This window comes from Phacochoerus africanus, chromosome 13 (genome assembly GCF_016906955.1).
Source record: "Phacochoerus africanus isolate WHEZ1 chromosome 13, ROS_Pafr_v1, whole genome shotgun sequence".
Classification (NCBI taxonomy): Eukaryota; Metazoa; Chordata; class Mammalia; order Artiodactyla; family Suidae; genus Phacochoerus; species Phacochoerus africanus.
Window position 1 is genome coordinate 28,870,704 of NC_062556.1, and position 144,179 is coordinate 29,014,882.

The 144,179-nt window shown below is 34.2% G+C and overlaps 1 pseudogene; it reads right to left on the minus strand.

Moving 5' to 3' along the window:
* Window positions 1-4,618: 4,618 nt before the first annotated feature.
* On the minus strand, window positions 4,619-118,189 carry LOC125113244 (ATP-dependent RNA helicase DDX3X-like; annotated as a pseudogene).
* Between the last annotated feature and the right edge of the window lie 25,990 nt (window positions 118,190-144,179).

Here is a 144,179-nt window from a genome sequence, read left to right on the forward strand (position 1 = left end):
TCCATTTTATAACTGAGAAAACTAAAATATAAAATAATATTTAACTTATCCCAGTTTGTATATAAGGAGAAAAGAGCTGAGATTCACTTCCAGTAGGTCTTTATCCTGCTCTGTACTGTCTGTCCCTTCACGAGGTGTCCAAGTATACTTTATTCTTTATGTGTTTCTATTCCTTTTTGAATTGTTTTTCCTTTTGAAAAGTGAAAAATGTATTCTCAAGCTTGAAGTTATATCATTGGTTCAGCCACAATTCAACAAGTAAGGTCTATTGATCTGTAAGACTCAGAAAAAGCACATGACCTTGTCAGAATATGTATTAAAATAAATACATGCAATTGGAAAGACTTGTGTTCACGTCTATTACTACTTTTTGGGGTTTACCCAACATTTCACTACACTTGTTTAAGAAACAGCTAGTTCTCAATCTAATGTAACAAAGTTTATCAAATTGATGCCAAATACCAGTGAATTATTTATCTGTTGTTATTCAATTCTTTTGATTACTTTGAGAGCTAATGGCAATAGATTTTAATTATTATTTTATTTTAGTAAAAAATTGTTTTCACTGTAGTGGGAATAGAGGAACAAATGACAATGACAACTGTATCACAAATAGTTTATAGACTTTGTTTATAGAAAAAGAATGCTGAACTTACAAAACTGTTTGTAACTTGTAATGTGTTGGGTCTTTTTAGCTGGAACCTCTGAGAGGTACTGGTTCTGGACACCCCTCTGCTCTCAGTCAGGTAGTGGAATTGATTTATGATCTTACCTGGGCCACTCAGGAATATCCCTTGTTTTTGTTTTCCTTTTTTTTATTTTTTATTTTTAATTTTTTTATTTTCCCACTGTACAGCAAGGGGATCAAGTTATCCTTACATATATACATTACAATTACATTTTTTTCCCCACCCTTTGTTCTGTTGCAACATGAGTATCTAGACAAAATTCTCAATGCTACTCAGCAGGATCTCCTTGTAAATCTATTCTAAGTTGTGTCTGATAAGCCCAAGCTCCCAATCCCTCCCACTCCCTCCCCCTCCCATCAGGCAGCCACAAGTCTCTTCTCCAAGTCCATGATTTTCTTTTCTGAGGAGATGTTCATTTGTGCTGGATATTAGATTCCAGTTATAAGTGATATCATATGGTATTTGTCTTTGTCTTTCTGGCTCATTTCACTCAGTATGAGATTCTCTAGTTCCATCCATGTTGCTGCAAATGGCGTTATGTCATTCTTTTTTATGGCTGAGTAGTATTCCATTATGTATATATACCACATCTTCCGAATCCAATCCTCTGTCGATGGACATTTGGGTTGTTTCCATGTCCTGGCTATTGTGAATAGAGCTGCAGTGAACATGCGGGTGCATGTGTCTCTTTTAAGTAGAGTTTTGTCCGGATAGATGCCCAAGAGTGGGATTGCGGGGTCATATGGAAGTTCTATGGATAGATTTCTAAGGTATCTCCAGACTGTTCTCCATAGTGGCTGTACCAGTTTACATTCCCACCAACAGTGTAGGAGGGTTCCCTTTTCTCCACACCCCCTCCAGCACTTGTTATTTGTGGATTTATTAATGATGGCCATTCTGACTGGTGTGAGGTGATATCTCATGGTAGTTTTGATTTGCATTTCTCTTATAATCAATGATGTTGAGCATTTTTTCATGTGGTTGTTGGCCATCGGTATATGTTCTTTGGAGAAATGTCTATTCAGGTCTTTTGCCCATTTTTCCATTGATTGATTGGCTTTTTTGTTGTTGGGTTGTATAAATTGTTTATATATTCTAGAGATTAAGCCCTTGTCGGTTGCATCATTTGAAACTATTTTCTCCCATTCTGTAAGTTGTCTTTTTGTTTTCTTTTGGGTTTCCTTTGCTGTGCAAAAGCTTTTCAGTTTGATGAGGTCCCATGGGTTCATTTTTGCTCTAATTTATATTGCTTTGGGAGATGTTTTCCTTTTTACAACTGCACCTGCAGCATCTGAAAGTTTCCTGGTGCCAGGGATCAAATTGGAGCTTCAGCTGGGGCCTATCCCATAGCCACAAAAAGTGTCAGATCCAGGAGTTCCCATCGTGGTGCAGTGGTTAACAAATCTGACTAGGAATCATGAGGTTGCGGGTTCGGTCCCTGCCCTTGCTCAGTGGGTTAAAGGATCCGGCATTGCCGTGACCTGTGGTGCAGGTTGCAGATACGGCTCAGACCCCACATTGCTGTGGCTGTGGTGTAGGCCGGTGGCTACAGCTCTGATTAGACCCCTAGCCTGGGAACCTCCATATGCTGCGGGAGCGGCCCTAGAAAAGGCAAAAAGACACACACAAAAAAAAGAAAAGAAAAGAAAAGAAAGTGTCGCATCCAAACCACATCTGCAGCAGCAGGGTAAGACAACACCAGTTCCTGAAGGCACTGAGGGAGGCCAGGGATCAAACCCACATCGTCACAGATACAACCTCAGGTCCTGAACTCACTGATCCACAATGGGAACTCAGTGATACCTATTTACTGCAGTTCTTAAATTAAGTCAAGGACCTTTCAACACATTTTTAAATCTAACTAAAAAGAAATAAGTATAAAAAGAGTTTTCAATTTTAGATTTCTCATCCCTCAGCTTTAATTATCATGGAAGTTATATTCTTGTTTTCTAATAAGGTATAGGAAATTTCAACACAAAAACAATGTGGTATATATACTAGACCTGCTTGACTGATCAATGAAAATAAAAGCTGATGGAGTTGCCATTGTGGATCAGTGGTAATGAACCTGACTAGTATCCATGAGGTTGTGGGTTAGATCCCGGCCCTCTCACAGTGGCTTAAGGATCCGGTGTTTCCATGAGCTGGGGTGTAAGTCACAGACTTGGTTCAGATACTGTGTTGCTGTTGGTCTGGCACAGGCTTGCAGCTGCAGCTCCAATTTGCCCCCTGGCCTGGGAACTTCCAAGGCTGCAGCCCTAAAAATAAATAAATAAATAAAAGCTGAGTAAAAAATTGTTATTTCTAATTTCATTCGTGGTCCAGAATCAAGATAAACCAGTAAAATATATTGATCATGGCACATGAGACTTTCCTATTATTTTTCTATTTTCTTTCTTTTAAACTTCTATTTGTGAATATATTCTTAAATACTTAAGATGGAAACTAAAGCTGATATATTTTTGAAGTGAGAGAGTTTTTGAACACTAAGCAATGGCTCTAAATATGGATTAGAGGATGTATGTGATCAGAATAAGCAGACATTGGTGAACTTTTAGCTCATGATTAAGAGTTTTTAACTTCTGTCCTTAAGTCTCACAATAAATCTCATTTCTTTTCATCCTTCTAGATTTTGCTCTTTGAGCTCATTTCTGTAAACACCAATCACTTGAAATTGAATGTCTAGAAGATTAGCCATTTCAAGAGTCATATGTCCTGTCTTACTAAAATATGCTAATATAGAAAATTCTAAGGGATGTAGTTTTTTTTTTTTTTTTAATCATTTGCTCTTTTCCATTCAAGGAAATGTCACCACTAAATACTAAAGTATTATTGCAGGCATATTTTATTCATCTAGCAAACATTAAAAACTGTGATTTAGTTGAATTTTTCTTAGACTCAAAGATTGCTTCTAAAAATCATAGAAGACTAACTCACATTCATGACAGATTTATTAAGGACAAGTGATATATTAAAACCTTGGAAGTTATATTTTACATTAAAGGTAAATTAAACCATAAATTAAATGTGTGCACAGATGAGCCCACTCTTAGGAAACAGTAATCAGGTACTGTTTAATTTTCTTGTACTGGATAGATTCATCAGGACCCACTAAGTCTCTCTGGTAATTTTCCATATCCCCCATATGTCTGACATTTGCTTCATTAGAATCAGGTCTCCTTACAGTCATAAGGCAAAGCACATTTTTATATTAAGGAGAAAGGATGGCATGGTCATTCCAATATTTTAATCTGGAAAACTTATATCTGCCGTTCTCTATAATGGCATATTTGGGAAGTCAAATATCGGTAAGAAAGACATTTACTATATAAAGTCAGTCTACTCTTTAAATACTTAAATAGTGACTAGAGTTGTGTGTGTAAATGTATGCTTAGATTTAAAAATGTATTGATCTACAAAAGAAAATGAGCTGAAGTTCAGTGAATTTATTTTGTGAAAACAATCAATATCTTGAGCACTACTGAGTCAAAAGGACATCAAAATTTAAAAACTGTCTAAAGTTAAAAGCACATTAAATTAGCAAACAATTGATTTCTAGTCACAAAATTATGAATGCAATTTGGGATGGGGTTAGGTGGGAGGGAAGGTAATCCAAACTATAGCAATGGAAGTCTTCAAACTATCTTCTGAACAAAGCTGCAGATTATTCTTTTTTATCTCTTTTTTGACCCAGAATTCCCTTAAAACAAAATAAAACAAAACAAAACAAATAACAAGAAAAAAAACAATGGATTATCAGTTTTGGTAATTTGCTGCAAGGTTTTGAGACTACACAGTATATAGTCTCAAAATTACATGTGGTTTCCATATTAGCTTCTTTAGCAGGATGATCTACTGCCAAGTAGACTCAGTTGTCCCACCAGTCAATCCCCTAGTCATTATAATTTCCTCCAAATCCATCACTGTTTTTAAAAGCTTCCATAGGCATACCCACCAAATTTTCTGCAGTTGCTATGGCTGCTTCCACTGCCTTCACTGCTGCTGAAGCTGGAATTTCTGGCAATTCTACTGTCAGTAACCTCTGGTGCAAATTCTCCACACAATTCACTATTATTAGAAGGTTCATAACTGCTACACCCGCAGTGGTGCTGATATGCCATATTTTCAAACTAAGATGGCACTTCTTATTTAGCCTCCACAAGAAGATCCAACAAACCCTTGGGAAGATTTATTATGTTCATCTGGTTAAAGAAAAAGGGGCAAGGCCAAGGATTCCTACACATCCTGTACAGTCAATGCAATATACATTTTATTCAGTATCATTTTGCAAGTCATGATTGATAAGCTGTTTCACATTTAAAGTGTCCAGTCCTCTGGCTTCTACTGTTCCGGTCACTAGATCTGTGTTTTTTTTTTTCCTGTGAGGAACAGGTAAATGCTTCTTCATCATCTCTCTGAGATCATTCTCCACAGATACTGGTACAAGAAAATCCTTCATGGTGTAAAAATCCTCCAGAGAATCTGCACCCATTTTGTTCTCCACAAACACTAAAGTCAATGAATTCATTCCTGTTGCATGTAGCAGATCAGTCAAACAGAAATTAGTGCTTGTCTGACCCCATGTGATGTTCTCAGAGGTGTAGCCATTATTCCCATAGCCAAAAATATATATCTATCCAAGAAATGATAAGCAACATATTCATTTCTTTAGGAAAAGTAGCACTAAATATCATGGTATGACTAAACTCTCTTTGGTGGCATATTATCTTGTTCAAGTATTCTAAATATGTGAGTTCAAATCCTGTATCCACATCAGATCCACTTTATCCACCACCAAGTGTGGAACTCTAATCACATATTTTCTCTTTCCATCATGTCTACCAGGCCTCCAGGAGCAGATACTAACAAATGCTATCTATATCCTAAGTATCAAATCCACTGACCAATATAAGCATCACCATGGATGATGTAAGCTCTAGATCAGTACTAAATTTTTCTGGCTTCCTTATGTATCAGTATTGCCAACTTTATCTTGTTTGTGCTAGTAGCAAGAAGATTGGGTATAGTTGACCCATATCTTCTTTTTTTCCTTCATGGCCATCAAAGTCTCTCCTGGACCATATGAATAAATCTGATTCAAGAGCAGAAAAAGTAATGCTGCAGTTTTTAGAAACTCTATTTGAGTACAAGACATTACTTGTCTTTTCTCTTTCATAAAAAGAATACCATCATTTGCACTGGAGCATAACGATTAAGAGTATAACAATTAAGCTTGATGTTTCCCATAAGAAGTTCTCCCATCTCAATGTCAATGAAATTTTCAATATGTAGGAGACAGCTGTTTCCTGTTGTCTCAATTGTGATGTCATATTTCTCCAAGTTAATCCTCGTGTTATTTCCAGGAAAAAAAAAAAAAAAGTTTCTCTTGCAAGCATTCACTTGGTGGAAATGGTCTTGACAAAATAGCTTCATCTTTTTGTCACATCAGTAACTATTTCCATCATGTTCAAATTTTCCAAAGCCACATGTGTCACTATGGCAGTCAGTGTTGTCATAGCCACTTTCTTCACAGTCATCAAACCTCACCCTTTAGTCACTTCCACAGTCACTGAACAGCTAAAATTTCCTCTTGAATCACTATGAAACTCAAAACTGCTGTGTGTATCCTTATCTTTATTAGAACTCTATTCTGAACTGCTGTGTTTAGAACTCTATTCTGAACTGCTAGTTTAGTAATTTATTTGTTCCTTGAGTGAGAAGGAATACAGCACCATTTGCTGGCTGTACTTCCTTGGTTCTGACGATCTGTAGAATTCAGGTATGCATCAGCAAAAAGCTGGTCCAGTCCAAACACATTCTTTTTCCTGCCAAAGAATCCATCCGTGAAGATATGGAGAACTATAATTTCCCTCTAATGCTGAGGAGATGTGTTTGATTAACAGTAAAAACACTGTCACTGGATAACTGTGGCTCTCTTAGAATGTACAGGATTGTGTTCCCAAAAGATGAGGTCCCCAGATATATAACTATGTTTGAAAGAAATGTCTTTGAATAATTTACAATTCAAAAAATTTTTATCGCGTTATCACCCAATGATAATGGTGATAAACACCACTAAACAAATTATTTGATAAATGTGTATTTTGGTATTTTATGTATTCTCTAAATAAACTTTAAATTATTTATTTTAAAAAACTATCTCTTCAGAATTGTTTGGTAATTTTCTAATCATGCTGTCATATCAGATTAAACATTATTGTATATATTTCAGTAAGAAAGATTGAGATTTTACAATTTCATTTTTTCTTTGTTTATTCCATTCTGAGTTATAGGGTGACTTAATGGTCTAAATCTTTCTTTGAAATAAAGATTTAAGTTTTTGGGTACTAAGCAAAGAAACATGAATTCACTTAATGATTTTGCAACTAGCAGAATGCTACGATGTAAGAGTGCAAAGTCAAAACTGTAATTTTAGATTGTCTTGGATTCCAATTTTGACAATAAAGGGCTTGTACCAAACATTACATGTAGTTAGAAGCACAGCAACTATGTGGATTTGGGACTATACTATACAAACAAACAAATATCATGGCTAATACTTCTTAATATAGTCAAGGTTAGGTGTTGACAAATGCAATGCAAACTCCTTACCATCCTTTTTTTTTTTAATATTATGTGTAAAATACAAGCTTGAATGCTACACGTTGGGAGAGTTCCATAATCCTGATTTTTTTTTTTGTCTTTTTCTTGTTGTTGTTGTTGTTGCCATTTCTTGGGCCGCTCCTGCGGCATATGGAGGTTCCCAGGCTAGGGGTCAAATCGGAGCTGTAGCCACCGGCCTACGCCAGAGCCACAGCAACGCAGGATCCGAGCCGCGTCTGCAACCCACACCACAGTTCACGGCAACGCCGGATCGTTAACCCACTGAGCAAGGGCAGGGACCGAACCCGCAACCTCATGGTTCCTAGTCGGATTCGTTAACCACTGTGCCACGATGGGAATTCCAGATAATCCTGATTGTATAAATAGACTTCTTCAGATCTCAAGGTGCAATACAAAAAATCCAGTACCCAATACAAAAGAAGTGATATTAGTGATCTTTTTCTGGACTATGCACAGATGAGGTACAATCAATACTTCTTTGTGCTTTTTGTTCCTTTGCAATTGATAAAGGACAATACGGCCTAATTATTTAGAATATGATTTCCAAGCTGTAAAAGACTTATAAAAATACATATCCAGTCTATTACAGTACAGATAAAGAAACGGAATGAAGGAATTAACTGACTTGTCAAGATTGCTATCTAATGACAGTTTTGAGAGACTAAGCCAAGATACGTGATTCCTACGTCGATGCATTATTCTTTACAAGATGAAACCCTTCCTTTTAAATTAACGCTAATGCATGAGGGATGCTTCATATAAATACTTTTATTCCTTTTAATACAGTTTTCTTTGCTTTATAGCGATCATGCCTTCTGGATTAACTGGGAAAGTAACTATCAAATTTCTTTTGTTGTTGTTGTTCTGAGTCCACAGTTTGCCCAAACTCCACATTATGTGAAATTTGGTCCCCCTTCTAAAACTTATTGAATAACAGAAAATGAACTTATCTTTCTCAGATATTCAGAAATTCCCAGAAATAATTACAGCAAAGGACTTAAGAAGAATATAAGCCATATGCTTAGAAATGTTCTGTGGAGTTCCCATTGTGGCTCAGTGGTCAACGAACCCGACTATCATCCATGAGGATGTGGTTCGATCCCTGGCCTCACTTAGTGGGTTAAGGATCCAGCATTGTCGTGAGCTGTGGTGTACGTGGCAAATGTGGCTTGGATCCTATGTTGCTGTGGCTGTGGTGTGGGCCAGCAGCTACAGCTCCTATTGGACCCCTAGCCTGGGAAACTCCATATGCCACAGGTGCGGCCCTAAAAAGACAAAAAGACCAAAAAAAAAAAAAAAAAAAGAAAAGAAAAAGAAATGTCCTGTTTGGCAGGAATTTAAGCATTCTCAATAAAGTATGTTTAAATATGGGAATGATACACACTATTTCAACGTAAATGTGATCTCTGAGGAAGTAGAAATAGATGGGACAAGGAAGATTGATTCTAGTTCTATACAAGAAGCGCTTTCCTTCCTCCTTTTCTTCCCTCTTCCCCTCTCTCCTGCTTTCTTTCTCTTCCTTCTTTTCCTTATCTCTCACTTAAAAATAGTGATCCTATTTAAGAAACATAAGAGAGGAATGATTTTATTCAGATTTTATATATGCTTCGGTATAACATGATTGAAAATATATAATCAAAATATTTGAATAATACCAATGTACCCAAATTGGTAACCACTGAAATTGTCAGGTTAAAAAACTGTATTTATATAATTTTAGAAGAGAAATTTAAAGTAGATAACCTTCTATACATACTTTAACTTAAGCTTACATTCTGAACTCTAAGCCTCCAAATGAAATATCCCTCTTTATGGATATTTATCCCTCCAAAGATCCCTCTTTATGGTTATTTAAATGGATAGCAAACATTCCCAAAGCTCTATAGTGTGAGATTTAATTGGGAGAGATTAGGGGCCCCTTTGGCCTCTTGAACTGACTAGTTTGTTCTCCTAAACTTAGAAACATGGAAATTCATTTATAGGCCCTTGGGCTTTTATTGTTTACATTATAAATATTCCCCAAACAAGCATACTAGCTGTAAAAAAAAAAAAAAAATTAGCAAAGACAATATAAATCTCCATACTTTTCAAATCTGGCATCTCTAAACCAGTGGATAATTAGGTAACTGGTCCCCATATTATCACTGATGGGGAGGTGGAGCAATGTAGAAGTCTTGTAAAGATCTGCATTTACCAAAATATTAAAACCATTTTCTTCAAAGGCACAGAATTTAAAGCTATATCACAAAATGAATATTTTTAATTATGATTTTAGTCTAATTATTTCTCCTTAATATAAATAAAAGTAAGGAAATGATCTGATTTCCTAGATAATGGCTATGCAGAGTTTTTTAGGTGATTATTATTATATTCACATTATCGAGATATAGCAGACCTGTCTATGTGAAGAACTCCTCTTTATGAGGGATTCTAGGAAGTATCTTACCCGAGACACAGTTACTTCCATCAGTTGACTCTTACACTGAGCTATCATATTCTGTTAGGTTCATTAAGTTTAGTTGTCAAAAGCAATAGAATAATGTAGGATTTTACTCTTTTCTTTCCATTTCTATATTTTCTGGCTCTTGTCATCCTTTTCATTTTTCAAGTTCCAGTTCCTTTGATTGTCACTAACTGTTTGACTAAGAAAGAAATGATCAAGCATTTAGAGAGCCTCAAATGTGTTCCACAACACACCAATGGCTTTTCCAAGAATCTCCTTATTTTTCACCTTTACAGAAGTTCCATGGGCTGCATAATCAATCAAGATTTCAAATGAGCAATTTGAAGTTTAGGGAAATAAATAGCATTGGTCAAAGTGAAACACAATAAATTCTAGATAAGGGTTTGGATTCAGACTTTTAAGCTTTTTGTCCATTACACTGTAGGCACCTCCCTTAACTTGTTACTCTTTTAATTTATTTCCATATTTCTATACTGTAATGTAATCTGCTGCTTGAGTGCTTGTCTTTTCCATCCTTCCTTCATTCCTAGTCTTTCTTTTTGTCACATGTACTAAGGTGAAAATAAATTTGTTTTCAAAATTAAAATATCTGGCATGTGAGCTCTGATGAGCAGTTTTTTCTTAATACTGGATTCCTATAGCATATATAGCACAAAATCACCATTCTTGACGAGAAAGTAAAATTCAAAGGTTATTTCTACTAGCTTTGGGCAATTTTTCTGTCTTCTGAGCATTTAACAGAAGTGTATTGGCTGAATCACATAAACTGCATAGTGGATTCAGTATTTATATTCAATTTATTATAGTAAGTGGACACACGATTTTAACTTCTTAACACTTTGAAGTCAGGCAGAAAGTCTAGATTGCAGATGCAAACATAGTAAGAATTAAATTTATTTCATAGTCTTTCTGTTAACCCTTAACTTCCTTTTAAGACTGATAAACAATTGATTTAGATTATAAGGATTTATGTTTATATGCTAGCCTGAACAGCATTGCACTATTAAAACAATTTACTGAATTTTATTCAGGTAATATACTGTCTTAGTCTATTCAGGGTGCTGTAACAAGAACTACAGACTAGATAACTTATACAAAATAGATATATATATTTTTTTCAAAATAGATATTTATTTCTTGCAATTCTGGAGGCTAGAAGTCCTGAGATCAAGGTGCCAGATGTCACCCTGATGACACTGTTGTGTCTTCATATGGTTGCAGGGGCTAGGGATGTCTCCACAGCTCCTCTTATAAGGCACTAATCCCATTCATCACAATCCTACCACCATGACTTAAGCATCTCCCAAATGATCTACTTGCTGATACTATCACCTGTGGAGGTTAAGATTTCAACATATGGGAATTCCCATTGTGGCTCAGCAGGTTAAGAACCCGGCCTGATCTCTGTAAGGATGTGGGTTTGATCCCTGGCCTTGTTCAATGGATTAAGTACCCAGCGTTGCCAAGGTATAGGTTGCAAATGCAGCTCGGATTTGACCCCTAGCCTGGGAACTGTATGTGCCACAGATACGACTGTAAAAAGAAAAAAAAATATTTTAACATATGAATTTTGGTGAGAGATAAACATTCAAACAATAGCATTGACTTTACATTTGGAAAAGCTGGAGGCTTTGGAATTTAAATTCTATTTGCCTGATACTTAGTTGCCTATAAGGAAGCATCTCTACCTCTTTTCTTTTCAGTATCTCAGTCTAGTATATTATGATAAATTTTTTATGGCAAGGTATTATGAGATCAATTAAATTAAATAAATACCAGATTTCCAGCCATATAGAAAGAAGATATTCTTCCATGGCAAGATCAAATTGTGCTTATCTTTAACAAATTTTGCTTGCCTTTTCAGCTCTAAAATTGAATCAGTTAATATTATAGGTCTTTTTCATTATCCATTAGTAAATTATAAGCACCTAGATAAGAAATCCTGTCTGTCTTCTTTGTGCCAAATCCCCTTCTGGTAGATTTCTGGCATGGAGTAAAATTGCAATGATAATTTACTAAATGCATAGTAATTTGGGGGGTTCTGGTTCTGCAGGTAAAAATATGGGAACCACCACTTTGTCCCAAGATAAAGAAAAAGCTGCACAGACTGAAAAATCTTCAACACTTCCAGAATCCCCAAGAAAGGTGAGAACACAAGGCAAATCCCTGCTCCCGAGACAGAAGAGACTGACAAAAAAATAAAGAGAATAACAGCTTACTAAAGCAGAGGCATGAGTAGAAACTGCCATGGGAACCAGTGCTCAAGTAGGAAAACCAGAACTGTAATTGCCAAATTGCTAAAGTCTCAGTGTGGACAACCTTGAGAGTTGAAATTCCTTGGGGAACTGATTTTGGAGAGGGGGCACAATATTAGATTTACCTCCAGGAGCTCCACCTAGTTCCCACTGTCAATATCAGAGGAAAATCCCCTCCTACTTCAAGCAGAAAGAGGGGAAAGGAACCATTCTGAAATACCCAAGGACATTCTATTCTTTTAAACAAAGCCTGCCCTTGGCATAAACTAGTTCAGCAGAGCTTCACCTGCTGGGTGATATCAGATCCTAACTGACTGGGAGAAGGGACAAAACCAACTCCAGGCCATTGTACTCTACTTCTCCATTTCTGTATCTAAGGGGGGCAGAAAAAAGTTAAAACACTTGTGAAGTTCACAGTCCAAAGGCATAGGCTCATTAAAAGACTGAGCTGAATAATAGGACTCAAAAGCCTTCTCCTCCCCCTAAATCTCACTACCACGTTAGTGAAGCCCAATTTATAGCAGTTCCTTTTACCTAGTCCGTCCTGTCCAGCTATCAAGAAAAATTACAAAGTATACCAAAAGGTGAAAAAAACAACTTGAGAAGCTAGAGAAAATCTGAACCAGACACTGCAATGATGTTGAAATTTTCAGAAGAATTTAAGACAACTATGATTAATTTGCTAAGTGCTCCTATGGATAAAATAGACATCATGAAGAACAGATAGGAAAGGTAAATAAATAGACAGAAATCTTAATAATGAACCAAAAAGAAAAGTTAGACATAAAAATCACTGTGGCAAAAATGAGAAATGCCTTTGATGATCAGTACATTAGATATGGTTGAAGAAAGAATCTAATAAGAGTATCTGAGCTTAAGGATATCTCAATAGAAACTTCCCAAACTGGAAAGCAAAGAGTTTAAATACTGAATGCCAAATGTCAAAGTACCATGGGACAATAATAAAAGCTATAGCATATACATGATGGAAATGATAGGACAAAAAAGAGAGAAACAGAATAAATATTTAAAACAGCAGTGGCCAGAAATTTTCCCAATATAATATTGGGGAGCAAACTACAGTTCCAGGAAACTCTGAGAACATAAAGCAGGATAAATGCCAAAAAAACCAAAACCAAAACCAAAGACAAAAATGACAACTACGTGTGGTCACGCTATTTTGAAATTACAAAAATTAAACACAATGACCCAAAAGTCTTAAGAAACATCTCACCAAAGAAGATCTAGAGATATCAATCGAGCATATGACATCACATCATATGGATCAAGGATATGTAAATTAAACAATACTTATTAAAATAGCTAAAGTCTGGAACACTGACAACACAAAATGCTGGGGAAGATGTGGAGAAACAGGAACTCTCATTCATTGCTGGCGGGAATGCAAGATGGTACAGCCACTTTGGAAGACAGTTTGGCAGTTTCCTACAAAAATAAACATGCTCTTACCATATGACTCAGCAATTGTGCTCTTTGGTATTTACCGAAAGAATGTGAAAACTTATGTCCACATAAAACCTACATATGGATGTTTACAACAGTTTTATTTATAATTGCCACAGCTTAGAATCAAGAAAGGTGTTCTTCAGTGGGTGAATGTATAATTAAATTGTGATACATATAGACAATGGGATATTACTGAGTACTAAAGTCAAATGAGAGAACAAGCCATAAAAAATCAAGGAACCTTAAATACATATTACTAATCTAGATAAGCCAGTCTAAAAAGACTACATTCTATACCACATTCTGTAAAGGAAGAACTATGAAGACAGAAAAAGATCAGTGCTTGCCAGTAGTGGGGGAGTGAGAAGGGATGAGTGGGCCAACCACAGATGGTAGTTAGGCAGTGAAAATACTATGTACGATGTTATAATGATAAATGCATGTCATTATACCTTGGTCCAAACCTGCAGAATGAACAACATCGAGTGAAACCTAATATAAACTATGGATTTTGGTGATTACGATGTGTCAATGTCATTTTATCAATTGTTAATAAATGCAGCATTCTGGTGAAGGAAGTTGGTATTGGGGGCCTATACATTTGCGGCTACAGTGGATATTTGGAAAATCTCTGCATCTTCCTCTCATTTTTGCTGTGAACATAAAATCAATTTTTAAAAGCCCTTTAAAATAATAATAATTCTGAATATTTGGCTATGCCCATGGCATGTGGAAGTTCCGGGGTCAAGGATCAAATGTGTGCCACAGCAGTGCCACAAGCTACTGCAGTGACAGTGCTGGATCCTCAACCTTCCGTGGCACAAGAAAACTCCTATGTATTTCTTTATATTTCTTACTGCCATAAACTTAAAAATGAATATGCACATAAATTTTAAAATGAATATGAAGTTATAAAAGTTAACAGGATAAAAGTAAATTTATTATGCTATTATATTAAAGCAATTGAAAATCGATTGCAAATAAATTCACTTTAGTAAAATATCCAGCTATGCATTTAAAATTCTTTTTTCCAAAATTATAGCTACTTTTGTACATTATAATTATCTCCATTTAAGAACATCTTGAAAGATTGACATATGTTGATGCCAAAAGTAGAAAGTTTTAGAGCTAAGATTTCAGCTGTGTCTATACATTAAAACTCCTTGTTCCTACCATACAGGAAAGTATCCCTGCCACTATACTGCACTGAATCCAGTGAAGGTATTTAAATTCACATGTTCAGCCCAATATATAGCCAGTTTTCTGAGTACACAGCTCAAAGATAAACAATGCTCGCTCTACTGAAGTAAACGCCTATATTCCTACATTTAGATTTTTAACTAGATATAATTCTGGGAATTGAACTACAGGAAAATGTTTACCCAAGCATTTTATTTATGAACAGCCTTTTACCAGAGATACAAGTCGCTGGTTGTTTCCTATATGTCTGCAGAGTAAACACTATGCTATAGTTTTTTGTAGTGGTATTACTGGAGTAAAAATAACATGCCAAGTAGTGGAATGAACAGAAAGGGCATGATTTAAAACACAATATTTTTGTGAGACTCCAGATTAATACACTCTGACTACATGTGGCATTTAATTAAATTATTTCATTTATTTCATTTCAATACCCACATTACATAAATGGCATTAATATAACACTTTCATTCAGATAACCAAATATTTATTGAGTGACGTTTGAGAATTGTAATCATGTGCTAGGCACTAGAGATTTTACAATGAATGTCATGTTATCTCTTTTTTTTTCCTTTAGTAGAAGTGGAACTTATAAGGGAAGGCAGTCTAATAAAATTATCATTTAATTGCAGTATGTAAAATACTATACCACATGAATGTAGATTTGCAGTGCCAGATAAATTTAAATAAAATGATCAAAGTAGCACATACAGGAAGAGAGGCATGGATAGGGCATATCAGCAGAACTATTATCTAGTCTAAGTTTTTTCATTGTCCTCATGTGAAATCTTGAGCAAATAGTTTCACATTTGATCAAGTTCCCTTAATCATTAAATAACTGACCAACGTTGAAAGAGCTAACATTTCTTATGAAGCTTCACTTTATATAAAAACCTTCTCTGGCCATTCCCATGAATATGAAGATCTTCCTGAGTGAAAAATGAAGCCTTAGAGGTGAAACATAAAGAGAGCATACCATCAAGGAATCATATCATTGTGTTCTACCCCCCGCCAGTTAATGCATTCAGCACGCAAATCACAACACAGTTTTCTAAGATCCCAGAGGGAAAAAAAAAAAAAGTGTAATTTTCTGAAACATGATGGAAAAATGCAAAAGACAATACATGAATTCAGCTACCTACCTGAGGAAGATAACATGCTCTATTTTACAAGTTGCATTTATACTAATTTCGGTTGAGGTAGTAACTATCCATAAAGATAAAATATGAAAGATATTTCAAAGCATTATTTCATGATACAAAAATCAGGTAACCCTGGATAACACTGATGCTTCTTTTTCTGCCTTTGTTCTAGGTGAAGATGTTATAACATGGGACAGGGGCTGATGAAAGTAAAGGTACTCAAGTGCTTCCATTGATATGAGCAAGAGTGCAGAGTGAAATTGTAAAGCTTTCCCCAACCATCAGTGAATTGTCTTTCATTGAAAAGGTATAGACCTACTTATACTGACAGAACAATTTAGTATATTCATTGCAAAATTTGTCTCCGATAACGGAGAGAAGACTTATGGTTGCCAGGAGGAAGGGGAGGAAAGTGGGATGGATGGGAAGTTTGGGGTTGGTAAATGCAAACTATTATATTTAGAATGGATAAGCCATGGGGTCCTACTGTACAGTACAGGGACCTATGTCCAGTCTCTTGGTTAGAACACGACAGAAGATAGTATGAGAAAAAGAATGTATATACACGTATGACTGGGTCAATATGCCGTAGAGCTAAAATTGACATAAAACTTTAAATCAACTATACTCTAATACATTAAAAAAGAAATTAATATATATTTTCCCTAAATGAATATCCCTTCCATCTAAATTAAATTTTAAATGATTTTTATAGCAAAATGATTTATGCTTTACTTTACTTTCAAACATGTGAGCAAGAGAATGATTGTACTATTAGATATACTCATAAATACATTCAGTTCATGTAAAAGGAAATTCTTATCTTTCCTGAAGGTATTAATCAAAAACTAGTACCCCAAGGAGCTAATCTTGTGACGACAAGATAAATGAACTGTAGCATACACACAGAACCTGTGATGTATGGAATACATAAATCCCATACTGCCTACAAACTTCTGCGCAAGTATATCCTCCTCTCCAAAGTGATTTTTTTGTAGGTTTTGTTCTCTATGATATTACTAGAAATTAATAGGACATACAGCTCTTAAAAAGGGACTACATGAAGTTAAGAGAGAGTTGAGGGAGCACTTTTATTACTTATCAATCAGTGAAGATACTGACTGCCTGCTGTTTCAGAAAGGTTAGTCCTAGGGCTATATAAACCATCAGACCTTGAAAAAGGGATGTCTAAAGAAATGTGCTGTTACCCCCATAGGTATATTTCCCATCTGGGTGAACTGAGCAGTAGAAATTAGCATGTGATCACAAACTAAGACCAAAACAAATCCAAGTCGAGAGGGAAAGATATCAAACAGGGAGGATGAGAGAAAAGTAAAGAAGAACCCCTGTTTCTTTTTCCAATTGCTTTCCTATTAGGTTTTCAAAGGAATCTATGTTGGGTGAGAAAGATTTTTATTTTCAGATCCACAGACAGATTTTCTTATATAGATGGGAAACAGTGAGGGGTAGAAAAAAAAATGTCCTCAAGGTGGGATATACAAGTCAATGGCATCTGAAAAGATTCAATGTGTTGGAAAGAATTGTCTATACTTAAACCATCTACTAGCTTGGCTAAATTAAATATATCTAAAGAGACATCTCTTTCTTTTAAAGGGATGTTTACTACAATACAATTTAATTGCATTTTTCTTTAAACCAAACTGAATGCTAAATTCCTTATGGTCATATTTATATTACTTATTCGGGTGGTTACGTTACATTCTACATTGACCCTAAGTGTGTGTAGATCACACCAACACACACAAACGTACATAGAGATTGAATATAGATGACATTACACATGCAGCAAGAAGGTATTACTCACACACTAAGATTTCCTAGGGAGAACAGGGCTGACTTCAAAATGGTTTGAAAAGGCAGGAAAGGAAAACTGGCTCAGTATGTGTAGTGGTAGAGTTATGCACTTGTGGAGCAAACTTGCTATGTGCCTCCTGGGCTTCCGTGGTCTGAAATTCTCATGAGCACGGAAGGAAGGGCCACTCAGGCTTTCTTACCAACCTGCCCAGATTGGTTCTGTTTTGTGGCCTGAATGTGGTCTGATTGTGCAAATCATTCGTGTGTACTTGAGAGGATGTGTTGTCTGTTGTTGGGTGGAGAATTCTATCTGGTTAATTTGATCAAGCTAATTGATATCTTATTCAGGTCAGTTCTAGCCTTACTAATTTTCTATGGCTTACTCTATCAATTTCTAACAAAGAGGTTTCAAATATTACAGCTTTTTATTTGATTCTATTTTATGTTTTCTCCTTGTCTATCCTTCTGTTTTTCTTAAAACTATTTTAGTGGCTGCCCTAGAATTTACAATACATGTGTTTAAATAAATGTAGGTGCACCATCAAATTTCACTATAACGATTTGTGTGTGTGTGTGTGTGTGTGATGCAGTTACTATCAGGAGCTCAGCTGAGCTGTACGAAGGAAAACAGAGCTGCCTGATGTCAGAGGAGCCAATTAAAGCAACAAGGCAACAAATCAAACAGTGACGTCTTTAATCATTTACTACAAGGGGGATAAGAGCAAGATGCTGAAACCAAACAAGGGCAACTCCCCTGTACCTTTTTCCCCCATGAAGCAGGGCAGAAGTGGGTGCTGGCTCACTGCTGAGAGCCTGAACATAAGCCTCTGGAACTTTTAAGGACCTTTAGGTCAGGGAAGGTTGGAAGGAGGGGTTAGGAGTGGAAAAGTCCTGGATCCTGAGACAGAAGGCAGAAAAATGTCTTCATGGTTTCCTGTCCTTTTTTTCTCCTCAACAAGGAGGTCTTGGCAGAGGAAGCTGAAGAGGACTTCTGCCCAAGGTCTCAGATAAAGAGACCTGGAAATGTAGGTGCTGGGGCTATGGGTGCCTATGTGTGAAGAGTATGACTTAAGGGGCTCAGAGCTTGACACAACTCAGAGACACAACTCAACCTTGCAGCTCAGAGACTGCAAGGCAGGAGGTGTGCACCAAGTCCAGTGTAAGGAGGGCAGCCTTGGCCTGTAAGAAAGGAAAGGTAAAGCCTTTATAATTGCCTATAATCAGGCCTGAAAAATCACACATTAGTTTTGAACCAGGAGCCCACCTCTGCAATTACCTTTAAGAATTTATCCTCAGTTCCTCCCATATCTTGTGACATTTCTATCAGTTATCCATAGGTTTGACATTCCTGACATGCAGTAACTAAATTGCTTTAAACAAGCAATTGTCTTTTATATCAACAAAAAAGAAAAAAAAAAGACTTTATTTGGTTTTCATTTGTAAGTTTAGCAACCATCTTCTTTATGTAGTTCCAAGTTACTTACATATATGTGTGTGTGAGTATGTGTATGTGCAGTGGGTAGCATATGCAATTGTGGGGCAGGTTTGCTATGTGCCAAATATAGAAATATTTCTTCCTGAACAACTCTTTTTAACATTTCCAGCAGAACAAATCTGCTTCTGTAATTTTTTTCTGAGTCTTTATTTCTCCTTCACTTTTGAAAGAAAATTTCACAGGTTATAGATTGAATATATATTTCTAGGTGTTTTTTTTTTTTTTTCTGTTTAACACTTGAAATGTTTCAACCCATTCTCTTTTTTGCATGGTTTTTGATGAGAAGCCTGCTGAAATTCTTATTCTATTTCTCTCTAAATGAGTATCCTCTTTTCCTTTACCTTCCTTCAATATTTTCTTTCTTTCTTTTTTTTTTTTTTTGGTCTTTTCAGGGCTGCACCCACGGCATATGGAGGTTCCCAGGCTAGAGGTCGAATCAAATTGGAGCTACAGCTGCCACCCTACACCACAGCCACAGCAATGCTGGATCCTTAACCCACTGAACGAGGCCAAGGATCAAACCCGCAATTGAATTCGTTTCTGCTGCGCCGTGATGGGAACTCGCTTCCTTAAATATTTTCTATTTTCTCCTTTTGCCTAATTATGTTATTTTGTTTTTTTCCTTTATTAAACCTTTCTTGCAGTTCTCTCAGATTCTTGAATTTATTTAGTGCCTGTAATTAATTTAGTAATTACTTATTTACTAATTACTAATTTACTAACTGGTTATTTTATTTCTTCTACATTTTCTCTTTTTTTCTTTTCTGGTGTTCCAGTTATGTGTCAATTTTGCCTTTTTAATTATTATCTTATAGTTCTTGGATAGTTTATTCATTTTTTTCCTTATTTATTTTTTGTTTTTACTTTTTTATTCATATTTCTGTGTCCCAGTTTGAGAAATTTCTCTTAACCTATCTTCCAGCTCATTGATTCTTTCCTCAGCTATGTAGAGTCTATTTATGAAACTATGCAAGGCTTGAGGCATTTTTCTGTTCTGTATTTTTAATTTCTGGAATTTCCTTAGGTTCATTATTGGTGTTTTCATCTGCTACATTATCTACATAAGCAGGCATATTTACTTTTTCTTTTTTGAGTCTTTACCTGAGTAATTTTAATTCTCTCATTCGATACTTCCTGCACATGTCATATCTAGGTCTGGCTCTAGTAGTTGCTTTACTTTTTCAGACTTTTTTCCTTGCCTTTTAGCGTGGCTTGTGATTTTTATTCCTTGAAGCTGCTGTGTTATGTAAAGTAATAAAGACTTAAGTAAACCAGGCTTTAGCATGAGGATCCATGTTAATCTGGCTAAGAGCAGGGCTATACATTAGCATACATTACAGGCATAATTACCATGGACATCAAATTCCTTTCCTGTCCTTATGGTTGACTCCTCATGCTTTAAGACTTCCCTTTGTACAAATCTTTAGAGAGAGTCTGTCCCTGACATTTCTTTTAACTACATTGCATAGTTAGAATCCTGAAGGCTCATGGTACAGTTGTAGAGGTAGAGGAGAGAGTATTTTATAAAACCATGATCTAGTCCCAGGCTTTTCTTGGACTTTTTCGTGGGAGTGTGATTTTTCACAAGTGTTTCTGTACCTCTTCCAAGGGTATAGATTTTTATCCCCTGATCTCTCTTCCCTTTCCTAACGTCACCGTTCACATCTACTTTCCAGAGCCCTATTTTCTTTTGAAATTTTCTGCCTTTGGTAAGATAAGAAGATGAAACATGGGCAGAATTCTGTTTTTTGTAGAGGAGTAAAATGTCAGAATTTCCCTCTGTGGAACATTCCCCTTCAAGATCAGAACTTTTATAAGAAAAAGTGTCTGAGTGATTTTCCAGAACACCCTCCCCTTCACTCTCACCAAGGCCACAAAGGAATTTTTCTCAGATCCTTCCCATGAGAAACTACTGGGTATCCTTATATAAAATCCACTTATGACAGTGGACCCCAGGAATTTCCCATTCTCATACTAGTCTTCACTCAGCCTGCAGCAATGCTGTAAAATTACCATTTTAGTGAGTGTCCTTACCATCCTATGTATTCTAGCAGCTTCTGCTGCAGGTAATAAAATCTCAGGATCAGTATCTTCCTGAGCGTGACTGTTTTTTAAAATTTCAGTATAGCATTTTGTCCAGCTACATCAATTATCAGATGAGTCTCAGCAAAGTCACAGATTTCCAGTGTGTAAAGCTTTTTTTCATTGTAAGTACAGTAACAACTTCAAAGTTCTTTACTTGTCAGATCTGATTCTGAGTCTGGCAGTCCTAAAGAGCATCTCTCTCTCTTTCTCTCTCTCTTTTTTATTTAGGGCCACACCTGTGCATATGGAGGTTCCTAGACTGGGGTCGAATAGAAGCTAGAGCTGTCGGTCTACACCACAGCCACAGCAACAACAGATCTGAGCCACATCTATGACCTACACCACAGCAGGTGCAACACCAGATACTTAACCCAATGAGAGAGGCCAGGGATCAAACCCACATTCTCATGGATACCAGTCAGATTTTTAATCTGATGAGTTACAATGGGAACTCCAAGCATATTTGATTCAGAAGTGCAAGCAGGTCCAGCCAATAGTGACCAAACCCCTATCACTCCAAATGTAGTTCTTCTAGTCAGTTTAATCTGAAGTCTTGGAGAATAGTTGATTTTCAGATCATTTTGACCTGGAAAAAGGCTATTCTAAGTATAGGGGTTTCTTTAATACTTAATTTAAAATTTTGCTACTTCATGGAAGACTGGCTAAGGAAATGTATCATTGTAAGATGCCATTGTTCAGGCCTTCCTATGTGGTGCAGTGCATTAAGGGTCCAGAGTTGCCACATTTGTAGTATAGGGTGCAACTGTGGCTTGGATTTAATCCCTGGCCTTGGAAATTCCATAAGCCCTGGATGCAGCTATTAAAAAAAAAAGGCATTGTTCATATGGGAAAAATATTTTTCAGGGTTCCCATAAGTAGTGATAAACAAGTCTTAGAATACAACTAGGCTGTAAATTATAGTTTGCCTTTAAATGGTAGATCTTTCTGAAATCTGAACAAAGTGTAATAGCTTAATCCTGTCATTAGAACTACTAAGAAAAAACTTACTTAAAATATTCATTTATTACTTTGATACTCTCAATCTCACTTTTCTATTATATACTTTTTTTAAAATTTGTTTTCATAGATAGGGAATGTGGAAGTACACTGTTTAGGAGTAAGTGATGTGCTTATTTGAGACTTCATTATTTCAAAGAAATCAATAAAATTTAATGTGGGAAAGGAGAAAAAGGAAGAAAACAGAGTAAGAACCAACTATATTATAGTGATATGAATATCTAAATCTAAATAATTATATGTTAATATTCAGAAAAATGCAAAACATTTTAACAATAGAGATTCCCTTTGCTCAAAGATAAATTTTGATTTTCACCCATATTTCATAATAGAATAAATAACTGCTCATCCCAAATGAATTTCAAAGTTTTATTATCTTCCTTATGGGGAAGAGCATATGGAATAAAATCCATAAAATATGAAGAAAAGCTTTCACAAAAATAGTTTTGAGGAGTTCTATTTATAACAGACCAGAGGTGAATTTACCACTTGAGTTACAGAATCATCACTATCAAATTCTGTGAAATAGGAGTTCCCGCTATGGAGCAGTAGGCTAAGAACCTGACTGCAGAGGTGTGGGTTTGGTCCCAGGCCTGGTGTAGTGGTTAAAGGATCTAGTGTTGCTCTTGTTCCAGCTGGGGCATATGTCACAGATTCAGTCCCTGGCCTAGGAACTTCTATATGCCATGGGTGTGGCCATGAAATTTAAAAAAAAAAGAAAAAAAATCCATGGAATAACATGTAAAACTAATTGCGAGCATAAATCACCTGATATTTTTGCATGTATTCAGAGATGGAGCTGCTAGTAATGTATTCCCAGTATATCCTTCTTGTTCCCTCTGTCTTCTCACCAATTTAAGTGCCATTGAATGCCATTTAAATGCAAATGTATGCAGTATAAGGTAACATCAGAATATAGGATATTACTACAAATTCAAAAAAATTGTTTTGTGATTTTTGCAGTCAATAACTTTCTCCCTCCTTTAGATACAAATTAATCCCTCAGACTAATTTGACTTCCAGTCTTATTGTTTTGACCTTTCAAGACTCAAAGAAATAGAATCAGAGAGCATGCCGTTCTCATTTCAAGTGCTTCAAGCACACGAACTTCTGAGGTCTGTCTATTTTCTTTTTTTCTTGAGGGTGGGGTGGGGTGTGTTGCACCAGCAGTTCATGCTGAGCACTATTTCTTCTTATAGATGTTCAACCATATGTTGAACCATGTGCTATCACCATATTTTCAGTATTCCAGTTGTTGAGTATTGGTGATGTTTCCAGATTTTAGCAATCATGAAGAAAGCTGCTATACACATTCATATACAGGCACCTATAGGATATGTATTTTTCATTTCTTTTGTGTAAATATCTAGGAGTAGGATCACTGGGTTGCATCAAAAGCATATGTTAAATTTCGGAAACAATCGCCAAACCATTGTGCAAATAGGGTGTATCAATTTGATTTCCAACTGAAAATATATGATCCAATTGCTTTGCATCCTATTAGCTAGCTATTGATATTGTCATGGTTGTTATTACCTATCCACCCGTATCTAGCTAGCTAGCTAGCTACCATCTACCTATCATCTATCCATATATCTTTCATCTCTTTTCTTAATCTTATCTATAGTAGAATGCCTAGTGATATCTCAGTTTCAATTTGCCTTTCAGTAAGAGCTATAGACACTAAGTATACTTTCATGTGCTTATTTAAAATTCCTTTTTTAATTTTTTTTTAAAAATTTCATCTTTTGTCTTTTTAGGGCTGCACTCTTGGCATATGGAAATTCCCAGGATAGGGGTCAAATTGGAGCTGTTGCTGCCTGTCTACACCACAGCCATAGCAACGTGGGATCCAAGCTGTGTCTGCAACTTACACCGCAGGTCAGGGCAGTGCTGGATCCTTAACCCACTAAGTGAGGCCAGGGATTTAATCTGTGTCCTCCTGGATACTAGTTTGTTTGCTAACCACTGAGCCATGACAGGAACTCCTTAAAATTCTTGTCTTTACTTGAGTTGTTTGTCTCCTTACCATAGAATTGTAAAAATCCTTTAATAGATATGTGCTTTCAAATACTTCACTTATTCTGTAAGATATCTTTACATTTTCATAGGATCTTTCAATAAGCAATAGATTTTATCGTGATGAAAAGAAAACCCACCCTTTTTATGGTTAATAGTGTTTGTACCAAGGAAATATCTGTCTAACCCAGGCTCACAAACGTATTCTCCTGTGTTTCTAAAGAAGGCTGTAGTTTTTCTTCTCTTTTGTGTGTGCGTGTGTGTGTGTGTGTGTGCAAATTTTTATGCTGCTTTTTGAAGAGGAAGAAAATGGTGTTTTCCTGCAGTTGTGTATCTGCAGCCATTAATTTATTCTTTTTCTTTTATTGCTCTGCAAGTATTGTGCAGGTTATTGGTGCTCTGTGGTATTCAAAGTAAATTGCATTATCAGCTTCTTATGTGAATGTTTATTTTTTCCAGATTTATTGATGCACAGTTGACAAATAAAATTGTATAATGTTTAAAGCGTGTGTTTTGTTTTGTTTTGTTTTTAAAGAGAGTTATTGTTTTCACCCTCAATTTTGGGCCATGTTCCTCTTTGAGTACATTTTTTTTTAACTTTTTTTTTGTGGCCATGACTGCAGCATGTGGAAGTTCCTGGGCTGAGGACTGAGCCTTCATTACAGCAATGATAATTCCAGATATTCAACCTGCTGAACCATCAGGGAACTCTTGGAGTACATTTTTTAAATAGTATGTGATAAATATCAGGAATCAGTTATTTTCATACAGATGTCCAGTTTTGCCCGTAGTATTTGCTGAAAAACCTACTTTCTCTCCATTATATTAGCTTGAAAAAATGTCAAAATCAGTTGAACATGTATGATTGCTTGTTGAGACTTTTCCTTAATCTCTCTCTCTCTCTTTTTTTTTTTTTTTGTTTTTTTGCCATTTCTAGGGCTGCTTCCACGGCATATGGAGGTTCCCAGGCTAGGGGTCGAATCAGAGCTGTAGCCACCCGCCTACGCCAGAGCCACAGCAATGCAGGATCCGAGCTGCGTCTGCAACCTACACCACAGCTCACGGCAATGCCGGATCCTTAACCCACTGAGCAAGGCCAGGGATCGGACCCACAACCTCGTGGTTCCTAATCGGATTCGTTAACCTCTGTGCCACGATGGGAACTCCAATCTCTTTGTGCTATTGCATTGATCTATGTATCTAGCCATAATTCAATTCTGCACTGACTTAGTTATGGTAACTTTATAGCATGCCTTAAATTTAGATGAGTTCTTCAACTTCTAATTTTTTTTCTTTTTTATAAAACTATTCCAGGTCTTTGGTTTTTCCATGTGCATTTTTAGTATTAGCTTGTCAATTATATATATATCTAAAAAAAACCTTCAGGAAATCCACCCAGTCCTAGTGCTATTATAGCATTTCATTTATTTTTTTCTGCTTTAATTACTCTCATAAATATTTTATAGTTTTATCACATAAATCTCAATTTTGATAAACTGTATTAATTTTCTACATTAAATATATTTCTAAAGTTAAATTATTGGATGCAATTTTAAATGAACTTATAAAAATAATGTCCAGTATTGTCATTATGTATAAATTCAATTGATTTTGTATATTAACCTTTAGCCTGCCGTATTACTAAATTCACTTAGTTATATTTTATGTAAAATCTTAGGCACTTTTTAACATAGATTATCAGATTACCATATTGTCTGAAAATAGAGTTTTACTTCTTCCTTTATAATCTGTTTGACTTTTATTACACTTTCTTTCCTTACTATAGTACCTATGACTTACATTATAATGTTGAATATAAGTGATGAGAACATACCACACAGCTTCCTTATTTTAGAGGAAAAGCTGTATCAGACTTTTAAAAATTTTCCTTTCTCTTAAATATTATGTTAGCCATATGATTTCTTTAGATGTTCTTTACTGAGTTGAAGAAGTTTCTTACTTGTCCTAGTATGCTAAGAGCATTTTTATGCATAGATTCAATATTTTGTCAAATTCTTTTTTTTAAACTATGAATAAGATTGGTTGAGGTCTCTGTTTTCAGACTATTGATATATGGTCTGGTGTTCAAATGTTGTATTAACCTTTTTATTGAAATAAAACATAATTGGTAATGATGATATCTTTCATTAATTATTGAATAAAATTTGCTTATTATTGAATAAGGATTTAAAACTCCTTGTTCCTGAATAATATTATTCTGTAATATTCTTTTCTGCTATGCCTTTGCCTGGATTTGGTGCAAGGTTAATTTTGGTCTTATAAAAATAATTGGTAAGGTTTTCTCCCCTTCTACTGGAAGACATTATAGAGTAGATTTATATCTCCCCTCAATATTTCATAAAATTCAACGGTAATATCATCTTGAACTAGAGTTTAATTTGTAGGAATATATTTGCTTGTGTATTCAATATTTTAATAGATATAGAGCTTGAAGTATATATATTTTTGAGTGAGAATTTTTATTCTCTCAAGAAATTAATCCATTTTATTTATCTTATCAAATAGATTGTCATAAAGTTGTTCATAATACTCTTTTTATTCTCATAGCATTCTCTTAAAATTACATTAATGTCTATAATATATGTATGTGTCACCTTTTCATCCTTAATATTAATAATTTGTGATTTCTTTCTTGTTTATTACCAGTTTGGCTATCGATTTTATCAATTCAAAGGAAATATGTTTTGTTTCATGGCTTTATCTAGTATTTTTACTATTCATTGATTTTTGAATTTATGTTTACAATTCCCATCTATCTGCTTAAATTGTTTTCATCTTGCTTTTCTACTTTCTAAGGTTTAAGCTTAAATCATTGATTTAAGAACTTTTTTAATCTCATGCAAGCATTTAATTCTGAGAATTTCTAAGAACAACTGTAACTGCAACATAAAAAGAATTGTTTTATTTTTATTCAATTCAGATTTTTTTAATATCTTCTTGATTCTTGAGAATTTAGGAATTTTTTTTGATTTAGAGATGCCTTTGATGATTGATTTATTGATGATTTTTTTTGTGGCCAGAGTATATTTCTATATGATTATAATTCTCTTATATGTGGTGAAGTATTTTTATCTTGTCAATATCATACATGCCCATAAGAAGAATATGTATTCTGCTGATGCCCTTATTGAATGAAGTGTTTAAGTCATTTGACAGTGTTGTTCAGATCATCCATATCATTTTGATTTTTTCTAAAGTTTTTCTATTACTTGCAAAGACAAAATTAGGATACATCCAATTATAGGTGTGGATTTTCCCTTTCCATTCTATCCACTCTATTTGTTTTATGTATCCTGAATCTCTCTTTTTAGATGAATAACATTTCAGGGCTTGTATCTTTTTAGAAAATAACAGATAAAATGCCTAGATGTTACACATAATGGAAAAGGACACATAATAAGAGTAATACTAGGTAAAAAATATAGAAAGACTCTATATTCTTTTTTTCTTTTTTTTTTGTCTTTTCTAGGGCCGTTCACACGGCATGTGGAGGTTCTCAGGCTAGGGGTCTCATTGGAGCTGTAGCCACCGGCCTACACCACAGCCACAGCAATGCAGGATCCGAGCCACATCTGTGACCCACACCACAGTTCAAGGCAACGCTGATCCTTAACCCACTGAGCAAGGCCAGGGATCGAACCTGCAACCTCATGGTTCCTAGTACAATTCATTCACCACTGAGCCACGACGGGAAGTCCCAGAGAGACTATATTCTGAGAGTCCCCTGGTGCCCTAGCCAGTTAAGAATCTGACCTTGTCACTGCTGTGGTGTGAGTCACAGCTGTAATGTGGGTTTGATCTCTGGTCTGAGAACGTCTACATGCCATGATTATTCCCCCCATCCCAAGAGTCTATATTCCTTTTTCTATTTCATTCTCTCATTTCAAGATTGCAATCTGCAGTTGACATTCTCTATGTAGTATTTCAAAAAGGACAATTAAATGAGCAACATTTTTTTTTCTTTTTGTAGCTGTACCTGTGGCACATGGAAGTTCCCAAGCTAGGGATCACATCAGAACTGCAGCTTCCGACCTATGCCACAGTCACAATAATGCGGGATCAGAGCCTCATGTGCTATCTACTCTGCAGGTTGGGGCAACATCAGATTCTTAATCCACTGAGTGAAGCCAGGGATCGAACCCACATCCTCATGGACACTATGTGGGGTTCTTGACCTGCTGAGCATGCAACAGGAATTTCAGATGTGCAACATTTTACAATAAAATAAAACTTATACATCTAATAAGTAAATTGTTATTTCAATCTCATGCCAATGAAATAGTAAGAAAATTTAAAAGTTAAACATGAATTATTGATAGGTAAAATAAGCTGTGCTAGGAGTTCCCGTCGTGGCACAGTGGTTAACAAATCTGACTAGGAACCATGAGGTTGCAGGTTCGATCCTTGGCCTTGCTCAGTGGCTTAAGGATTTGACGTTGCCTTGAGCTGTGGTGTAGGTCGCAGACGCGGCTTGGATCTGGCATTGCTGCGGCTGTGGTGTAGGCCGGCAGCTACAGCTCTGATTCAACCCCTAGCCTGGGAACCTCCATTCCCATGGGAGCGGCCCTAGAAAAGGAAAAAGAGACAAAAAAAAAATAAAAATTAAAAAATTAAAAAATAAAATAAATGAGCTATACACTAAGACAATTTAAACTTAAACATCAAATTAACTCTCTTTGAAAGTATATTCAAGACCTACGACTTACAGAAATTTTTCACTAATTTATGTTGAGCAGTAGTTTTCCTGCTGAATATACCCATTATTAAAAAGATTATAGCAGTTAAGTATAAATAAAATATAGTTAATATTGTAAAAAAAATCAGCATTAGTAATATATCCATTGTTAGATTCAGGTCTACATTTCTTTTAATAAGTCATTTTACTGAAAGAATGTACTTAGTATCAATTAAGAAAATAGGATTTCATTGTCTCACAACATAAAGACAACCCCAAGTACAGAATAAGTAAATAATAGTCATTATCACTTTAAGCATAATTTTAATCTTCAGGCCAGAAATGTGAAAAAATAGAAGAGAAAGATAAGCAGACAGGTAGATAGATGACAGATAGATAGATAGATAGATAGATGGATAGATAGATAGATAGATGATAGAATAGAAAGAAATGTATCCTTAATTGACTCTTACATTTTATTTGGTTTTGCATAAATAGTAGACCAATTTCAATTAATTTACATTGCTTTCATATAATATTATGTCTTTATTCTTGAAAAACTTTGTGTGTAGCCATTTATTTCAAGATGATAGGGAATACTATTTACATAGGTTTTTAATACCCTGTCATATATTAGAGCTCACTCAGTTATTTAGCAGAATAGGAGCAATTCACTCACAATATTATGAAATTAAAATAAATTGAATATTAGAAGGAAATGGTTCTATCAATGTTCAAAACTATGACTTTTTAAAATTAACAAAGATATGTTTGAATGTGATCATTTATGATGAAACTTCCTAAAGTCAAATGTTTCCAAATACTTCTATAAAGTCCCTTATTAAAAACATTAGCATAGCTGACCCTTTGAATATTAGAAGGAAAAATAAAATAAAACAGAAGAAAATAAAAAGGGTAATATATTTAGATGTCTATCTCCTATTTACTGTAATAGGGTGTGGGTCAGTTTATTCTGGGCCAATATTGTGTGCTGTTAGGGAGTCCACTGTCAATCATAAATTTATCTCTATTTAAAATGAGTTGATGACTCTGTGTAAATGATCCATCCATAGGTGAAAATTTTAGTCATGGGTCCACATGGGAAGCCTAATTGTTTTGAAGGAGTGAATATGTAGTAAATGTTTTAGTGTTATAAAACCGTGATGAGCAGTGCTAGCAAATCAGATTATTGGCAGTGGGAAAGGGGATTTTGGAATGAAGCCCAGGGAAAATTAGTCCAAGGCAGTGAATTAACTAAGCAGCAAAGAAGGAAGAGGCTATAGAGGGAAAGAGATTCATTTTTTTTAAAAAAAGGAAGAGCACCACGATAGTATGAGTAAAAAGATGTATCCGGGACCCAAAGTGTATATTGATCTGAATTCAAGCTAAGGAGGTATACATAGATTTTGATATCTTGTTTATTTAGTATTGAAAGGGCATAAGCTAAAGTTGCCCATTACTCTTCCTTGGGAAGTTAAAACTTAATAAGAAAAAGACAGGACAATTTCCAAGCTAGTCCTTTTAGTGGGTTTAATTTAAACACTTCAAATATATGTTAATGTAATTACGGTTTCTACATCATGGTAGAACAGATTTTATGCCTCAATGACCTTTCATTTCAGAGAGTGTAGAGAAATAGGGGTTTAAAATTGTTGATGATATCAAATGCTACAATTTAGTTTCATCTCATTTGTAAAACTATAAGGTTGGATTAAATGCTATTATTATCTCACAATTTATTTCTTTGGCTCCATTAAAGCAATTATATTATGTCTTCTTGAAGAATGAAGAAGTGCTTCTATCTGTAGCACAGGAATAACCCTTTTTCAAAGTATACTATATTCTTAGAGCCTATATATGATTAATTTAAGATGACAGAAACTTACAGATAACAATATAAATTTGTCGTAAACTAAATAGTCCCATCTGTTGGCCATTGTGGAGGCTACGGAAACCAGTTAGTTTATAAAAATACCTTTTTTAAAAAACAAAAGTCCAAACTTATGGTTAAAGTAATCTTAATATCTAATCATCTTATAAATAATATTAACACTGATACTGACTTTCTGGGCAGTTCAATTAATCCAGTGTAATTGTCACTTTACCTGAAAAAGAAATAATAGATGACCATTGTAAAAGTTTATAAGTATAGTGAGTGGAGGAATTGATAAAATTTAGAATAGAAGAGGACATATGACGAAAAGAAAACTGATTTTTACTTGTGTTTAGTCTGCCCTCAAAAACTTAGAGTTAATTTTAAAAGATGATGTTAGGTTTAGACATACCAAGTTTGAAGTAATAGAAGTAATTTTAAAGTGATGTATTCAGCAGAAATAGATGTGGAAAACATTGGTGCAATGCTGGAAGTTGGACATATTTGCACTCATTTTACCATCATCACAGAAAGCTAAATGTGTATTTATTGGTCACTCCTCTCCATCTATGCAGGAGTCCTTTCTATTCTGTTAGCATAACAGAAATGGTATACTTTAGGAACTTAGTGCTTTCTATTCCCTCAACTTAGACTGTTACTTCTCAAAATATTTGTTGGGCCAATTTCCTTAAATCTTTCAATTGTTTGCTTCATTTGCTCATGAAGCACACAATGATCAACTTTACAAAATTTATAAAATTTATAAAATTTCATGTGACATTTCCAGAATGGTGGTATAGGCACCACTTCAGCAAGACAACATAATTTATTTTGAAATTATTTTTAAAAAATTTTTAATTTATTTTTATTGTTGTTTCCCCCAACACACTTTTTATTTTTCCACTGTACAGCAGGGAGACCCAGTTACACATACATGTATACATAATTTTTTCTCCCATTGTCACGCTGCTTTGTAAGTATCTAGACATAGTTCTCAATACTACACAGCAGGATCTTATTGTAAATCCATTCCATGAGCAATAGTTTGCATCAGTTGACCTCAAGCTCCCAATCCCTCCCATTCCCTCCCCCTCCCCTCAGGCAACCACAAGTCTATTCTCCAAGTCCGTGATTTTCTTTTCTGTGGAAAGGTTCATTTGTGCTCTATATCAGATACCAGATATGAGTGATATCATATGGTATTTGTCTTTCTCTTTCTGACTTATTACACTCAGTATGAGGGTCTTTAGTTCCATCCATGTTGCTGCAAATGGCATTATTTCATACTTTTTTATGGCTGAGTAGTATTCCGTTGTGTATACATACCACACCTTCCTAATCCAATTGTCTGCCAATAGACATTTAGGTTGTTTCCAGCTCTTGGCTACTGTGAATAGTGCTGCAGTGAACACTCGGGTGCATGTCTCTTTAAGGAAAGTTTTTTGTTTTTTTTTTGTCTTTTTGTCTTTTGTTGTTGTTGTTGTTGTTGTTGTTGCTATTTCTTGGGCCGCTCCCGCACCATATGGAGGTTCCCAGGCTAGGGGTTGAATCGGAGCTGTAGCCACTAGCCTACGCCAGAGCCACAGCAATGCGGGATCCGAGCCGCGTCTGCAACCTACACCACAGCTCAGGGCAACACCAGATCCTTAACCCACTGAGCAAGGCCAGGGATCGAACCCACAACCTCATGGTTCCTAGTCAGATTTGTTAACCACTGCGCCACGACGGGAACTCCTCTTTAAGGAAAGTTTTGTCTGGATATATGCCCAAGAGTGGGATTGCTGGATCATATGGTAGTTCTATGTATATTTAAAATTTCTGAACATTATCCTAAGGGTCACATGCCTAAGGCAATGGATTACAAATAATAGACAAAAGGATAAGTAAATGGAGAAATTTTTATTCCAGAAATTCTACTACTTCTTGATAAAAACAATGAAAGTCTATGCCATTTGACTCAAGACCCACTTACTCCCCACCCTCTAATTTATTTTGTAGAAACTCATATGACAGAAGAAGATAGGACTTTGCCTTCAGTCAGCACCCAGCTCTACTCCAGGAAGAGAGACTGAAAGATGTTGGGCTCCATGCCTCCAACCAGCCTAAAACTGCAGTGCAGAAGCTCTTTCTCAAAGAGAGCAAACCAAAAATAGTGGACCCTAATTACCCTTGCTTAAGCTTTTTTTGTTTTGTTTTGTTTTGATTTTTAGTGCCTCACCCTCAGCATATGTAATTTCTCAGACTAGGAGTCAAATTGGAGCTACAGCTGCTGGCCTCTACCATGGCCACAGCAACACAGGATCTGAGATGTGTCTGTGACCTACACCACAGCTCACGGCAATGCTGGATCCCCCTCCCACTGAGGGAGGCCAGGGATCAAACCTGCATCCTCACAGATACTAGTCATATCTATTTCTGCTGTGCCACAACAAGAACTCCACCCTTCCTTCAGCTTTCCTGTAGAATAGAGGTTCCATGCTGGATGGAGCAAGCCAAGGAACCCAGATATTATCCTAGACCTCAATTTTAAAGTAAGAGTATCACCAAGAGAGGGAGGCCCTACTACTAAGTCTGGAGATTAGTAGAGAAATTTTTTATGAGTATAGTTGAAGATAAGAGTTATGTTGGTTATAAACAACCGAGAGAGGCTGGTAGCTCCATGAGAGCAAGAATCCAAACCACAGAACATCTAGAAATTTAATGGAGAGAACAGGAAAAGAAACAATTAGAAGAGCCCTTCTGAGATTGACGCAAACCTCTAATATTGGCCTAAAATACTAGCCTTGGGAAAGATCCTGCATTTAATTGCATCAGTAAATATATAATAATATACATTATATTATTATATATAATGTAGGATATATAAATATAATACTTATATTTTAACAATGTATTGTAAAGACATCTATTATTTATGGCATTGTCAAAAAACAACAAAATATATACAAGTGGCAAGCAATTAGTAGACGCAAACAACTGGGTGTAATAGGAAATGAAGCTGACAGCTTAACAGAAAGGGCCGTGAAAGACACAGTCCAAAAGATCTCTGGAAAAAAACACTGTTATAGTAGAATAGCTGTGCACATGTCCATGGCTGTGCCACTTGGAAGCAACATTGGAGGCTTTGCACTGTAGGGAAAATCTATATAATTAAAATAGTCCAGCCAAGGAGTTAAGGTGGTGGCACAGCGGTAATGAACCTAACTAGCATCCATCCATGAGGACACAGGTTCTATCCCTGGCTATGCTGAACGGGTTAAGGATTCAGCATTGCCCTGAGTTGTGGTGTAGGTTGCAGATGTGGCTTGGATCCTGTGTTGCTGTGGCTATGACCAGCAGCTGCATCTCCCATTTGACACCTAGACTGGGAAATTCCATATGCCACAGTTGTGGCCCTAAAAAGACTAAATAAATAAATAAATAAATAAATAAATAAATAAATAAATAAGCATACAAACAACAACGAGAATAAGCCACAAAGTCAGTGGACTATATACATGTTAACTAAAATGTTCATTTTCAACAAAGAAATATGAGAAATTCAAAGAAACAGGAGAGTGTGACCCATAAACAGAAACAGAAGCAAGTTCAGAAACTGCCTTTGAGAAAGCCTGCATGTTGGTTTTAGCAGACAAGACAACTTCACTATTCTGTATATATATATATTTTTTTTTTCAAAGAACCAAAATAAATTATGTGTACTAAAGTATAGGAAGGTATGATGGGTATAATGACAATGTCCCATCAAATAGAGAATGCCAATAGAACCCAAAAAAATAGGAAAGAGAACCAAATGGAAATTCTGGAATTGAAAAATTCAATAACCAAAATGAATATTCACTACAGGTGCTCAAGTGTTGATGTGTGCTAGCAGGAGAAGGAATCAGCAAATGTGGAGATGGGTCGATAGAGATTTTGCAATCTGAATAACAAAGAGCCATATGCTAAATACTAGTAAAGAGAGCCTTGCAGTTCCCATTGTGGCTTAGTGGAAATGAATCTAATATCCATGAAGACACAGGTTCAATCCCTGGCCTCGCTCAGTGGGTTAAGGATCTGGTATTGCAGTGAACTGTGGTGTAGGTCGCAGACACAGCTCGGATCCCACATTGCTGTGGCTATGGGGATACCAGGTTGTTGTGGCTGTGGCATAGGCCAGCAGCTATATCTTTGATTCAACTTCTAGCCTGGATACTTCATATGCTGCTGGTGTGGCCCTTAAAAAAAAAAAAAGACAAAACATAAAAAGAAAGAGAGTGTCAGAGAAATGTGACAAACTAATTAGTACATTGACTTACTAGAAGTAGAGGAGAGAAAGAGAAAAGAAAAATAAAATTTTATGAAAAACATTAATCCATGTGTAAAAATCTCAACAAATTCTAAGCAAGATAAATGGAAGAGATTCAGATCTAGATTAATCATAATAAAAATGTTGAAAGACAAAGTGAAAAATCATCCAACAAGAGAAAAATAACTCATCACAGCAAACACCAATAAATTAGCAGTTTACATCTCACAAAAAAAAAAGGCAGAGGAGGGATGAAAGGGAGGCAGGAAGTCCTGAAATGTACAGGTTAAAAAAACAAACATGCAAACAAAACAACAACAACAACAACAAAAATCCCACTGCTCACCAATAATTTTATACAGTGTATATCTCTCTTTCAGTAATAAAGTTAAAATATAGACCTTCTTAAATAAAAAGAGAAAATTTATTGCTAGCATTTTTTATTACAAAAATACAGTAGAAGTTTTTCATGATGAAACAAAGTAGTACCACACTCAATTCAAATGCACATAAAATACAGAGTACCAGTAAAGGTAATCATGGAGGTGTGTATAAAACAGTGTAGTTTTGATTTTCACAGTGTAATTAATTTAATTCTACAGTATGATATGAAAATATGGTATTTATCGCAATAAAATTGCTTTAAAATACAAACAAAACCCAAGTTAACAAATTCAGTTCAACTCTGGACACCATCATTTCCATTTATTTTGCCCCCCCCCTTTTTTTTTTAAATTTCAAAAAGACCATAGGACACAGAGGAAAAGAGACTTTGTGTGTTTGGGCAGCTAGTATAACTTAAATGAGATCTGGAGAGGATCCCTTGTTTTGAGAGTATGCAGTGTACGCAGTATATAGGTGTGGTAAATCATCATATTTAAATTATATATTCCGCTTCTAGAGCTCATTCTATGTCCACACTGAGAAGGGAGGAGGAAGAGAGGCAAAGAACAGGAGCGAGGGAAAATAATATGTTAACAATCGTCGTTTCCGGTTAAGAGTGTTGTGAATAGTCTTTGCATAGCTCTTGCAACTCTTCTACACGTTTGAAATGATTTCAAATGACAAGAAGAGTAGAAGGTAATAACATGATGGAAAACATGAATAAATGATTTTAATACATGGAGTGAAGATGTGAGATTGTAAATACTATGTGGAATGCCCATGTTTATAATTAAATTTGGAAAATTGGAAAGAAAAAATAAGAAATCACACCCATGCGAATATTTATCAAAACAGAAGACTGTAAGAGATTTTTCCAGTATATGAGCATAATCAAAATCACCAAATTCCACTAAGATTTCAAAGGAACCATTTGCAGGTGATATCTTGATAATGTTCATCTGCATTTCTCTTTTATCAGCTGAGCCCTTAATGTGCTTTACACTCAGGGATCTAGGGTAAGAGAAAAATGAAAGGAAATTCTCTAATACTTCATCAGAGCAGATTTATATGACAAGAGCTCATAGAAAACAGTACAGTTGTGTGATATATTTTATTCCAGAAAGAGTATGACATGAGTATTCAGAAAACTTGGTTAAGAGAGATAATTTATCTTTTCTTAAACCATGTCATTTATTTAATTAGATTAGTTTTCTGTGATAAGAAATATAAGACATTGGAGTTCCTTCACATCTTTAAGAAGCACAGAAGCAGAGATACTGTCCCTCTTCCTTTATGTCCTCTGAACTCTTAGCCATCTCTTAATATTTAACTGGTATTTCTCTTTCTAAGGATTGGCTGGTACAGTCTGACTAAATTTTTTTCCATGTGCTGCCTTGATGCTATACATCCCTGTCTATATGTGTAATGTAGCACATACTGCATTGTGCTGATACTTTCCCCACTTTTCCACATTGCAAGTTTTTCAAAGACAGATAGCAAAGATAAGCTCAGACATCAGAATATGACAGGTGCACAGCAGATATTGAAAGCTTGAGATATGAATGAATGAAGAAAAGTGAATAATTCTAGCACAATGCTCCATTCTTAGTCTTCAAATCACTTAAAAGTGTTGACTGATACTAAATTGAAACACCAGCAGGTAATACCCCAAAGAGAGGAGGTGTTTTTGACAACACTGTAAGCCTCACATCAAATACCTCTTTGGTTCTGTGAGTAAAGTATACTTGATTTTCTGACCTTCTCAGAAAAATACTTCCCTACTACATCTTAGCTTGATTTGCGGTTTTGTCTCTTACTTTCTGTTGTTCAAATGCTGGCATTTAAAGTCTAAGACAAAGAAGAGTGGTGTTAAAGAAACAAAAAAATTAACTGAGAAAATTTTACATATCTTCTTGGCTTATTTCAAAGATTCATGAATTGGGCAGCACTTGATCTAGCAAATAGAAAAAATGCTCCAGAAACTATACAGAATGAAATAATTTTATAGACAGGAGAAGGAACAAAGAAGCTTATACTAGGCAAGGAAATTGTTTTTTTTTTTTACGTCAAGGTGACTTCTTTTAAGTGATAGTGGGATCTATCATACAGAGGACCCTCCTCATGCTTATCAGGTGACTGATTGGTTTAAGACTATTTCTGTGAGACCCCAAACTGAAATTAGGTTGAATCTCAAATTAGTGACATGAGACTAAGCATAAACAACTCCATTTGGGGTTATCCTGCTTTCAAAAGTAGGGAGTGATGAAAATTAAGAAATTTATATTTTGTATTTACCAACCCAAGAATGGAGTTTTCTAGAAAGAAATAAAAGAAACATAATGCATTTCACCCAAGGGAAATGATGTAATTAATTATAAACATAATCTCCTTTAAGATTTAAAATAAATCATTAGTTAAAATACAGTTGAATCTGGTGAGGCAGGAAATAGATGTATCCCAGGCTGAGTAACTGGAATCTGTCCCCTGTGGATAGATACTGCAAGATAAAGATTATGGCAGGATCAAGGAGTAGCTGCATCTTGCTTGGATTAAAGATAGAGATCAAGTTATTTCTCATTTTTGAGGTCAGTGAGACCTACAGAACTACACATGCACAGAAAGTTTCCTCAGAGGTCAGAGAAGGGAGAGGCAGCAGTCCCTAATACATCCTGTTAACTTCCCAGAAGCCCTTGCACTAGAATCCATCTTGGCTAAAAGATATGCACACAGGAGAAGGTTCTGAATCAGGCCAAATACGGACTAAAGGCCAGATAAAGCAAGATGATTGGCCCAAGAAAGCCCAGAAGGACTGCCAGCATGCAAGTGATTCAAACCACTCTCAAAGCACATGCCATTCTTTTTTTCCTCTCTTGCTCTTTCTCTCTGTCTCTGTTTGTCTCGCTCTGCACCCTACCCCTAACTGGAGCCCACCTATGTTATCTCCACACTTATCTTCTCTCTTTTCTCTCTTAATAAACACTTTATTTGCCTCACTAAGTCTCTTTGCCAGTTTTTTTTTTTTTTAATCAAAAGAGACAAGGATTGGGAATCTACATCAAATGGTTAGGGTTCAGCACACTCACACCACAGCCACCCAAGAACAGTGGAAATATATTCATAACTATTTTGTATCTACTTTAAGATCACTAGCTCTAAGTTTAATAAAGATGAAGCAAAAGTAGTACTGCTCTTGTATATTATACTTTTATTTGATAAAGTGGCTTTCCTTCACAGAAACAATTTTCAATACTATGGTATGTTTAAAATATTTTATTTAAAATTATTTGTGTTGCTTATTGAAGCAAGGTACAATGTCAGATCCAGGGGGAATCTTGAGGATAAAGGTATTGGCTACATTAATGTGTGGCGAATGTTAAAGATCAAATGGTTATACGTTATATGGTTTCTCAGATTTATTACAATTGAATTAAAAATAGAGTTATTGTTTTAAATCTCGGGGGACCATCAGAATTCATGAAGAGTAAATGGTTTTTCAGAGAGGGAAGAAAATAACTCAGTAACTGTGACTGGAACTGGGATTGATTTTTTAATTTAGCATGTTTGGTCATTTTTTAAATATAAAATTTATAGTTTTACAAAATGTTTTAAATATCTTGTGCTAAAAGGATAATTGCCTGGCAAGAAAAACAGAAGAAAAAGATAAAAAAAGTCCACTTATCGGATCTTATAAAGATGCTAAAAAGTCAGTTTTTATATCAACATGAGATATAAATAATATATTTCAACACCAGTTTTAAAAATAATGTAGACTCTATCAGGGAAAGTGATTCTGAAATATGATTGGCATATTTTATCTCCACAAACATCGACATATACATTCAAAGGAGAAAAAATCCCGGATATCTACCTTCCATTAATCACGACATATTACAACTAATACAAGTGTTTTTTTTTTTTTTCTTTTTGTCTTTTGTTGTTGTAGTTGTAGTTGTTGTTGCTGTTGCTATTTCTTGGGCCGCTCCCGCACCTTATGGAGGTTCCCAGGCCAGGGGTTGAATCGGAGCTGTAGCCACCGGCCTACGCCAGAGCCACAGCAACGCGGGATCCGAGCCGCGTCTGCAACCTACACCACAGCTCATGGCAACGCCGGATCGTTAACCCACTGAGCAAGGGCAGGGACCGAACCCGCAACCTCATGGTTCCTAGTCGGATTCGTTAACCACTGCACCACGACGGGAACTCCAACAAGTTTTACAAGAGTTATTTGTGTTTCCCAGTGTTATATCATGGAGAACACATACAAGAAGAAAATTAATATTTTACAGAGTTAATGTTATATAATTTCGTTAATCATATCTTCTAACAGTTTTTCTAATTGCATTTTCATTATTTAAAATTCTAATTGAGGGAGTCTCTGTTGTGGCTCAGCAGTAACAAACTCGACTAGTATCCATGAGATTGCAGGTTTGATCCCTGGCCTCACTCAGTGGGTTAAGGATCTGGGGTTGCCATGAGCTGTGGTGAAGTTTAAAGACATGGCTAGGATCCTGCATTGCTGTGGCTGTGACCTAGGCCAGCAGCTGCAGCTCTGATTTTATACCTAGCCTGAAAACTTCTATATACTGCAAGTGTGGCTATAAAAAGAAAAAAAAAGTCTCAGAGCAGAACTCGATCCTACTAGGAGCCAGGAGGATGTGGGTTTGATCCGTGGCCTGCTCAGTGGGTTAAGGATCTGGCGTTGCCGTGAGCTGTGGTATAGTTCACAGACACGGCTTGGATCTGGTATTGCTGTGGCTATGGCATAGGCTGGCAGTTGTAGCTCATATTAGTCTCCTAGCCTGGGAATTTCCATATGCCATGGGTTCAGCCCTAAAAACAAAACAAAGCAAAACAAAAACTCTGTCTATACAGTAGTGGTTAATTATGGTTTGAGCAAGTATTATCTCTGTGGTGATGAATATCATATATTTTTGTAGGGTGGTGATTTATAAGAGTATACACATTTGCCAACACTATAAAATATAAAACTTAAGATCTGTGCAATTCACTATATGCCATTTATGCCTTAATTTTTAACAGACCGAAAAAAATGCAGAGGATATATTACAAATTTGCTACTGCTTGATGAAAAAGGGCATACATCAAATTCAGTGATGGAAAGTCCCAGAAATCTAAATTAAAAAGGCAGGAGTCATAGATTTCTCATACAGAGTAAATCCCAATTCTCCTACTTTGTACCAGATTTCAAAAATTAAGGCTTTGTTTAGCAACAATGTATCTGTATTGATTCTGTAACTTTCTCTTCATACATAAGTAGATAATTAGGTCCCTGATGATGGAAATGCATTTTCCATTAAACCGAATTTCTCTCAACAGTATCAACACAACTGTTTGTTTTGTACATTAAAATGCATACACTCTGAGGGTGATATATTAGAAAAACATTTAATTAGACTCTAGATGTATGATTTTAAAAGTCAAAAAGATTATATTAGTAAAATAATATAAGATAAACCAATTTTAAAATGTTTTCATTTTCAACTCTGCTATATTTAAAGCCACTAGTGAAAACTCCTCCATGTAAGATGAAATATGACAACATGAAATTAAATTAGAATATGAGATACAGTAAAATGTTTTCAGTTTTCTACGATCCTTGCATTAGGTGTCAAAACAATACCAGCAAAAATCTTAAATAATGAACAATGTAGATCAAATATGATAAATTGCCTTCCAAAAGAGAATGCTAAAAGAAGTAGAAAATAAATTCTCTGAAAATAAAACGCTGCACATTTAAACAGAAAAAAACTGTCACTCAGACAACTTTAATGCCATCTCGCTAATTTCATATATCATCCTGATAGATGGAATATGATATTTGTCAAGGCAAGAATTTCAAAGCTTCCAATCTAGAAAAATAAAATTATAACTGCCTTGCTCAACCAAAGTATTTTAGCAACCAAGATTTCAAATAAAAACTATTTTAGAACTTATTATGTTAATTAATGAAATATAAATAAATTCAAATGAAGGAGTAGTTTGCTAATTTGGTCATATTGGTGGAAAATTCAATTTAAATTATTGGGCAATCTGAGTCTTAAAGATGTGACAAATATAAAATTTGAATATACTATTTTCATTTCTCTAATAATTAGTAATGTTGAACATTTCTTCATGTGCCTGTTGGCCATCCACAAGTTTTCTTTTGAGAGGTATCTATTCAGGTTTTCTGCCCATCATTTTCCCATTTTTTCAAAAATTTTTTTTTTTCTTTTCACTGTTGCGTTGTCTGAGATGTTTGTATACTTTGGAGATTAAGCCCTTGTTGGTTGCATAGTTTGAAACTATTTTCTCCCATTACAAAGGTTGTCTTTTTTTTTTTTTTATGGTTTCCTTTGCTGTGTAAAAGCTTTTAAGTTTGATTAGGTCCCATTAGTTTATTTTTTATTTTATTTCTGTTGCTTTGGGAGATGACTTAAGAAAACATTTGTGGAGGCACAAAAGAAATGAATCCGACTGTAAACCATGAGGTTGCGGGTTCGATCTCCGGCCTCGCTCAGTGGGTTAAGGATCCGGCATTGCCATGAGCTGTGGTGTAGGTCACAGAAGCGGCTGGCATCTGGCATTGCTGCGGCTGTGGTGTAGGGCAGCAGCTACAGCTCTAATTAGACTCTTAGCCTGGGAACCTCCATATGCCTTGGGTGTGGCTCTAAAAAGACAAAAAGACAAAAAAAAAATTCATAAGTTGATGTCAGAGAATGTTTTGCCTATGTTCTCTTCTAGGAGTTTTATAGTATCTTGTCTTACATTTAAGTATTTAAGCCATTTTGCATTTATTTTTGTTCATGGTGTGAGGATGTGTTCCAATTATATTGATTTACTTATAGCTCTCTAGTTTTCCCAGTACCACTTACTGAAGAACCTGTGTTTTTCCCATTTTATATTCTTGCCTTCTTTGTTGAAGATCAGTTGACCATATATATCTGGTTTTATTTCTGGGTTCTATATTCTGTTCCATTCGTCTGTATGTTTGTTTTGGTACCAGTAACACACTGTCTTCATTATTGTAGCTTTTTAATATTGTCTGAAGTCTGGGAGAGTTATGCCTCCTGCTTGGTTTTTGTTCTTCAGGATTGCTTTAGCGATTATGAGTCTTTTATGGTTCCATATAAATTTTTGGATTGTTTGTTCTAGTTCTGTGAAAAATATCACTTGTAACATTAGGGATTGCATTGAATCTGTAGATTGCTTTGGATAGTATGGCCATTTGAATCATTTAACTCTTCTAATACAGGAGAATGTAATATCTTTCCATTTATTTGAATCCTTTCAAATTAACGTTTAATTAATGTTTTATAATTCTCAGCATATGAGTCTTTCACTTCCTTGGTCAGGTTTATTCCTAGGTATTTAAATCTTTTTTGGTGCTATTTTAAAAGGTATTACATTTTTATATTCCTTTTCTAATATTTCATTGTTAGAATACAGCAATACAAGTGATTTCTGAATATTAATCTTATATCCTGCTACTTTGCTGAATTTGTTGTTCAGTTTGAGCAGTTTTTGTGTTGAGTCCTGGGTAATTTCTATATATGATATCATGTCATCCACATACATTGACAGTTTGACCTCTTCTTTTCCAATTTGACTAAGTTTATTTCTTTTGTTTGTCTGATTGCTGTGGCTAGGACTTCCAATACTATGTTTAACAAAAGTAGTAAGAGTGGGCATTCTTATCTTGTTCCAGATGTTAGTGGGAAGGCTTTTAGTTTTTCTCCATTGAGTATGATATTGGCTGTGAGTTTGTCATAAATGGCTTATATTATGTTAAGATATGTTCCCTTGATACCCACCTTGATAAGAGTCTTTATCATAAATGGATGTTGGATTTTGTCTAAATGCCTTTTCTGCATCTATTGAGATGATCACTTCACACTGGTCAGAATGGCCATCATTAGTAAGTCTACAAATAACAAAAGCTGGAGAGGGTGTGGAGAAAAGTGAAGCCTCTTGCACTGTTGGTGGGAATGTAAATTGGTAAAACCACTATGGAAAACAGAATGGAGGTACCTCAGAAAATGAAATATAGAACTACCATATGATCCAGCAATACCACTCCTGGGCATATATCCAGACAAAACTTTCATTTTAAAAGATACATGCACCCCTATATTCATTGCAGCATTATTCACAATAGGCAAGACATGGAAACAACCTAAATGTCCATCAACAGATTAATGGATTAAGAAGATGTGGTACATACACACAATGGAATACTACTCAGCCATTAAAAAAGAACAAATAAATTCCATTTGCTGTAACATGGATGGAATTAGGAACTCTCATAAGTGAAGTAAGTTAAAAACAGAAAGACAAATACCATATGAAGTCACTTATATCTGAAATTTATTATATGGCACAAGTGAACCTAACTGAAGAAAAGAAATGAACTCTTGGACATAGAGAGCAGACTTTTGGTTGCCAAGGGGGAGAAGGAGGGAGTGGGGATGGAATGGGAGTTTGGGGTTAGTAGATGCAAACTATTGCATTTGGAGTGAATAAGCTATGATATCCCAATTTGTAGAATGGGGACTTACATCAAATCACTTGTGATGGAACATAATGGAGTATAATGTGAGAAAAATAAGGTATGTATATGTATGACTGGGTCACTTTGTTGTACAGCAGAGGTTGGAAGAACATTGCAAATCAACTATAATAAAACATTTTTAAAAATATATACTATTTTCAAATATTACTTAAAAAATCAGCAAATGATGAACAAAGGGTTAACTGCTTAATTTCTCAGAGAACCTGAGTAGATATTTTAGATATATGTGAATGATTATATTTTATGGAGTAGTTGGGAGGAACAAAATGGGAAGTGAGCCAGGTATGTGTTTTTATTTTTAACTCTCTACCTCACTTTATCTTCAGGAAGTTGCTTTTTATCTCAGAGATGGTGCTTTTGATTTTATAAAATGGAATGCCAATATTTATTTCATGTAGTTTGTCAAAAACTCACATGAAAAATGTGAAGTTTTAGACAAGTGCCTGGATAATAGTGGTAGATCAAAAAAAAAACTAATTTTCTTTATCTTTACTCTTTTTTTGCAAATGTGTAAGGAATATTTGAAAACATAAATTTTGAATATTGTGAATATTCCTAAAATGCTTTTTCATTGATGTTGCATTTATAGTGTTTAGTAAAACATAAATTAATAAAAATACATCATAATTATAAATAATACATAAGGCATGGAGAAAACAGTCAACATAAGAGACATTTATGTAGTATTTGTATATTAGAATTCTATTCTTTATTATATATTTATGAGTTAGTTCTTTGATCAGAAAAAGATTAAATGGTTATATGATAAAGGGCATGACATTTAATATCAATATTTATATTGAAATATAAAAGTAAAGCAAAAATGGTTTAATTCATGGCCAAAAATAACAGAATATTTAATATTAAACATTATCAAGTGATCTCAAGATACTGCATTTTGAAATTTTAAAGACTCTGATAATTTATTTCTTAAGTTTTTTATGTGTCATTGAGATTCACCTCTGATTTATGGTTACAGTAAACTGTGCTTATCAAACTATTTTGACATTATGGTAAAAATGATTTGAAACTAACATTTTACTCAGATTAACTTGTATGGAAAACTGGTTAGATAAGATACATTCATATAAATTATATATTTAAGTTGATTAAAGGACAGAATATAGATTATATATTTTTATTATGTATTTTTTATATTTTTATTTTTATTTGTTACTGAGATTTCCTGAGTTAGCCAAGAAACAACATTTAGGTATAAGAAAATTCAATGACAAGTTCTCATATGTAAAAATGATAGTTTATAATTCCACTATTTCTTCTGTCCAGATTAGTTGTCCTAACTAATTTTTTCTCCTAAAAAAAATTTAAAAAGTAGAACTTAGAAGTTCTCATCATAAGATAAAACAGTTTTGTAACTATGTGTGATGACATGTTAAGTAAAACTTATAGAAATGATCATTTCCCAATGTATGCAAATATCATCATTACATAGTACCCCTGAAACTAATATATATGTTGATTATATGTTATTACATGATTATATGAAACTAATATACATGTTGATTATATGTTGATTGTGTTAATGCAATTTTAATACATAAAGTAATAAAAATAATCTTAAAGACATTTTGAGATACATATGAATGTTATTCCAAATACATTAATCATCCCAAATCCTCTAAAATTGTTTCAAAAGTTTACTTTTGAAAATTATAGAAAGGTCTTCTTATTCAGTTTTTCACTTTACTCTTTGAAATATGCAGATTCTGATAGTTTTCTTAAAATGAACTGATGTTTGATATCAAGAACTCTTAATCCTTATATTCTTTGTGAAAAAATAAAGATTATTTTTGTTAAAATGTCTTTTTTGAAAAATTTTCTTTTTCTCCAGGACAGAAAGAAATATTATATAAAATGTCCAATTTTCTTTTAATACACATATGCAGATGACTTTTAATAAAATCATATATTAGAGTTTTTTAAAAAATATTTTTAAACATTAAATTATTTAACATGTTAAAATATAATCAATGTGACAAACAATGTGATACATTTAACTTGATTTGTCTCATATAACATACTGAAAACTTGGGGACAAGCTTACTTTAACAGACTGTGACACATTCTGCCAGAGTACATATGTAAAGAAAAAAGAAGCAGGAGTTGGAAGATCAAGCTTAGATTTCACTCTCCATATATAATGAGTGTACTCATGTACATTATGTATACGACATTGGAGGATTAGTTTTCTGTTCCATGAAATGATTATACTATTTGTCTCCATTAGTTCACATGAATATCAAAAAAATTAAAATAAAGTAATTAATGGATGCCAAAATGCTTTGCAAGTTACGAATTCATGTAAATATGAGGAAGTGTTGTTTCTAATGTATGTTTACCAAAAACACAGCACATAAGTAGATTCCAGTTTAAACCTAAATATACAGCTGGTTTCTAATTCCTTCTTAAGGTGAAGTTTTTGTCTGAATTTATTCCCTGTCAATGGCAGAGTAACCTAGCATCAGGAAACCAATGACCAAGAATGGAGAGGTAGAGTGATCCAAGTCTGTTTATCATTCTCAGTTTTCTATGACGTATCAATGAACAGAATTTGATCCTGCTTCCCATTATGTTTTAAGTCCTTTGACTTTAATGCTATCATCAGCCTCTCCTGCTCTTGCAAACCAGCTGGCTATGATTATTAGAATGATTTTGAAACCAAGCATAATTTTAGGAAAAATGCTAAGAAGAAGAAAATCTCAGCACCTGATAAAAACTAAATAAGTTGAATACATAATCAAATACATTAAAACAAAAATTGCCAAGAACATATATCTTCACTGAAAAATTCTACCAAAAACTTAAGATAAATTAATGACAATCCTTCTCAAACTCATTAAAAAGAAAAGGAGGGAATATTTTCTAACTCATTCTTTAAGATCAGAGGAAACAAAACTGACTAGAATCCATGAGGACGTGGGTTTGATTCCAGGCCTCACTCTGGGTTAAGGATCTGGCATTGCTGTGACTGTGGCATATGTCAGCCGGTGCAGCTCTGATTCGTCCCCTAGCCTGGGAACTTCCATATGTCGCAAGTGCAGCACTAGAAAAAGAAAAAAAAGACAGATAAATCACAAGAAACTATAATTACAGGCTAAATCCTTTATGAATATAGACACAAAAACCATTAACAAAATATGTCAAAATAAATTTAACAGCATATTAAAAGGACCAACATAAGAATATAATCCATATATATATAGAACATAGAATGAAGGGAAAATACCCATGATGATCTAAATGAGGCAGAAAAGAAATCTGATAAAACCCAACACCATTTCTTAATAAAAATCAGAAAACTAGAAATAGAAGAAAACATCTTCAACATGATAAAGAGAGTTAATGAAAAAGACACAGCTAACATCATGCTCAATTGTGAATGAATGAACGCTTTTTCCTGAAAATCAGGGACAAGATTAAAATACCCATTTTCACCTCTGCTGTTCAATCTTGTATTGAAAGTTCAGCCAGAACAATTTAGCAAGAAAAGGAAATAAAAACCATCTAAAAAGGAAAGAAATAGGGGAGTTCCCATTGTGGCTCAGTGGAAAAAAATCTGCCTGGCATCCACGAGGACACAGATTCAATCCTAGCTTTGATCATTGGGTTAAGGATCTGGCATTGCCATAAGCTGTGGTGTAGGTTGCAGATGCAGCTCGGATCTGGCATTGCTGTGGCTGTGGCATAGGCTGGCAGCTACAGCTCCTCTTTGACCCCTAGCCTTGGAAAATCTGTATGCCATGGGTGCAACACTAAAAACACAAAAAAATTAAAATATAAATTAAAAAAAATTACAAGGAAAGAAATAAAAAAATTAAAAGGAAAAACTCTATTTGTTCACCAATGACATGACTCTCTATATAGAATATCCTAAAGAATCTGCAAGAAAAATGCTAGAGCTAAAAAAAAAACACCCACAAATTAAAGTTGCAAAATACTAGATCAAGATAAAACTGAGTTGTATATGAATGTACCCACAATAAATAAAATTGAAAAATTTAAATAAATACAATTAAATAAACAATTACATTCACAATAACATCTAAAGAGTAACAAGAGTAATACTAAATTTAATGAAGAAGCTTTAAGATTTGTATAAAGAAAACGAAAAAACATTGCTGAGGAGTTCCCACTGAACCCAACATAGTGTCCCATGAGGATATGAGTTCAATCCCTGGCCTCACTCAGTGGGTTAAGTGAGTGTAGTCTGCAAATGTGGCTTGGATCTGGCATTGTTCTTTCTGTGGATTCGGCCTCAGCTGCAGCTCCCATTGGGCCCCTGGCCCCAGAAACTTCCACATGCTGCTGGAGTGGCTATGAAAAGAAAGAAAGAGGAAAAAAAATGCTGAAAGAAATTTAAGAATTTCATCAGTAAGATGAAAAAGCAGGTTGTAGCCCAAAAATCCTCATAGAAAACCAATTTTAACACTTATGGATCAGAATACAATTATAGGAGCACAGGAATATGGCTGAGAGGTACCAGTACTCCATTGGAGAAAAAATAAGAGAAAAGAAACATTGAAGAAAATAAGAATAGTTTTCCTTACATAGGTCACCCATTACCCAAGGCGGCACAACTCACGGCCAAGAGATACCTCATAGCATGTAATTTCTCCCACAGTATAAAGTGAGAGCAAAGTGATATCCCAGCTTCCTCAGCCTCATGCGATATGACCCAAAAGATCCACTTTCTATCCTATGCAGATCACTGAGTGGATCAGCACAAGTGAATAGTCAGGAGAAATAGGGTTAGGGAAAAGAAATACAGGTCACCATAACCGGTGCATGGAACTTGATAATCTGCCACAGATTCTACAAACTGGCTCAAATTCCACAAAGAATGCTGACCAAAACCCTAAAGGACACCTCAACTGCTGAACTACTCAATTAGCTGATGAGCACCTCCAACACTTGGCAATAAGAAAACTAAGGGCTGGGAAAATTTTATTGTTTGGGGTTGAACTGTGTCCCCTCCAAAATTCATATGCGAAAGTTCAAATTTCCAGTACCTCAGAATGTGGCTTGACTCGGAAATAGGACTGTTGCAGATGGAATTACTTGAGCTACAGTGAGTTTAGGCTGGAGTAGGCTGAGCACCAAGTTCAATGTGATGGTGACTTCATAAAAAGGAATTTAGACAAAGATACGAATGCAGGAAAACAACATGTCAGCATGAAGATAAAGATTAGGAGTTCCCTTCAAGGCTCAGTGGTTAACAAATCCGACTAGGAACCATGAGGTTGAGGGTTCGATCCCTGGCCTCGCTCGGTGGATTAAGGATCTGGCATTGCCGTGAGCTGTGGTGTAGGTCACAGACGTGGCTTGGATCTGGCATTGCTGTGGCTCTGGTGTAAGCCGGTGGCTACAGCTCTGATAAACCCCTGGCTTGGGAACTTCCACATGCCACAAGTGTGCAGCCCTAGAAAAGACAGAAAGATCAAAAAAAAAAAAAAAAAAAAAAAAAGACAAAGATTAGAGTGATGTTTCTCCAAGGCAAGTATCACCAAAGATTGCCAGCAAACAAGAAGATAAGGGAGAGGCATTGAAGTGATTCTTCTTCACAGCCCTCAGAAAAGGACAATCCTGCTAACACCTTGATCTTGGAATTCTAACTTCTAATACCAAGAATCAATAAGTTCAGGTTGGTTAACCCACCAAGCAAAATAACATAACTGTAAACCAACTAGATGCAACAAACATACATAGCATATTTCACCCAATTACAACAGAATGCTTGTTCTTCCCAAGTTTCCAAGAAACATTCTCCAGGACACACCATACATTAGGCCACAAAATAATACTCAGTAGACTTTAAAAGCTATAGGATAAAAATAAATAAAAGGGAGTTCCTGTCATGGCTTAGTGCTTAACGAATCTGACTAGGAACCATGAGGTTGTGGGATCGATCTCTGGCCTCGCTCAGTGGGTTAAGGATCTGGAGTTACAGTGAACTGTTGTATAGGTCGCAGACGCGGTTCAGATCCCAAGTTGCTGTGGCTCTGGCGTAGGCCAGTGGCTACAGCTTCAATTCGACCCCTAGCCTGGGAACCTCCATATGCCGTGAGAGCAGCCCTAGAAAAGGCAAAAAGACAATAATAAATAAATAAATAACAAATAAATAAATAAATAACAGAAGGAAATTTTAAAAATTAATAAATATTTGGAAAGGGGGAAAAAACTACAATCATCTCAGTTAATGAAGAAAAAATGGAAAAAAAATTTGAGCCAATCTAAAAAATATCTAGAAACTTAAAATAGGGTAATGCCTCAACATGATTAAACACACTTATGAGAAACCCTACACAACACTGTGAACTGCAAATTACACATTGTAAATGTATAAAATGATACTGAATGTTCACTCTGAACTGGTTATTCTTATGTTATATGAATTTGAGCTCACTTTTTTAAAAAAAGATGAGATAAAGACAAATATTATATAACACATTTGTGGAATTAAAAAAATGATGCAAATGAACTAACTTATAGAATAGAAATATACTCACAGATTTTAAAAAACAAATTTATGGTCACCAAAGGGAGAAAGAGGAGGGAGGGATAAATTTGGGTTTAACAAAAACACACTACTATATATAAACTAGATAAACAGAGACCAACTGTATAGCACAGTGAACTGTATTAATTTCTTGTAATAACCTATAATGGAAAGAACCTGAAAAAGGATATATATGTGTAACTGAATCAATTTGCTGTACACTTAAAACTAACATATATCAAATCAACTATACTTCAATTAAAAAAGATGACGTGAATATTTAAATTTTTACATGGATCTATATCCTGAAATTGGTGGTGTGCAAGTGTTGCAGAAGTATATTAACGAAACATTCAAATATGATACAGATGATTTGATGATTTGATTTGATTTGAGATGTAGAGACTTATGATAAACTCCTTTTCTTTAGGGCTATTACCATGGATGTGCCTCACAACCTATATTTGATCTTTTCATTTCATTTTCATAAATGCATTTTTCTGGATAAGAGCACTCATTCTCTTATATATTTGTTTTTTCTCTTCTCTGTCATCTATCATGTTTCGTTGATTTATTAGAGAAAGGTCACATTTCTTCTTGGTTGACATATTTGCATTACACAATTTTATGTCTTTGATAATCGGATACTGAACACACTGAGCTGGAAATCTTGGGTCTTAACATATCATATCAATTGCACAAATTTAGGGGTTTTACCAGAGGAAACAAATTAATAAAACTTGATGAGATGTTATGAACTTCTGGCAAAAAAAATCTATTCAAGTTGTTATTCTATAAGATGGTCTCCAATAGGTTAGCATCCCTCTGGCTTTCCTCCTTTTTTTATTTTTTTCCTGTTTTTCCTAATGATTCTCCTTCTGTGTTATATTATGTTGTTATCTTGATGGATGATAGCCAGTTTAGAAGAAAAAGGGAAGACATTTAAATTATAGTCTTAATAATACTGAGATTGTAAAAGTGTCCTCCCTCTACTTAGATTTTATAAGAGAAATAAATTGCTTCCAGGATGGTGGTAGGTAACAAAGTATCAGTAAGAATATACCAAGTTGGTCATTTCCTTCTCCATATTGTATGTAGGAGGCCACATTTGTGGTTAGCATCCCAGTTAATTGCCATAGAAAATTGCATAAATTTTTTTTTCTTTTCTTCTGTGGAATATGTAAAGTGACAAGTTATAATAATGTAGGTGCATAAATAAAATAATTTCAGGGGAGATTTTTAAATTTTGTACAAATCTATGTATAGGGCACATTTTGAAAATTTGTAAGAAAATATATTTTTTACTTGTGAAAGAATTTGGGAAATTATATACAATGTGCTGCTTAAATATTTATGAGGATTATTTTAATAATATATTTTACTAATAAATTATTTAGGAAAAGGTAATCAACATTGAAATGTGGATTATAATTTGTCCCAAAAAAGGAAATATAAAAATAAAAAGTATGTCTACATTTTACAGATTTAAGTAGAAATGGCAAATTAATTTGCATTTTTCTCTTTATACGTCAAAATGTTTAATGTTTTAGGAATAAATCTTATGGGACATTAGACAATTATTAAATTAAAATATTCATTCCTGCACACTTTACAAATTATTTCATAATCAAAAGCAGCTTTTCATGAATGAAAAATTATAGGTACAAATGGCCTGAAATAATTGATTGATTTCACATGAATGAACATTTCACCCACCTATTAAGTAGTTTCTTATGCTACTGTAATTTTGCTTACAGGGCTTAGAAGATAATGCCTTTGAACAAACTATGTCTCTCCAATGTCCACATCATTGGAATAATGTATTCAAGAGCAATAAATCTCATATACTACATGAGCAAACAATATGAGGAAGCATGCATACATGCACATGCCAGCACATACACATATCTACGCCTACCATCATCACAGTATTCATAGTGGATTTTTTTTCCTTTTTGTTGCTCAGGATTGACCTATCTACCTGACTGCTAACTTTCACTATTTACCAGTTCTTTTAGCTCTCATGTTCTGCTCTAATATTTATTTATTCCATCTCTATTGACTGCTCCTAAAAGGCTTATAGCATGTTCAACAACTTCACAAAGCTCATGAGCTAATGAGATCGATACAAACAAAGCAGTAACTTTTGCCACTTTGTCTCCCTCTAAGTTTTATAAATATTTTCTCCATTTCTTCACCTCCTTGATCCATGAATCTAGAGTCATACTCCTTTTTTTTTTTTTTTTTTGCTTTTTATGGCCATGCATGTGGCATATGGAAGTTGCCAGGGTAGGGGTCGAATTGTAGCTGTAGCTGTCTGGCCTACACCACAGCCACAGCAACTCGGGATCTGAGCCTTGTCTGCGACCTACACCGTAGCGCACAGCAACGCCAGATCCTTCACCCACTGCTCATGGCCAGGGATCAAATTATTCACATCCTCATAGTTACTAGTTGGGTTCATTATCACTGAGCCGAAATGGGAACTCCTAGAAACATACTCTTTTTATGTGGGCATTGTCTTTGCTTATAAAAGTTAGAATTGAGATGTAGGACTGAATACACACACAAAAGTGAAAGTTTCTGAAGTAAAGCTATTCTACCTAGGAATTTATCTGTCTGTCCAAATAGAATGACAGAGATCTGATCTTTCTCCTCAGCTGGCAGGGGTGGTAGAAAGAGGAAGAAATCTTGGGAGTTCTCTTGTGCTTCAGTGGGTTGAGGATCCAGCATTGTCACTGCAGCAGCTTAGGTCACTTGACTCAGGAACTTTGACATGTTGTAGGTATGGCAAAAAAAAAAAAAAAAAAAAAGAGAGAGAGAGAGAGAGAGAGGAAAAAAAGACACCTTTTCTAAAAATTTAAATAAAGTTCTAAGATAAACTACCACTGCTGGAAATGCTAATGCTCAATTCTTTTCAAATTTTTTATGAACAAGAAAACATTTTTCCAATATATCACGAACCATTACTTTTGTAAAATAGAAAGGAATAATAAAAAAATACAAACAAAATGAAAGAATAAAAACCCATATTATTACCAAGAGACATAAAATTATCCTCTTAAATTGTTATCAAAGCATATAAATTCTACTCTCAATTTCACTATTTATATCTTAAACTGTGATTAAACAGTTCTTTCAAGATCATGAATCCAAGAACCATGCTCTTTAATAGAACTGTTCAGAACCTTTTTTTTCTAACATGTGGCTGTATGATGTATGAAAACTAAAAAGAAGTACTGACATCTAGATTCCATTAGTTGGAGACATCAATATACCTGTTTCAGAGTTCCCGTCATGGTGCAGTGGAAACGAGTCCCACTAGGAACCATGAAGTTGCAGGTTTGATCCCTGACCTTGCTCAGTGGGTTAAGGATCCAGCGTTGCCATGAGCTGTGGTGTAGGTCACAGTCTGGCATTGCTGTGGCCCTGGCTTAGGCCAGTGGCAACAGCTCCGATTAGACCCCTAGCCTGGGAACTTCCATATGCCATGGGTGCGGCCCTAAAAAAAGACAAAAAAGACAAAAAAAAAGAAGAAGAAAAAATCCCTGTTTCAATTTAATTAAAGACCTGTTAACAATTTAATCAGAGAAATAGAAGTGTTGAACATATTACAAGCCAAACTAAACCTAGTGGACATCTATATGACACACTATGCCAAAACTCAAAAATGCACATTCTCAAATGCAAATGAAGTACTCCAGAAGAGATTATACCATATACTAAATAAATCTCAATGAACTTGAAAGCTATTTGGGAAATTCACAAATATATGAACATTAAACATGTTTCTAAATTATCAGTGAGTTAAAAAAGAAACCTAAAAGGAAGTTGGAATATACTCTGAGATAAATGAAAATGAAAAGACAACATACCAGAATGTATGGCATTTATCTCTAGCAATGTTCAGATGGAGTAGTTATACAATTTTGAAAAGGAAGAACAAAGCTGTAGGACTCACAGTTTCCAATTTCAAAACTTAGTATGGGATTATAGTATTAAAGACAATGTGGCACTGGCACAAATATATCAGTGAAGTAGAAGTGAGTCTGGAAATAAACTCTTAAATTTATAGTAAAGTGATTTTTGACAAGAGTTCCAAAGTATTTCAACAAGGTAAAGCACAACTTTCCCCAGGTTGTGCTGGGACAAGTCTCTCTCTATAAGAAATATAATGAGATTAGATCTTTACCTCCCTCCATATACAAAAATTAATTTCAAAGTGAATCAAAGGCCAAATATAAGTTAAACCTATAAAATTATTTGGGAGAAAGATAGGTATGAATCTTTACAACTTTGGATTAGGTTGTCCATGCAATACAAGAAAATAAATAAATGTGACATGCTCAGAATTAATTTTGTTTTATTTCCAAGAGCCCCATCAAGAAACTGAAACAGTAATCCACAGAATAGCATAAACATTTACAAAACATTTATCTTATAGGGAATTATTATCATATAACATAAAAACAAAAAGAACAATTAACTCAAATATTGGGTTAAGTACACATTTCTTTAAATAAATATTTAAATAAACATTCTATAACATTAAGTAAGCATAAAATAAACTTTCCCCAAAGAAGATACACATTAACAATAAGCATAGGAAAAGATTCAACATCATGTCTCAATAGGGAAATGCAAATCAAAGTTACTTCTAACATAACTACTTTAAACTCACTAAGATGGTTTTTAAAAAACAGGAGACAACAAAAATTGCTAGCAAGGATATAGAGATATGGAAACCACTATCTGCTGCTGTTGGAAATGTAAGATGATGCAGCCACCTCAGAAAATGTTTTTATTCAGTTCCTAAAAACGATAAACAGAGAGTTACCATAGGACTCAGTAACTTAATGTACTTTGTTTTCAAAATTTTCCAGCCATATTAAGGTATAATTGCCAGATAAAATGATATTCATTTAAAGTGTACAACATGATGACTTAATATACATATGCATTTTTAAATGATTACCACAATCAAGCCATTACCATATTTATTACCTCCTAAGTTATCATGTGTGTCTGGATGTATGTTTTGTGGTGAGAACACTTAAGATCTAGTCTTTTATCAAATTTCAAGTAGAAAATGCAGTATCATTAATTATAGTCACCATGATACTTTAGATCCCCAGACTTACTGTTTTATATCTGGAAGTTTATATTTTTGACCAGCATCTTCCCATTTCCCCTGCCCCCCCAGCCTATGGAAACCACTGTTCTATTATCTGCCTCTATGAGTTAGACTTGTTTAAGATTCTGCATATACATGAGATCATACTGTATTTTTCTTTCTATTCCTGGCTTGTTTCAATTTAGCATAATGTCCTCCAGGTCCATCCATATTGTGACAAGTGGAAGAATTTTCTTTTTTCCAAAGATACTTGTTTCCAAAGATGCAAGATCTTTACTATTGTGAATAGCATTGCAATGAACATGGGAGTGCAGCTTTATTTTTAAGATACGGATTTCAATTCTTTTGAAGAAATACACAGAGATGGAAATGCTGATTCATATGGCAGATCTATTTTAAAATTTCTGAGGATCCTTCCTACCATTTTCCATAATGGCTGTGCCAATTTACATTCTGCCTGTGTTTTTAGTGTCAGGACTTAACAATTTTAAGTGTATTCCCAAGAGAAGTGTAAACATGTCTACACAAAAACCTGACCATGACTGTTAATATCAACATTATTCATAAAAGGCAAAACATAGACACAATCCAAATGTCCCTCAGTGATGACTGGATGAAAGAAAATGTGGTATATCCATAAAATGGAATATTATTTGGCCATAAAAAAGTAAAGTACTGCTACATAATACCACATGGATGATCCTTGAGAACATTATCCTATGTGAAAAAAGTCAATACCAATGGCTACATATTGACTCATTGCATACAAATAAAATGTCCATAGTAAATAGATACATAGAAAGAAAAAGTACATCAATGGTTGCCAGGTGTAGGGAGAGTGGGAGTGGGAATTAGGAAGTGAATGGTATAGAGTTTCTTCTTATACTGATAAAAATGTTCTGGATATAGACAGTCATGATAGTTGTACATCTTTATGAATATACTAAAAATCTCTGAATTTCACACTTCAAAAAGCTTAATTTTATGCTCTCTGAATTGTAGTAAAATTTAAAAAATGAGAAAAAGTGAAAATAAAATAAAAATTATAGACCCAAACTGAAACCAGGTAACAGGAATTTTTACAACTATGAAAAAAGAGAAAAGTTATTTAAGATATGAAACAACTAATTCACCTTGTTTATATCACTATCAAAACAACTGAGCTAAAAGAGGCACTTTGGGGGCAATTTCAGAAATTTTAATATAGCCACTAATTAGCTGATGCAGGAGAATGACTATAAATTCATTTTACCATGATAATGATATTGCAGTTATATAAGAAAATGTCCTTATTTTTCAGTTTTATATTGAAGTATTTAGAGATAAAATATCATATCTCCAATTTGTTTTAAATAACTTCAGTGAAAAAAACAATAAATATTTTTAAAAAGCATTATTAATTCTTAAATCTGGGTTACATATGCATGATGGTTCATTTTACCATTGTCCAATGCCATCAGCTTCGGGAAAAAAAACACAAAAAAACAACAAACAAACAGACACTTTAAATGAAAAATCCTACAAGAATTTTAGAATGTAAAAAGGAGGTTAAAATCTTGAATTCTACTGTACAAAATTTTTATCATTAACAATTTGTTTACTGTTTAAGGCTCTATAGTATGTTTCTATCACATTTGTAAACAATTATTTTTACCCCTTGAAAACATAGTAAAAGCAAAGTGCAATAAATAAACCTCATCCTAATGTTGCTCACCCATAAAACAAATATAAACAGTGTATCTTAGACACACTCCTTGAAATTATTTTTTATTGAAGCATCATTGATTTAAAATATTGTTTCTATTTCTACTATAGAGAAAAGTGACCCAGGCATAAACACACACACACATATGTATATACTTTTATGTATGTACCTGTGGATATAGATATAGATAAAATTAAATATATGTACTTTTTAATCATTTTATTTTCTTTTAAAACTGGACCTAACAGGTCTAGTCTTAGGTCATTGACTTTAATAGCTCATTCTCTATTCCCAGCAATAGCATGCTTTTTAAATAACACTTTATATTTCAATCTTAGGATTTTAGAATTGTTTGATTAGAATTTACTTTTAAATATTAGGTGGTCTTAGACATCACATCAGTTCAGTACCTCAAGTTTTAACCTGTACATTTGTTCCTGACAGAATATTCTGAAGATACAAATACTATTTAAGGGCAAATGACAGTTATTATTGCCTTATCAATATTATTTTCCCACATTCAACTAGGTTTCAAAAATTGCCCAAATTTCTGGGACTAGTTTTAAAACAAATTTATAAAGGACAAGTTAAATTTTCCTTCCATTTTGGGGAATTGCTTTTATTAAAATACACTAGTTTTTTTAAGTATCAAAGTTCTGATTGCTTGAAAAGTGTCTTTCTCATAAAAATAGATGCTCTAGATACGAGCATAAAATTGTATGCACAATATTCTCCTCAGGAATGTCAGGCAATCGAAAGAAATGATTACTTCTTTCAAATGCTGCAACCCCTTTTCTCTCTGTACCTTTTTCCTGAACTATGGTTTATTCTTCTATCTGTTATTAGTTTCCCTTCAAATGCCATCAAATATACATTTTCTACATCACCATATTACCTCAATTCTTCATTCTTGCAATAGGAACTGAACTGAGAATATCCATAAATGTTGCCCTTTCCTATCTTTAGCTTTCTGTCAATGTAAAAGATTTGCTCTTCACCATGAAAGAGATATTCCTGTATGCCTTAACTGTTTATGTGCATACGATTTTGCAAGAACTGAACACAACATGAAAAATTAGATGCTCGGTACTAACCTAGATGGAGAAATGAAAAAGAAAAATACCACTTACTCACACTTTTGGAAAAGTTTGTTTAAAATTCAGTGTAATCAGATATCTTAGGCACTGACACATATATTACATTTTTATCGAGTCATTTCATCCTCGATATTAATATAATAGCATTAATAACACTGAGACCATTACCAATAACAAGGCTTTATCATTATCATAATGAGGGAACTGGAGACAATTGAATCAGCTCTTTATGTAATATTCAGAGTAAAATATCCAACCTATGAAAAGTTCAACATATGTATGTGTGTGTGTATATACATATATGTGTATGTGTTTGCATATGGATTTCGAGGGGGGAAAAGAGCTTTTTGAGGAAAACGACGTACAAAACAACTAAGCAAAGTGATCTGAATTAGAGATAGGAAAATAAATATATAAAATTTAATTAAGACAGTCCAGCTCTGAATTTGATACAGTTAGGCAATATTAAGAAGAATACATCAAAGAGTTCCTATCTAACAAAAGACCCATTATAAAAAAGACATTGCATGTAAATGTAACTTCTTAGAATATAAAATATTATTTCTACCTACTGTAAAAGTCATATTCATGCTAGTAAGTATGGAGGTTTCTCAATGAGAAAGACAGTAGCAGCCTAAAGATGGTATCACTCTTTGATAGCTCTCCCATGAAATAAAATATTCACTCTCGCTTCCCCTTCAGTCTGAGTGGACTCTGTAACTACTTTGACCGATAGAATATGGCAGAACATTCTTCCAGTTCCCTTGCCCTGATCTTAATATTCTAATAGGTTCCACTTTCTGTGTCTTCAAAGACTTGCTCCTGAAACTTACATCTCCTGTGTAAGAGGTTTAATTACCTGCTAGAAAGAACCTGTGGAGAGATACTGAACCTACATTAAAAAAAAAAGACCATAGACTCAGCTTTCCTGGCCGCTCTGCCAAGACATCAGTTATTTAAGTGAAGGCATTTTTGGGTCTGCCATACAAGTCCAGCCAAACAAGTCTAGTCAAAATCATGTAGCGCCTAAGAATTAGCCAGCAGAGCTGTTCATGTCACTTGAACCATGAAATTATAAGATGTAATAAAATAGATGCTGGTTTTGCCTGCCAAGTTTTGGGGTAATTATTTATGCAGAAAAAGAAAATTGGAACAGTGGCCAGATTCATTCAAATTTGCTATTCTGCAGTTTCATTGTGAAGATTTTATACCACTGTCCGCAAGGCTGGCACCACACCAGCCATCATGCACGGATCTTGCTAACCAGAAAGGGCAAAAGTCTAACTGCAAGACATGCTCTTTTCATAAGGTCATAACTCACATTTTGAAACTATGACTGAGCTTCCACATGTGGAATTATGAGGATGTATTTTTGTATTTCTGCAATTAAGGTTTTCTGAGCAAATATTCCTTAAACTTGAGAGCTGGACCGAAAGATCAAGACATCATTTTAATTTACAACTACATAGATATTAAAGACATCAGAGAGATTTACTTAACTCCATATGTATTTGTTTATATTTCAAGGGGTTTGAAGCTAACAATTACAGAGACATCCCAGGTTTGTAAACTGCATAAAACCTTATCTTCTATCTAGAGGTATTTTTTTGCCTACAGGTATTCAAATGAAGATTCATCCCAATAAGTTTCCAAGGTGATTCTCTTAGAAGGGAAAGAGTAATAGGTTTCTTTTCCTCTATACAAATACCACAAATTCACTTTTCAGAGTGACCCTAACCAAAAACACAGACATCTTATTTATGTATAGGGTATTTACTCTCATGCCCATTCAAGGATAAAGCATGTGTAGAGAAACCAGATTGATATTATTTGTTTATAAGTAAATAATAGTCGGCTCTACTTCAGAAATTTCACATGTAAATTCAGTGCATTAATTAATATGGATATTGAAAACCTAATATACTCACTAGCCAGAAATTAGCTACAAGGTCATATCTTGCTACAAAAGGGGCTGGGATATTTAACTCAGCTGCCAGCAAAGGCTAAAATTCTATTACTATGTAAAAAGGAAAAAATCATATTGAGGCAAAGCTGGTAGTTTTGATCACAGTGTAGAATAGATATTTATCAATGTTAGAAGCATGATGTTTACACTGTAACAAAAATAATCAATTTATTAAGCTTCACTCTTGGCAATTACATATTTTACTGTATATCATTCAAACTACATTTTTATATTTTTTAAAATAATTTTTGTGTGTGAACTGTTCTGATTTTTGTTTCCATCCAGTTTCTGTCTTGTCAACACATGGACTCATATTCAGTCTTTCACCAATAAGTATGATATTGATTTAAGTTTCTGTATTGCCCTCTATTAGGCTAAAGAAATTCCCTACTGTTTCTAACTTGTTAGGAATTCTTATCATGTGTGGACACAAAAATTTTTCAAATATTTTTTTCAGATGGGTTAGGTTGATGTTCAAGTTTATTAATATGATAAGTTAATAACCTTAACATTTTAAGTTAATAAGCTAATGTAATAACAATCTTGTATTCATGAAATAAACTCAATCAATCAAGATGTCTCTGTTTTTTGGTGGGTTTTTTTTACATTGTTGAACACAACTTGCTATGGTTTTGTTGAGAATTTTTGCAGCTATAATTCTAAAATACGTTGATTTTTAGTTTTGTTTTCTTATAATTTCTTATTTGGTTTTAGTTATCAAGGTAATGTTGACTTAATTGAATGAACTGTCCCCGTGATGGTTAATTTTACTTGTAAACCTGACTGGCCTAAGGGATGCTCAGAGCTAATAAAACATTATTTCTGGATGTTCTGTGGGAGTGTTTCTGAAAAGGATTTTAGTATTTGATTCAGTAGATTGAGTAAGGATATTCACTCTCACCAGTATTAGCTGACATCATTTGATCCATTAGGGGCTTGAACAGAACATAAAAGCAAAGAATGGTAAATTCTCTTTTCTTGAGCCAAGTCATACAGTTTTGCCTGCCTTCAGACATTGGAACTCTTGGGATATCAGACTTTTTAACGTTCGGGATGTACACAAGTGTCCCCATTCCCAGACCTTTGGCCTCAGACTGAATTATACCACCAGCTTTCCTGATTCTCCAGCCTACAAATGGAAGACTGTGGGACTTGATTGAATTCATGTGAGCCATTTTCTATAATAAATATCTCCCTCCATCCCTGTCCCACTTTTTCTGCCTCTGAAATTTTCTGGATAAATTTGAGAAGAATTACTATTAAATCTTTTCCAAATATTTGACAGATTTTTCAAAAAGTTATCTGAGTGTGGTGTTTTTTTTGCTGGAAATTTTTAATTATAAATTAATTTTTTTCTTAATAGATAAGCAATTAATATTGACTAAAACTTTAGCAGTTTCATCTTTCAAGGACTGTACAGACCCTTCCTCAGCTAAATTATACTGTCACTTTCAATGACCAAGATTTATTCTAAAGTTTCTGTACTAAACCATGGTATTCCATTGTCTCAAATCCAAATTATTTTAATTTACATTATTTTCTTTCAGTTTAAGGTATCAGACATCTTTATTGCAAGTCAGTAGGAATTATTGGTATAGTTGATACTCATCCACGAATTTATAATTGTTGCACATTTTTTGAAATGGATGTGTTTACATAAGTATTTTGGATGCAATTCAGGAACAATGTAGTATTCCTGCAAAATCCTTCACTCAGTTGTCGCTCCAAAAACTTGTTTCTAAAATATACAATTTGCCAAATCTTACCTATGTCACAAACTCTTATGACTCTGACACTTCTGTCAACTACTAAGATCCAAATTTTAAAATAATATTCTGCATTAAATATTTATGGAAATTATTTAACCCCTAAAAAAAGTTTGTCTATAGAATATCCATGAAAAGTAAGGGCATATATAGAATTAATTAATAAAAAGCTCTAGTTTATTATAATAATATCCTAGAAATATGCTGATTTCTTCCACTATGCATAGAGATATTCTCTTCAATTTTCATTATTCATATAAATGGAAAAATAATATTTTGAAACAATCTTAAATCCTATTAACTAAAAATCAAAGGCAAATAAAAGTTTTCAGTACTCTAATGCATATACTATAAAATACCACTCTTCAATAATCCCTTCAATTTTATCACTTGTGTATTTATACCATAGTGAATTATTATCAGAATTATATTCTTATTGTTATGAATCATAATTTCCCTATCATATAAATAATAAAGTAAATATACCTTACTCTGAATAAATTTGTTTAATTTTCTTCAGCAAATTACTAAAAACATATTTTTGATAATATTGCTTTTGTTTTCATGTGAATCCTTGCAATTGTGATTTTGAATGAAGGTGATATAAAGTGGAAATTCTCTGTGTAACCGTCTTACTAATAAGTGATTTGGCCTTCTGGCCCATAGATTATAGAAAACCTTGGTAGTTACAGAAAGAAGAGAACATTGAAATTATTAAAAGGAAGAGGGTACAGTTGTACAAATGCACATAACATTCTTTTATTTTACATAAATTCCAAATCAATTAATATTTTGAACAACATTCATGTACTTCTGGGAGACATGACAAATACTATGTTTTATCAGAATTAATTTGGATTAAAAATGCTATAAGAAAATAACATTCATAGTTTTCCAACAATAATATTCATCAGAAGAATACAGTTTTAGATCTGATTCTTTAGTATCCATCAAGTATATTTATTTATATGCTTTTATTAATATTCTTCTTATATTCATCTAATAGTATCATATTAAAATTAATCTTCCAGTAGATAACTTGAACCTTTTCATTGTCAGGATCATGTTTATCATGAGTTTGAAAATTTATTGATTTAGTGCAATATTTATTTCAAACATAATTTTTACTTCAATAAAAATTTTGTCCATTCATTTGATGTCCACTGTAACTGATATGATATTCTGCCTCTGTTTCATCAAAGTAATTGAATCACCATTTGCAGGTCATGTGTTCCTAACTCAGAAAATTTAGACAGAAATATTAAATAATGAGAGTGAGAATTGTTGAAAGTATTATATTTCTCATGTCAATTATCTGATTTCAGAAGTTTATCCTTATCATGAAAAGTATTTACAATTGCAAAAAGTTCATTTTTTTGTATATAATGATTTTTATTTTTTTCCATTATAGCTGATTTACAGTGTTCTGTCACTTATCTACTGTCCAGCATGGTGACCCAGTTATACATATATGTACACATTCTTTTTTCTCACATTATCATGCTCCATCATAAGTGACTAGACATAATTCCCAGTGCTACATAGCAGGATTTCATTGCTAAACCATTCAAAAGGCAATAGTCTGCATCTTTTAACCCCAAGCACCCCACCCCTTCCACTCCCTCCCCCTCCCCCTTGGCAACTACAAGTCTATTCTCCAAGTCCATGATTTTCTTTTCTGTGGAAAGTTTCATTTGTGCCATATATTAGATTCCAGATATAAGTGATATCATATGGTATTTGTCTTTCTCATTCTGACTTACTTCACTCAGTATGAGAGTCTCTAGTTCCATCCATGTTGCTGCAAATGGCATTATGCTATTCTTTTTTATGGCTGAGTAGTATTCCATTGTGTATATATACCACATCTTCCGAATCCAATCCTCTGTGGATGGACATTTGGGTTGTTTCCATGTCTTGGCTGTTGCAAATATTGCTGCAATGAATATGCGGGTGCATGTGTCTTTTTCAAGGAAAGTTTTGTCTGGATATATGCACAAGAGTGGGATTGCTGGGTCATACGGTAGTTCTATGTATAGATTTCTAAAGTACCTCCATACTGTTCTCCATAGTGGTTGTACCAGCTTACATTCCCACCAACAGTGCAGGAGGGTTCCGTTTTCTCCACACCCCCTCCAGCATTTGCTATTTGTGAACTTATGAATGATGGCCATTCTGACTGGTGTGTGGTGGTATTTCATGGTAGTTTTGATTTGCATTTCTCTAATAATCAGGGATGTTGAGCATTTTTTCATGTGCTTGTTGGCCATCTTTGGAAAAATGACTATTCAGGTCTTTTTCCCATTTTTCCATTGGGTTGGAGGGCTTTTTTGCTGTTGAGTTTGCAAGTTGTTTGCATATTTTAGAGATGAAACCATTGTCTGCTGCATCATTTGAAACTATTTTCTCCCATTCTGTAAGTTGTCTTTTTGGTTTCTTTTTGGTTTCCTTTGCTGTGGAAAAGCTTGTCAGTTCAATTAGGTCCCAATGATTTATGTTTGCTTTTATTTCTGTTGTTTTGGGAGACAGACCTGAGAAAACATTTGTAAGGTTGATGTCAGAGAGCATTTTGCCTATGTTCTCTTTTAGAAGGTTGATGGTGTCTTGTCTTATATTTAAGTCTTTTAGCCATTTTGAGTTTATTTTTGTACATGGTGTGAGGGTGTGTTCCAGTTTCATTGATTTGCATACAGCTGTCCTGGTTTTCCAGCAACGCTTGCTGAAAAGATTTGTCTTTTTCCCATTTAATGTTCTTGTCTCCTTTTTCAAAGATTAATTGACTATAGGTGTCTGGATTTATTTCTGGGCTCTCTATTGTGTTCCATTGGTCGGTCTGTCTGTTTTGGTACCAGTACCACACTGTCTTGATGACTGTGGCTTTGTAATATTGCTTGAAGTCTAGGAAACTTATGCCTCCTGCCTGGTTTTTGTTCCTCAGAATTTCTTTAGCAATTCTGGGTCTTTGAGGTTCCATATAAATTTTTGGATTGTTTATTCTTGTTCTGCAAAAAATGTCAAGGATTACACTGAAACTGTAGATTGCCTTTTTACAATATTATTTTTTCCATCCCAGGAGCATGGCATATCTTTCCATTTCTTTTCATCTTCTTTAATTTCCTTGATTAATGTTTTATAGTTCTTGGCATATAAGTCCTTTACTTCCTTGCTCAGGTGTATTCCCAGGTGTTTGATTTTTTGGAGTGCAATTTTAAAAGACATTTTATTTTTGTATTCCTTTTCTAATATTTCATTGTTAGTATACAGAAATGTGACTGATTTCTGAATGTTAATCTTATATTGTGTTACTTTGCTGAATTTGTTGATCAAGTAGTTTTTGGGTTGAGTCCTTAGGTTTTTCTATATATAGTATCATGTCATCTGCGTGCAGTGACAGTTTTACCTCTTCTCTTCCTATTTGGATATCTTTTATTTCTTTTGTTTTTGATTGCTGTGGCTAGGACTTCCAGTACTATGTTAAATAACAGTGGTGAGAGTGGGCATCCTTGTCTTGTTCCATATTCTAGTGGGAAGGCTTTCAGCTTTTCTCCATTAAGTATTATATTTGCTGTGAGTTTGTCATAAATGGCTTTACTTATGTTTGACTTTGTCAAATGCTTTTTCTGCATCTATTGAGATGATCATGTGGTTTTTGACTTTTCTTTTGTTAATGTGGTGTATGATGTTGATTGATTTGCATGTGGTGAACCATCCTTGTGCACCTGGGATGAATCCCACTTGGTCATGGTATATGATCTTTTTTATATGTTTTGGATTCAATTGGTTAAAATTTTGTTGAGAATTTTTGCGTCTATATTCATCAAAGATATTGGCCTATAGTTTTCTTTTTTGGTGGTATCTTAGTCTAGTTTTGGAATTAGGGTGACAGTAGCATCATAGAATGTCTTTGGGAGTGTTCCTTATTCTTCGATCTTTTTAAAAAGTTTAAGGAGGATGGATATAAGTTCCTCTTTGTATGTTTGGTAGAATTCACCTGTGAAGCCATCTGGTCCTGGACTTTTATTTGCAGGGAGTGTTTTTATTACATATTCAATTTCATTTCTAGTGATCAGTCTGTTCAGTTGATCTGATTCTTCTCGATTCAGTTTTGGCAGGCTGTAAATCTCTAGAAAGTTTTCCATTTCTTCCAGGTTTTCAAATTAGCATACAATTGTTCATATCATTCTCTCATTTTTTTTTTGTATTTCCATTGTATCTGTTGTGCCTTCTCCTTTTTCATTTCTTATTTTGTTTATTTGGGTTTTTTTCTCTCCTCTTCTTGGTGAGTCTAGCCAGAGGTTTGTCAATTTTGTTTATCTTGTCAAAGAACAAGCTCTTAGTTTTATTTATTTTTTCTATTGGTTTTTGAATCTCTATTGTATTGATTTCCTCTTTGATCTTTATGATTTCCTTCCTTCTGCTGACTTTAGGTTTTGTTTGTTCTTCTTTTCTATTATTTTTAAAAAATATATTTATTTTTGTTTTTTAGGGCTGCACCTGTGGCACGTGGAAGTCCCCAGGCTAGGGTTGAATTGGAACTGTAGCCACCAACCTATACCACAGGCACAGTAATGTTAGATTTGAGCCTCTTCTGAGACCTACACCACAGCTCAGGAAACTCCAGATCCCTAGATTATTGAGCAAGGCCAGGGATTGAACTCATGTCCTCGTGGATACTTGTCTGGTTCATTGCCCTTGAGGCATGATGGGAACTCCAAAGGTTTATGTTTTTAAAATGTCACATGTAATCAAATCTGAATATATACTCATCATATAAGTTTAAGTGAGTCTAGCCATATTTTGGAGTTGCAGTGGTTAACCAATCCGACTAGGAACCATTAGGGATTGTGGGTTCAATCCCTGGCCTTGCTCTGTGGGTTGGCGATCCGGCGTTGCCGTGAGCTGTGGTGTAGGTTGCAGATACAGCTCTGATCTGGCGTTGCTGTGTCTCTGGTGTAGGCCGGTGGCTACAGCTCCGATTAGACCCCTAGCCTGGGAACTTCCATATGCCACGGGTGCGGCCCTAAAAAGGAAAAACGACCAAAAAATTATAATAATAACCATATTTTAATAACTGCTGTGCAGAGAAAAGGAGCACATAAAGAAGGTGACGAGTGATAGAGTATGTTTACAGTGAATCATTTCAGTACTTTGTGAAATAAATGCCTGTGTTGTTAGAAAAATATATTTTTTTGTCTTTCTGTCTTTTCTAGGGCCACTTTCGCAGCATGTGGAGATTCCCAGGCTAGGGGTCTAATCGGAGCCGTAGCTGCTGGCCTACACCAGAGCCACTGCAACCACCAGATCCAAGCCGCATCTGAGACCTACACCACAGCTCACGGCAACACCAGATCCTTAACCCACTGAGCGAGGCCAGGGATCGAACCCGCAACTTCATGATTCCTAGTCAGATTTGTTAACCACTGAGCCATGACAGGAATTCCATAGAAAAATATTTTTTAGAAAAAAAACTTTTTTTGACATGCCTGTGTGTTTGAAATGTAAGTTCAGTTTGCCTTAAATCATACTGATGTGTATGTATATGCATGTGATTCACATGGTGTAAAAGAAAATTTGTTTCTTTCTGTGATGTGGAATGTGGACTGCTGAAAATTCAAAGGATAAAATGAGACTTCCTCTAAAATTCAGCACTTTCTACCAATTACTTCCTCCACCTACACATGCACAACCATTCCAACAAGCAGGTAATGCTCTACTATCTGGAGTTGAAATCCCATATACTTGATATAGCATAAATTTCTTCTGTGCTCCTGATATAATCTTGAATGTCCTGAGTGTTATGTAATAATTGGAAAAGAGTATTGGCTCTGAAGTCAAAAGGGCCATTGACCAAGTATAAGACCTTCTCTTTAATATTGATTGGAACTTAGGCTGGTTACAGCCTGGTTAAGCCCTTTTTTCCCCTTTTGTTTATTTATGTATGTATTGAAGTATAGTTGATTTATAATGCTGTGTTAGCTTCAAGTTTATAACATAATGATTCAATTTTTTTTCATGTTAAATATCATTGTAGGTTCTTGTAAGATATTGAATATAGTTCCCTGTGCTATACAGTAAACCTGTGTTACTTATCTATTTTATGCACAGTAGTTTGTATCTGTTAATCCCATGATACTAATCCTCCCCCTACCTGATCCCCTTTGGTAAACATAAGTTTCTTTTCCATGTATATTAATCAATTTTTATCTTGGATATAAATTTATTGGTATTATTTACACTTCATATATGAGTGACAGTAAGTACCACTTGTCTGTCTCTGTCTGATTTACTTTATTCAGTATGTTAATCTCTGGGTCCATCCATGTTGTTGCAAATGGCAGTTTCATTTTATCATGGCTGAGTAGTATTTCATTATTTGTATACTGTTGATAGGCACCTGCATTATTTCCATGTCTTGACTATTGTAAATTGTGTAATTAAACCTATTTTTAAATGATGAGAATAAATACTTAAATAATAATAATAACACCTACTTCATAAACTTGGGTTAATTAGATGATTTAAATAACTACATATATAATATATATAAATATATTTGTTAAATATGAAATGTATAATATATGCATATTTAATGTATAGCAGTTATGTATATATTTAACTCACATATATAAATAAATATATATATTAAATTCACACTGAGAAATTTATTGTAGTTAATGCAATATCTATTTATTTTATTGATAATAAATTTAAAAAGGTTTCCATTAATTTGTAGCATTGTCTTTGATCACACCTACATTATGTTTTCACTTCTAATGTGTTTCTTCCTTCTTAGAGCCATGGAAATATCTACTGCTCTGTGGCAAGTTGGGATCAAACTGCCATCAATTTTCAATAACATGCATATATTTCCAATGTTTTATATGTTCTCATTTATCTCTCCCTGAAAGTCTCCTACTTTTCCTTTCTGTTTACCTGACACTACTCACTGTAAAATGTGCAAATTAAAGTAATTTACACATTTGAGAAAAATATCAAAATGCTACTAATTCATTTTGACTCCATGTATGCATTTACAAAATTTCTCTTATTTTATTTGTTTACATTGAGTTTTTGTAACATTTTCTACCTTAATTCTATATTTTTGGATGTGAGATGTATTAACATTTTTTATATTTTGTCTATGCTAATTCTCCAAATACAGACAAAATCATTTTGGTATAAAGGAAAGACATTCAAAGCAAAATAAACAACACGTGCACACACGTGCAACAAAAAACAACTACATAAAGCCCTTTTACTTTTAATTTTTTCTATTTTTTTCACCAGGATGACAAATAGATATTTTTTCCTATTTTTAAATTGTTATTCAGTATTTCTCACATGGATATGCACATGGCAGGTGTTCTGATAATAAATCATATTAAAATGTAAGAACCAAATAAAATTATGGTTCAAAATTTTTTATTTACTACTGATTAAATTCTATTTCTGTGTGTGTGTGTGTGTGTGTGTGTGTGAAAGAAGTAGAAAATTAAATTTTAGAATTTAAGAAGATTGGCTTCTAGGGCCAAAGTTTCTAGTCACAACAAGTTTGTAATATCAAAAGATGACTTAAAACACTTGGAAAAATGAATTCAAAACATTTCCATATCTCCAAATCATATTCCTACACATTGTTCTTTGTCAAAGGTAAGGTGGTAATGATGCAGAATCAAAGCATGTGCTCAAACTGGGAGAAAATTGAGGGATTTAAGCATACAATATTTGTATGGACATTTCCCTTCAGAGTCAGGTTTACAGTGTACAACATGTGCTATTCATGGCTTCAGGGAATTCATGTGTTAATCAAATCCCTCAAGTTAGTATCAACTTCCTATTTATAATTTATGTTACTTTTCAAAAACAACATTACTAGAGAGGAGGAAATTTGGTTTTTACATGTTGTATACCATCATATTGGACATGATCAAGGTATGAATGAATATTTTTAGAGTATAAAAATGTGAACTTTGTTATATGAATGTGGCATGTGTGCTACCACTTTTTTAGCCATTCTAAATTGAACATGACTGTGACTTTCTAAATTGAACATGACTAGATTTCTATTTTAAGAAAATGCATTCTTTAACATGGTTATTACCTTTACATTTTAGCCTATACTATATATGGTTTCAGAGATCATTAATTGCATAAGAAAATATTCATCATCTCATTCTCCCCGAGAGAGAGAGAGAGAGAGAGAAAGAGAGAGAAAGCTCTGATTTTTAACTAAAAAAATGTATCACAGCGTATTTAAAGACCACATTGCCAATCTTTCTTATGTGTGACTTGTGACAAAGTTAAGATTTATTAATTACAAGCAAAACATATTTTAAGTCAATGGGAAGGCTCCCAAAGGGACCTGACTCAGCCAGAATGGGTCTGTCTTTCTCCTCTATTAACTTGTGCAGACATGTATTTTACTGTCATGGTTAAGTATCCACCTGTGTTTAAACCATGAAGTGGCTTTGAGGATGGAAGACATTCATCATATATTTCAATTTATTTTTTAAATTTCCTTGTAGCTATATGTTTTTTAATCTGTTCAAAATCTAGAATTTTTTTCTTCTAATGAACTTATGATAATTTGCTCATGACATAGGTAAGTCAAATCATGATTCTGTACACTTTAAGCTAATACAGTGCTATATGTCAAGTATATCTTTTAAAAAGACTGGAAGAAAAAAGTAAAAAGTAACTGGAAAGAATGGTAGTTCTATTTTTAATTTTTTGAGGAACTTTCATATATTTCCCATAACGGCTGCACCAATTTACATTTCTGCCGACAGTGCATAAGGGTATCCTTTTCTCCATATCCTTTCCAAGACGTTATTTGTTGTCTTCTTGATAATAGCTATTCTGACAGCTCTGAGATGACATCTCCTCATAATATTGACTTGTGGTTTCCTAATGATGAGTGATTAGTGATTTTGAGCATCTTGTCATGTGCCTGTATGTCTTCTTTGGAAAAGTCCTCTGCCCAGTTTGCAATAAATTATTTGCTTTTTTGATGCTGAGTTGTATGTATTAATCGTATGCTTGGATATTAACCCTTTATTAAATATATAATTTGAAAATATCTTCTCTCTTCAGTTAGAGGCATTTTTGTTTGTCAGTAGTTTTCTTTGCTATGAAAATCAATTTATTTCTTAATATTTGTATTTGGGGTTCATTAGACTTTGTGTGAATAGTTGTACATGTGTATATATGTGTATGTGTGTTGTGTGTTTGAAACAGACATTTATTTCTAAAAATATATATATTTAGTCTCACATACAGCCAATTAGCTAAATAATGGCTTAAAGAAAATAAGTTTTCTTCCTAATGTATAAAAGTCCTGAAATTGTCAGGCCAGCATGGTGGTTTCATGATGTCTTTTGTCACCAAGGCTTCAATAATTTGTCTAGCAATATTGTGACTGACTATGGAAACTCAGCCTCTCTAGCAATTTAGGGAGAGGACTGGGGAAAATGCGAAAATTTTGAATTGTTCTAAAGGAGAAAATACAATTTATTATTAGGTATCATTATAATTATTATTTTATCCACATACGAGGTATTGTAAATAACTTAGAAATGCCAGGCAAAGTAAGCACTATATAAGAAATTGTTAAATAAATAAATTGAGAATTTTCCAAGAACCTGCCTCAATTGCCACAAATGCTGAGACTATCTTTCGTTTAGGTTTTCTAAGTGATTTTTGTCTGGCTAGTTAAATAAATTATAAATTTCAAACAGATACACACTCAGCACATAGATAATATTAGCCAATAGAATAACATTACGAAATATAAAGTTATGTATAAGAAAACTTCAAGAAAGAAAAAATGTTAGGTTTCAATAGCATCTTCGTTCAAAGAAGCTAACACTTTGACTCACACCAGAAAACCCTTTTTAAGGGAAATGTCTTTTAAGCCATAAATACCACAAACTAAATTATTGAAGGGACATTCACAGCTCCAGCAATTTTTGGAAAAAAAACAAAAACACAACAAATAAAACTGGTGTACAATCTTTCATTAGTTTCTTTTTTATCACAAGTTCAAACATCCAGGAAAGTAGTGAGCAATAAAAACAATGTTAAAACCCTCTGAATTAACTTATTTGCACTTGTAATTTCTTTGGAAAAATTTAGTGTTATTTACTTTGAATAAAAATGTTTACATTTCCACGGTATTTATAAAGATGTTAATATTTCTAAGCTGAAAGCACGTCCTACATGCCATTTATCATTAATTTTTGTTTATGGTCTGTTAGTTAGTTTCAGTCCAAGTGACAGTGCTCATATCCAAGCCAATTTCAATTAATTTCTTAGTAATTTTTTTGAGACACGGTGTCAGCTGATTTATTAAAGCCAACTTCTATTACATCGAATGAATTAACACTAGCCCCTAATTATATTAAAGTAACTAATCTATTTTTTCTGACATTACTTATTTTCCAACCTTTTTTCTACACTGAATTTTATTACATTTTATAGCATTTCTGTCTTTTGCAAGTTTTTCATTTTCTTCAATACGCAGTTGTTGAAAATAATTTTGGTGGATCATTAACACATTTTTTGCCCCCTTTCTTTAATAACAAAATCCAAATTTATACAGCTATGCTAACTTCATTGGATTTAAGATATGCATAACCTAGGTTCCAACTCAAGGGTGGAATTAGAATTTTTCTAGTCTAGTCATTAAGCTTAGTTCCACCTGGTTGTGAAAAAATATGCAAAAATATATGCAGCAATTTGGACAATATTAATAAGGTGAAGTATATTGAGAATATTCTTGGGATTGGTATTTTTTTCCATTATACAATGTACTCCTCTCCTGAATAGATGTTTTCAGATTTACTTGTGATTCCTGGTACTGCAGTAGTTCTCTTCAGCCCATGAGAAAAAGCTAGAAAGAAAAGAATATTCTGAGAATTTGAAAAAAAAAGGAAAGAATTTGGAATTCTGAAAATAATGTCCATCCTTGTATTAATTATAGTGGAACTTTCTGATTTCCAGAATTTTGATATTGTTTAAATTCATTTGGACTTTGGTTATTTATTTATTTATTTTTTGGTCTTTTTGTCTTTTAGGGCCACACCTGCCTCATATGGAGGTTCCCAGGCTAGGGGTTCAATCAGAACTGTAGCTGGCAGTCCTATGCCACAGCCACAGCAATGCCAGATCTGTGACCTACATCACAGCTCACGGCAATGCTGGATCCTTAACCTACTGAGCGAGGCCAGGGATAAAACCCCCATCCTCATGTATGCTGGTTGGGTTCACTAATTGCTGAGCCATGACAGGAACTTCCTGGACTTTGGTTACTGAGGCTGAGTACATTTTAAATATACTATAGTAAAATAATTTTTATAGTTATTCTTTGCCCACAGAAATATTCTACAGTATAGAAATTTCTAAAAAAAAGGAAAATCCTCAAACCAAGTGACCTACAAATGAAATATAGTACTTCATAAGTGTTTTCAATTTCAAATGTCTGTAAGTTTAATGATAACACATTTACAACACAGAGTTCTAACATCCTTTTTAATTGAAGTATAGTGGACTTATTATATTAGCTTCAAGTATACAACAGAGTAATTTGATACTTTTAAAGATTATATTCAATACAAAGTTACCATAAAATATTGCCCATATGCTATAAATTATGTCCTTGTAATGTCTTTTTTTTTTTTTTGAGTTTTTATATCCATACTCTAAGCATATGGAAGTTCCCAGGATAGGGGTAGAATTGGAGCTTCAGCTGCCAGCCTATACCACAGCCACAGCAACACAGGATCCAAGCTGCATCTGTGACCTACAGATGAAATGCCAGGTCTCTGACCCACTGAGCAAGGCCAGGGATTGAAACTGTATCGTCATGGATGCTAGTTGGATTCATTTCTACTGTGCACAATGGGAACCTCTGTAAAATCTATTTTATACTTAGTATTTTTACATCTTAATCTTTCTCATTTATTTTGCCCTTCTCTCCAACACTCTTCCTATGGCAATCATTAGTCTGTTTTCCATATCTCTATTTCTGTTATGCTATATTTACTCATTTGTTTCACTCTTTGATTTAACATATAAGTGAAAACATAAAGATTTTGACTTTCTCTGTCTGACTAATTTTACTATGCATACTACCCTCTAGGTTCATCCATGTTGTCACAAATGACCAAATTTTATTCATTTTTATGGCTTATTAATATAAATATAAATGTTATATATTACACCTCCATATATTTTTATTCTCCTTTATCCATTCTGTTGATAGACACATAGGTTGCTTCCACATCTTGGCTACTGTAAATAACGCTACCATAAATATTGGGATATACATATCTTTTCAAATTACTGTTCTCATTTTCTTCAGATAAATTCCTTGGAGTGGAATTACGGGGTTATATGTTACTTCTATTTTTAATTTTTGGGGAACCTCCGTAGTTGTTGCACCAATTTACATTTGCACCAACAGTTTGTGATGGTTTTCTTTTCTTCTCATCTTTACCAGAACATTATTTGTTTTTTAGATAATAGCCATTCTGACCCATATGATGTGATATCTCATTCTCTCTCTCTTTTTTTTAATGTTTTGACTGCCCCATGTCATATGGAGTTTCCAGGCCAGGAATCAGATCCAAGCTGCAGCTATGGCCTATGATGCAGCTGAGGCAATGCTGCATCCTTAACCCACTGTGCTGGGCCAGGGATCAAACCTATGTCCCAGTACTTCAGAGATACTACCAATCCCTTACACCACAGTAGGAAATCCTCACTGTGGTTTTGATTTTCAGTTCCCTGATGAGTACTGATGTTGAGCATCCTTTTAAGTGCCTATTGACCATCCATATGTATTTTTTGGAAAAATCCTGTACAGGTTCTCTGCACATTCCTTAATCAGGTTGTTTACTGTTTGATGTTGAGTTGATGAGTTCTTTATATATCTTTGGATATTAACCCCTTACCAAACATCCAACTTGCAAATCTCTTCTCCTACTCAGTAGTAGGCAAAATGCTTCAAATTATTTGAAACAAGTTTACAGAATGTATTTATTTGACTTATAATATTCATTTTCATTAATCAGTATTCTTTATACAAATTATGACTTTGTTCATAGTCAGAAGCATATAAAATAATAATGATGAACTTCGACTTAAAACAAAAACATCTCCCTGGGTTCTGTTTGACTTTGGCTTATTTTATAAATATATATTTGTAGAGATTTCATTTCTTTCAAAGGATTGTTCTATCCTATGTTCAAAAATAATTTTCCACATTGCCCTTGCTAGCAATAATGCCAATTTAAACAGAATTATTCTTGCACCTGCTAAGTTTCCATATCTGTAGAATGTAAATTAAGCTGGATGTAGAGTTTTTTCATTGTGAGAAAACCACAAATCTCTTCTGTATCCTGAACATCAAAAGTGTCGCACAATCAGAAAAGCTGATTAGAAATGAATTTGACTTATACCCACAAACGAAACAAATGAAACATTTTAGGAATTTCTAAATTTATAAGAAATATGTTTTCCCCTCAACTCTTATAATTTTGACATCAAGTTTTGTTTAGAAACTAATTTTAAGATTAGTTTAGAAGCTTGTATAGACATGCAAAATGGAGTTGAAAAGAACCAGAATTCTGTGAAAGTATGAGAAGAATTATTATCTGTTTATCACCACTTTAGAAAATACATTGTACTGATTAAGAACTCCAGTTTTTTAGTTAAACTTTCATATTTTGATTTTTTTTCCCCTACCTCTGTCACTAACTGGGTAAACTAAAGCAATGTATTAAGGCATAATCTAAGATATGGTAACAAATATACCAAAAAAATCACAATGATTTCAGTAAGATAGGTATTTCTCAGTTCCATGAAACTCTAGAATTAAAAGTAGTATTGAGCAATCTATATGGATGACACAATATCAGCTCAATAAGCTCTTTCACAGTATTAAGGACCTTTTTTTTTATTATTCACTCTGACATTTCTCTAATCTTTGTGGTTAAAACCCAGACTTAATAAAATCTGCTTTTCAACCTGCAGATTTAGAAAGAAATATGAGATAGTGAATGATTTCCTTTTAAGCAAGTTTAGCACATTGCTAATTATTATACTACGTTAGTTAGGACACAAGTAATGAACATAACTGTCTTCAAAATATTGGAGATTTTGTACCCAGCTAAGTGTCTAGTTTAAAAAAATGGTATTATGGAAAGATTATTCCATGTTTCACAATTTTCCTAACTTTAAATTTTATCTATTCATGGATTTATTGTGACAAGTAGCTATGTAAATACATGAAGTCCTTGGAAAAGCACATGACACACACTGAGCTTTCAGTAATTTTTATTTCTATTTACATATTTCATTTTTTGTGAATTACTTCAATATATAGAGATCATAAATAAGAATAAAATAGGCTTTATATATTGAAATTGCATATATCAATTTTTGTGATGATTAAAGTAATCAGTTATGAAAAGTTGAATAATTAATGATTTAGGCTGAACTCCCTCATTTGGAGAATATTGTAGAATTTTTAGTTTAATGGATTTTATAATTGATATTCCAAAATACCACATCAGTTTCTTTTGTTAAATGTTATATTGTGAAGGACTACTTCAAAAAGATTGGGGAAATCATTAAATCATTAAATAAACAAATTTTTGAAAATTCTGAGTGAGGGGGAAAAGGACATAGGTTAATATAAATTTGAAAATGTGTGAGATGAAAACAGAATTTAAATTTATGACAAAGAACAGATGACAATAGAGTCTAGTGTTCTGTTACCAGAAACTTTATTTAATGTGTTGATGAAATTTAAATCTAACACTTAAGCTTTTTATTTCAGCACCCATGGCAAAGCAGCTAAATTGCTCAGGCATCTCCAGGTTCTCCTGGTAAAGAGCCAAGAAAAAAAAAATTGTTTCTGGCAGTAGGAGGGGAAAAAAGTTTATTTTAAAATAATCCCAGAGCATTTTCCATAACAAAGTCTAAATCAGCAAGAGCCAAGACTTAACCAGAACATTATTTCAACTGGAAGGAAAAAAAATTACCAGTTCCGGAACACAGGAGGCTTTCTGTTTTAACTAAAACAGTAAATAAATAAAAAGAAATATTTGTATAGGTTGGAGCTCAGAAATACAAGGCCACTAGAAAACTGATATTTAATCCTAAGATTATACAATATTGCACTTCCCCATACAATTTACTACGAACATCTATGGGACTTCAGTATAACTGGATTATAGCTAAAAGACCTATAAGATGAAGATTCTGTCTAAGGAAAAGTACAAGTTAGGGAATCCAGAGAAAATAGGCCAGAAAAATTCATAACACAAGAGGAATTTATGCCTCTGCCACAATTCCAATAAACATTAAATACAGCTCAACTCCTAGGCAGATTAAAATAAAAATTTAATTTTAGTCAAAATATCAACAATCTCTTTTTCAGATACACACAAACATAATCTAAAATTTCAATGGTAGGTCAAAAGATCCCAAATAACTAACACAATGTTGATGAAGAAGAGCAAAGTTAGAGGAGTCACATTACCCAACTTCAGCTGTTAATAAAAGGCTACCTGCTAAAAGCAGCTTAGTATTAGCAAAAGAAGACTAATAGTCAATGGGATAAAAGAGAGTCCAGCAGTGCATTCAGGGTAACTGATCTTTGAAAGAAAGCACAAAGGAATTTAATAGAAATGGATATTCATTTTGATAATGATACTTTATTTATTTATTATTTATTTATGGTTGCACCAATGGTATATGGGAATTCCTGGGCCAAGGATTGATCCAAGCTGCAGCTGCAGCCGTACAGGATCCTTTAACTCATGGCACAGCCAGGGATAAAAACATTATCTCAGCAGTGACCTAAACTGTGCAGTTGGACTGTTAACCCAACTGCACCACAGTTGGAACTCAGGTACTATTTTTTTTTTTTACTTGAAAGTCCAAATGCAAGATCAATCCATTCCATCAACTGATCAATAACTTAGGCAAAAGAGTTAAAGTGTTTATAAAAAATAACTCAAAATAAGACAATTGGTTATAGGCCTAATTTCTAAATTAAGTATTATAAAACTTAGAGAAAAAATATAAGAAAATATCAGATTACCTTGAGTTTGTCAGTTTTTAGCTACATAACCAAAAATCATAATCACTGGCAATATGTGATATAAAAGAGTGATTAATTGCTGTTTATTAAAAATTAAGACTTCTTGGAGTTCCCATCATGACACAGTGGTAATGAACCTGACTAGTATCCATGTGGATACAAATTCAATCCTTTACCTTGCTCAGTGGGTTAAGGATCTGGTGTTGCCAGAGCTGTGTTGTTGGTCATAGACACGTCTGGACCTTGTGTTGCTGTGGCTTGGTTAGGCCAGCAGCTGTAGCTCTGATTCAATCCTTAGGCTGGGAACGTCCATGTACCATAGGTGTGGCCCTGAAAAAAAAAGCCGAATAAAGTTAAAACTTCTTCTCTGTGAAAGACACTACTAAAGGGATAATAATAATAAAAAAAAAAACAAATAGAAACCAAGGAAAATATTTGTAAGTGTACATTTAAGAATTACTTATATCCAAAATAGGAAAAGATTTCTTAAAACTCAAAATAAACAAGCAAAAAAAAAAAAAAAAGCAATTACTAATTATGGAAAAGGTGGAGTTCCTGTTGTGGCTCAGCAGTAACAAACCTTACTAGTATCCATGAGAATGTGGGCTTGATCCCTAGCCCTACTCAGTAGATTAAGGATCCGGCATTGCCCTGAGGTGAGGTGTAGGTCACAAATGCCGCTCAGATCTGGTAGCTGCAGCTCCAATTCAACCCCTCACCTGGGAACTTCCATGTGCCACAAGTGTGGCCCTAAAAAGACCAAAAAAAATTACGAAAAAGAGTTAAACAAACACCTCATCAAAGAAGATATACTGACTTTAAATAATTGCTCAACATTATTTGTCATCAGTGTATTGCTAATTAAAACAACGTGATACCATTTTATATCTATTAGAATGGCTAAAATCCAAAAAACTGACAATACCTAATGCTGCTGATGATGTGGACTAGCAAAATTCTCATTGCCAGTTGGAATCAAAATGCTACAGTCACGTTGGGAGATATTTTATCAATTTCTTACAAAGCTAAACATGGTCTTACCATGAAATTCAGAAAATGTGCCAAAGGGTACTTATCTAATTGTTTTGAAAACATGTTTGCACAGAACCTGCATGAAAGAGTTTATGTCAGACATTTATAATTGCCAACATCTGGAAAAAAACAAGATCTCCTTTAATAAATGAGTAGATAAATAAACTGTACTACATTTGTACAGTGGAATAGTTTTCAACAACAAGAAAAATGAGCTCTTCAGCCTCACAATGACTCAAAAGAAATGTAATGATCCTTAATTGAATATTGCTGTGTGAAAGAACTCAGTTTGAAAAGTTTGCATAGTGAATAATTCTGATTATATGATACCCTGAGAAAGGGGAAAAAAATACAGATGTAGGAAGGTCATTAGTATTTGCCAGTGACTAGAAGGGGGAACTGGGATGGTGTGATAAATATATGAAACCCAAGAGAACTTTATGGTGGTGAAACTATTTTAGATGATACTATAATGTTGAATAGTATTATGGCTTTGTAAAGATTTATAGAACATTACAGCATAAAGAATAAATCTTAATGTGTGCAATTTTAAAAAATCACTTAGTAGGTTGGCGGAGACTATAACGGAATATTCAATTTTATTACAATGTATGGAAAAGGAAAACCATACCTGAAAAGAATGTGTGGAGAATACAGGGGAGGATTGCAAATGACTATGGACATGAATGGACTCTTTAAGGCTAAAAGCACATATGAACTGCAGCCTAGTTGATACAGATGTTTTTCATAGTGTACAAGTTTACAATTTTGATACGGCTACACATGAATACTAGAATTAAAACATTATTTAATTGAGTGGTGAGTGGTAAGTGGTGAAAGTTTCTCTCTTTTAGAGTGGGAATTTACAAATAAGAAAGAACAGGAGCTTAGAAAGGTCCATTGGTAATAGGCTAGAATTTAAAATGCCAGAAGGAATGCATCTTTAGTTTAATCTATATAGATAGTTATTTAAAGAATATTTATAGGTATGTGGACACACAGAGTTTGGTATATACATATATATTTCTGTGCCCTGTCATTTGAGAAGGCTAAAAGAAATGATATTCCAGTAGCAGCAAGCACTGCTAACATCTATATCTTGGCTTTTCATACCTCTTTAAAATGAAAGAAATCAGTATTATAGAAACAACTTTTTCTAGGCCTGAGACAGAAAATACACTTGATGAGCATAAATTATCCTCTGGTGTCATCAAAAAGCTAAGTACTCAAAAAAGTCAATGTAGGCACACACACAAACAGAGGAACATACTGATGGGGACATGTCAAAGAAGGACTGGAACCAGCTGAAACACCTCCTAATGGTAAAAACTGAAAAAATTTGAACAAATATGCAAAGTAGTGGATTGTTATTTCAAAGTAAAAAATAACTATTTATATCTATACATCTAACTTTTATATAAAATAACTATACATATAATTTTTAAATTTTAGAAAAATGAATCACAATCAACAATATATAAATTAATAACAAATCATGAAACAATAGTTTTTCCTACAAATTCAAGTTTGATCTAATATTTTAAAGTCAATCAATATAATAATATTAATAACAGACAAAAATACAAAGCCATTAAGTTATCACAATATATGTAAATCATATGACTAAAAGGAAAAATCCATTCTAAATAAAAACTTGCAGTAAACTTGGAATAGAAACAAATTTCCTTACTGAATAATAAATGTCCAGGAAAAACCCAGAGCTATCACTATATTTATTTGTGAAATCTGAATGTCTTTCCCTTAAAAGAGGAACAATACAAATTCATCTGACCTCAAAACTTTACACAAATTTTCTTAGAAGACTGACCTCACAAAATAAAAGGAAAGAAAGCCATGTGGATTTGATTGGAAGAAGTACACTGTGTTTATCCACAGACTATATGATTATTTAAATAGAATAGCTTATTGAAGCTTTAAAACTCATCGGAACTAATGAGTCATTTTAGCAAGATTATAGTACAAAAACTAGAAGACAAGTAAGAATGAATATAAGTATTATCCATCAATAAATACTGTAAATATCAATGGACTAAATTTCTAATCAAAAGATGTAAGATGGCTGATCGGATAAATAATTAATACCTTTCAATATCCTGCCTATGAGAAACTCACTTGAGGACTAAAGATATACACAGACTAAAAACAAAGGGATAGAAAAAGAGATTATTTGAAAATAAAAGTGAAAATAAATCTGGAGTACTTTATTTCAGACAAATACTCATTTGAGACAAAGAAAACTTTAAAAACAGCCTTATAATAAAAGATAAAGGATTATACAATGATAAAATGGTTAATATGAGAAAAGGATATAACATTTGCAAACATGTATATGACTAAGGGGAATGCAAATGTATACAACAGTTATTACCAGATATAAAAGGATAAATTGATAGTAATGCAATAATAGTAGGGGAATTTAATAACCTACTTATATCAATGGATATATCTGCTAGACAGAAAAGTCAGTAAGGAAAGTTTGCCCTTAAATGACATCTTGGATCACATGGACTTAATAGATATCTAGAGAACATTTCATTCCCCAAAAGCAGAATACAAATTCTTTTCAAATGTACATGGAACTTTCTCTAGGATATATCACATGCTAGGCAACAAAAAAGTCTCAATAAATTTAAAAAGATTGAAAATATATCAAGCCACAATATAATAAACTACAAATCAACTACAAAAGGAAAATGGAAAAATCTTAACACATGGAGACTAAACAAACTACCACTAAAAAATTAATGGTTCAGTGAAGAAATCAAAGAGAATATTAGAAAAAAAAACTTTAAGATAAATAATAAAAAAGAAAAATTTGAAACCATGGAAGAAAGAATAAGCAATTCTAAGAGGAAAATAAGTAGCAGTACATCCCTACCTCAAGAAGCAAGATCTCAAACAATCTAACTTTCCACATAAAGGAATTAGATAAAGAAGAAAAAGCCCAAAATCAGCAGAAGGAAGGAAATAATAAAAAGGAGAGGAGAGATAAATTATGAAATTCCCTGATGGCCTAGTGGGTTAAGGATTTGGCATTGTGACTCCTGTGACTTTGGTTACTGCTGTGATGTGGGCTGTGACTCCTGGCCCAAGAAATTATGTATGCTGTTGGCCCAGCCAAAAAAAAAAAAAGTAAAAAAAAAGAAAGACCAAAATTACTAGAAAAGATCATTGAAATTAGGAGCTCTTTTTTTGAAAAGATAAAATTTATAAACTTTTGTAGAGGTTTATTTTAAAAAATGAGAGAGTGCTGAAATAAGTAAAATTAGAAAAGAAAGAGAAGCTCCAGCTGATTTCACAGAAATGCAAGCAATTATAAGAGAATATTACAAACAGTTACGGACAAATTGGACAACCTAGAAAAAAATGGAAATATCTAGACTTATAATGTTTAACAATGAATCAAGAAGAAATAGAAATTCTGAAGAAATTATTAGTATTTCAATTAAATCAGTAATCACAAAACTCTGAACAAATAAAAGTCCAGGACCAGACATCTTCACAGGGAAATTCTACCAAACATTTTAAAAAGAGTTAATACCTAATATCCTCAAACTATTCCCAAAAGTTCATAAAGGTAACACTTGCAAAATTATTCTGTGAGGCCAACTTTTCTTTAATACTAAAATCTGGCAAAGTCACTAGTAAAAAGAAAATTACTGGCCAATATTCCTGATTACATTTACAATGGATGCAAAAATCTTTTAACAAAATAGTAGCAAACCAAATTAACAATACATGAAAAGGATTATATACAATGATCACGAAGGCCCTAGATATTAATTCAGAAAGAGATAAATTATAGACATTGTTTTACATTTAAATAAAACAAATGATGTGGGTTCTTGAGAGAGGCAAATTTAATTAATCTAAGCTTTTGATATTTACACTGCCTTTTTATTGTAGTTACTTGACTACAAGTGTAGTTACTTGACTTTTTGAAATACAAATTTCAAAGGGACTGGTAAGATTGCAACATCTAACATATGTGTCTTTTTTAAGTCTTTTCAAATTTTAAACTCCTTCTAATACATGTTTGGATAATGTTGAAGTTGTTTGAGTGTTGTTATTACTCCTAATTTTATTGTCTTTTATTCATGTCATTTGAACTGAAATTTATTTATATATTTTACCGTATAAAAGTAACAAAAGGAAATTGGTAAAGACTTGTCTTCCCATTTGGGTCCCAAGGCTATTTGTTACCCAAAACAACCTAAAATATAAATTTCTTGTAAAGTTATTCTAAGAATATTTTGTTAATTGACACACGAATTCTGACACATCATTTTGTTTTTTTACAGCTGCACCTGTGGCATATGGAAATTCCCAGACGAGGGGTTGAATTGGAGCTGAAGCTGAGGCCTATGTCACAACCACAGCAACACCAGACCTGAGCTGCATCTGCGACCTGTGCAACAGAGTTGCAGCAACTCTGGACCCTTAACCCACTGAGTGAGGTCAGGTATCAAACCCATACCCTCACATTACAACACTGGGTTCTTAACCCATGGAGCCACAATAGGAACTCTGAATTCTGAATTTTAGATATACACTTATTCTTATTTTTAATTAGTATGATTTATTCTTAGAAGAGTTTTAGATTTAAGGAAAATTGTGCAGAATGTACAGAGACTTTTCAAATACTGTACACCCATCCTTTAGCACAGTTTCCTCTATTATTGACATCTTGCATTAGTATGGTATGCATTACTCAGTTAAGTTCCATAATTTACATTTTGGTTTATTCTTCATGTTTTGCTTTCTATTGATTTTGATGAATGTATAATGTCATGGCTCTACCATTATATTGTCATACAGAGTAGTTTCAGTGTCCTAAAAACCCCATGTGAATCGAGTTTCACATACTCGATTCTTCCCCTTGATACTCTCAAAATGACAGAAATTTTCACTTTCTCTGTAATTTTGCCTTTTGTAGAATGTCATATATTGAAATCATACAGTATACAGTCTTTACAGACTGTACTGGCTTGTTTCTTTTAGTAATATGCGTTTAAGAACTTTTCATTCTTTGTCTTTTTATGTCTCAATAGTATTATTTTTATTGCTGAAAAACACACTTTTGAATGGATTGACCATAGTTTTTCCATTTGCCTATGGAGGACATTTTGGTTGCCTTCAATTACTAGCAATTATGAATGAAGCTGCAGTAAACATCAGCGTGCAGGTTTTTGTATGGACATAAGTTTTCAACTCAATTGGATAAATACCTATGAGTGCTATTGCTGGTTCATATGGTAAGACTATGTTTAGCTTTCTAAAAAAAAACTGCCAGCTGTCTTCTAAAATGGCTGTACAATTTTAAATTGCAGCTAGCAATGATTGAGAATTCGTTTTGCTCTACATCCTTGCTTACATTTGGCATTTTCAGATTCATGGATTTTAGCCATCCTAATAGGTATATAGTGCTGTCATGTTTCAACTACAATTTCTTAATTACATAGGATGTTGATCATATTCTGTGGGCTTGTCATCTGCATGTCTACCCTGATGAGATTTCTCTTTAGGTGCTTGACCATTTTTAAATTAGACTTTTTTGTCGTTGTTATTGTGTTTAAAGGACGCTGTAAATTTCGGATGCATATTCTTTATCAGATATGTGTTTTGCCGATATTTTCTCCCAGGTTGTGGCTTACTGTTTTATTCTCTTAGCAGTGCTTTTCGCAGAACACAGATTTTAATTTTAATGAAGGCTAACATCAATTTTTTTTACATCATCTTTTTGGCATATTGTATGTAAAAACTCATTCTCAAACCCAAGGTCATCTATTTTTGCTTATGTGGCTTTTAAGAACTTCCACAGTTTTGCATTTTCATGCAAGTATATTATCCATCATAAATTAATGTTTGTGAAAGATTTAAAGTTTGTGTCTACATTAATTTCTCTGTATGTAGAGAGCCAAATTTTCGAGCATCATTTGTTGGAAGGACTATTCTTGCTCCATTGAACTGCCTCTGCTACTTTATTGCTAAACTCTCTATTCTACTTGATAAATCTCTCTAATCTTTTGCTAACATCACACTGCCTTGATTATACTACCTTCATAGTCAAGATATATCAGTTTTATTTTTTTTGTATTTTTTTGTATTCTAGGTCTTTTGCTTCTTAATATAAATTTTAGATCCAATTTGTCAATATCCACAAAATAAATTTCCTAAACGTTGATCGATTATGTTAAATCAATAGATCAGTTTGAAAGTAACTGACATCTTAATAAATTAAGACTTCTCATACATGACTAGAACACTGTTTTTCATTTATCTACATTATATTTCATCAGAGTTTTATAAATTTTCAAAAATAATTCCAGTAATTTTGTTAAATTTATGCCTAAGTATCTGTTTTTCTTATTTTAAGCTGTCACTTTTGGTGCTAAATTAAATTATAGTTTTAGTTTAAAAATTAAATTGCTCATTGCTAGTATATAGAGAAAAAAACACTTTCCTATTTTATTCTTGTATTTTTAAATGATTATTATTTTTTTCCATTATGGTTGGTTTACAATTTTCTACTGTACAACAAAGTGACCCAGTCACACACACACACACACATATATGGATAGATAGATGATAGATAGATAGATAGATAGATAGATAGATAGATAGATAGTTAGATAGATAGATGATAGATAGATAATGTTCTTTTTCTCATATTAATCTTGTATTCTAAACATGCTATAATCACTTATTTATTCTAGGAATTATTTTTTAGGTGATTTGGATTTTCTCCATACATAATTATCTGTAAATAATGGCTGTCTATTTTCTCCCCTTCAAAACTGTATACATTTTTTTTCCCTTATATTAGCTTGCAGTAAGTAGGATTTCCAGCATGGTGTTGAATAGGAGTGGTGAGAGGGTTATTCTCTCCTTGTTCCTGAACTGAGGTGGATATCATCTAACTTCATACCATTGTAAGTATGTCAGCTATAGGGATTTTGTAGATTCTTTAGCAAGTTGAGAAACTTCATCTTTATTCCCAGTTTCCTAAGAATTTTTATTGTAAATGGGTGATAAATTTTGACAATTTTTCCATACCATTGTTAAAATCATTTGACTTTCTTCTTTAGTCTGCCAATTGATTTTTAAATGTTGAACAATTTTGCATACCTGGAATAAATCTCAAATGGCATTGATGTATAATTCTATTTATGTAGTGTTAAATTTATTTCCTAGAAGTTTTGTGATGTTTTTTGCATCGGGTTTTGGTATTGGAGTTATGCTAGCCTTAGAGAATGTGTTAAGAATTCCTTGTGTTTCAAATTTCTTGAAAAAGATTGTGGAAAATTAGTTTATTTTTCCTTCAAAGGTTTGGTAGAAATCACCAGTGAAACCGTCTGGGACTAGTGTTTCAATATTTGGAAAGTTATTATTATTGATTGAATTTCTTATTTGATAAGTGTATATTTAGAACATTTACTTCTTGTGTGAGTTTTGGTATTTTGATATTTTAGTAATTGGTTTATTTCATCTAAGTTGTTATATTTGTTGCATATTTGTAATTGTAAATATTTCTCTCATTCTTTAAATTCCTACGGGTGTTAGTAGTAATAACTCCTCTTTCATTTTGGGCTTAATAATATGCATTTTTTTTCTCTTTTTTTCTTCATTAGCCTACCTAGGTTTTTATCAATGATACTAACTTTTTTCTTTTTTGGTTGCACCTGCAGCATATGGAAGTTCCCAGGCCAGATATCAACTCCAAGCCAGTCCTGTGATTTAAGCCACAGCTGCAGCAGCACTGGATTTTTTTTTTTTTCCCCCACTGTGCAGCATGGGGACCAAGTTATACTTACATGTATACTTTTTTTCCCTCCCTTTGTTCTGTTGTGATATAAGTATCTAGACAAAGTTCTCAATGCCACACAGCAGGATCTCATTGTAAATCCATTCCAAGAGCAATAGTTTGCATCTGATAACCCCAGGCTCCACATTCCTCCCACTCTACCTCTCCCTCCCACCCCCTCCTTCCCCTGCAGCCACAGGTCTATTCTCCAAGTCTATGATTTTCTTTTCTTCCTGAACCTGGACCAGGGACAGTACTGGTGTCTCCATAGAGACAAGTCAGATAATTAACCTACTGCACCAGAGAGTAAACTCTGACACAGATCTTTTTAAAAATAAGATTTTGTATCATTCATTTTATCTATTGATTTCCTATTTTAAATTTCAATTTCAAAGTTTTATTATTTATTTTCTTATGTATCTGTTGTGCTTATTTCATATCCTTTCTGTAGTTTCCTAATTTAAAAGCTTGAATTGCTGGTGAATATATTTATTTTTTCCTAATATATGGATTCACTGCAATAAGTTTCCAACTAATTATGTTTTTACTACATCCAACAAATTTAAAAACTTATGTTTTTATCTTTTTTTTGAGTTCAAAATATTTTTAAGCTCTCTTATGGCATTTCCACTTTGATCCATGTGTATTTACAGGTGGATGTTTAATCTCAAAACATTTTCACTTTTTTTCACTTCCTATTTTTTATTTATATCTAGTTAATTCCATTGTGGCTTGACAGCATGCTCTGCATGATTTTTTTTTTTTTATCCTTGCACGTTCTTTATTTCCTATGGGAGAACTGAAGATGACAAATAATCATAAATGTTTAGAACTTCCACTTGAAAGGAAATCATCAACATTTTGAAAGGATACATTTCAAAATCCTACTGGTTACTCTCTTTTAACTAATCTTGTCATCCTCTCAAAATTCTCAATCAACTGCATTCTATATTTATTTCCTATTACATTTTGTTTTTTAATGAAAGCACTTCAAATTAATCACTAGAGACTTATTTATTTATTTTTTTTCCCACTGTACAGCAAGGGGGTCAGGTTATCCTTACATGTATACATTACAATTCCATTTTTCCCCCAGCCTTTCTTCTGTTGCAACATGAGTATCTAGACAAAGTTCTCAATGCTATTCAGCAGGATCTCCTTGTAAATCTATTCTAAGTTGTGTCTGATAAGCCCAAGCTCCTGATCCCTCCCACTCCCTCCTCCTCCCCCTCCCATCAGGCAGCCACAAGTCTTTTCTCCAAGTCCATGATTTTCTTTTCTGAGGAGATGTTCATTTGTGCTGGATATTAGATTCCAGTTATAAGTGATATCATATGGTATTTGTCTTTGTCTTTCTGGCTCATTTCACTCAGTATGAGATTCTCTAGTTCCATCCATGTTGCTGCAAATGGCATTATGTCATTCTTTTTTATGGCTGAGTAGTATTCCATTGTGTATATATACCACATCTTCTGAATCCAATCCTCTGTCGATGGACATTTGGGTTGTTTCCATGTCTTGGCTATTGTGAAGAGTGCTGCAATGAACATCTGCATGATTTTGATTCTTTTATATTTATTAAGTTTGTTTTGGGGGCAACAGTGTGGTCTATCTTGTTGAATATTCCGTAAGAACTTGAAAATAATTTTTATCCTGCTCTTTTTGGTGAAATATTCTAGAATTGTTAATTAGATTCAGTTTAATGATGCATCTGTTCAGTTTCACTATATTCCTACTGATTTCCTCTCAATCTGATCAGCCAATTCTTGACTTAGAGCTGCTGAAATATCCAACTGTAATTGTGGATTTGCAAATTTCTCCTTCTTTTGTATCAATTTTATTCTCTCATATTTAGTTGTCTAGTCTAGTGTTAGGCACAAACATGTTGAGCATTGTTATGCTTTCCTAGTGAACACACTCTTCTGTCTTTATGCAATGTTTCTCTTTATCATGATAATGTTACCACAGGTCCTAAAGTCTGTTTTCACAGAAATAAATATAGCCATTCCAGTTTTCTTTGATTTGTGTTCGCTTCATATAACTTTCTCCATCCCTTTAATTTTAAGCTGTGTCTTCATAATTAAGGGGGATTCATTTGTGTCTTTTGTTTTCTCTTATGAAATCTAGGCTGGCAAACTTTATATTTTAATTTATATATTTAGAATTTTCAAATTTACTGTAAGTATTGATACATTTGGATTAGTATCTATGTTTATAACTTTTTCCTTTGTTCTTTATATTATCTGTACTTTTTTGTCTTCTCACTTTTAAATTAATAAACCACTTAAACCAGCTTATAAGATTTCATCTTATAAAATGATATCGATTATACTTCCTAATTTAATTTTTTCTTTTTCCCTATAGTCTGTGATATACGATTACAAATAATATAACTCAACTCTAAAAATAAACACTCTACCTCTTCACAATTAGTACAGTACATTATAATAGATTATTCCCAATTCCTCTCTTCATCATTTATAATATTTCTGTCATTTATTTCACCTAACTATATGCTATAATTAGCCTATATACTGTTTCTTTTATTAAACGGTTATCTATTTGATCAATTAAGATTAAGGGGAAAAAAGATGTTATTTGTCCTAATTTATTCCTTCTTTGATACACTTCCATTCTTTTTTTAATTGAAACATAGTTGATTTATGATATTGTGTTAGTTTACTGATTTATTTGTATATATATTTTTGAGATTATTTTCCATGTAGGCTGTTACAAGATATTGAATACAGTTCCTTATGTTATAGATTAAATTCTTATTGCTTATCTATCATATGTATAGTAGTTTGTTTCTGTTAATCCCATACTTCTAATTTATCCATCCCTTTTCCCCTTCCCCCTGTGATAACCAAGAATTTTTTTATGTCTGTGGGGGTTTTTTTGTATATGATTTCATTTGTATATTTCAGATTCCACGTATAAGTGATATCATATAAATATTTGTCTTTCTATTTCTGAATTACTTAGTATGATAATCTCTAGCCCTATATGTTCTGCTACAAATGGCAATATTTCATTCTTTTTTGTGGCTAGGTAATATTCCTGTGTGTGTGTGTGTGTGTGTGTGTGTGTGTGTGTGTGTGACTTCTACTTAAACCAATCATCTGTTCATGGACACTTGGGTTGTTTCCCTGTCTTGGCTATTGTAAATAATGCTGCTTTGAACACTGCAATTTATGTATTTTTTCAAATTAGAATTTCCATCTTTTCTGGATATATACCCAGTAGTGGGATTACTGATCATATAGTAACTTTTACTATATATCATATAGTAAATATCATATAGTAAAAAATATATCATATAGTAAAAAAGTTACTATATGATCAGTTTTATACTTTTGTACTTTTACTATATGATCAGTTACTTTTCAGGAACATTCATACTGTTGTCCATAGTTGTACCAAGTTACATTTACATTCCCACCCAAAATGTGGGAGGGTTCCCTTTTCTTCTCACCTTCTACAACATTTATTGTAGACTTTTTGATGATGGCCATTTTGACCAGTGTTTGGTGATACCTCATTGTGGTTTTGGTTTTCATTTCTCTAATAATTAGCATGGTGTGCATCTTTTCATGTGTAGGCTTATAGTATTTATCCTCTTTTGTGTTCTCTGAGCTTCCTGAGTCTGTAGTTTTACATGTCATTATTTTTTAAAAATTCTCAACTCCTATTACTTAACTATTTCTTTTTCCTTCTGACCTTTTTGGTAAAGTATGTTATGCTCTTTGTTCCTTGATACTCTGTTATTTTTTTTTTCATTCTTTAAAAAAACAATTCTGCAGTTCAGTTAGAGAAGTTTCTGCTGACATTATCTTCTATCCCACTGATGCTTTCCTCAGCCTTGTCCTGCCTGCTGATGAGCCCACAAAGCCATTTTTTATTTTTGTTAAAGTGGTTTTTTTATTTGTTTGTTTCTAGCATTCTATTTTTGATGATAAGATGGTCATGGTTTAAGAGTAAAAGATATTATTTAATCTTGCATTTAAATGTTAAGTTTTAATGAGCCTGGTCTCTTTAGCCTCTGATTGTTTTTCTTACCCTCCCCCTGCCTTTACTTGAGACAGACAGGTTAAAGGGGGCTGGAACTGGCTAACTGCCCTTACTCAAAGACAGATAAATCTCTGGTAAGTAGTTTCTCTTCATGAGGATGTATTTGTTATGGCCAACATCCTGAGTGTATTTCAAAATGATGGTTTCTTTTTTTTTTTTCTTTCCACAAGCCTGAACACAAAAGGATCTTTTTAAATATTCACCATGAAAACCTGGTATTGTTCATAGAAGCAAAATATTATAAAGTTTAGAAGGCCCCAATGACTATGATCTAGGAGATTTTAATACTCAAGAGAGTCTATACTTCATTTCTAGCAACTTGTCAGATTACTGGTTAAAGAATCCATTGGCTTGTTTCAGGTAAACTAATCTCAGCCATGATTCTCTGTGTTTTCCTGTCTCCTCAGATTTCTATTTTATGGTGTTTCAATTCTCTACTGAATCTAAGAGAAGTTCTAGGTTTTCCATTTATTAAAATGTTTTTGAATTTTTAAAACAGAATCAATAAATTCCAAACTATTTATATATTGCAGCTAAAACCAGAAGTTCTTTTTTTTAATTCACGTTATCAGCATACTAAATACCTTATACATTGCTTTTGTTAATTAATATAGCCTAGATATTTTTTATTATTTTCAATATGTTTAATGTTTAAAAGTTTATCAACTTCTTTAACAGATATTTATTATTTATTTGGTAGATTTATAAAGAAAATTTATAAAGAAAACTCTCAGTACACATGCCATATTTATAATTGGTATTGCTAAAAATAGTTTGGTGTGTTAAAGCCCCTTAAAAAATTCACTCCATACACAGAATAAATGGTAAAGGGATTGAAATTTAAGGGAAAAATAAGGAGCATTCTAAAGTATGCAAGGGATGCAATAGTTATGGTATTAATTTCAGAAGGCAAAAACAAAGAGAACAAATAAAGAGTGATACTAAGGAGTCCCTGTTGTGGCTCAGTAGGTAAAGGACCTGATGTTGTCTCTGTGAAGATGCAATTTCAATCCCTGACCTTGCTCAGTGGGTTAAGGATTCAGCATTGCCACAAGCCGCGATGTAGATTGCAGATGTTGCTCAGACCCAGCACTGCCATAGCTGTGGTATAGGCCTGCAGGCAGCAGCTCCAATTTATTTATTTATTTATTTATTTTTGTCTTTTTGCCTTTTCTAGGGCTGCACCCATGGCATATGGAGGTTCCCAGGCTAGGAGTCTAATCAGAGCTGTAGCCACTGGCCTATGCCAGAGCCACAGCAACGTGGGATCTGAGCCACATCTGCGACCTACACCACAGCTCACGGCAACACCGGATCCTTAACCCACTGAGCAAGGCCAGGGACTGAACCCACAACCTCATGGTTCTTATTGGATTTGTTAACCACTGCGCCACCAGACTTTTGAATTCTAAAAACTGTTTAAAAAAAATTGACAGGCCCCAAATGAGGCCAGTTATGCTAAAGCACTCTACCAAACTGGGATTTAAATACCCAACCAAATTAAAGCTTCCAGCTCCCTCTGAAATATAGTCTATAGTGGTCAGTCCAGGAATTTCCTGGTCAACACAAATGAGGTAATCTGTCACCTGGGTCTATTCTATCCCTCAAAAAAAAAAAAAATGAGGTAATCCACCTAATAAGACCTTGTTTTTTGAAATTCAAATGGAAGCTAAATGAACCTCAAATAATCTTTTTTCTGTTTATGTTTCCTTGTCTTGCCCTTAAAAACCTTTCCTTAGCCCTTTGGAACTCCTCTGTATTTTCTAGAAGGGATGTTGCCTAATTCATGAATGATTCAATAAAGCCAATGAGATCTTTATAATTTATTAAGTTGGAGTTCCCGTCGTGGTGCAGCAGAAACAAATCTAGCAAGTATGAGGCTACCGGTTTGATCCCTGGCCTTGCTCAGTGGGTTAAGGATCCCGCATTGCCATGAGCTGTGGTATAGGTTGCAGACGTGGCTCAGATCTGGCATTGCTGTGGCTGTGGCATAGACCCCTAGCCTGGGAACCTCCATATGCCATGGGTGTGGCCCTTAAAAAGAAAAAAGACAAAAAAAAAATTTACTCAGTTGAATTTTGTTTTTGTAACAAAATAGACAAGTAAATAGAGAGAAATATATAAAAAGAAATAATTTCATTTTTATATTTTAAAATACTATTTAAAATATAATTCATACCCATTTATTATTTTGTATATTATCAGGGATATTCTTGGAATGTATTCAGTATATTCTACAACATCTTATATATATATAACCTATATTCACCAAAATAACTACAATAGTTTAATTAAATTTAATTAATTACACTCAGCAATGTAATTACATGTATCCTGGAACTGTCACCTTGTGTGTATGTAGGTAAAATATAGTGGGCAAAAACTTTTATTAGTGTGGACATGTTTGCACATTCATTTTTGGAACGGTGAATTTTAAATCAGCTTTATGGAAAGAAATTTTGCAACATGTATCAGTGCTCTTAACAGTGATGACCAACATTTCTGCATTTATTAATCTTTAGAGAGAAGAAAAACAGATGCAAAACACCTTTAAATAGGAGAGCAATTATCACTGCAATAATTTAAAAAGAAAACATAGGAACACCGTATAGGTAACAGAATATTGAACTCAGTTAAATATATCATTGGTCATTTGCAGGATAAATTTATTTTTGAAGCCTTTTCAATGGCGTGTATGGTGAACAGTATTTAATATTAATTTTTTTTTAAAAAGTATACAACACAAATACATGTCACCTATTTTTAGTACCTCACTACTGAAAAAAAATGAAAATGAGAAAAAATACAGAATTTAGAGAAACAGCAATTTTTTCCTAGCTTTTGCATCATACAAATAATAGTGTTAGGAATGTACTTATGCATATCTCTTGATGCATATATATGTTAATTTCTTCTGGTAATACATTTAGTAGTGGACTTCCAGGGTCAAACAGCATGCCTATGTTCAGCAAATGCATACTGCCAAACAGTTTTCCAATGTGGTTGCACCAACTTTAATTCCTACATTAGAGTGTGACAGCTGTATTCTTTTCCAAGCTAGGCAATGCCAGATATTGTCAGCAATAATAATCTCAGAGTTGTAAATTTATAGATGCTCTTTTCCTTTTATGTTCACCTTTTATATTATAACCCCTTTTATAACTGAATAAAAGTAAGCAGTATAAAAATAAGATAATTATATTTTAAATATTGTACTTCTACAGACCTCTTCTGGGCTTCTGTATTTCTTAGGTTACAAGTTTAGAATTCATAGCATAAAGCAGTTATGTAAAATGATGAAGATTAATTTAAACTACGTTGTGAAGATAAATTTTTCTATGGATTTGAAATGACAAGGAATAAACTACACCATTTTGTAAAAGGGACTTCCAGATGTGGCCGAGGAAGAGATGCACTGACTTGGTCAGCCTTTTGTATCCCCAGTGTGCCTGCATCTGTGATGATAACAGTCCTTATTAATAAGAGGGTTCTTTTCCTTAATTGGAAATTTCTTGGCCTGCTGTTCAGCATTTGTTTAGAAAAGTTGGCAAGAAAACATAGTGTCACTTCTGTTTATATCATAAGTACTCTTGTAAATAATTGTATAAAATCTTGTTATTCACATTTCTTAAATAACAAAGAGAGATTATCAGCCCTAGTGAACAGAGCTCATTATCTTTAATCTCCAGTAGAAAATATCATAGAGGATTTTGTTTTATTTGCTGTTCTCAGAGAGAAATGTATCATTCATTGTATGTATACACATATTCATAATTGTCTTTCTGGTTTCCCCCCTTAAGAATGTTGCTATGTACATAGCCACATACCATATATGGGATGTGTCTTTCAGCTTTTCAGTCTCTTCCCAGGCATTTGCATGTCCTTACTTAGCACGTTCCTTGTTTCTGCTACTATGCAAGAAATCATGCCTGATTAAGTTCAGACAGTTTGCAAAGCAGGGGGTTTGTGTAATTGCGATCATGCTCTGCAGGTTTTTACTTAATTGTCATCTCTTTTGAAACTAGATTAAAGGATTTTTTTTAGAGTGTGAGGCTCACCTGTTTGTTCATTACATTAATTTAAGTTGTCTTCCCTGCTATTTGTTAAAAACCTACCACCAGGAGAATTTTGTGAGGTCATTTTTTTCCCCTATCCTATCTGCCTAAAGGCATTATATCACATTGTCAATATAGTACCATGTATTCGGTATAATAATAAGGCCATTTATCACGTCATATAATGATATATATATATATATACTCTTCAAATCCATGAGCATGAATTTTAAAGCATTTAAAGCATAAATATATATATTTGATATTCTCAGTATGAAATGGTATGTATATTCCTTCTCTTGACTCATGTTGCTGAAAATCTGAATGATATCAGATGACTCATTTTTGCCTCTCTGAAAAAACCATAATAGGGAACTTATTTTCCAACTTAGGTTTCAATTCTTCATTTTCTAACTCATGGCAATAAATATCATATCTATTTGTTTACCTGTATTATCAATTAACTTTTGTATTTTTGTTTTTCATTTCTAGGGCTGCATCTATGGCATATGGAAATTCCCAGGTTTGGGATTGAATCAGAGCTGCAGCTCCTGGCCTATGACACAGCACAGCAACGCTGGATCCAAGCCACAGCTACGCTGCAGCTTGTGGCAATGCCAGATCTTTAACTCACCGAGCAAGGCCAGAGATCAAACCCACATCCTCATGGATGCCAATCAGATTTTTAACCTGCTGAGCCACAACAAGAACGCCTATCAACTAATTTTATACCTGTAATTTCTGTACTTGGAAGTTTGAAAATAAATATGTGGCATGGTAACTGAGCAGAAAGCATTATTTAATGTGATTTATTAAAATATGTTACTTTTAATATTTTTAGCAGTTCTTAGAAAAGAGATAAGCAAAAGAAAAAGTAACGTTGCATGCTAACACCCAAGTTACTACTAAATGCTATAGTTTATATTAAAAACTGATTCTATCTAGTTTGAAAGTATATGCTTTCATTATTTTTGGTACACTTTTTCTGTGAGAACTTTGTATTTGGTATTTTAGTTGTCTTTTGAGCTATTACTTGAACCATAATTGTGAATTACTGCAAAACATACTGTGTAGCAGACCATGAAAACTGTTTTAGACATAGGAAACATGTGGGCATAACATGAACAAATCAAGATAAAGAGACATGCAAATAAAGCATTCACAAAATATAAAATTATTTTATTATCTTAATAAGACTTTCTTATATTTTCATAGTAAGCTGCATTTAGACATTTAAAAATAATGCTATCACCTAACCATCATTTATGAATTGCTACAAATAATTAAGATGAACTCTTTTGTGTTAAACCTTATGCAGATTTAAATGCATAGTAAAATGGCAATTGTTATCAATTCTTGTTAATATCCTCTTAAAATCTCTCTTAATGAAGTCCTTTGAACATTGTATATCAAGACAATTTCATTTTCACACTTGGCACAACACAACATTTAAAAAGTTATTCCAAAAAATAAGTGATCAAAATTTTAGTTAGAAGGAAATTTATTTGTGGACTACTTAAATGATTGGAAGAAATAGTGACCCCAAACAAGAGTTTGATTCATACTATGATAATATTAAAACAGGTCTTATAGTTTCAATATGGCTGAAAATGTTCAGATACTGTGTTTTCTGGAAAGCAAGAGGCTTGTGTTTTCCATTATATGATGATTTATTTTTATCATGTGAATGTATATATATATATATATACTGTATATATATATATATATACAGTATATATATATATCTACAGTGGTTATTTCATTTGAGACTAATTTATTTTAAAATACATGCTGATAGTGGACAATTTAGTCTTAACATGAGAGAAACACTTTTACATCTCCTCTAAATTGAAAAACCATAAAGACTAGAGCATTCAAAAGCCTCATAAGAATTTTAAATGTGCAAGACTCAGGAGCCCTGAATAGGTAGGGTAATAGAATTTTAGTTAAGAAAATAACATTTAAAAGTGTCATAAGCACCAAGTCAAATAGGGAATTTTGACAAATTCTAGGGGTAGCAAGAAGGAACCAAGGAAGGGGGTTTTGTACCACCACCCAAGAAATGGGGCTACTCAGTGGGAGCTGAGTCAGTGAACAAGACAGTCATTGTTTAGAGAAGCTGCTAAGAGCAAAAAGGGGGAGAGAAATAGCCTTAGTTCCACTGTTCTCCTTCTCCTATACTTTCCATTATCCCGACTTACAGGAAACCAGTTGATAAAGGAACCCACAAAATGTTCTTGTAAATGTGTGATGCATGGAAGATATTTATGAACAAAAAGGCAGATGACTTGAAGTCAGGCTCTACCCACTGTGTTACTCAGCAAGTATTTTAACCTTTCTACCAATGTTTCATAAAGCAAAAATGTGTGCTTTTACCCAACATGAAATAATTATCTTTTGCTTTTGCACAAAATCTCATCCTACCTTATCTTCTGTTGGGAAATATAATTGAAAATAAAAATTTTCTCCCAAGCCAGAGAACCTCCCCACAAAGGTAGACAAGAACAACAAAAGAAATGTTATTACTGAATAACCATTGAACCAGAATAGGATTATTATTACATTGCAGGTAATTGGCTAAGAGATTGCGAAGACAGAAAGAAATCTCATGACTTCATACAGCCAAGCAGCTAGAACCTGTTACTTCCATGTTCTCAAAATAAATAATAAGTAGTCTTCAAGTAGGCTAGCTCAACAGCATCACTTACAATTCATAGTTCATCCTAAAATCACTTTAATATTAGTGTGGTATGTGTTTTGGAAAATTGACTTCATAGGTAAATAAACTCATTTCGTTATAAGTGGTAGTTTTGCAAGCTGGAACAAGGCACCCACCTAAGTTAGTCTCCCACCCTTCCACTGACTCTGGGAGGGACGCTATCTTCCTTTATGTTTATATTTCAAGGGTGTCGTTCCCAGGTCTTTAGGAAAAATATTTCTGGGTCTGAAAGCTGGCAAGAGGCTGAAAACAGTTTAGCAACATTTAGGGAGTTCCCATCGTGGCTCAGTGGTAATGAACCAAACTAGTATCCATGAGGATATGGGTTTGATCCCTGGCCTCACTCAGTGGGTTAAGGATCTGGCATTGCCATGAGCTGTGATGTAGTTTTCAGACATATGGCTAGGATCCTGTGTTGCTGTGGCTGTGGTCTAAGCCAGCAGCTACAGCTCAGATTCTATTGCTAGCCTGGGAACTTCCACATGCCATTGGTGTGGCTCTAAAAAGACAAAAAAAAAAAAGTTTAACAAGATTTATATTCATTTCAGAGACAGAGAATGAATTTACAATTATACATTTTTTCTCAGGTAAACATTCTAAAACCCATGATCCCCCTCATTTTCAACAATGAGACTGAGCACTTTATTTGCAATTCATGTTTGTCTTTACACCTCAAAATGAGAAGGGAGCACACTGTCCCATCAGTCACTATAGCCTTCTCCAAGTCCAAGGGCTTCACCCACCCCACCAAGTCTACAGGTAGCTGCTCATGTTCTGTTTAGCCGTGAACTAAAAAATCATAAAATTAAGCCCCACCAACACTCTTTACTCAAAATACTAGGTGAATGAAAAGGAGGAGAGAAATTCCATACTGTGCATAGACATAAACACAACAAACTGTGTTTTTCATCATTGTCCAGCTTTACGCATTGGTTCTAGAAACTATAGTTTTTCTTTACCTGTAATATTATTCTGCTTTTTATTACATGTAACTCTAGTGCTGTTAAGAGTCTTATTTACAATTTAGTTTCTTCTGGAAAATTGTATTCTCAAGAAATTTCATTTTGAATTCATGACTTTTGTTCAACAAAAGAGGCAGAGCCATTCAAGCTTCGTCAGTACAACCAATCTGTTCATATACACATACATTGCATGGCACAATAAACTTTTTTTTTCTCATAATGTGTGCTATTTTAATACTAATGATGGTAGTAATAATAAAGTTGTTGGGTCTTCATAAAACAAAGCATTTGAGAATGGTAAGACCATATAAAGGGTCTCTGGTGATAACCATAGTCTAAGTTTTGAAAGAGACAGATGGTTAGTCAGGTATCTCATAAGAATAGGAAAATACTCATTTATACAAGGATTATAATTTTCCAACCCTTATTTAAAAATCTATAGACACAGTATTGTAGCCTTACTTCATTCTGAGATCATCAAATTACCCAATACTTCATTATGAAACTTCTTCCTGTGTCCTTTTCAAACTTAAAAAGCAAGCTTAAGATTTCACTGTCATGACTCATGTACTGCTCCAGCTGCTAGTCAGACTGTCCCCGTTTTCATCCAAATCTCCCTAAATAGTCTGAATTCCATATTTTCTCTTTCTCACCATCTCATTTACCCAGCGCTGACAGAGCTCTGAGTTTTGCCCCTTATGTTAAGATCTCTCAAACTTTATGTTTTGCTAAATTCTTTTCAATTTTCTGGGTGTAGGTACTACATTTGGCAATACCAATCAACCTCTTTCTATAGAATTTTCTACTGTATTTCCCAAAACACCTAGCTAATTTCACTTTTCAATGAGTTAAGAAGGAAAATTAATGTCCACCAACATGTTGTTCATGAGGAAGCAAAAAGCTTTAACTCTACTCCCCCCCTCCGCTTCTCTGTCCCCACTGGCTAATTAATTGTCTTTTATGAGTGGCTGGAGGATGCAGGGTATTGGCTGACATGTATATTGTAATGTCCAGCCTCCTAGGTTTTACTTGTAGCTCTGTCACTTACTAGTGACAGTTGAAGGAAATAACTGTGTTTTTGTTCTGTAATCTGTAATGTGGGTAGATTTGGGTATAAAATAAAGATAATTTATTTAATTTTATCATCTTTCCTAGCACAGAATTCCCTTGATTCATAAGGGTAGTGAGGAGTTCAATGATAGAATAAATCAAAGAAAGTACACTGGTGCTTGGCATATAGGAAGTAGGGTTTCTAAATGCCATGTGGACATGGTTTTAAAGAATAAAAACTTTTGGAAAGGATAAACAGTTCTGTTAGAAATTATTGCAATGCATGAGTATTTTGCTCTCAATCCTAAAGAGAAGTCTGCAATGTAAATGACAACTGTGACTGTTGAAATGCTCAATATAAAAAAATCTTATATTTGTAAGCTGATGAACAAGATGGAAAGCAAACAAAGCCAGTATCTGAACAGAGTACCAAAGAGGTTAATCTAAATTTCAGTAACATATATACTGTTTTTATTTTTTTTCCTTATATTAAGAAATTAATCCTCTGGAGTTCCTGCTGTGGTTCAGTGGGTTAAGAATCTGATTGCTATGGTTTGGGTTGCTGCAGAGATGTGTGTTCAATCCCTGGCCTGGTGCAGTGTGTTAAAGGATGTGGCGTTGCCACAGCTTCGGTGTAGGCCACAGCTATGGCTTGGATTCAATCCGTGGCTCTGGAATTTCCAAATGACATGTCCAAATGACATAAAAATAAAATACAATAAAAATGACAAAAGAAGGCACAAATTAATTCTCAGATATTTCTCTTAAATCAGCAGTCTCCAGGATTTCATGATTCTCACTAGGACACCATTGCACATTCAGTTTAGTATACATCAGGTACTGCTACCTTGTCTCTGCTATGAAGATGTTAAAATAATAGTGCAATAACAGTATATGATTAAAACAAAGTGAAAGATGACATAATAAGACTAAAATGAGAAATCCTTGGAGATAAAGACCAACCATTCTTAACGAAAAATTACACACACACGGATGCACACACACACACATGCACGCACATGAACAGCATTCACTAAAATTCTGTGACTTTATTCTGTGATCTCCTATCTCTGAACCACAGGATAAGACTCTCCTACATGTACTTATACACCCTTTTTTTACAACCTTGACAAGCCATCAGGCCTTCGTTTGGAGAAATACTGCTCCAGGGTGCATTGACTACAGTGTAGCTATTAGCACTTGATTATGGGTTTTAAGAATCGTATTTAGAGCCTTCAATACGATATTGATCATGCTGTTTTATTTGTTCATGTTTTGAAATATGAGTTTGCCTGAGATTCTAGACAGGGGCATTTTAAATGCTCATATTTTTGGTGTGCCGTTGCTGTTTTCATATAGATTTTCTGTTTGGCAATTTTATGTGAGTTGACTTACTACACAGTTAGTGAAGCCAGTCCCTTTGCTCAAAAGGAATATGGCTTTATTGTGTAATTCAAATACCCAATGCTTTATTTACTTGATTTTGTTTATTTTTCTGTTACAAGAACTATATTCTCCATGTAGCTAATTCTTGGTTTCTATCAACTGATATAAAAAATGGAAAAAAAAATTTACTTTATTGGTAAAAAAAAAATGAATGCCTGTAAAACACTCATAATACTAAGTTCAACTTCTCTCATTTTTAGTTTTTCTTAATTGTACTAATGATAGTGTGATTGAGATGATTATAAATTCATATTTTCTGACAGTATGAGTCAGTATGAGTTGGGACCAGATTATCTTTAAAAAAAAAATTATTGAGTATAGCTGACCTACAATGTTGTACTAGTTTCAGGAGTACAGCAAAGTGAATTGGATGGAGATACACACACACACACACACACACACACACACATATTCTTTTTTCCAATAGGTTATAACAAACCATTGAGTAGATTTCCCTAAACTATACAGTGTTAGCTTTAAAACAGGTGAATAGGTTTATAAACCTTGATTATTTTCAAATGACATTTGGTAGGATAATATTTTTTAAACTCTGTTGTTCATCTATTGGTTTATTTTAATATTAAAGTTATTTCTATATATCTACTTACAGACATCTCTTTATATGTAATCATATATTGCCTTCTGATTGCTGAGAGTATATCTGCTGAAAAAATGATAATACCGGAGTGATTTTCTTGACATTGTTTTTGAGATGCAATCTTTCTATCAATTTCCACATGAATACTAGGAGAGTATACTAGATAATACCTTTCTTTATTTGAGAATTGACTATACCTTTTTACTATAATCCAGCCTAGTGACTAAAATAGAATATCCTTCTGCAGGATGTTCACTGTCATCCAACAAATCACTTATTGGCAAAATAAGTCTAGGGATTTAATTTACATTAATCTGTGCAGGAATGACCTGCAAATATGGTTCAGTGCAAAGTCACTAAATAGAATATTGGTATTTTCATTTTTTGCCTTATGCTCAGTTTTTGGAAAGTAGTTTTATAATTAAATGAGTAAAAATCTTCTATTTGTCATTATGTGCATACATTTCCCTTTTCTGGATTATTTTGTTTTTTTTTTTTTTTTTTTCTAGGTCAAACATGTCTTGCAATGTACCCTTTATGTTGTGAGCCATACAGGAAGTCCAGCAATGTACCCTTTATAAGAGGAATATATTTTACTATAAATAGTGCTTGAAATCCAGCTTCCACAATCCAAAATGATTGAAAGACAATGTTTAATCATATCCCTTCCTATTTATATCATATTCTATTCTTTTGTATGCTATTTCATTTCTTCAATAACACCAAAAGTGAAAAAAAGCATATTTAACATATATTCATTTAAATAAACTGTGGAGGGGAAAAAAGTCATTTCATCATTTATTTCACTACTTGTTTCTTAAATTGGCTATTAAGAGCCTACTTAGTCGAGGGCACTAGGTTAATATGTATGAAAAGGCAGAATCAAGTATGACATTACCATTGTTTCTAAGGAGGGGAAAAGTGAAAAAAAAATCTAAAAATAATGTTTGTTACAATTGTATAGTGAAGATTAACGTGGGAAGGAGAAAGGAAATGAGTTTGACTACCTTTCTACATAGTAAAATAAAAGAGTACCCTTTGTGCTAATTGGAGTCCTTGTACCGACTACCCTATGTGAGGATAATAAGACACTACCCTTACATTAACTTGAGTAATATTATTTGATGCCCAATTTTTTTAACATTAAAATTATTTGGGGCCACTTTAACTGATTTTTTATTTCTTCTCTGTGGGGAAAAAAAAACATGTTTGGTAAACATGTCTCGCTTGTGAATGATGTCTGTTAAAATCAAATTTAAGGGTACACTTAATTAGATCCACAGATGGTGAAATGTAATTGATGACAATATGTCAATATAAACTGGAAGTAAATGTTTCTAAAACTATGTCAACACTAGGAACAAAATAACAGCATTAACAAGCACTGTACTAAGTGCTTTGAAGAGTGATGTGGTTAATTTCTAATTTCAGTTAAGACATCCTGAACATGAGAAGCTCTGTGGTTCACATGAGCAGTTTATATCCTATAGGATTTACTTTTTGTTTTATACCTGCTATGTGAATAAAAGAAGAAAGGACATTTTTCATGTAGATAATGTATAAGTTATTCTTTTTTATGAAAACTATATGGGGCACTACCTACCACCTGAACAAGGAGAAGAAAGAGTACATAACCTTTCTTTTGGATGATTTAGTGTCTGCTATAATGAAATAACTTTGATTTTGTGATTCTGTTTGCCAGTGGTCACCCCTCATTTGTATATGACAAGATGTGTGTAAGTATGGAAAAAGTACTATTGGATGAAAAATGACCAGAGAAATCTTTAAGGAAAGAAATAGCAAAATAATTCTTAAAGTTTTATGTGCAGTGGACTTTGACATTTACTATAAATGAGGACAGGGAACTTTATACTTGGAAATGGAATTAATCAGATTAGGAAAACCATAGGAAGCCATGAATCTCAAAATAACTAGAACAGCAATCCTTTCCAAGAAAACTAGATAATATTTTGCAGTGGAATAAGAGCATGATCAAACACAAAAGGTAAAACTTCTCCTGTAAATTCAGGGACAATACAAAGATGCCCACTCTTGCCACTGTATTCAACATGGTACTAGAAGTTCTAGCCGTGGCAATTAGGTAATAAAAAAGGGCATACAAATCAGAAAGTACAAAACATTTTTTATTCACAGATGACACCATCTTACATAAGGAAAACCCTGAGGATGCCACTGAAAAAACAATTAGAGCTAAGTAACAAATTTAGTAAAGTTGCAGGGTACAAATTCAACATAGATAAATAAGTGGCATTGCCATTGTGCACTATCAACAAAATATCTGAGAGAGAAATAAAAAAATACCATCCCATTTATATAGCATCAAGAAGCAGTAACATACTTAGGAATACATTTAACTAAGGAAGTAATATATCCATGTATTGAAAACTATATGACATTTGTGAAAGAAATTGAAGAAGACAATAAATGGCAAGATATGCCATTTTTGTAGATCAGAATAATTAATATTGATATCGTACATAATACCCAGAGCCTTCTCTTGATTCAATGTCATCTATATCAAAATTCTAATGGCATTTTTCACAGAAATAGAAAAAAAAAATCCTAAAATTTGTATGGAGTTACAAAAGACTCCAAGTAGGCAGAGCAATCCCGAAAAAAAAAGAACAAAGCTGGAGGCATCACACTTCTTGATTTCAAACTGTAATACAAAGATACAATAATCGAAGCAGTACAGTACTAGTTTAAAAACAGCCACATGGAAGAATGTAATAAAATCAGGAGCCCAGAAATAAACCCATGGATACACAGTTCTAGTATTAGACAAAAGTGTCAACAATACCCAACGGGTAAAAGGTATTTTTTTCAATAAACGGTGCTAGGAAAGTGGATATTTAGCTGCAAGAGAGTGAAGTTGCACCTCCTATCTTATACCCCTCATAAAAATTGACTTGAAATGGATAAAGACATAGATGTAAGAATACCCAAAACTGTAAATCTCCTAGATGAAAATACAGGAAGAATCTCCTTGACATTGGCAGCAATTTTTCGGATATGGCAACAAAGGCAAAAATACTCAAATGGGACTGTTTCAAATGAAAAAGTGTCTGTAGAGCAAAAGAAACAATCAAAAAATGGAAATGCAACTTAGAAAAATGGGAGAAAATATTTACAAACCACATTTGATAAGGAGTTAATATTTGAGATATAACACTGTTTCAGTTCCTGTCGTGGTGCACTGGTTAACGAATCCGACTAGGAGCCATGAGCTTGCAGGTTTGATCTCTGGCCTTGCTTAGTGTGTTAAGGATCCGGCATTGCCATGAGCTGTGGTGTAGGTCGCAGATGCGGCTTGAATCCCGCGTTGCTGTGGCGCTGGTGTAGGCCAGTGGCTACAGCTCTGATTAGACCCCTAGCCTGGGAAACTCTGTATGCTATGGGAGCAGCCCTAGAAAAGGCAAAAAGACAAAAAATAAATAATTAAATTAAATTAAATTAAATTAACACTGTAAACCAGCTATAATGGGAAAAATTAAAATCATTATATATAAAAATAAAAAATATAAAAAACTTACTCTTCTCAATAGTAAATAAATAAATAATGCAATTGAAAAATGGGCAAAGGTCCTAAAGAGAAATTTTTACAAAGAAGTCATTCAAATGATTAGCATTTACATGAAAACATATTCGACATCACTGTGAATAATCAGTGAAGTGCAAATCAAAACCACAATGAGATATCACCTCATACCGGTTAAAACTGCCATAATTAAAAAGACAAGAGATATCAATGTTGGGAAGATGAACAAAAGGGGAATCTCCTGCATTGTTGGTGGGAATATAACTTGCTATAGCCACAATGGAGAGCAATATGAGGAATCTTCAAAAAATTAAAACAAAAACTACCATATGATTCAGCAATTTCACATCTCGGTATACATCTGAAGGAAAGGAATCCCTATCTTGAAGAGATACCTGCAGCCCAATGTTCATTGCAGCATTATACGCAATAGCTAAGACATGGGACTGATGAACACATAAAGAAAATGTGAATATTATGCTTTTGAATATGAATATTATCCAGGCCAAAAAAAAAAAAAAAACACAAAGCAGTAAAGAAATTTTGCCATTTGCAACAATATGATGTACATTGAGGGCATAATGCCAAGTGAAATAAGTCAGACAGAGAAAGACAAATGCTGTATGATCTCACTTATATGTGAAATCCAAAATAAAAGCCAAGCTCATAGAAACAGAAAGTAGAATGGTGGTTGCCAGTGTCTGTGGTAGGGTGAGAAAGCATGGGTGGGGAGGTAGAATATAGAAATATTGGTCAACAGATAAATACGTCCTGGAGAATCTAATATTCATCGTGTTGGCTATGGTTAACAAGACAAAGTATCTACTTTAAAACTGCTAAAAGAGCAGATCTTAAAATTCTTGCCACCAAAAAAAACATAATTACATGAAGTGATAGTTTTGTTAACACAACCAGATCATGTGATAATGAATTCACAATATAGGTACATGTGTCTTAGCATCATGTTGTATGTCTTAGTCACATGATGTTATATTGTCAATTATGTCTCAAAAGCTGTAAAAAAAATAAATTCAATTCAATTAAAGAAAATATATGTGGAGAATCCGGCCACTGAAATTTCCCCTCCTTAATAATCTTACTCATACAAACATATTCAGGGCCAGATCTGATGCTATTTAGTTATGAACATTGTTAAGAGGATCACAGTGATGTTAACATAATTTTTGTTACCTTTAAATTCTTTGTTTCTCTCCATCATTCACATAGCTCCAGTGCTAAAACACGTGAACATATTACGGCTACCCCAGCAAATCCTTAGGTAATTAGCTGGCTTTTATTGCTCCATTTATATCTAACAGTTTCATATATACCTATGGTTCCCTATCTCATAAACTCCATTATGTTCTTCCCATGGCTCTGCCCATCCTCTTTTTCTCAAATTTTTTGATGTGTTCATTCAATTAATACTTTTAGATCACCTACTATGTACCATAAAATATTTAAGTACTTGAGTTCAAAAAATAACGACTCTGTTATCCTTGTTATCAAAGGATAGTGTGAGATACTGAGAACAATAAAAATATATATATAATGTGAGAAGTAATATGTACAATCACATGGGTGTCACCTGGCCCCTTATGGGATGGTTCGTGGTGTGTTGATATAGAGAACACGGTAAACAGGCAGTAGCCTATGTGAGAGAATATGAGTATCATTTGTTTAACAAGGAAGAGACAATGAAGAGAGTATCAGAGGACAGAGTCCTAAATGTATAAATATAAATTTTTATTCATTCATTCATTAGAATATTATTGGATAGGAGATCCCACTGTGGCTCAGTGGAAATGAATCTAACATCTATGAGGACTCTGGTTCAATCCCTGGCCTCTCTCAGTGGGTTAAGGATCTGGCATTGCTCTGAGCTGTGGTGTAGTTCACAGAGGCAGCTTAGATCTGGTGTTGCTGTGGCTGTAGTATAAGACAGTGACTACAGCTCTGATTCAACCCCTAGCCTGGGAACCTCCATATGCTGTACATGTAGCCCTAAAAAGACAAAAAAAAAAAAAAGAATATGATTGGATAATGATTATCTACTGTTCTTAGGGATACACATTTGACTGTTAAACATAAATATCCCCTCTTGTAGCATCTATGGATTACAGATTTTGGTATAAAGCTCTGCAAGGAGTGCCTAAAAGTTCAAATTGCTCTGGTTCTAAGCTATTTCTAATGTTTACATCATTCTTCAGCTGGATTTTTTGGAATTATTTTTATTACATAATGTTTCTATTTGTCTCACAAGTTTGTGCCTTCAACATTGACATAGTGGAAACTACTGTACTGGCTTACTATGATCATGATTTGTTCGGCATTTTTTTTTTCCTTTTGACATCCTGTAATTTTTATTTATTTATTTTTTTGGCCATCTGTGTTTTCTGCCCCATAGTTTGACACACTGTCAATGGTGTTTACCATGAGCTTCTTCCTGCTTATGGTGCCAAGAAACACATAGAGTCTAAGAATACCTATGATGAAAGAGTAACAATATAGTTTGCCCATTCACAAATCCTTTACATGTTTTGTTTCACTTTGTTTATTCCTAGAAGACAATTTTATTTGCAGCTCCTCAAGCCCCTTCACCCATTGTATTACAAAATACATAGAATTTGAGATCTTGAAAGACACCCCTAACTTTAAATTTCCCCCCTTGACCACAAATATTGAATACATTTTCCAACACATTTGAAATTTGATTAGTACTCAATTGTTTGGCCATAAGTCCTCCTTTTAAGGAAAAGTTATTTCCACTTACTCTTTAACTCCAAAGAAATATAAAAGAAAAAAAATCATGTAATTGCAACTCTTCAATATAATAGAAAATGTGTTTAGAAACTATTAGCATACATTTGTCATCTCCAAACAGACAAAACACTTTCTGTTCTTATTGTTGCTGTTATTATTATTATTAAAAATATTAACATTTACTTCTGTACTTTTTCTCATGTGAAATATGACATTGAATAATGAGAGATTTTATGTGATTCCTTGAAAATCTCATACATTTCTTTATATTTTACTAAAATTTTAATAGAATTCTATTATTTCGCAAATAAAAGAAACTTCATGTGTGTGTAAAAACATTTTTTAGGCATCTTATAAAGTGTAATGATTTTATAATTTTAAAATAAAGTGTATATTTAAATAGAACCAAATACTGGAAGTGAAGGAGAACACTCTTGAAGTTCAAATAATTTGCTGTAAAAGAATATATTCTATTTTTTTAAAAAAAACTATTTTAAAATTTTAAAAAGAACAAAAATATTCATGAGGGTTTTTAAACTAAATGTTATGACCATTTCTGACTTCACATGTATTCAATCTACTTATAAAAATCAGGAGACAATTCAACCTACTTATAGACATCAGAAGACTACCTCAATTGTTAAAAAATAAACACAATCAAATATTCCTCTTTTCAATCCAGAGATAATATATTTAACTCTGAATGTCTTTTATTTATTTATTTATTTTGCTTTTTAGGGTTGTACCTGGGGCATATAGAAATTCCCAGATTAGGGGTTGAAGCAGAGCAGCAGCTGGCAGCCTATGCCAACACCACCAGAGCAATGAGGGATCCAAGCCATCTCTGTGACATATGCCACAGTTCATGGCCAATACCAGATCCTTAACCCAGGCCAGCAAAGCCAGGGATTGAACCCACATTTCATGGATACTAGTTGGGTTGTTTAGCACTGAGCCACAGTGGGAACTCCTGCATGTCCTTGTAGGGCTACTCCTAAAGAATCAAAAATACATTGGATAGAAAAATGTACTATACAAACTCATAAAACCTACATGAATAGGAAAATAATTTATTATATTTTTATATAATTTATTATAAATTTATTTACTATTTCAAAAAAAACACCATAAATTTCCAAAATAGTGTCAATTTTCAAGAACTGTAAGTGTTTTATAATCTCAACTTACCCTTCTATAGTATTAGGATGGTGATAACTTTATTTAAAGGTTTTTTTTTGTCATCTTTGAAATATGTATGTAAAGTACTTTGAAAATAACCCATAACATACTAAGTACAAAATAAATATTAGTTAATATTATTAAAAACTAGTCAAAAATTCTGAGCTTAGTGCAATGAAATTTCTAAGCCTGAGAGTTTTTAATTCACAGGTGACATAACTGTGACAATAACCATAAAAAAGACTCAACCAACAGAATAATTTGGCAACTTAGTCCTGAATCAGCGTTTTAGAATTCTAACAAAATATGGCCAATATATATGCATAACTAGGAGATATTGGGGTTAGGTTCTAGATCACCACACTAAAGTAAATAGGTCACTAAATGGAGTCACATGAAATTATTGGTTTCCCAGTGCATATTAAAGGTAGGTTTATACTATTCTATAGTCTATTAAACATGTTACAGCATTATGCCTAAAATCTAATATACCTACCTTAATGAAAAAATACCTTACTGCTATAAAATCCTAAGCATCATCAGATCCTTTAGCAATTTGTAATCATTTTACAATAGTAACATCAAAGATCACAAATTACAGTTCACCTAATAACTATAATAGTAATGAAAAAATTGGGATATTGTTAGATTACCAAAACATGGCACATCGATGTGAAATAAGCAAGTACTATAGGAAAAACAGTGCTGATAGACTTGCTTGATGCATATTTGCCACAGACCTTTTAATTTGTACAAAACACAATATCTGCTAAGCACAAGAAAGCAGAGTGAAGTAAAAAGAGGCACACTTTTAAACATGCTGAAAGCTTTGATTAAAGAAATTAAAGAAAGAAAACAAAGAGATAAGATATCTTCATGGAACAGAAGACAATAATCTAAGACAATATTTTCAAGATGTTAATTTTTTCTAAATTGATTTATTGTTGCAGTGCCAACCCAGAAAAAAATCTGATATATATATATATATATATTTCTGAATTATTGCATATATGTTTTAACAGAAGTTGGCAATAGATTCTAAAATTTTTTATGTAAAAACCAAAGGACTAGATTGGCTAAAAATTTGGGGGGAAAAACAAATATGGAGAATTTAATGTTATGAATTACTGTATATAAAGTGAGACAGTGATTAAGGCAAAGAGGTAGACATATAGAATAGAGAACAGAATAAATAGTTCAGAAATAATTTCAAATACATAAGTTCAATTAATATGAAAATGGCAGACAGTGTGGAACTAAAGGGACATCTTGCTGGTGATGTTGATTTGAATGAAATTCTCCCCTCATCCTACTTCAACCCCCAATAAATAGAACATTCCTCCATGAAAAAAAAAACTTAATTTGTTTGATTTTGAACAAATGTACCAAGATGAAGCAATTGAATAAAAGTCTAGACTTTTCAACAGATGATAAACAATTGAATATCTTATGAGCAAAATAATTAAAAATAAATCTCAGATTTTACCTTACATCAAAAAAAAATGAAATGAGTTATATACCTACATATAAAACATGAAAAAAGCCTAAAAAATAGAAGAGCAAATCTTTGTGACACTGACTAATCCAAGAACCTCTTAGAAGAAAATATTGTACCACAAGTAAAAGAAGAAAAAAAAAAAAAACACTTAATATAGTGGTCCCCATTTAAAAAAAAAAATCTGCTCTTAAAATAATTGTTAGGGATTAAGATGGTGGAACAGAAGGACTGGAGCTCATCTTCTCTTCTAAAAACAACAAAATTTACAACCAAACACTGAGCAATCTTCAACCAAATGGACTGGAAACTTTCAAAAAGATATCCTACTCCAGAAGAGAATGAGAAGGCTACATCGAGAGGTAGGAGGATTGATTATGTGATATAAGCAACCCCATACCACCCACACAGGAAGCCCCACAGACTGGAAAGTAACTGTTTCACAGAGACTCATCTATAGGAGTGAGAGTTCTGAGTCCCACGTTAAACTCTCACATGTGGAGATCTGGCACTGGGACAAAGAGCCTCCAGAGTATCTGGCATTGAAGGCCAGTGGAGCTTGTGTGCAAGAGCTCCATAGGACTTGGGGAAACAGAAATGCCATTTTTAAAAGGCACAGGCTTTCGTGTGCACTGGGTCCCAGGGCAAAGAAAACTCTCCTTAGGAATCTGAGTCAGACCTGACTACAGGTCTTGGAGGACCTCCTGGGAAAAGAGGGGTGAATGTGGCTTGATGTGGGGAAGGGCATTAGAAGCAAGGCTCTTGGGAATATTCATCAGCATGCCTTTCTCTGGAGGTGGCCATTTTGGGAAAATCTGGCCCCACCTATCAGTGCTGAGAAGCCCCAGGCCAAACAACAGTCCAGGGATGTTGGTGTGTTTAATGTTGTCCCAGAGTTCTCTGAGACTCTCTTCACAGCACCACCCATCAGTAAACAGGCTGCCTAAAGCCCCCCTGCCACAAGGCACACAGCTATTTCTAATCTCACCCAGAGACAAAGCCCCACCCACCAGAGGAATAGGAATCAGCCCCACCTACTAGTGGGCAGGCATCAGTCCCTTCCATCAGGAAACCCATAGCAAGCCGCCATACCAACTTCATCCACAAGGTGTGGACAGACACCAGAAGTAAGAGAGGCTACAAATCTATTATCTGTAAAAAGGTCACCACACCAAAAACCTATAAAAATGAAAAGATGGAGAACTATATCTCAGATGAGGGAGAATGAAAAAAACCCAGAAAATCAGCCAAGTGATCAGGAGATTCTCAGCTTCAAGGAAAAAGACTTGAGACTGTTGATGCTGAAGATGATCAAGACATTGGAAATAAACTGGAGGCAAAGATGGATAATTTAAAAGAAACACTGAGCAAAGAGATACAAGATATTAAACTTAAACAAGAAGTGATGCAAAATACAATAACTGAAATAAAAACTTCATTAGAAGCAGCCAACAGCAGAATACAAGAGGCAGAAGAAAGAATAAGTGAGGTGGAGGACAGATTAGTGGAAATCATGGATGCAGAACAGAAAAGAAAGAAAAGATTGAAAATAAATGAAGAGAGTCTCAGAGAACTCTGGGACAACATTAAACACACCAACATCCATATTACAGGGGTGCCAAGAGAAAAAGAAAGGGACAGAAAAAGTATTTGAAGAGATCATAGCTGAAAACTTCCCTAACATGGGAAAGGAGCCACACACTCAAATCCAGGAAGCACAATGAGTAAAATTAGAAATGGAAAAGGAGAAGTAACAACGGACATCACAGAAATACAAAGTATCATAGGGACTACTACATGCAACTATATGCCAATAAAATGGAAAACCTAGAAGAAAGGGACAAATTCTTAGAAAAGTACAATCTTCCAAGACTAAACCAAGATGAAATAGAAAAGATGAATGGACCAATCACAAGTACTGAAATTGAAACTGTGATTAAAAAACTTCCAACAAACAAAAGTCCAGGACCAGATGGCTTCACAAGTGAATTCTATCAAACATTTAGAGAAGAGGTAACACTTATCCTTCTGAAACTATTCCAAAAAATTGCAGAGGAAGAGACACTTGCAAATTCATTCTATAAGGCCAACATCACCCTCATACCAAAACCAGACAAAGATACCACAAAAAAAGAAAATTACAGACCAATTTCACTGATGAACATAGATGCAAAATACCTCAATGAAATACTAGTAAACTGAATTGAACAATATATTAAAAGGATTGTACATAATGATCAAGTGGGATCTATCCCATGGCTGCAAGTGTTCTTAAATACCCACAAATCAATCAGTGTGATACACCACATCATCAAACAGAAGAATAAAAACCATATGAGCCTCTCAATAGATGCTGAAAAAGCCTGTGGCAAAATACAACATCCATTTCTGATCAAAACCCTTCAGAAAGTGGGCATAGCGGGAACCTACCTCAACATAATAAAGGCTATATATGACAAACCCACAGCTAACATCATTCTCAATGAGGAAAAGCTGAAAGAATTCCCGCTGAGATCAGGAACCAGAAAAGGATGTCTGTTCTCACCACTACTATTTAACATAGTTTTGGAAGTTCTAGCCACCACAATCAGAGAAGTAAGAGATAAAAGAAATCCAAATTGGAAAGGAAGAAGTAAAACTATCACTACTCTCAGATGACATGATACTATATCTAGAGAATCCCAAAGATTCTACCAGAAAACAGTTAGAGCTCATCCATGAACTTGGCAATGTTGCAGGATATAAAATTAATACACAGAAATTGATGGCATTTCTATACACTAACAATGAAAGATCAGAAAGAGAAATTAGGGAAGCAATCCCATTTACCATTGCATCCAAAAGAATAAAATACCTAGGAGTAAACCTACCTAAAGAGACAAAAGACCTGTACTCTGAAAACTATAAGACAATGATGAAAGAAATCAAAGATGACACAAATAGATGGAAAGACAATATTATCAAAAGGACTATACTACCCAAGGCAATCTATAGATTCAATGCAATCCCTATCAAGTTACCAAGGACCTTTTTCACAGAACTCGAACAAAATACTTTAAAGTTTCTTTGGAAGCACAAAAGACCCAGAATAGCCAAAGTCATCCTGAAAAAGAAAAATCAAGCTGGAGGAATCAGGCTCCCTAACTTCAGACTATACTATAAAGCAACAGTCATCAAAACCATATGGTACTGGCACAAAGACAGACATTTAGATCAGTGGAACAGGATAGAAAGCCCAGAATTCAACCCACACACCTATAGCCAAGTAATCTATGAGAATGGAGGCAAGAATACACAATGGAGAAAAGACAGCCTGTTCAATAAGTGGTGCTGGGAAAACTGGACAGCCACATGGAAAAGAATGAAATTATAACACTCCCTAACACCATACACAGAAATAAACTCAAAATGGATCAAAGACCTAGATATAATACCAGACACTATAAAACTCCTAGAGGAAAACATAGGCCAAACACTCTCTGACATAAACGACAGCAATATCTTCTCAGATCCACCTTTTAGAGTAATGACAGTAAAACCAAAAATAAACAAATAGAACTTAATTAAACTTAAAAGTTTCTGCACAGCAAAGGAAAATGAAAAGACAACCCACAGAAAGGGAGAAAATCTGCAAATGAGTTGACTGATAAGGGATTAATCTCCAAAATTTATAAACACCTCCCGCAGCTCAATACCAAAGAAACAAACAACCCCATCAAAAAAATTGGCAGAAGATCTAAACAGACAATTCTCCAAAGAAACATATGGATGGCCAAAAAACACATGAAAAATGTTCAGCATCACTCATTATTAGAAAAATGCAAATCAACATCTCTATAAGGTATCACCTTACATCAGCCAGAATGGCCATCATCAAAAAGTCTACAAACAATAAGTGTTAGAGATGATGTGGAGAAAAAGGAATCCTATTACACTGTTGGTGGGATTGTCAATTGGTGCAACCACTGTGGAAAACAGGATGGAGATTTCTCAGAAAACTAAACATAGAACTACCATTTGATCCAGCAACCCCACTCCTGGGCATCTATCCAGAGAAAACCATGACTCCCAAAGACACATGTATTTCATTGGTCATTGCAGCACTATTTGCAATAGCCAAGATAAGGAAATAACCTAAATGTCCATCAACAGAGGAGTGGATCAAGAAGACATGGTGCATATATACACAATGGAATATTACTTAGCCATTAAAAGGAACGAAATACTGGCATTTTTAACAACATGGATGGACCTAGAAATTATCATGCTAAGTGAAATCAGTCAGACAATGAATTACCAGTATCAAATGCTATCACTTACATGTGGAATCTGCAAAAAGGACAGAATGAACTTCTTTGCAGAACAGATACTGACTCGCAGACTTTGAAAACTTATGGTTTCCAAAGGAGAGAGGTTGGGAGTGGGGCAATGTTAGGGGTTTGGGATGGAAATCCTATAAAGTTGGTTTGTTATGATCATTGTACAACTATAAATGTAATAAATTCATTGAGTAATAAAAAATAAAATTAAAATTAAATTTAAAATAAAAAAAACTATTGTTAAGAGAATGAAAAGAGAAATTATTGATATGATGAACATACTTTCCAAAACATTTATCTGATAAAGGAGCTGCATGCAACTTCATAGAACTCTTACAATTAAGAACAAAAAAAAAATTCCAATTTATTAATATTGGGCAAAAATTTTAAACAGACCCCAGGCACCAAAAAGAATAAAGAATGTTAAATAAGCACATGCAAAGAAAAAATTGTGTTAAGTAAGCACATGCTAAATAAGTTAAAATCCTTAGCTATTATCAATAGGATTTTAATCTGTAATGGCATGCTATGTCATATCCACTAGAATGGCTAAAACCAGCAAGAACAATATCAAGGTCAACAACATCAAACAAAACCTAAAATACAAGATGCTTGAAAAAGCAGAATCAATGAACATTTCACACATTGCTGGTAGGAAGGCAAATGTCACACTCTGGTAAAGGAAATATTATATGGAGAGAAATCACATCCAGGTTTGCCACAATTTGGGTATGGGGAGGAGACATTTACTACAAAGGCACATGAGGGAACATTCTGGAGTGATAGGAACATTCTAAATCTTAGCTATAGTGGTGATGACTATGAAAATTTGTCAAATCACATTGAAATGTATATACCTATTAAAGGGTGAAGTTTACTGCATATAAAACACCTTAGCAAGCCCAACTTAAAGAAATGAAAATAAAATAAAGATTTTTTTTTGATAAAAAAGAAGTCTTTTTTTTTGTCTCCAGCAGGCCTAATTGCTTATCTCTTTCTAGCAGAAGAAAACTGATCCTAGGTTGAAGCCAAGCTTCCATTCAAGAAATAATGATAAATATATAAATACATATACGTAAGTATTGACTATTTAAAACAAACAAACAAAAAAATGAATAGAATTTCTTAAGGTAATATCTTAAGGGATTTCTTAAAGAATGTATATGCATGAAAAAAATCCATAAACACGGCAGAACAAAAAAATTGAAAGATCTTAATTTTTAGTATTTGATGAAAGATTCAATATAAGGATGACAGAAAATTAACATCATCTTAGATACAGTGGGAAATTGAACCAGCTAGTTATTTCACTAGGCCCATTATGTTTTGTACCAAAGCCTTTAAAATGTTAGCATACATTTAGAACTAGCATAAGATATTTTCATGTAAATATTTAAAATATATATATATATAAACTATTTAAAACATCTTTTAATGAGAATAAAAACAAATGTTCTTTTAATATATATAATTTTAAAATTGGGTAGTTTAATTAATTGTGGCATATCCATTAATATATTTGAATGTTCCTTAGAAAAAAATATTTTGTCTGCTTAAATATGTCCATATTTTGTGGACTTGCCTTCATACAGTATAGGCCAAAATATACTTGAAGAGGGAAGTCATGAGTAATATCTCATATGGATGGTGATTGTACTATTAAATAGTCAATAAATATTAGATGGAATCCCTGAAATTTTCACCTATAGTTATATTTTCTAATTAATCCTAATGCAATATATAAGTTTTTGCTTCATATTAATGAGAATCACCACATGTATCTCTCTCAATGTATGCATTTGCCACAAGAAAAAACTTACTTTTAAAAAAAGCAGGTTTAGAGTTCCTGTTGTGGCTCAGTGGTTAACGAATCCAACTAGGAACCATGAGATTGCGGGTTCAATCCCTGATCTCACTCAGTGGGTTAAAGGCTCCAGCGTTGCCATGAGCTGTGGTGTAGGTCGCAGATGTGGCTCAGATCCCGCGTTGCTGTGGCTCTGGGAACCCCCATATGCCACAGGTGTGGCCCTAGAAAAGACAAAAAGACGGAAAAAAAAAAGAATAAAAATGGCAGATTCTCTATTATTGAAAATAATTAAGATTATGAAAAGTAAGTCTTCTGAAATTCAAAGTGCTGGAGGTCAATATATTCTAGATTAAGATCTGGAAAAATGAAACAAAGGAATAAGTGTTCAAGGGTGGGTTTTGATTCATGCTTCTGTATTACACTCTTGGTAAAGGAAAAAAAGATGTTTTAAATATGGGACCAGACTCACATTGATTCTTTTGTTGTTCTGATCCTATTCCAGGAACACATTAATGTGCATATCAATATCTCTTCTGGGAAGCAGCATCATTTTTCTATTTTCTCATATCCTGGATTTGCCTATTACCCATTGTTTAAAAAATATTTTAAAATCATCTTTTGCAGTTTTAAGTACTCTTATAGAAATATTTTAAAATTTAAAAAAATCTATAGGTTTTAGTGCTATTCAAATTAAAAAAAGCTATTTAAAATTTATAATTAATATTTCCTATTTGGGTTTGTGTATATCATCTCTGAAACTTCAAAGTACCCTTAAATGATATGCACTTGTCTATAAAAATATGAAAACTTTCTCTCTGTCCTTGCACTTGAAGTCATAGCTCTTGAATTGGAACATTAATAAAATAAAGAGTTGAGTTGATATTGGGTAACTTCACCCTCTCTCTCCACCCACCTTCTGCAAACCCATTATCGCACCAAGTCAAAACTTCTGTGGGGCTGAGTTTGGTTGGGCTATATTGAGTTTCTTGATTAACAAGTGTGATCAGAGGCACCAATTTTGGAAGAATAATTCAAATTGTTTACAATAAGTGTAGATAAAACCCTAAGACAGGAGTTCCCGTTGTGGCGCAGTGGTTAACGAATCCAACTAGGAACCATGAGGTTGCGGGTTCGGTCCCTGCCCTTGCTCAGTGGGTTAACGATCCGGCGTTGCCGTGAGCTGTGGTGTAGGTTGCAGACTCGGCTCGGATCCCGCGTTGCGGTGGCTCTGGCGAAGGCCGGTGGCTACAGCTCCGATTCACCCCCTAGCCTGGGAACCTCCATATGCCGCGGGAGCGGCCCAAAGAAATAGCAAAAAGACAAAAAAAAAAAAAAAAACCCTAAGACAAACTGACATAAGTTACCTAAGAAGATAAATGTGATGTTAATGAAGTCAGGTAAAGATGTAGTGACAGAATAGGTCTTATTAGCTCAATTTTAATTGAAGTTCAGTAATAATCAAAGGTCCAATTTTATATGTTAGCTATATGCTTAATATTAGCTTTAATGGTTTAAATTAGAGGTGCTCATACTAGCACAAAATGTTGAAGTAATTTCCATTTATTGGTGATAGAGCATATAATTTAATTTTGTTTTTGTTTTGGCCACACCCACAGCATGTGGAAGTTCTGGGCCAGGTATTGAACCCACACCACAGCAGTGACCCAAGCTGATGCAATGCCAACACCCGATCTTCAACCTGCTGAGCCACAAGAGAATTCTCAGCATGTAACTTTAAATTACTGTTATGAACAAATAATTTGCCACATGGTCTCATTCACAAGAATATTGTGAAGTTGTCAAGTTCCTCTGCTCTGTGCTTTCTCTCGGTCCTTGACTACACACAACAGGATTTGGAGGTGCAGGTCAAGAAGCACTGTAGTAGCATGAGGATAGAGCCAGTGGGCTTCAGCCAATGGGCTTTGTAGTGCAAGGATGGAGGCAGGTGGTTCCATCCTGGAGGTGGTGCAGCAGCACTGGTATAGATCTAATGGTCTTGCAGTGCACAGGGATGGAGGCAGGTGGCCTAGGCTCTTTCCTCTTGAACTGACACAGCAGTGTGACAGCTCTGACCTGGGCTCTTTTAATGAGATGTTCTGGTCCGTTGTCACCATTGCAAAAAGCTCTGTCTGGTTGCCTCAGATTAAGAGTCGAGTACAAGTGTGCAGCAAGTTGTATTTTCACCATCAGAGAGGCAGCTGCTCTGGGGTAGGACTGGCCCTGGGTCTTTACTTTTATCCCTATATTGTAGACCTGTTTGAGGAGTCGTATTTCCTTGCCACAGACCCACTAATTTCCTGTCCCAACCCCACCCTCATTTTGATCTCTGTATAGGGGGTATCTTTTGATCCTCTGATGGGTTCCAGGAGAGGATGCTTTATTTGCATGGGGAAAAGGTTAAAAGGAATTGCTCTGAAGAGCATTGCTCTGGTACCTGCTTGTGTCTTCATTGTTTGATCACAGGCCTCCTGTTTTTGGTAATGATAAATGACCTATTTTGAATCACCGGGGTCCAAGTCCCTATCCTATCCTACCTAACAAAGTAAACAAATACAGTCTTTGTATAAGAGCTTTATATAATTAAAAAAACATGAGCTACACCCCATGGTTCATCCAAATAAGACTTTTATCTGTTAGGACATTTATCTAATAAGAACTCACTCCAGCTTTTGTTCCTACAGGGCACATCATCTATTTTTTAAGCTTATTAGTCACTGTCCTTACAAAACACTTGAAGTAGTTGATTCTTTTTTTGTTCTTTTGCTTAATGGGGCAAATAATGTCACAGCAGCAATTGAATCATGGATGTATAAGACAAAGTTCTTTTCCTCAAGGAAATCTCAGTAAGGGCAAGAAATTGACAAGTATGGAGAGAGAAGGAATATAGATTGCTTCTAAAATAGAGGGTCTCAAAAGTGCTCCAGAGGAAGCAGAATTAATTTCTGTTAAGATTTCATTGTAAGAAGTGATTTCTTAGATATAGAATAGACAAAAGCATATTCAGAGAAAAGAGGAGTGACAAAGCATAATATAATCAGGACTCTATGTGTCATAAGTTACTGACAATGTATTATTAATATTTGTTTTGGAACTCTATGGGAAGAAACTGAAGTGGCAAGCAAGGAAAAGGAAAAGACATTCACAATCCATTTGCATAATTATGATATGTCTGTGTCACACACGAGGCCTAGTGTTAGGGATATGTGAATAAATTAAGGTATACATATCCCTGTTCTTATAGAGCTTATGATCGATGAAGGAAAGACTGGGAATGTGGGTACAGGGAAGGCATTAAACAAATAGTCCAAAAAATGTAGTATGAGAACATAAACTCTCATAAAGAGATTTGAGGTAGCATTTTGCTGCAGCTCTAAGACAGGAACATATCTTGGTTGAGATAAGTTCTCTTCTGAATTCTCCATCATGGGATTGGGATTCTATTGTGTATTTATTCTGCATACAGAGGTGGTTAGAGATTATGTTATACACATGAGAGATATAGAACAAAATTCGAATTTATGAAATTCATTTGTAATTTGTTGACAAAAGGATGAAGGAAGGAAAAATACTCTTTGGGAGGCAAATGGCACAGAGCAGATGGCGTATAAGGGTAAAATCCAAGCTAGTTGTAGAACAAAGAGGAGTGAATTGATTTGGGAAACTGTTTAGAAGTAGAATTAATGTAACATATGTATCAAGGTAGCATAGATTTTATTTTGGATGTGTTTTTTTCTTTGTTTAAAATGAAAAGAGTCAATACTATCCAGGCCAGAGCGAAATGGACACTGCTGGAGATTGTATAAATTGTTACATTACTTTTGGCAAACCAGTTAGTAATATGCATAAACAACCTTAGACTTATTCATGTTCATTGACATTTATTCCACTTCTGGGAATCAATCATATAGAAATAAAGGAAAGTGTCTTGGACAAAGAAATTCAATAAAGCATTATTTATAATAGCAAAATAAGTGGAAATTACCTAGGTGTTCGATTCAGGAGAGACAGTTATATAAGTTGTTATGTGGAATTTTTAAAAAGTCTTATCTATTAAATAATGTAAGTCAAGCTCAAAATTATATGGCCTGTGAGATCACACCTAGTGAAAATATGCATATGAAAAAAGAGAAGAGGTGCATTAAAATTACTTGTTTTAACTCTAGCTGTAAGATCATTTTATATTTTTTTCTTTTAAATTTATTTTCAAAATGGTTGAATGTGAACCTTTACTGGTTGTAATCAAAGAAAAGTTATATATACTTTATTATTTTTAAGATGTGATAACCCATTGTATGTGGTAATAAGGTAAAAATTAATGATAAAAATATTAACACCAGAGTGCTAGGTTTCTGACTTGACATGGATATTATGAACAGAAACATATTTGGTGGAAATAGATGTGTATACATTAGATAAGCATTGTGATTAAGCATATCAATAGACTAAAGAAAAAATTATGTTTAGTACAAAAAGAAATACTTATATTCTAGCTACTGTTTTAAGTTGATCTTATTCATTCCATAGGTAAAGAAGTATATGTTTACAAACAGACCAGTATACAAATGCTTATAGAAGCTTTATTCATAACAGTTAAGTATCAAAATGGGCACTCTTATGTCCGAAAACAGGTATGTATATGTATAATAATAACAGTTGCATATAATAATATTCAATGCCATATTGCTAAATTATAATCAGCAATTATGAGTCATGCTGGTAATTGGATATACACAACTACATGGATGAATCTCCAAATAACTGAGTGAAAGAACACAGGCAAAAGTCTCTTACTTGATTTAATTTATATAAAAATCTAGAACATGCCACCTAATCTATTGTGAGAGAATACAGATCAGCACTTGATTAGGTTCATAATGAGGAAATGGGAGGAATAATTTTCAAAAGGATATAAAGGAAGTTTTGTGGTTGATAAACACATTGGTTCGGGGATTCTGGTGATTTTTTTTAAATGTTTATATAACTTAAGAAGTCAAATTTTACATCTTAAATTTGTGCTGTTTATTGATGTAAATTATACTTCAATAAAATGTTAGAAATTAAAAAAACTCAGTACCACATATCTATACCAGAAATAGGCAAATGTAAACTGACACCAGTTTCAATATCATCAATAAATACCACATATCTAAGAATAAAAACATAATCCCTAAATCTTTACTGAGAAAATTTTGAAAGATTTAAACAAATAGAGCAATATGCATCTGTGTATACCTGCATATTTATGTGTTTATGTGTGTGCATGTGTGTAATGCAGATTTTTGTATAATCTAACAACTCAGATATATGGGTAGAAAGAAAAGGTATAACCAATGTAATCTTTAGAAATAGAATATCTAGAAGATTTTTTAATAATGGGCATAAAGAATTCAATAATTAAGACTATAATAAGTTGGTACAAGTAAACTATGACTATTAGAATACAATATAGTGTTTATAAACAAACTCTCATAAGTCACAGGGTAAAAGATTTTAAGGAGATGATGCTGGTCTGCTTGGATATCCATTTGGGAAATTAATGAATTCTGAAAATTACCTTATACTACTTTAATTTCAGACAAATTTTAGATTTAATGGAAGAGAAAAATATTTAAGTCTAGAACATGAGAGAACAAATTTATGATTGCAAATAGAACACAAATCATTAATCAAAAAATTAGTCATTTGAGTCACATTAAAACAAAGATTTTATTCATGAAAAGACACTTCTAGAGAATGAAAAGTTAAACCTCGTCAGAGATGTGCATATCTTATGTGAAGAAGGACTGTGTTCTGAATAAAAAATAACTTTACAAATCAATGATGAATGGCTAATATAAAAAAAATGGGGAAAACTTGAATTGACATTTTCAGGATAAGGATACTGAAATCATGAAAAAGTTCAAGTTCATTTACCACTAATCGTCAATCAAATTCCTTCATCATGAAGACGCAAATTGATTTAACCAATTTGAAAAGCTTCACTAAAACATAGAATATTTATGTTATATGATTCAGAATGTTCATTAGTCCATATGAATCAAAGAGAATTCCATATGTATGTATATATATACACACACACACATACACACACTCTCACATTATTCCATGATTCATATGAAATGTGTGTATATACATATACACACACACCAAAAGACATACTAGAAAGTTTATTATAACACTTTTTCTAACAGCCTCATCCTAGAAACAACCCAAGTGTCTATTAACAGTAAAGAAATAAGTTGCTATACATTTATTCCATAAAATGTTATACTATGATGGGAATAACATTCTGTTGCTACACATAATAGAATGATGACTCTTACAAAAATAAAATAAAAATTAGCTAAAGAGGTCAGATAATTAATTTTGATGAAATTTAAAAACCTTTCATAGTAATTAATCTACAATTATTTTTAAATGTCACTCTACTTTTACCCTTGGAGAGGGAGTAGTGACTAGAAGGAGGCTTCTGTGATCCTTGCAAAGTTTCATTTCTTGATCTCAGTGCTTGTTATAATGATGTGTTCAATTGAGGGAAAACCCACTTATGATTTATGAACTTGTATTTTATAGTATTATATTCTATTTCAGTAAAAAGCTTACATGGAATAATTTTCAAACACATATATTTGTCTTCTTAGCAATTTTGTGTTGAGTACCTTTTCAAGCTCTAAAATTTTTTTCACTGAATATTTGAAAAGATATGCAATTTAAACAATCCTAAAACATTCAACAATTGCCAAGCAAACACATATTTATAAAATAAATTATCAAACTATTCAGATTGAGTATCTTTAAAAATGTGTTTTGCTTTTCAAAATGTTTTCCTTTGCAATATAATTTCTGAAATATAAATCCTGCTTTCTTTTAGGCTGCACATTTCAAAAATTTCATCAATTTATTTCATTTATAACTTTAAAGTTGATGTAAATTTATTACCTATTAGCTCTTTTTTTTAATGATTTTTATATTTTCCATTATAGCTGATTTACCGTGTTCTGTCAATTTTATACTGTACAGCAAGGTGACCCAGTCACACATACATATATACATTCTTTTTCTCACATTATTATACCCCATCATAAGTGACTAAATATAGTTCCCAGTGCTATACAGCAGATCTAATAGCTCTTAATTGCAAATGCAACCCCATTCCAATACATGTCCAAGCTTTGTCAACTCAAAATTCTAATCAGGAAAATTACAGTAACTGTATGTATACATATTTTGTAACAGAAATAAATTATATCCTTAAGATAAAAGAATGATCCACATCCATGAACATATGTATACTAACCTAACTTTACCAAACAGGAGATATCCACTATATATGTATCTATCATGTAGTGTAAACATTAGTCTGGTAATTTTAATTTAATTTTATTTTATTTTTCCATGCAAATGCATTTGTGTGATATAAACAGCCTACATAATTATTTTTGCATTTTAACATAAATTTCTGCTTTACTACAACTGATAAATAGAGAAAGAAGATCTTTATGTTTTTCATATATTCTGAAATAAGGAAGCCACCTTTGAAAACATGAAGCTTGCCATTGACAGAAGCAGAGAAAAAAAAGTGTATTTTATACTATTCTAATTTCTCATAAGCTTTCTTTAAAATACTCAGGGTGAAATGGAAATTTATTTTTTTCATTTTTTTAAACGTCTTTTTTTGAAATAATTTATATATGAATCAAATCCAATATGTTCAAGATGTTTGCCAAAAACTTTTAAATCAATAAAAGCAAGTACAGGAGTTCCCCTCGTGGCACAGTGGTTAACGAATCCTACTAGGAACCATGGCGTTGCTGGTTCGATCCCTGCCCTTTCTCAGTAGGTTAATGATCCGGTGTTGCCGTGAGCTGTGGTGTAGGTCGCAGACGCGACTCGGATCCAGCGTTGCTGTGGCTCTGGCGTAGGCCGGTGGCTACAGCTCCGATTGGACCCCTAGCCTGGGAACCTCCATATGCCGCAGGAGCGGCCCAAGAAATGGCAAAAAGACAAAAAGAAAAAAAAAAGCAAATACAGTAACATAACTGTTTTTCTTTTTTGTGTTTGTTGCAAAAGTGTTTTTGTAACAGGAAATTACCCTCTATTTCTGGCTAAGGATTATTTTCAAGGAAAATGGGTTTTGCTCAGTTTATTTCTACCCTAGATAAATTTCTTATGCATATGTTTAGAAGATAATTGAGCATTCTTGCTGTTTATTCCCAGAGATTCTTTTAGATAAACTTCTAAGGTCCCATTTAGGAAGTAAGTAGAAATGGTACAATCCATCTTTTGTGTTGCCATATAAATGGGAGCCAATGCAGGCAGTATTTTGACCAATTGACTGATTTAGGTCTTTCTGGAAGATGAGTCTTTGTTGATATTGTTTTCATGTTTAGATCATATGGGTAGTTGTCTTCTGATTTCATGTCCTCTGTTAAAGTTTGACAGCAAAAGATATGTGTTCCATAGTATCTTATTTTTCTTAAGATGTTTTGAAGGAAGCTACTGGGAGTTCCCCTTGTGGCTCAGCAGTAATGAACCCAACTAGGATCCATGAAGATGTGGGTTCAGTCCCTGGCCTCGCTCAGTGGGTTAAGGATCTGGAGTTGCCATGAGCTGTGGTGTAGGTTGCAGATGCTCCTCAAATCCTGTGTTGCTGTGACTGTGATGTAGGCCAGCAGCTGTAGCTCTGAATCGACCCCTAGCCTGGGAACTTCCATATACCAAGAGTGTGGCCCTAAAAGCAAAAAAAAAAAAAAGATATTAGTGCTTTATGAATTAAATAGTAATAAAAAGAATATGTAAACAAAATATATAAAAATGTTACTTTTCTATTTATTTTTTACTGTAGTGCCATATCTAATGATAGCATGTAAAATGCATTGATTGTTTGAGATAAGCATACATATTTTTAATTCTATCACTTATGCTACAGAGAAATAAATACTATCATATTAGTATGTTAGGTAAATTTATGTATATTTCTTTCATGTACATTAATCTCCCTGCAAAATATATGTTATTTATAAATCTCTGCCCCATATGTTATATTCTTTCACATTTCTCCAGAGATTCTAAATTCACTAATTGTTCATTGTCAACAGGCACATTTTTCTAATAACCATAAATGAAAGTTTTTCCCTTTCCTAAAAGATTGCCAGTTGGAGAGGGAATTGACTGATGTCAGGTTGGCTCATCAGTTACCAAGGAAAGTAGCAAAGATGCATGCCCCTCTCTACCTTTTTTATAAGATCACTAGCTGGGGCCTGGCGCAAGTATGTAGGAAAGTCAGTCATGTGCATTAGGTGTAGGTGAAGCAGGCACTGGTCTAGCAGAGGATATTCAGAAAGCAAGTGAACAGCCACCTTGCATGGCCTGACCATACAGGTGAAAATCTATTAAATATTCTAACATAACACTGGGCTATATCCAGATTTCATGGCACTCTAATTATACATAATTTCATAGTCCATAAATTCATCAATGTTAAATTATATATGAAAGCTAATGCTTAAATAAATCTTAACAAACTACAAATTATGAAAAGATTATATATACCACAAACATCATGAAACCTGGAAGAAAACAAAAGGTATAAACTTTCTGAAATAATTATATTATTCCTAAGTTTTGGTTGCCTATTTTTAAATTTTCTCTTCAGAATATAATAATTCTGTAAAATAATATTCTACAGAGAGAACAGAAAGCATATTCAATATTTTCTTTGGCATGGTTGGTTAATATTGCTTATTAGTATTGATGGCTTAGAGAAATTTCCTTTAGCCTTACAACTTTTAATGGGTAATGTCATGCACATTTGTAGACTTGTCAAATATGGGTTAACTTCTTCAAGTGTTTTCATTATATGGGTTGAGATATTTCAAGATATTTTAATTATCCTTATGTAGTGACTATTCTTAAATAATTTTTAATTCCTCACCCTTATTGGCTGTTTTGCTGTCAGCTTAAAATTGGTTTATGACACATTTTACATTATGACAACATCAATTATATTTCAATAAAAATATCAAAGTTCACTGTACTTATCAAAGTTAAATAACTCTTCAAAATGAAACTGTTATCAGTATTCTTTTAAGTGTATAATTCAGGGTTTATTAGTATATTCACAGAGTTGCAAATGTAAAAATCAACGGCATTTTTACAACTCCAAAGAGAAGCAATATCGGTTAGTAGTCACTACCAATTTACTGCCAACACTTAGTTAACTGTTAAACTGCATTCTCTCTATATGGAATTTCCCCTCATTACATTTCATATAAATGGAAACATACGCTATGTGTTCTTTTCTGATTTCTTTCACTTAACATAATATTTCATAATATTAACAAAGTTTTGCCATGTTGTAGTGTTGTCAGTACATTAGCTTTATTACCATTATAGCTGACTAAAATTTCATTAGGTGAATATATAACATTTTATTCATTCATTCATTCATTCATTCATGAAAACATGGATTATTTCCACTTTGGGGCTGTAAGGAGTAATAAAGTTATGAACCTTCATATGTAAATTTCTCTGGGAAGATATATATTCATTCATGTTGAGAATATACCTTGTGGTGTAATTGTTAGGCCACATGATAACTACATGTTTAATATTTAGTGAACTAAATGACAACTTTGTCAGTGTTCTCTAGTGCTGTTCAGACCTTACAAACTGTGTATTACTTAACTGTTATTTGCATATCCCGTCTGCTTTTTCACTTTTAGTTTGGCAGTGTTCTCTTTATCTTTTGTTGTAATTTTTTTATTATGTATAGATTTGTGAATATCATGATTCCATTCCCTGTCTTTAGAAATTGACCATCGAATTTTTAGTTTCCACATCATATATAAAAATTTGGCATTTGAAAGTGTGTAACATCTCCTTCCTTTCAGTTTATGCTTTGAGTCTCAATGAAAATAGTGTTTTTAATTATATTTTGATTTTCATTTTCCTGCAAAAAAAAAGTACATTTAACCAGGTAATAAGACATATGGAAGAGTAATTCAAAGTCCTTTTAAAATTGACACAATGATGTATAAATTTTAATAACTAGGTATTACATTAACTAAAATATATATTTACTCATATACTATAAGATATGTAGTTTATATAATCACATGATATATATATGTCTACTCCTATGCTATATATGCTGAAGGAAGTGAAAAACACTGAAGGCTGAACTTCTTTATCTTCAAAGTAGCTCTATCCAAAACAATATTCTCACAAATGGTGACATTACTAATGTAATGTCACCACACTATTCAAAATGCAATATTTTGTCATATTTACTATAAATTTACATAATTTATATTTATAGTAAAATTATACCTGCACTTATTCATTCACTTAAGAAACAGTAAATCTACACACATGTGCGTTCTGGATAAATGGTAAATAAATGAACATAGCCTTTGTGTGAAACAAATTACCCCATCAAGTGGTATATTAAAGAGGTCATAATATGTTATAATGATTGCTCTGAGAGTAAAAATAGGTGATACAAAAGAAAATAATTGATATGTTATTAGAGAAGGGATTAACCTAGTTTAGTTTGCACATGTGAAGGTGTCTGCTGTAATAATATTATATTTAAGCTCACGCAATAAATAGTAGAAACTAATAAGAAACAGGCATTTATAAATAAATGATGGTTAAAATAATACACGTTGGTGTAGGACTTTTGTAATGGCAGAAATGAAATCAACAGATCAGTTCTGCTTTTCATCAAAAGAACAATTTTATTAGTGAAGACTATAAAAATAAAATCATTTCAGGAGTTCCTGTGATGGCTCAGAGGGTTGTGAACCTGACTAGTATACATGAAGATATAAGTTTCAACTCTGGCCTGGCTCACTGGGTTAAGGATCTGGCATTGCCTTGAGCTGTGGTATAGGTCGCAGACTTGGCTCGCATTTGCCTTTGCTGTGGCTGGCAGCTGCAGCTCTGATTTGACCCATGTCCTGGGAAATTCCATATGCCACAGGTGCAGCCCTAAATAAATTAAATTAAATTAAATTAAAATAAATATAAATTCATTTAAGGGCTATGGAAATTGCCTTAAGGGAATACAGTAAATACAGAACCATTCATTCAATCTATAAAATCCCAGTGAAAATAGCAAGAACATCTGTGACATGTGAGGCAGGAGCCTACTCCCTCACTCCCACTATAGCTCTGAGCTATAAGAAACATTAGACAAGGTGCTCTACCTTGGGTAGGTGTGGTCAAGAAGGTAGGAAGTCTTTCACATCTCAGCTCCAGTCTGGCCCATGTACTAAGATTTCAACCTAAGAAGAAAGGTTTTTGCCACGTTCACCACTCATCCTCCCTACAAAGTGTAACAGAAACTCTACTGTAGGCAGGTATAGCAGTAAAGTTGGAGTCTCCTGTGTCCTATCCCATCCTTTCTAATGGGGAAGAATATATACCCCAGCCATAGCAGGTTGAAGATGACCAGGGCCCCACCTTGGCTTCTAGCTTGCTTGTAGGGCAGCAAAGCCTACAATAGAGAGAAAATCCAAAAGGATCAGAGATCAGTAGACCACCCCCAACTAAGTACCTAATAGGATTAGATAGATCACTCTGATAATAGGGGGTCTCTGGGAGTGGGATTCTGCCCAGGGTAAAGGCAAGCCATCCAGGCAGAGTTTTGCAAATCTGCTTGAGGTGACTGACTCTATTTGGAACAAAATTTAAAGAGCTCCTTGCCTAAAGGTGTTGTTGAAAACAATGGAAATCTTGGCAGAGCAATGAAGAGGAAGATGGTAGCTCCCTGATAAGAAGCAGCCAAAAGTTTAATAGAGAGCCTCGGGAGAGGTGACAGATTGGAATAACCTTCCTTTCATCACAACCAACACTGAGAGTTAGATTGCATGTGAATTTGGTTGCACCCGCTGGGAAACAATAACATCAGACATGGGGCAGGTACGTGGGAAACCATTCTCCAAGCTTCACCCAGACTAATCAACACAAAGCAGATGTTTTACTAGCACAAGGTGTTACCCAATCAGGTCTGGCTGCCTGCTGCTCAAAAATCTGTACTTGAGAAAGAAGCGAATGTGGCAAACAGGAAAGTTTCTTTTATCTGAATGGTGAAAATCTGGAGAGATAGTGGTCTCAATGTCCCCCTAAAACTATCTCCAAAGATTTTGCTCAATTATGAAAGATTTTAAAGGGTAAAAGAAAAGTAATCTCAGTTAATCATTGAGATAAGGGGTCAGAGTCCTCATCATTCCCCACCATGAGCAGGCTTGTCCTCTTGGTGTGATCTTTCTTTAGATGCTGTCTGGTTTACATGGTTTGTTCACAAGATTACTTGGGGGCAGGGGGAAGCTAGGGAAGAGATCTGGTTGTTGGTTAATTACTTATTCTTCATTTGTCCTTCTTTGATCTATGGAAACAACCAATAGATCAGACAAGGTACTGTGTGGACAAAAGATGTGAAAGGTAAGCTCGGACCTGAGATGAGTAGAGCATGGAAATGCCTGATTTAGGGTTAGTGACAAAGCCCCTTGTAGATAGCTCTTTCCTGCAAAGGAGATCTTTTCTGCCAAAAGCTGCTTACAAAGGGGCTTAAGCAGAACCTCTGACCAAATACTGGCTAAAAATGAGCTCCCCTGGTCCAGTAACAACACTTAAGAAACTAGGTTCAGGAGTTCCCATTGTGGATCAGTGGTAACAAATCCGACTAGTATCCATGAGGTTGTGGGTTCCATCCCTGGCCTTGCTCAGTGGGTAGGTGATGCGGCATTGCTATAGCTGTGGCCTAGGCCAGCAGCTGCAACTCTGATTTAAACCCTAGCCTGGGAATTTCCATATGGTGTGGGTGCAGCCCTAAAAAGATAAAAAATAAGAAGAAGAAGAAGAAGGACAAACAGGTTTAAAAATGAAATCAGGAGCTGTGTTGTGGTTCAGCAGGTTAAGAATCTGACTCAGTGTCCTAGAGGATGCAGGTTTGATCCCTAGCTTTGCTCAGTGGGTTAAGGGTCTGGCTTTGCTGCAAGTTGCAGTGTTGACTGCAGATGTGGCTTGGATCAGTCATTGCTGTGGCTGTGGTGTAGGCCTGAGAACTTCCATATGCCAAAGGTGTGGCCCTATAAAGAAAAATAAAATAAAATAAAATAAAATCATACTTATCCCTGTGGTTTGGAAGACTGTACGCATGCCCATGGCTTCTTCTTCTCATCAACAGTGGATGAGGGAATCTTTTAAAAAAATAGTCCCAGGATGAATGCAGAGGAAAAAATGTCAATTCCCCCAACTGTAAGAGCAAATTCCTAACTATATATTTATCCAAATATATGTGAAAAAATTTACTAACTAAGGGATTTACACACAATCTTTGATCAGTAAATGGCTTATGAAAACCCAGAGGTGACACTTTTGTAGATAAGCTGAAAGATATAAACTAAGAGAGAAAAAATATGAGCAAGTACCCAAGAGGCTATACACTTCATGGCATAGTAATTTGAGCCAAGTTGCTTAAACAAAGAAAATGAGTAAGCCAACAATGGCAGTAACTTTCACAGGGAGTAGAGAGGCAGCTGGGGGTCATTATCCAGAATGGCTACATTATATTATTAAAAAGTCAGATTTTATAAAACCATAAAATTGAGACATCAAAGAAAACAAATGAGTAAAAACAAAACCAAGTACAAAAATGTGAGCCACACACAAGAACATAAGAACAGGTGATAGAAACTGTCTCTGAAGGAGCCCAAGGATGGACTTAGGAAATAAATATTTCAAACTAGCTATTTTAAATGTGTCCAAAAAACCAAAGGAAACGTTTGAAAATATAAATAAAATTTGAAACAATGTTACATCAATGAGAGTAAGTCTAAAGATAATGCTTTACCAAAAGGAATCAAATGGAAATCCTGACTGATAAGTGTAATGAAAAAATTCTAAATTATCTCAACAATAGATTTTTGGCTGGCAGAAAAGTATTAGTGAACATGAAGGTATGCCAGTAGAGAGTATGGCCTATGAAAAAAGAAAATCAATGGAGCCTGAAAGAAGTGCAAGGCAAGATCTGAGTAGTAGGAATATTATAAAAACAGAGAGGTGAGAGGAAAACTAACAGAAAATAGTATACAAGGACATAATAGCAATGGCTGGGAATTTCCATAAATTTGAAGAAAAATGTTCATTTACATATACCCAAAACTATGCAAATTTCAAAAGGCCAAATTGAAAGAGACTCAACCTAGACCCATAACAATTAAAATGGTAAAAGTCAGAGAAATTTTTTTTTTTTTTTTGTCTTTCGTCTTTATAGGGCCGAACCCATGGCATATGAAGTTTCCCAGGCTAGGGGTTTAATCGGAACTGTAGCCGTCAGCTTAGGCCAGAGCCACAGCAACGCCAGATCCGAGCTGCTTCTGAGAACTATAGCACAGCTCATGGCAACGCCGGATCCTTAACCCACTGAGTGAGGCCAGGAATCAAACCCATAACTTCATGGTTCCTAGTTGGATTCATTTCCGCTGCGCCAAGACGGGAACTCCAAAAAGTCAGAGAAATTCTTGAAAGCAGTGAGAGGAAAAAAAAAAAAAAAATCTCTTACTAGATAACCTCAATAATACCCATCACTATCCAGAAAATAATAGAAGAGTGGGCAAAAATGTTAGCCCACGATGTCTCTGTCATTCTTTAATAAGCAGTTGGGTAGGTATACCTACAACATCTGTGACACTGAGTCACTTACACTGAATATAAGGAAGAGTAGAATCCCACAAATGCATAATGAAAGTATAAGCTCCCATTTCAGCAAATAAATGCAGGAGGGTAAATGTGATACATTTATAACAATTTGAAACAAATGATTATTTAGTTGATACCTAATTTTATATGCTAATAGAGCTTATTGTTTGTGATAATTTAGGGAAAACTGATGAAAAAGCTGATGATATTTACCAGCATGATATTGATATGGAAATTTAGCTAATAATGAAGTAAAATAATAAACCCCTGTTAGTTTCCACTTATTTTAATGACATGGATTTAATGTAAATAGTGTAGATTTTCCTATAACAAGAAATAATTAAAAAGCATAAAATCTTTTTTCATGGTTTGTATTTAGACTTTTCAACTATTAATAGGAAATTTCATGGCTTCATTGAAGGGGAAAAGTACATGATAATTGACAAGTAAAATGTCTTTTTAAAAAGTAAACAGAATAATTATCAATATGTAAACAGATCACTGATCGTAGAATTTATTACATGGAAAATTATATAGGTCAAATGTTCCAAGAAAGAGCAAGATATAAGAATACTTGAGATTTAATGAGTATAATTTCAGAACTAACAATGATATAATGCCTTAAATAAAATACATGGTTCTCATTTGAACTTCATTTAAATATAATAGCCTGATCAAAACCCTACCTCGAGAAATGATAACATTTTCTCTCTGATAATATCAAACAAGATATTAGATTCAAAAGAAAGTAGTGAAGAAGAATTTTGCCCTCATCTCTCCCACATTATATACATATGTATTTATATCCAATTGTCACTTATCATCAATTATTATGGGCAAAGGCCAAAACACAATGGATAATATAACTAATTGTTATGCAATGACAAACCAGCTATGTTTTGCCATATTTGTTTCACTTCTTCTTTTTTTTTTTTTTCTTTTTAGAGCTGCACTTCCAAGATAGGGGTTTTATGGAGCTGCAGTTGGTGGCTTACACCACAGCCACAGCAATGCAGGATCTGAACACATCTGTGACCTACCCCAGAGCATACATCAACTCTGGATACTTAACCCAATGAGAGAGGCCAGGGATCGGACCCACATCCTCATGGATACTAGTGGGATTCATTACTGCTGAGCCAAAATGGAAACTGCCTCACTTCTGTTATTTTTAATGAAATTAAAAATTAGCACCTGAAAATTATCATTGAATACTTTTCCTTAATCTCTATTCTCTCTTTCCATCCTCAGGTAATAATAATATCACTGGTAATAAGTTTTGCCAAATATACCTATATAAATTTTACACACATAAATACACCAACTAATATGGTAGAACATTTTTGCATATCTAAAATTTTTACATAAATATTAGATTTTCTACTCCACAACTTTTAAAAAATATGTCCATACTGTTAATGGAAGTCTGGTTTATTCATTTTTAAACATTATATTATTATTCATGCTGTGACTATACCATGCTTTTTGTTATAGTCAATATTTGGATATTTAAATTGCATTTAACAGGGAAAAATATAGTAACATTAACCCATATAAAAATTAATGTTTATCCAGAGGGAGTTGGTTGCTTGCTAGCATTAAATCTATAGCTCATGGATAATAGTACTGATAGTTGAGTGATTCTCTTTGTCTTCCCCTCTGAACTGAACACAATTACATTCACACAGATTATTATATCATGGATCTTAAGAAACAGATTAAGTGACTCCCTCTGGAGAAGTGGAATGGAAAATATGCTGAGACAAATAGGAAGTTTATTCTATACTTTATCCCATTTTGTATGGCTTTCATCTTTATTATTTAGTATTATCTATTACATTATACTTTTTCTTTAAATATTAGCATTATATTAAAACTGTTATATTATGCAACTAAAATTTATAAAGAAAGCCTTATATTACCATTAAATATTTTATATAGCATAATAAAAAGAATAACTTCACTGGTAAGAATAACAAATAATATACCCTCTGAAAATAAGTAAAATATAAAATGCATAAATTGGTTAAAAAAACAGTGTAACTATATAAATATGTCCTCACAATTTGTTACATCTTATTGATTCTTCAATGTATGCATTACACCATTCTAGGTAATGTGATAAACAAGACATTATAGACCTTACATTGTACCATGGAGAGGAATGGTTATTAATAATACAATTGTAGAACTATATTATTTAATTTTACAGTTGCACTATTTAATTATAATTATCATAAACTCTTTGATGGAGAGGAAATGAGAATCAGTTGTAAGAAGACTTCAGCATTCCAAGAATGATGTCAAATAACCCCCTTTATGGTGGATTATGCACTTATTTACTATGAGATACATTTCTTCTCCAGAGATTCCTTGTTTGCTTATCAATTGTAGATTTTTGGTTTGCAGTTATTCTGAAGTTTTGATATGAGTCTATATGTATATGAGATTGTTTTAAATTGTTGTTCTCTTAATTGCAAGTTCATCTCCAGTGTCCTGCATTTGTACCTACCTCTTCTCATGATTTCTGATTTTGGTGGTATAACTGTGCATGGATGATTTTGTATCTTTACTGTATATATACCTTTACTGGTGAGCCTTGTCATTTGTGGAATTTTTGTTTCCTGCTGCTGTCTTTTCTTTTCTGCCTAGAGAAGTTCCTTTAGTATTTGTTGTAAGGCTGGTTTAGTGTTGCTGAATTCTCTCAACTTTTGCTTCTCTGTGAACCTTTTGCTTTCTCCTTCAAATCTGAATGAGAGCCTTGCTGGGTAAAGTAATCTTGGTTGGAGGTTTCTTCCTTTCATCACTTTAAGTATATCGTACCACTCCCTTCTGGCCTGCAGAGTTTCTGCTGAAAAATCTGCTGATAACCTTATTGGGGCTCCCTTGTATGTTACTTGTATCTTTTCCCTAGCTGCTTTCAAGATTTTGTCTTTGTCTTTAATTTTGGTCAGTTTGATTAATATGTGTCTCGGGGTATTCCTCTTGGGTTTATTTTATATGGTATTTGTTGAGCTTCCTGGAATTGAGTGAGTGGTTCTTTTCCCATGTTAGGGAAGTTTTGGCTATTAACTCTTGGAATATTTTTTCTGTACCCTTCTCTCTCTCGTCTCCTTCTGGCACCCCATAATACGGATATTGGTGTGTTTCACGTTGTCCCAGAGTTCTCTGAGACTCTCTTCATTTGTTTTCAGTCTTATTTCTCTTTTCTCTTCTACATCCATAATTTCCACTAATCTGTCCTCCACCTCACTTATTTGTTCTTATGCCTCCTGTATTCTGCTGTTAGCTGCTTCTAGTGAATTTTTTATTTCAGTTACTGTATTTTGCATCTCTTCTTGTTTAAGTTGTATATCTTGTATCTCTTTGGTCAGTGTTTCCTGTAAGTTACCCATCTTTGCCTCCAGTTTCTTTCCAATGTCTTGCATCATCTTTAGCATCGACAATCTAAAGTCTTTTTCCTGGAGGCTAAGAATAATCTCATTGCTTAGCTGATATTCTGGGGTTTTTCCTTTCTCCCTTATCTGAGTTATAGTCCTCTGTCTTTTCATTTTTATAGGTTTTTGGTGTGGTGAACTTTTTACAGATAATAGAGTTGTACCTCTCTTACTTCTGGTGTCTACCCCCCTTGTAGCTAACGTCGGTATGGGGGCTTGCTGTAGGCTTCCCGATGGGAGGGACTGGTGCCTGCCCACTGGTAGGTGGAGCCGATTCTCATCCCTCTTGTGGGTGGGGCTTAGTCTCTGGATGAGATTAGAGGCAGCTGTGTGCCTGAGGGGTCCTTAGGTAGCCTGTTTACTGAGGGGCAGGGCTATGATCCCACCTGGATTGTTGTTTGCCCTGGGGCTTCTCAGAGCTGACTGATGGGTGAGGCCAGATTTTCCCAAAATGGCCACCTCCAGAGAAAGGCAGCTGCTGAATATTCCCGAGAGCTTTTCCTTCAATATCCTTCCCTCACAACGAGCTACATTCACCCCTGTTTTCCCAGGATGTCCTCCAAGAACTGCAGTCAGGTTTGACCCAGATTCCTATGGAGACCTCGCTCTGCCCTGGGGCCCAGTGCACATGAAAGTCTGTGTGTGCCTTTTAAGAATGGGGTCTCCATTTCCCCCAGTCCCTTGGAGCTCCTGCGCAGAAGCCCCACTGGCCTTCAATGCCAGATGCTCCAGGAGCTCTTTCTCCTAGTGCCAGATCCCTGCATGTGAGGGTTTGAGGTGGAGCTCAGAACTCTCACTCCTGTAGGTGAGTCTCTGCGAACCTGTTAGTTTTCAGTCTGTGGAGCTTCCCATCTGGGAGGTACAGGGTTGTTTATATCTCGAAATTGCCCCTCCTACCTCTTGATGTGGCCTCCTCTTTTTCTTCTGGAGTAGGGTATCTTTTTAAGGGTTTCCGATCCATTTGGGTGGAGACTGCTCAGTCTTTAGTTGTGAATTTTGTTGTTTTTAGGAGAGAAGTTGAGTTCCAGTCTTTCTATTCCACCATCTTAATCCTGCCTCTTTCCTACAATTTCTAAACAGATTAATTAGCAATTACTTTCTGAATTGTTTGTCTTTGTCCATTTGATTTTTGGTAAATCTTTATATGCCCTGTGTTTTATGACCACTACACAGAGGTGTTATGTAAATTCACTGAAATTAATTTTCAATGTAAATATTGATAATGCATATAGGCACAAAGAAAGTGTGAAATTTTTTTTTCTTCTTAGCACATCTCCCATGACATATGGAGATTCCCAGGATAGGGGTCGAATCTGAGCTGCAGCTGCTGGCCCGCGGCACAGCCACAGCAATGTGGGATCTGAGCCTCCTCTGTGACCTAGACCACAATTCACTGCAGCATGGATCCCCGACCCACTGAGCAAGGCCAGAGATTGAACCTGCATCCTCGCAGATGTTAGTTTCCACTGAGCCACAATGGGAATTCCTGAACTCTTTATTATCCACATCATAAACTTTATTCAGAGGGCAGGAAACTCATCCCAAGCAGGTCCAAAACTGGTTTAAGAAAACAGACACACAAGACTGACCTAGGGTGTTTGTGGTGGTACAAGGTGAGGGCTTGCTGAGGCTTCTCATTCATGGTTTACACTTTAAAATCCTTCCAGGACCAGATAAGGGAACACCCAATCTTTCTTATCAGTTTCCTTAGTTATGGAACAGAATGAGAAGAACGGGTGAGGTATAAAAATTTTCAGCAACTGAAAACCAAAAAAAGTTGTCAGGTTCATTACTACAATTAATTTCTAATGGTTACTAATGAATGAAATGTGTTATGTTTCCTTTAATTGAATTTTAACTATCTGTCCATTCCAGCTACTATAACAAAACAACACAGACTGGGTGGCTTATAAATAGGAATTTATTTCCCATAGTTCTCGAGGCTGGGAATTCAAGATCAGGGTGCCAGCATGGTCAGGTTCTAGTGAAACACCTCTTCTGGATTATAGACTGCAGACTCCTAACAGTGTCCCCACATGATAGAGGGTGCTAGTGAGTTTCCTGGGGTCTCGTTTATAATGGCATAAATCTTCATGAGGGCTCCACCCCAATGAATGAGTTAAGCACCTCTCAAAGACGCCATCTTCCAATACCCTCATTTGGGTATTAGGATTTCCACATAAGAATTTGGGGGAACATATTCAGATCATAGTACTAAGAGTGACCTCCTCCAGACCTGGGACTAGCACAGGTCAGAAGACAGGAAGGAGGGCAACCCTCCTGCATGCCGGGCATGCCAGAGTTCCCAGGTTGTCTTTATTCCATAGCAGACCGGTTTTAGAGGCCATGCCTAAATGTGTGGATTGTTGCTTCTGTGACTCAAGGCATAATAGGGAACTTGGTACAGAGGGTCATGGGCTCAGGGCCTATTAAACATTCTTTCCAGGAAAGCTCAGTATGTTCCCAGCAAATGTTCTTTAAAAAACATAAAATTGGTCTAAGAAGGGCAGTCGCTTTTATGAGGAACACCTGATAAAAGGTGGTCCTGAGACTACAGTAGGCTTGAGAGGATGATGCTAAAGACTAGAGTCAATGACTCTGGGTGGGATGAATGGAAATGCCTGTTGTGTTTTAATTTAGAGCCTTTTTTTAGAAAAGGCCCCACATGGGCTGTGCTGATTTTAAGTAATAGAAAATGTAAACAAAGACATATCTTGACAGGTTCTGGGGATTTTACTGCCTCTAGAACTCATAAAGGACGAGAGGAGTTCTTGCTGTGGCTGGGTGTGTAAGAACCCAACATAGTGTCCATAAGGATGTGGGTTCAATCCCTGGCCTCACTCAGTGGGTTAAGCATCCAGCATTGTTGCAAGTTGCAGTGCAGGTTGCAGTAGCAGCTTGGATCATGAGTTGTTATAGCTGTGGTATAGTGGCTGCAGCTCCGATTCAACCTATGCCCTGGGAAATTCCATATGCTGCAGGTATGGCTGTAAAAAAGGAAGAAAAAAAAAGAGAAGAGCTAAGAGATGCTGGGTTTGTGTTAACATCATGGGTGCTGAGAGAGTAGCAAGTGGCTATTATTGATGATGTTAGACATAAGTAATGTTGATTTTACCAAATAACATTTTAGGGAATTATCTGAGGCAGTGGGGAGGCACCATATGTTGGGTGATTATGCATCCCCTTCTAGACGGCACCTTTATGAGTATTTGTGTATTCTGAATTTGTGCTCAAATGATTCTCTTCAGAAAAAGATATCATCTGTGTGATATCATATCTCTGCTCCTGGAGGAAGTTACATGTGCTAAGATCTTACCTGCAAATGTACTATGTGAGGCCACTGAGGTACTGCACAAATATCTGGGCAAAGATGTATTGGGTCACTTTCAAGGTGAAAGCAAAATGCAACTATATTATTTATTTCTGCTGTAATAAATTAATTCCTTAATTCCTTCCATCTGTAACCTTACTTTACCTTAACCATATAATACAGCAGTATCTTGACAGGTTCTGGGGATTAGAGCATGTGCTCTTTAGTATTTAATAATCCTGTGTTCCAAGAATTACAAACAAGCATTTGGGGTGGGCATTTTATTTTTATACAATTTTGAATAATTACTCTCCATTTGCAGTTATTAGAAAATACTGGCTGCTCTAGAGCAGAAATTGGCATAACATTGAAAATCAACTATCCTTTGAACAAATATATATATTGCCTATACTGCACCCAATAGCCTGTAACACCTACTACTCCTCCCCTACATTGCCCCTCCCCCTCCCACTGTAACTACTAGTTTCTTCTCTATATCTGTGTGTCTGCTTCTTTTTTGTTATATTCACTAGTTTGCTATGTTTTTATATTGCATATATAAATGATACCATACAGTGTGTCTTTCTCTGACTTATTTCACTTAGTACTATTGTTTATGTGTACCCTGCCACTATTTCTTCTATAAACTTGTCAAGATTGTTTCTATTTTGTTAGTGTTGTTAAAGAAATTATTTTTGTATGCAGTCCAAATATTTGATATACGTGCTAACTTTAATCCACAAATCCACAGTAGGATTTTTACTCATGTGTTTTATAATTTTGGATTGTGAGCTCATTATTTTGGACCACACTCTGAGAAAAATGTATCTTGTCATCCCTCGGGACAATTGTTCTTTCTTTCCCCCTGCTAGTCAATTATTTCCAGATTCCTTATTGTCTCCATACTAATTCCTTTATTTTTCTAGCCAACTCCTTGCTGAGTATAAAGACTTACATGGATGTGAAATATAGCTATATATCTTAATTCTAACCTTCTCGTGTTCAAAGTTTCAATTCCTATCCCTAGTGAGGCATCAAAACTTAAGCTTCTAGATTCCTAAAATTAACAACTTGCACCATTATATATTCAGAGTATTCAGTGTTCTTTTAGTTCTTCATTTGGTTGTAACCTCTGAAAATTTCCTTTCTTTCTTTGAAAGTTATATGGTCATTTAATTGGATTTTCTGAAGCATTTCTAAATGTTGGCAGTTAGAGAGTTTTCAGATTATCTAATCTCTCATATAGTCTTTTCTTATAAATTTATGATTTTTTTTGGTCCTGAAAGAATTTCTAAAAAGAGAAAAGAACATTATTACTAATATCTGGCAATGAGACAGTAATTTAATAGTTTACTATTAATTTAATAGTTAAAAAAGTATTTTATACTTTACTGCACTTTAATCCTCACTGTTCTGTTAAATACATACTATTACCCTGTTTTTTTTTGTTATTATTTTTCAGATGAGAAATCTTTAGCTTATTGACATTAGTTGAAAACCCTAATTTAAGTTGGCTCAGTTCCATCCATTCAATCATTCATGCATGCATTCATCTATTTATTTAACAATATGTGCACAGTCTAGTGGGAGAGATGAATATAAGACAAGAGTAATTGAAACATAATTATCCAATTGTATTTGTAACAATAACTGAAAAATCAGATTGTTGCTTGCAGAAAGAGCTGATGGTCATAGATGTCATCAAAGGAAACTTCCCCAAGGTGTTATTATTTATACACTGACACATAATTTTTATCAGTACAGGCTGTGTTAAATTTGCGTGTATGTATGTGGCATACTGGTTGGTGTATATGTGTGTATATATAAGAGACAGAAACAGAGATAAAGAAGGAAAAATATGAGGGTGTTTACTTTGACATGTAAATGTACCTTTAGGCTATGACACGAAAAGCCATGTACCCACTTAGAAAATCATAGAAGGAAATTATGTGAAGTAGCTTATATAAAAATGAAGTATCCAGGCTGGAGCCAAATCATGTTGGACCTAGTGGGTCATATTAAAAACAATACAAGGATATTGAGTGATTTTATTATAGTGAATGTATGGAAAGGGATGATATGGTTTAAATTTTCCTGGCCATACTAATCCAGAACTTTATCTATTAATAGTCACCTGAATTAAACCTTATTAAATGCTGTGGTCTTCAAAACTGGTAAGTTAGAATTCTATGCATCCTCAAGAAATTAGAGTCATAAACTGGGTAAGATGACAGTTATGGGAAAGATATTACAACTTAAAGGAGTTAATGCTTTCAAATGAAATAGTAGAGAAGGAAGGAGTGTAAAAATTAATGGAGAAATTTTGACCAATTATATTGAGAGTTCCTTTAACATGTATGACTAAACTGGTTTAAATATCAATTAAGGGATGGTGAGATAGTTTCTTCTTTTTCATTATTACAGGGAATTCTCCAATAAGAATTCTCATTAGTGTCCTTGTACACATATATGTGAGTTTCTCTAGGGAAGACATTTAGAAATGAAATTTAAAGGTCACAGAGTACATGAATTGTAACTTTCTGATATAATTAAAATCTCTCCAAAATAATTTTACCAATATAACCTCTAATCATTGATGAGATCTCATTTTCACAACTTTAAGGACACTTTCTTAAGAAGTCAGTGAAGAAACATCAAAGGAGTTACAGCTATGTAGTAACAATGAGAGCAAAATAGACAGCTGCTAATGCCAAATGAAACAGGTAAGATATTTCTATTCCGCTACTTCTCTTTCACAAAAATCCAAGAACATGGGGGGAAATAGTAGCTATCAATTGGAAGAATAAAGAGATACAGACTGCAAGAATATGGAACTGAGGCTCTGAGAGTACCCTCACACCTTCCCTAACAAGGATTCAAACTTGAAATAAACCAAGTTTAAAAAAAGAGATGTTTTCAATATTCCAAATTTTATAAAGTTATTTATATGGCAGTCTACACGGGCCTTGTTCTAAGCAAATTACAAATGCCAGAACAAAATGTTATGATGTGGGTGCTACTATGCTTTTAATTTTACAAAGAAAACTGAAGTACAGATATGTTAAGAATTTTCTCAAAGTCACAGAGATTTCATCTGATGACCTATGTATAACTAGCTGCCTTAAATAGTTTTATTGAACATTGGAAGAAAAAATATCCTGTGGAGAGAGTTGTGCTCCTTCAATATAATGGCTCTATCTATCTATCTATCACCTATCTATGTATCTATCATCTGTCCATTTATGTCTATATATATCTATATAGATTAGACTATAGATGGATAGATAGATATATAAATATATGTATGATTTTAAATATATGTAATTCTCAAAATATGTAAATATAATTTATAAAAACAAAAATCTCAGGATTTTTTACTTATGGAAAAGGACTAAGGTATAAGATATAGTATTTTGATTGTTAAGAAATAGAAAAGACAGAGAGAGGACAAGATGGCGGAGGAGTAGGGGGACACGCTCGCCCTCTCCCACAAACACAACAAAAAAAGCACATCTACAGAATAAATGACTCACACAGAACAGCAACCAATCGCTGGCAGAGGAACCTAAACTCCAATAACGGCAAGAAGTTCGTGACATTACGGGGCAGAACAGGAGAAAAGAGGAGAGTGAGAGAAGGTGAATCCGAGCAGGATGGGCACTCCCGAAAGGGAACTGCGGAGGAGAAAGGGATCCCGCACCCTGGAAAGTCACCTACACAGGGGAAAGATCAAACGAACTGGAGGAATCTCCAGATGCAGAGAAGAGTGTAGCAGTAAGTTGGAGTACGGAAAAGCCGATCAAGAACCGAACAGACCATCTGAACTATGGGCACAGTCACCAAAAATTGATACACCTGGGTGGGGGCTGGGCAACGAGTCCTCGGCTCCAGAGGTTAGTCCCCAGGAAAGGGCTGGGGGACACCTGGGTGGGGGCTGGGCACCGAGACCTCCGCTCCAGAGGATAGTCCCTGGGAATGGGCTAGGGGGGCAGGGCGGAGCAGAAACTGCTCGGGAGGTCTAGAAACCATTTGACGGGGCAAAGACTGCCTGGGAGCCTAGAAAACAAAGCTGTTGCAGAGAAAGGGAGCAATACACTAGGGGCGGGAAAGTGGAAAGCCGCATCAGAGGGAACCTGGGAAAAGAGCCTGGTCTGTGCCCGTGCTAGGGAGGGGAGAGAAGAAGGGGTGGGTCCCCATAGAATACCCCCCACGCCACAGCAAGCTTACAGGCCCGCTAGCTAGCTGAAAGCTGTGCTTCCCAGTGAATCCCCTCCCCCCACCCCCACCCACCCCCACCACCCCCTACGCTCTCGCCAAACCTGGGGCTGGCCTCAACAATTGGCTGAAGCCTACCACCGCAGGGGCTGTCCCTGCACAGGCCTGCTGCCCTTTGGAGGGGCTACACTTCCGCAGAGCAGCACCAAACACCACCAGCCCCCAAGAAAAGGCCTGCAGCCCAGAAA